The sequence below is a fragment of the Astatotilapia calliptera genome, chromosome 1, assembly GCF_900246225.1.
Source record: "Astatotilapia calliptera chromosome 1, fAstCal1.2, whole genome shotgun sequence".
Lineage (NCBI taxonomy): Eukaryota > Metazoa > Chordata > Actinopteri > Cichliformes > Cichlidae > Astatotilapia > Astatotilapia calliptera.
Window position 1 is genome coordinate 6,947,718 of NC_039302.1, and position 134,184 is coordinate 7,081,901.

The following is a 134,184-nucleotide window of genomic DNA, read 5'->3' on the forward strand; positions in this document are numbered from 1 at the left end:
CTTTAGACTTCAATCATTCAATCCAATAAAAGACACAAAAAAAAGAGTCAAAAGTAGAATTAGCTCCTTCACATAGACAGATTTGGCAAGTTTTTCATGGGCGTAACCCATAAATGCATTTTCTACACAAATATAGATCCATTTAAGGGGTAATTAACAGGATTTCCAACAGTAGAAGAATTATTGCCAGGAAGTATTGTACAACAAAAAAATTATTAACCAAACATATTTCCTTACTTTTTGTGCTAACTTCATTTATATATATTCTCTTCTGAACAAAGGAAACATTATCTAAATGACATATCTAAACACTTTCAACTCCGGTTTTGAAATCATATGCTTTATATATGGTATAGCTTATAAAAGTCTTGCATCATCCTCTTGTCTCCTCCACCAGCTCTGCTGAATTCTCAGATGACTGCTCTGATGTCTTATTCTGTCAGTGGGATGATTACCAGTAGGGCTTACCAGCAGGTAGGTACATATCTCTGTTTATTTCACAGCAGCCATGCACTGTAGGTCTCAACGAGTGATAAAGGACTTGTGAAGGAATCCTGTAAGCCTCATAGGCTTCACTGTTAATAAGACAAGTTGCTACCTACATGTTTGGAATATAAAATATCTACTGCATTTACTACCCACCATCTGATGATGTATATTGGTATACACACTGCTCCCCGGGCGCCCAATGGCTGCCCACTGCTTCACTGAGTGAATGGGTTAAATGCAGAGAGCAATTTCCCCACGGGGCTCAATAAAGTACAATAATGTACACACTTTCTTTCTATAGTGTTTAAGTATATGTGAATTTATTACAATGACAAAAAAAAGGAACCAAGTGATCCATTTTTGGTCTGAATGATCTAAGGTCGTGATAATATCTATACTTACATCTTAGAACATATTTCAGTAACCTAAGGGAAATAACTGGGAGTAAAGAATTCTATGCAAGAACTGTTTCCAATCAAAATATCAGCTTTTCTCATGTGAGTGGCCACTGTCACCAGATGTATTGTGTAAATTTATTTTTATTTTTTGTGGTTGTTGTTTGTTATTACTTGAGGATATCTATCCCAAACCATATAAGGAAATCCGTTGTTGTCCAAAATGGGAATTCTTCACACCCTGGCTTCGTCTTGAGGTCCTTTCCATGAATATCACAAAAGGGAGACTTGAGACAAAAGGTAACCACTGTGACAAAAGTACAACATGCCCTGGGAACATACTTGTCTTTGAGCCGAGGTTAAGGTCTGAGATCTCACTTTGTCATTGTCAATGGAAAATTGTAGTTAGTAGTCAGTATAATCTTTTAATGATATAAGTTGGCATATGGTAGAATACTGAATGTAATCACTTGTGTTTTAGAAGTATATAGTTGGTGGCATATTGAAAGAATGTCTCATCCTAGGAGGTCTGTAACATTCCAGGGTGTTCTGGCGTTCACCCCCACATCCTAGGAGTATGGGAGAGGTCGTACCTTGTCTTATTGTTTTACGGTAGGATTAACGTAGCTATGTCAGTTTTAGTCTAAGTGCCTTTTTACATATAGATGAACTGTTGGACTTTCCAGACCAGCAGGTTAAGGGAAGTTGTTTATGGGGAGACACACACACACACACACACACACACACACACACACACACACACACACACACACACACACACACACACACACACACACATTCCAATGTAAGGAACAAACGCTCACTGAAGCATATAAATAAAGACCAGGGCAGTCCTGAGTGCGAGTCTCAGTTCTGGAGGCTGCCCTTGCTAGCAAGAAGTTCTCTGTGTTTCTCTTCTCTGAGTCTCTACTGAAGAAGTGTTTTAGAGTACATCTCTTAACAGTCATTATCATCACATCACTCATAGCATCATGTCCTGGGCATCCCATACTCTCACAAGATCCTCCTAGGGACCAGTTCTTAAGTCTGTTGTACAAAACTTGCGTAATCTGTACAGTTACTGTCAAAGTCTTGCATGGGTAAAAAACCTGGCCCATTGATCCTTGACCAGAGAAAAATGCACATTGCTCCTTAAAGGAATCCAGAATTGTTCTAATCCAAGCAAGCCTTTTTTTTTCCAAGTCCTGCTTTTTCTTCTTGAGTCAGTGGAATATTCACACAGAATACATGCAATGTCATTCTTAATGATCACCTATAGTTCCTTGTTTTGTCAAACTGAATTGTAATGATTTTTTTCTCTCATTTTTAAACTTTTCTGTGCATAAATGCATATATTTCTAGTGTTTACTCAGAAAAAAGGGTAGACATTATATACAAAGGTTTAAAACTCATGATTTAAAAATACAGAAACCCGCCTATTATTTTCTCTTCCCCCAAAACTGTAGCACAACTACTGCATGCAGACATTTGCAGACAGTATGTGTGTGTATTGTACAGAAAACTGAAAATTTTGGAGTGTACTGTCCGCTTCGGTGTGCTTGAGTGTGTCTGCTTTTGTTTTATCAATGTTGGCTTTTGATCACAAGATTATTAACATATTCACAAAATATGAACAATAATTAATGGGAATGGTTCCAGTTATCTTTGTATTACATGTCAATTTCTTTTCCAACCCTGCTGTACTGGTCTACCCCACCTCCCCTCTATCTCTGTTTCGATAGGAGGATTAACTTGAGGGGAGTGCAGGAATGGGGTTAGACCTGCAAGACAGGAGCTTGAGATTTTTGATGTGTCGTAGTCACCTCTCTTGACTCTTCAGTAAAATTACAATAGAACTGTGAACCATAAAGGGCATATATTGGCTCTCACTCTTCAACAGTGCAAATGACTTTCCCGGTTTAATCCTTTACTGCACAGGTCATTTTTACTTCCAAATGATGTGCTTGTAATAGATTTGCAATTAGCAAGGACCACCAAACTAGCACACTCAACAAAACTAATTAAAATCATTATGAAGCTGTAGACCGGGTGTTGATTGACAGTACCTGTGAATTACAAAATCTATGGAAATCTACAAATATGGAACAACTGAATTATTTCTTATTCTAACAGCATAGCACTTAAGGAATGTTTTACTTGTCATTTTCTTTTTCTTTTTGCACATTTACTATTTCTGCTTGTTATTTTATTGTGAAAATCACAGTCATTCATAGTTATAGTAAAATAAAGAAAAATGATCAATATGTTCAATTTTAGTAGTCCATGGATATTAGATTAGATTAGATTAGATGAAACCGCCTTTGTCCTTCACTCCAAACAGTACTTGTCAATGCTCTTGTCACATCTCATTAAATTACTGTAATTCTCTTCTCTATCTTTCAATATTCAACTGTTACTATAAATCACGGCTGGGTAAAAGACTTGCAATAGTTTCCAGTCATTTTAAAACATTTCTGTAAAAAATGTTGATTTACTCATGTATCATGCTTTTTAAAAAATTATTAATTCAACCATTATCAGCAATTTCTATAAAAGCTGTGCTGCAGTTTTATAGTGATTTTCATAGTTTTAACCTAGCACACATGATGGTCCCTTCCATAATTCTTAAAGTCCTTTCACATAGGAAGTGGCATCATTTTGACCGCTAGCTAGAGCGAATAGCCCAAAGTTTATATTGAACTGTGCTTGTATGAGATCTTTTTTTGCTCTGCTCATGGGCTTGCATTATTCATGTCAGTGTGACTATCTTTATGTACAAATCTGTCATAGAAAAATATTTTTGTATTCTAAAAACCGTTGATTCAGTTCTCCCTTGGTGTCAATGCAGCTCACTCCTTTTAGATGAATAATATTCACTGTCCTGCAATAGAGAACAGAACATTAAATTATTGTATTATCAGAAAACGTCAGTGCTCCCATTCTGTCTCCATCTTTCTCCACTCTGTCTCCCTTGCCTGTCTCACTCATCTCTAACACTGCTTTACTTAAGCACTGGGCAGTATAGTGAAACAGAGAAACTGTACAATTGAAAAATACAAAGTGAATTCAGTTTCAGCACAAACTGGCACTGAGGTGCCAGTTTGCTCCTCTAGACTACATTTTCCCTTCTGACTGTCAGAAACCTTTAAACCCCTGTACAATTAAAAGCTTAACAATTACTCTTGTTAATGGTTCATTAAATATACATTGGAATCATCATGTATCGTATTGAGCAATAAAATGCATTATTATATTATACATCTTATGATTGTAGCATATGTTTGTATTTAGGCTATATTACAAAAGTAACCCATCCATATCCATATTAAATCAGGTGTTCGAATCACTTCCATGGTCAAATGTGTATGAAATCCAGCACCTAGGCATGCAGACTGCTTCTACAAACGTTTGTGAAAGAATGGGTCGCTCTCAGGAGCTCAGTGAATTCTGGAGTAGTGTCATGATAGGCACTACTCCAGACCGCCACCTGTGCAAAGTCCAGTCTTGAAATTTCCTCACCACAGTCAACTGTTAGTGGTATTATAACAAAGTGAAAGCAATTGGGATCAATTAGCCACAACATGGTTGGCCATGTAAAATCCCAGAGAAAGGATAGCGTATGCTCAAGTGCAAAGTGCAAAGAGATCACTAACTTTCTGCAGAGTCGAGCATTACAGACCTTCAAACTTCATGTGGCCTTTAGATGAGCTCAAGAACATGCGAGCCATGAGAGCTTCATGGGTTTGGAGGAGTCCCTCTGGTTTGGCAGACTAGGGAGGTTGTCCAAGTCTTCAAAAGAGGGGAGCTGGAGGGTATGCTCAAACTATAACGGGATCAAATTCATCTTCTTGGGAAGGTTTATGCCAGTGGTTCCCAAACTTTTTTTGCTAGGCCCCCCTTTGTTTCACAAGACAAATGTTCGCGCCCCCCCCCCCAAAAAAATAAAAAATAAAAAACCCACATCTACCAACCACACACACCCATATTTTGTTTTCAAACTCCATTGCGGTTTATTTCACACCTCAAACATTTAGTAAACAATTGATCAAATACAAGTAATATGCAATAAATTACAGGTAGCAATAATATACACTACTAACTCTTTTACGCTACGTCCACACCTACACGGGTATTTTTGAAAACGCAGCTGTTTCGTCCACACGTAAACGACGTTTCGAATCACCAAAAACTGAGATTTTTTAAAACTCATTTTTTGTGTTTACGTGTGGACGAGGAATATAGAATTCATCACACAACGTCAAAGGTATGTGCTATTTTTCACGTCACGCTGTGCGCCACATTATTGTTTACATGAGATGAATTGCTAATGGCAGATAGAGACAAAATACTGTTAATCTGACTATCTTCAGGTTTTACACGCTTACATATGCACACGCAGTTACTGTCCCTCTATTTAGAAAGGCAGAGGCGTCACAGTGTGATTATTTTACGTGTAGTTGTTTTTTTTTTCCCTGTGTAGTGATATTCAACATTGCTATGAATCCATTTTTCAAAAAATATCTCTCTGTGCAAAATGGGTTTAAAAACATAAACAACTGTGGAATACTGTTTGTCTGTGGTTTGGACAGGGGGAACAAATTACAGCAGGATCAGCTTGATATTATTTGTGTCCCACTGTAACTTTACTGAATCAAGAGCTAACATCTCCAAAATGTCAGGAGTAGTTATTTATTACAACAAGTGTTTGTGAACTAAAAATCAAGAATGTGGGATACTGTTTGTCCGTGATTTGGAGAGCCCAGCGCTGCTACAGACGAATGGAAAACCAATTCTGCAGGGGAGACCTATTCCTTGGCACTTGCGAAAGTGAAGCCAAAGGGAAGATATGCTTCACCATATTTTCTAGTCTTTGGCTTGGAATGAAGTTGGTTTGGAAAGATATTTGGCGATGCTTCATCTCCTGCTTTGCGTTTGTGTGGGCGTCCCATCAAAAAACCTGTCCGTTATGCTAGCAGTGTCCAAGCATTCTTTTTTTTTTTCCTTTTTATACCGCGCCCCCCCCTGCAATGGCTCTGCGCCCCCCCTACGGGGCGGGCCCCACACTTTGGGAAGCTCTGGTCTATGTCATGGTGCTCAAAACAAGAGATTGTCCATTAGACTAATTTCAGATAAGCTTTTTGTCTTCTTGAGAATATTTGAGGTTGTTGAGTGGTTTGCTCAACCACTGTATATGTGTCTTGCGGACTTGGAGAAGGCATTTGACCATGTCCGTTTGAGTATCCTGTGGGGGGTACTTTGGGAGTGTGAGATGTCTGGCCCATTGTACAACCATGGTGAGAGCTTGGTCCACATTGCCGGCAATAAGTTGGATCATTACCGGTAGTGGTTGGACTCTGTCAGGCTTTCATTTATTACTGTTACTTTGTTCTCTCTATGGAACCAGTGGCGGAAGACTTCCACCTTGGTGGCCTCACAGTCTCATCTATGGTTTTTGCAAATTATGTGGTTTTATGCTTAATGAGGTGGTGGGCTCCAGCTTGCACTGCAGCAATTTGCAGCTCCGTGTGGAGTGGTGTGAATGAGAATTAGCACCTCCAAGTTTGAGGTGATGGTCCTCAGCGGAAAAGGATGCAGCACCCATTCCAGGTCAGGGACAATTTGCTTCCCCAAGTAAAGAAGTTTAACTATCTTCAGGTCTTGTCCTTGAACCTGGAGAGAGAGGAGCAGGAAATTGACAAATGAACTGGACATGGCTGCAGTGATGTGAATGCCATACTGGAATGTCTATGTCACTACCATCACCTGTGGTCACAAGTGATGGGTAGTAACTGAAAGAATAAAATCATGGATACAAGTGCCAAAAATAAACTTTCTCAAACCTGGCATCTTTCTTAGATCGGGTGAGGAGTTCAGTAATTTGACAAAGGTCTAGGGTAGAGATGCTACTCTTCCATGTCCAAAGGAACCAATTGCCATGGTTTAAGCATCTGACAAGGATTCCTCCTGTCAGGAGGAATGCCCAGAACATCTCATTGTGGGTGAGATGTTCTGGGCATGTCATACCAGGAGGAGGCCTCAGGTCAGACTCAGGAGATGCTGGAGAGATTACATCTTTGGGCTTGCCTTGGAACACCTCAGTATTGTCCCAGATAAGCTCCAGGAAGTGGCTGGGGAAAGGGAGCTCTAGGCTTCTCAGCTTAAACTGCTGCCCCATCCAAAGTTCTAGTGATTTTTCCCTGTTCCTAGTGCTTCTTTAGAAAACTTCAGTAATAATACAGTTGATGAACAGTATCATTCAGCTGTTGGGTATGTTTGAATCCAGTACCTTTCTGCATATTAGACTTGACAATATTAACTGCTGTTTGTGCCCTGATTCCTAGTACATCATGTCAGCATCATCATATGCTTTAAAGCTTTAGAGAATGTTCTCGTCTGCCAACTAAATGTCAGAACAGGAGTATAATGCATATCCATTTTTTTCCTTTACCCTAGAGAGTGTTAACAAGCGCATTAATGAAATGAATACCTGTGGGTTTGTGGTACTTCATTTGATACCTTGCGTAATGGGAAGGATGAGATATCGTGGACAATTAAATCGTGTCTGTAAGCTTCCTGTAATACCCACTAATGAACTGTGGTTGTCAAAACCCACAATCACTCTGTGGTGGGAGAGAAGTGCCCACTGGTGACTAACCTCTCAGTTATAGCACTGGTATGCTGCACTGCTTAATAACTTGAAATACAATGGAAAGGAGTGGCATTTTAAGGTGGCATGGGTTTTGATTCATTGAAGGAGTATATTTGATTTAAATTTTTCCAGTTCTATTAGCAGGTATGGTGGGTTCCCAGGGTAAACTAGTTTCTTTTTTTACTCTGACTAATTTCATGCTAAACAGGTCTTGTAATTCCATCCAGGGCAAGTGCTTTTGATTGTGATATATATATATTTTTTGACATTTTGACCTTCTTTACATTGATTTTATTATGATTTGTGCTGTCACCATAAAATGAAATGATTAAATGTGGATGAAAATCAACTGATTTTTTAACACTATATCACCATCACAATGATGACATAAGAGAAATTTAAAGGTTACTTCTATGCCAGTACTAAATATTGATAGTTCAGAAGGAGTAAGACAATAAATAAGTGAACTAGTGGTTTGAAGCTTTTTCTGCCTTTATTTCTTTTTTAAACCAGAAAGATGGAATATGCCAACACTTTTAAAAAATACAAACATACCAGAATTAATAATAAACCCTTATTAAGATTAACATGTCACTTAAGACTTCAATATAGGCTTGTGAGGGGTAGATCAGAAAGTTCTGTGGCTTCGTCTATGAATCAAATCTTGGTGACTAGCTGACTTACATGTATCTGCCATTTCCTTGCCTCCTTTTGGACCGCTACTCCACTTTCATTAGTTTTTCTAGTTTTAGATTGGTCCCTGGAAGTCTTGTTCTGGTTACTTTTATGTATGGATTTGTGATATGGCCCGGATCCACTCTCTCAGAGCTGAAGAAAAAGAAGCTGAAGTGAGCCAAAATAAAGTCAGGTGTGTGGTGATTGACATTTGTCATTGACCGGTTAAGGTTGTGCAATTTACAGTTAGGCCATTGGTGAACAAACCCAGGAATGTCCCAAATTAATGTCATCTTGACCATAATTACCTTACTTGGGCTTGTGGCCCTTTCTTTGAAGACTGCTTTTTCATATCTTGGTTGCCTTCACTTATAACTCAGGTGTTATCACCACTCTTTAGCATGGAAGATCTTTTTCACACAGAATTTGAAGTTTGCTGTCTATACAAGTTCATGGCAAGTCTGCAAATGTGATCTGCAAATGATCATCTAGTTCTCTAAGCAGTGTAATGACATGACATCAAAGAGATATAAACCAAAAAATTAGATCAGGCTTTGCATTTTAATAGGAATATGCCCACGACTTACATTCACAAACTGTATTGCAACGTTTAAACACTTGTGAACAAATGAAAACTGTCATAGATTTCATTTTGAGCAGGACATTCAGAAAAACATATGGTGACAATCTAAAATCATAAAAGTTCCTGTTTTTTTTCTGTTGTACTGTATATTTAACTTGGTTTGCAAGAAGTGGTTAAAAGGCAACCATACATAAAAAAAAGCATTCCCTTCCTGATCTCCATAAGTGTTTGCAGAGGTTTGACACATGTTCTCTTTCCTATATATTTCAATGTTCAGCCATACAGGAGCGTGAACGATACAGTGCATAAATATCTGTCATCATGAGCTGTAGTGTTTGGCAGCCTTGCCTATCCATTATTACCCATGAAATTCAACGAGTGAAGAATAAAACTGAAATGAAGAGCTGATCTGTATTGTGATGGCTCATTTCCTTATTCCACATCTCCACATTAATTCTAATTATGCCCAAGCTGTCCCCACTTCCCTTCGAGGAGAGGTTTCTGTGTCAGGGTTTCTGTCAGAACTGCCTTTCCATGATAAAGTAGCAGAGCGAGCCAATATTCCTCACTGCCAGAGATAGGCTTCACACACATCTGGAGGCCTATTTATCAAGCTGTTCCGCCACTGGTAGGAGGCACAAATATACACCTTAATGTGCTCAGAGTTGCACATAAACAAGTGCTAATACATGTATATGTATATACACATGTGAAAATATAATACATGCATAAATATATAGTATATTAGTCAAGCTAACGTAGCCCCATGAAGCCGATCTATGTTCTTGGAGTCAAAACAATTTAAACACGGGAGTTCATATACAAAAAAGGATTTACTCTAAGATCTTAGTAGCTGAGCATTAGTTAAGATTCAGTTCTTGAATCTTGCTGCGTGATTAAAGTGTTGTTTGTTGTAGTGTAGAAAAAATGTTCTCTGACAAAACTTTAATTATTCATGGTTCTGCACTTAAAATGTAAACATGACATGTCAACCTTTACTCTAGATGACCTTTTATTCAGGTCAGTAAGTTTGTCTTGTTATTGTCTGATAAAAGATGTAGTGTTATTGAGTCTGGCAAGACTACATCTTTTATACATATTACCTCAATATATCTTAGTGACATGTACATGGCCTATGCTGTTTTTCAAAAAGATTGTTTTTCCTTCCAACCCTTATTGTATGGTTGTCATTACAAATCCACTTAATTCTTCGCAAATAACAGCAAAACAAATAACAGAATGGCTCTGATTAATTATTAATCTATAAGATTTACATTGATGGATTCTCATTTTCCAAGTAATTTTCACTTTAGCTTACAGCCAATCTGACAAGCAATACATTTTGCAATAGAAAAGAAACAGTTATTATAAACATTCTCAATTATGCATTTAGATGATTGTGGAAACTGTTGAACACGGTTTCATTTAAATCTCACAAGGATCACTGGCTCTGATTGTACAAAATATGGATAGCAGTGAAGCAAACAACTAAAGAAAACACTGTTACTATGTATGAATACTAGTGTTTGTGAAAAATGTAACGTAAATGGCGACAGACAGATATGGTAATTATGTCACAAGTCACCATGCTTGAGAGCCGTAATACTTCTATCAGTTTTGATCACCAGTCACAGTTGCGTTTAAATGCAAAAGACAAAAAGATGTAATAAAAAAAAAGAAAAAAGAAAAAAAAAGAAACAACATAAAAAAGACAATTTTTTTTTACTAAAATACCATAAACAATAAGTTTAATGTTCTCGTCGGGAGCTGCAAAAAAAAGTTATTTCCATCCCTCCCATCATATTTTCACTCACTGTTTTTCGCTCGCATCATCTCATAAACATTTAATTTCCGTTTCTTCAGCCTGAGCTGGCACTCAGGACAGTCCCACACAAAGTCAAATTATATGGCCCACTGCTCCACAGACAAATGCAGAGAATTAGCATCTGAATATGCATTGTGCACCAATCTCCCACACCAGCAAATTTTAATTTAAATATACACGCTTGCTAGGAGTCAGGGCTGGCTAGCTTAAATGAGACTGGAGTACCTTTTTATTATGTTATGTCTACAAATTTTTATCGCAGAGTTGCTCAAGGTTACAATAGGCCATTTATTAAACTGTAATGGATTTTCTAGTTGATCCATTCTGCAATGAAATTGCATAGTAGACAACTGGCTGAACCCACTAATGGAGGATTAGTCATGAGGGTGCATGCTTTTTGTGTTGGCTTAGGAACAGGAAGTCACAAATTTTGCATATTTTATGTAATTTGAAGAACATGTTTTCAGCCAGCTTTCTTGATTGGATAGCTTCTCTCAACCATCCCCCAAGGAGAATCAGATACCATGACAACCTGGTTTATTCTCATGTGTGGTCTTATCTAAAATCCTAAAAACATTTACAAACACACACACACACACACACTGTTTGTTTAAAAATGCTGAAAAATGCAAAATAACAAAATCTTTCTCTTATCTTACATATATAAACATGCATGGGCAGAAATGTATAGTCCAACAGACGTACAGTCCAACTGAAACAACAGCAAAGTTATGAAATTATGCTGAAGTTAAAAGAAATCCACACAGGAATTAGCTATAATATATCCATTTTGGCTATTTAAACCATAATGAACAGTAATAAAAACAGAAAAAGTTAAGGGGACTGTGATTTCTAGAAATAGATGATATCTACAGTCATTCAACATGAGCTTTTATTTCTTAATTTTTAGCCATTTCATGTTTGTGCAGTTTTTGAGGAGTTTTTGTTTCATACATTTTTAATTTGTGTGTTTTCTGAACATTTTGAGGCTACAACTGTCTTCATCTTTGTTGAGCACGGTTACCATGGTTACAGGTGTTATTCTCATCTGTTGGAAGGTGGAAAAAGCTCTGTTTGCTCGTACATAGACACAAACACACAGTGTCAACACTCTGATCTGCAGTGATACAAAAGACTAACTCTCGTCAGCGAAATCCAGCTACTATTTTGAAACACTTTTCTCACTTTTTCAGTTTTGCTGTGTGGGACCAGGAGAGAGATGTAAAAATATTTGATAACAGAGGAAAAATCTAGAGGGGATTGTGGGATAGGTCAAGTGACGAAATCAATCTAAATAAATTTTGGATCAAGGTGTGTTCCAAAGATGTATGCAGTTTTTTGAACATATTATTACTTATGTATAGTATAATATAATAATATGTTACTTAATTCATCCAGTATTTGATTTGTTGATAAAAATGTAACACAAAATCATAAATATCCCTTAAAGTCCCTTAATTTCTTATTAGTAGATACAGTATTTAAAACACAAAACTATACTGTATTGCTCAGGAAACAACTGATGTGTGATTGACAGGTTGTTCAGTAACCAACAGCCATGTAATTCAGCCACACAATTCATAGGGAATAAAGTATAAATAGATTCTCTCTCTCTCTCTTCATACCGATTTCTAATGTGGTGTCTTGAGTTTCCACTCTATTCTCATTCTGTTAGCCTCACAAGGTCACAATCATCACTATCATTAACCCAGTGAACTCTTGACCTGTGAGAGTATGTGTAATTCATTCTGCTCTCTTCAAATTATCTGGCAAATTAGCTCAGCCAAAGTTAGAATGAGGCAATTAACTCAACAGTCTGAGAACTCTAATCAGTAACTCATCTCCATGACTAATGCACAGACCTCTAGTGAGGGTATATTTTTAGGTTGCTTTCTTTCCTTTTTTTAAACGTTGTGTTTTCATCTAAAATTTTGTTGCCAGCTAAACACAGTACATTTTAGGCACTATAAATCATCCAGTGAGGAACATCTTAATGTTTTCACTTTTTTTAAAGGATGCATTTGGTGAGATACAATCATGCTCCTGATTCTCTTATTGGCTGCTACACCCATTCTGTTTTGGTATATATATCAGGTTTCCTGCCAGTCTCCTTCGATTAACTTTTAAGCACTGTAGTGCAACTCAAATATTCCTCTAGCTGTGCAGATATGATTCTCAGCAAAATAATGGATGCCACTGCCTCTTGGATGTTTTCAGTAAATAACAGTTCTCTGTCTTCTGGCTGGCTGACAGATTATGTGTGAATCTCCTCATTAAAATGTCTGACCTCAATCCATCAAAATACAACAATTAAAGACGAGTTTCAAAAGTATCTTTTAGTTTAAAACTTCCTAACACTTCATGAAGTTTTTTTGAGAACATTAGACACTGGGTCTAAAATAGTCATATATGTTTTGGTGTTTTTTAATTATGTAGTTGACCACAAAATTGTGATTGAAAAGCTGAAACTGATTTGTTTATTTGGGATGGCTCAGAAGTAGCTTTGACTAATTAGAAACATTGTTTCTTTCATTTGGTAATCATGTGTTTCCAGTGTTGGGTAAGTTACTTTAAATTAGTAACTTAGTTACATTACTAGTTACTTCTATCAAAAGTAACGCAGTTACTTCAAGTTACTCGTTACTTTCAGAGTAACTAGTTACTAGGGAAAGTAACTTTGGTTTTACTCAGAATTCTCTTGTTAATGTGTTGCACCCGTAATTGGATACCCAGCAAGATTGCCAGTCTTCTAGCTTGCTTACTTGCCACAAGTGCAGTGTGCCACCTACCAATAGAAAGGAAAAAATAATGTGCACATTTCCACGAGAGAAATCCCACGCCTGATTCTATCCTAGCCTGCTTTTTACATCCAACACAAAAACTGCAGTCGTGGTGCTTTCGATTGTACTCAGAACTCGGAACTTCTGCCTTCTGAATAGGAAGATGTAGGTAACACCAGGCTGCAGATGAGCTGCATACAGAGCTGGACTGGGACAAAAAAAAATCGTCCCGGGCATTTTGACTAGAGACCGGCCCACCATTATAGGAAAAATCATAAAGCCTTTGAATGAAAATAAACACTGTTGTGACTGTGATGTACACTGTTCTGATGGTATATATATGTATCAATCTATCAATTGTTTGTTGTAAGACTCAGATAATTATTTTTTTAAAAGTGAGACATTTTAAATGAGAATAAGAAAGTATTTCCTTGTGCCCCCCTTTCCCTTTTAATGCCCTACATGGACCCCTGGCAACACTTTGCTAGACCCATCCTGCACAGTTACCAGCTGTCAGCTGCTTAGAAAAGGATCCTGGGGTTATTTGTCTCTCAGAAACAGTTCATAACTTCCCTTCAACTCATTCATGTCACCTAAAAGGTAAACCTGTTTCTCCATCACCTGTTCAGCTCTGATGATTCAGTAAGGATATCTCCTGGTTTCATCTTCATGTTTCCCTCTCACCACATATCCAAACCAATATCATGACCAGCAGCTTTTACAGCTGTGGCTCCAGCAAACGTCAGCTGATACTAGAAATTAATATTAAATAAATTCTAACAACAGCTGATCAAGCTTAAAAGTGCTGCTGTTGTTTACCGCAACATCCGCTGGTTTCCTCTTTCTGGCGCAAAGTGGGCGATAAATAAACAAGAGAGAAAAGCCGATCAGCTGATCATTGATCAGTTTCATGATTAATTAAAGTAGAAACAGGAGAGGGAGGGTGAGAGGATGAGAGAAGAAGAGGCAGCTGTGCAGCGTAAACACAGAATAACTCCAGCTTTGTGTCTTTTTCATTGTAGCTGAAGTCCGGGACAAACTGTTTCTTTTCACCTCAATACGAAACGTGTAATAATTTCTCTGAATACGAGACGATTCCGTTTTTTACCGGACGGTTGGCAACTCTAATAATTAACCTTATGAACAAAATAAAGTTCAACATCAGTAACATAGCACCCACCCAGCTGTATAGAAACTCCATCATGCTAGCTAGCACGCAGTACGAAAAAGTCAGAATAACGAAAATAAAATAAACTCCAACTAAACTTGGTTTATATCTGACCCAGATGGACTGCAGGTTATAACTTCTTACCTGAAGTTCAGTTCACCTGACACTCTCGGACCAGCGGCCGCTTCGGGTCTCTCCTCTTGCCTCCCTTTTCCTTCATCCACCTGCTGGCCTCCACCACTTCCTAATGTTATTGAATCTGTGGAAGCTCCGCGATAGCCACCACACGAAGTAACGAATAACGAGCCCATCTAAATCCCAGTAACGAGTAACGCGTTCCCGGTTTTGGCATAATAACTAGTTACCGTGCTCGTTACCACAATAATAACGTAGTTACTGTAACGCGTTACTTAATAACGCGTTAGTCCCCACACTCTGTGTTTCTTACTTGGTAACTTGGGAGTTACCCAGGAACTTGTCATTTTTCTTCTACGCAGCAAATTGGATAATGTTACTCTATAGGAGTAAACACTCAAGGAGTTTACATTGGTTTTGGTTTCCATTGTTATTTTAACACTGAACAGCAGAGTTAAACGAGCAATACTAAAATAAGTAATAAGTAATGCCATTAGTAATGCCGTTACTTGTAACGCTGTTAGTCCCATCACTGGTGCTGAATGATCCAAGATTTGTGTGCAATCCCAAATTATCCCCAGTGACTTGTGCAGCTGTCTTATGTACTGGTTTATCAGCAAAAGGTGCATCTCTTCCTGTGCACTTAACAATTTTAAAATCATGCTTCAAGACTGCACTGATATCATTACTTTTTAATATCTTGACTGTGAAAGACAGCCACCAAGTGAGTATTCATCAGAGCAGAATTAATCTTTGGAAACAAGTTTCTTAGGACAACATAGATCATGCTATTCTTATGAATACTATGCTTAGATCCAAAGACATTCTGGTCACATATCTGCTGAAATTTCTTACCAGGGTCAAAGGCATGTGACGATTTTTGATTTCAAACCAAATTTCTAACAAAGTTGAAAGTGGATTCATGAACTAAACATTTGTGCATCTTGCTTAATTTTAATCAACACGGTGATAAGATTAGCACTGAGATCCTTCATTCTGGGTCTTTTATGGCAGAGACCTACATCGATATCGTGCATGGTGGTCCACAAATATAAATATATATGATGCCAAACAAATTTATTAGATGAAGTGTTTGCCACAGCTTTACTAAATTAATAGTGTTGGCAATTACCAAAATCATTTTTCATGATGATCATGTTTCTGTGTGCAAGCTCTTTAATTACAATGATATTATTATCATTATCATTATTCCATCCATCCATCCATTCGCTTCCGCTTATCCTTTTCAGGATCGCAGGGGGCGCTGGAGCCTATCCCAGCTGTCATAGGGCGAGAGGCAGGGTACACCCTGGACAGGTCGCCAGGCCAACACACAGGGACAGACAACCATTCGCACTCACTTTCATTCGCACATTCACAACTAGTGACAATTTGGATTATCCAATTAACCTATCCCCACAAGCTGCATGTCTTTGGACGGTGGGAGGAAGCCAGAGTACCCGGAGGGAACCCACGCAAACACGGGGAGAACATGCAAACTCCACACAGAAAGACCCCGGCCTGATGGTGGAATTGAACTCAGGACCTTCTTGCTGTGCGGCAACAGTGCTAACCACCGTGTCACCGTGATTATTATTATTATTATTAGTATCTATAAATCTTTAAATTTACCGTTTTACAAAAAAGCTGAATAAATTGAAAAACACATTATTAGTAGTTAAAATGCCAAATACAGTTAGTTACTTGCAATCCTGATGAGAAAAATGTGTTTTAGTTTTGAATGCTGTGCTTGATTAATTGATTAATTCCTTTTGTGCTGACTCAAATGTTTGTAAAATAAGAAATCAGTTTGAAATTCCTCAGACATGTTCAAAATGGTAAAACATCATTTAAAAGCCAAGACATGGGGTTAACAGTTGAATTCTTGAACTCTGACAGCTGGGGAGCATTATGAAGTTTGCAAACAAGCATGCGCCATACAAACCAGTACCATTTTTAGTTGCTGCAATTATTTTTTTGTTAAAATGGACTAGCCTGCTACAACATATACAGTATTCACTCTGATTTTCTGCTGTCTTTGAATTCAGCCTTCTGTAATTTAGACTTGACGGCTTAATGTCAAAATAATTATATAAAGGTTGCGGCTACTTACTTTGTGAAACCTGACTATACCATTCATAGCTTCTTGAAGGGTGATCTTCACATTTCTGCAGAGTGGATAAAGGAATCCATTGTCAGCGTTTCTGTGAGGTTATTGTTTTCTTTAATGAATTTGGCCTTGAGAAAGTCTGTTCACTTCTTAATAGGTTCTCCGAAGAAAAGCTGGAAATCCTGCAGCACCTAAACACAACATAAAGCAGAATACTTTAACTCTATCCTTGGTTTACCAAATCATAAACATGACAAGACCGGAAATAAACAATAAAGCAGTATTTGAAGCTATGTGGAGACAATTATTGTTGCACCATGCTATCTGCATATATACATAAAAACTTACAGTTTATTGAGCATGAAACATTCAGTGGTAGCAGGCCTTCAAAGTGGCTTACTTTACTTTGTGTGTCGAGGAATCTTGGGAATACTAAGCACTTTATAGAACAGGTTCAATAATTAATGTCTCATTTTAATATAGATTTGCCCCTTGACAGTTGTGCATCCCATCAGGTCGATCCCCCTGCATCCACTCTTTCAGACTCTGGCCCTCTGAGGGTCCCTATAGGAACTTATTTTGCTGCCACTTCTGAGCTACATGAGCTTGCATGTTGCTTTTTTCCCAAAACAATTTAAAAAATAGATGTTTCTAAACTGACCGGAAATACTCAAAAACTTAAATATTTTAAAATTTTATACAACTGTAAAGGAGCTACAATTTTTGTTTAGATTGTTCTGGTTTAAATTTGTCATACTGGGCTAACAGATGAGGTAGCCTTTTTCTTCCATCTATTTTCTTTACCACCTTCTTGATAATCCACATAAACATGTTTCCTTATTTATGTTTTGGCCAGTATCAGTGTTGGGACTGTAATGCGTTATTAAGTAACGCGTTACAGTAACTACGTTATTATTGTGGTAACGAGCACGGTAACTAGTTAATATGCCAAAACCAGGAACGCGTTACTCGTTACTGGGATTTAGATAGGCTCATTATTCGTTACATCGTGTGGTGGCTATCGCGGAGCTTCCACAGATTCAATAACATTAGCAAGTGGTGGAGGCCAGCAGGTGGATGAAGGAAAAATGGAGGCAAGAGGAGAGACCCGAAGCAGCCGCTGGTCCGAGTGTCAGGTGAACTGAACTTCAGGTAAGAAGTTATAACCTGCAGTCTATCTGGGTCAGATATGAACCAAGTTTAGGTGGAGTTTATTTTCGTTATTCTGACTTTTTCGTACTGCGTGCTAGCTAGCATGATGGAGTTTCTATACAGCTGGGTGGTGCTATGTTACTGATGTTGAACTTTATTTTGTTCATAAAGTTAATTATTAGAGTTGCCAACCGTCCGGTAAAAAACGGAATCGTCTCGTATTCAGAGAAAATATTACGCGTTTCGTATTGAGGTGAAAAGGAACAGTTTGTCCCGGACTTCAGCTACAATGAAAAAGACACAAAGCTGGAGTTATTCTGTGTTTACGCTGCACAGCTGCCTCTTCTTCTCTCATCCTCTCACCCTCCCTCTCCTGTTTCTACTTCAATCATGAAACTGATCAATGATCAGCTGATCGGCTTTTCTCTCTTGTTTATTTATCGCCCACTTTGCGCCAGAAAGAGGAAACCAGCGGATGTTGCGGTAAACAACAGCAGCACTTTTAAGCTTGATCAGCTGTTGTTAGAATTTATTTAATATTAATTTCTAGTATCAGCTGACGTTTGCTGGAGCCACAGCTGTAAACCTGCTTGAAGTAACTGAGTTACTTTTTTTTTTTTTCTTTTCTGCCTGTCCCATTTGGTTCTTTAGCCATCAGAATTGTTGTCTGAAGACCAACAAGGATACCCAATGGATTTACTTTGCCAAATGGATCATCGTGGCATTGCCGTATCGGTCCATTTGGTCGATCTTTGTTTTTATTATTTATTATATTTTATTTTCAGATGTTACAGACGGGACAGACATGAGTGAGGGATAGGAAAGGGAGAAAGAAAGAGGAAGGAAAGGAAAAACAGAAGGGGAGAGGGACAGTGAGAAAGGGGGGGAGAAAAAAATAAAAATCTCCTTGATCACCTGTTGAGAGAGGAATAGAAAACAAGCAAAAAAGACAAAAAAAACCCCAAAACAAAGCAACATACTAAACACAAAACCATCGCATTAATCTAGCTAAGTGTAAACAGCAGTAAATACTAAATATTCAATGTTGTTGTGCAGCACGCAGGACAGATGTGCTTCGAAGTAGCAGCCAAGAAAGGTGTAATTTGGGTCTACGAGCAGTGAACACCCGTTTGCATACCTGTGTGGATCAGCGCGCTTGTATTCCAAAGGTTTCTCCATGTAATGATCTGCTAGGGAGTGTGGGGGGGCCACAGCCCCGTCCTCCAGGGTGTGAAGCAGGTATGGAGGAGATCAAAACTCCAGACATCCAGAGGCCCCCAGAACACAAGAGACCATGGAAGACCAACAGAGGGGCAGCCGCGCCACTGTTCCAGTAAGAGCTGAGGAGAGTCCCAGATGAGGGTTCACTCAGCAGCCGCGGAGCAGAAGCCAGGGGGAGTTGCAGTGACGCGCCCATGAGCTCCGCCGGCCGCCAGCTGTGCCTGAGTGACCACACTCCAGACCGCAGTCGGACAACTCCACCTAGCCCTCCCGCTCCAGCAGGCCGCAGAGAACGGGGGTGGGAGAAGACTCCAAACCTCCCTCCACCCGCTCATTGTAGTGTTGATGCATGTGTGTTCTAAGGTGCAATTAAAACCCAGGAGGGCTTGGAGCTACCTGCCAAGGAGCAGCAGGTAAGCGCATAGTCCCTCCTGATAGCCCTCAATGTCTAAGTGTGTTTAAAATTGAGAGGTGGGCAACGACGCCAGGGGTGAGGTGTACACCCTGATGGTAATTTGGACTCCGTGATTGTGCCCACCCCCAAGATCCTATATGTATGTGTAATGAGAGTGTGAATAATGTGAATGTCTAAGTTGTTACTTAGTAACTGAGTTACTTTTGATAGAAGTAACTAGTAATGTAACTAAGTTACTAATTTAAAGTAACTTACCCAACACTGGTATACATGTTTCCTTTGATAAATTGCAATGGTTGCACAAGTTGTGGCAAGTGACTGAAAGAATAAGACTGTGGATAGAAGCTGCATCAATGAGCTTTCAGTGAAGGGGGTTTGGGTGAGGTGTCCAACTGGGAGGAGACCCAGGACACGCTAGAGAGATTGTATATCTTGGCTTGTTTGGGAACACTGTTTGGTATCCCTGCCCCCACCCTCCCATAAGAGCTTGAGGATGTAGCCAGGGAGAAGGAGATCTGGGCATCTCTGCTTAGATTCATTTCCCTTGTGACCCCTATCAGGATAGCCAGCAGAAAATAAGTATATGAATAATGTTTTTGTTAGGGAACAGTTTAGGACATTTAAACCAAAAATATCGTTCGATTTTCACTAAGAAATGTTTGACTGTTTGTCAAAGATTGACTGTATGCTGCTCTTAAATGACTGTGTGTGACTTTGCCTCATCTTTATGTCCCACACATAGACAAGCCACCAAAGTAACTGCATTATGTTTATACTGCATTCTGTAATAAATACAGAATTTAATTAAATTACAGTATTACTATAAAAAAAAACATGTTAAAAATGGCTGTAAAAACATTTTTTTAAGATGTTCAATACATATCACATTCACAAGGACAGACAAGGATGTGAGTTCATGATGACCTCAATCTTTGACAACTAAACTAAAAAGAATAAAAAGAGAATCTGATGAATGAACTGATAAAAGCAAAACCCAAATGCATTCTGGCTCTGGTCACTGCTGGCATGCAGAATCAATAATGCAACCTGTAATGGAAATTGTATTTATAGGTGCACAGCAACATAGGATGGGAATTGTAAAATATATATTACATAGGGAATAAAGTTTAAAAAAAAAAACAAACCCAAAAAACCCAAAAAAACATTATTATTAACTTGAAGGGTTAAGACAAACTCTGTCTATCATGTAAAATGTTATTTTTTAATTGTAATCATCTTTTTATTTCACAAATCTTGTGCAGTCTTCCATATTTCTCTTGAATTGGAAATTCAATTAAACCCTTGAGGGTATGCCACCAAGCTCCTTATTCATTCTCATAGGCATTCATTCCCTTAGCTTTCAATTTCTTCCTGCCTTATTTTTCTCCTCGTATTTACTTCTTCTTTTACTCGCTTTCATTTCCAGTAGACCTCTTTCAATGAATCATGAGCAGCCATTCCTCTCCATCTCTCTCAGGACCTTCCCTTTAGAACTCTTTTATTTTCTGTGTTTCATTCAGTAATGTCCAGCTTTGACTTGACTCTGACCCCACAACAGTAGCATGCTCATCTGTATTTGAGAAATAGGTTGATTTAAGGACTGTGACCTCTGTGTCTAACCCTAACCCAGCTCAAAGTAATTAGTCTAGAAATCTGTACCTGTTACAGCTCAGAGAAACCCTGGCATATTTTAGAGAAAGCACATAATGACAAAATATTTGATGTCAAAAAACGAAAAGAATTCAGTTTTATTATTAGCATTAGGACAGCATTAGCATTAGCTGAGATCTGAGCTGCACGCCGCAATGTCCTGGAGGTGTACAGGTCCTGCAGAGATGGGAGTCTGCAGCCAATCACCTTCTCAGCAGAGCGCACAACACGCTGCAGTCTCTGTTTGTCCCTGATAGTGGCTCCAGCGTACCACACGGTGATGGAGGAGGTGAGGATGGACTCGATGATTGCGGTGTAGAACTGCATCATCGTCCGTGTTGGCAGGTTGAATTTCTTCAGCTGCCTCAGGAAGTACATCCTCTGCTGGGCTTTCTTGATGACGGAGGTGATGGTGGGCTCCCACATCAGGTCCTGGGTGATGGTGGTACCCAGGAAGCGGAATGAGTCCACAGAGGTGATGGGGGTGTCAGTCAGGATGATGGGGGGGAGTGGGGCTGTGTGCTTCCTGAAGTCCACAATAATCTCCACTGTCTTCTGGGCATTCAGCACCAGGTTGTTGTGGCTGCACCAGGACACCAGACATTCAACCTCCCTCCTGTAGGCAGACTCATCCCTGTCAGAGATGAGCCCAATAACGGTGGTGTCATCTGCAAACTTGATTAGCTTGACAGACTGGTGGGTGGAGGTGCAGCAGTTGGTGTACAGGGAGAAGAGCAGAGGAGAAAGAACACAGCCCTGAGGGGAGCCGGTGCTGATGGTCCGGGAGTCCGAGACATTCTTTCCCAGCCTCACATGCTGCTTCCTGTCCGTCAGGAAGTCAGTGATCCACCGGCAGATGGGATCAGGCACATTCATCTGGGAAAGCTTGTCTCGGAGATGGTCTGGAAGGATGGTGTTGAAGGCAGAGCTGAAGTCCACAAACAGGATCCTGGCGTAGGTTCCTGGGGAGTCCAGATGCTGCAGGATGAAGTGTAGGGCCATGTTGATGGCGTCATCTACAGACCTGTTGTCTCTGTATGCAAACTGCAGGGAGTCCAGGAGGGGGGCCGTGAGGGTCCTGAGATGGGAGAGAACTAGGCGCTCAAAAGACTTCATGACCGCAGATGTCAGAGCCACGGGTCTGTAGTCATTTAGTCCAGTGATCCTAGGTTTCTTGGGGACAGGGATTATGGTGGAGGACTTGAAGCAGGCAGGCACATGACATGCCTGCAGTGAGGAGTTGAAAATGCCAGAAAACACTGGGGCCAGCTCGTTTGTTATCATATTGTTATCATATATCTGGCTATTTCATTCATTCTTATGGACGAGGACCAATTGTGATAAGAAATGACTGTATAATATCAGTAGTTAGTACACAAACAGCATTCTTCCAAGTGAAATGCAGGGTTGTTTTCTGACCCATTGTTCTAACTTTGTGTTTGTATATATATCCTTAAATGTGACTGTGTGATTTATTCTTGTGCTGTTCTGCTTCTACCTGAAAGTGCTGCAATCAAGTGTTTTTTGATCTCTATCTTTTATACACAATGTCGTTTGCTGGCAATTAGACTGGAGACCAATGGTGCTTACTTTTAATTGGAAACTGCCAATGCTGGTGTCAACATGCCAGTTCAGTGCTGTGCTGTAACTACAAGAGCGCTTGCTGCAAAATTATTGTAGTAACAACAGACATCTCTGTTGTATTGTTATGAAAAAATCTTCTAAAAATGCAGTCTGGGACCCTTTTGTTGGCATATTTTTTCCTGCTGCTGAGGAATAGTTTAGATGTCCATGTTTTCTTTTATGTACATTTTGTTGAAAGAGATAATTTAGTTGTTGATAACGTTACAGATTGTTTTGGGTTTTTTGTCATGCTTTTTTATGATGATAAATATTTGATAAATAATGAAATTATATTTAGATTCCAAATTGAACATAGCACTGATTATCCTTGGGAGAGGACAACGAAGGGATTTGTTTTTTATATAAAACATTGAATCTGGGGCTAGTTTGTTTTCTTGAGTAAGCTAAGTAGGCATTTTAGACATTTTTGCCAAATTTATGACATGGTATTATAAAGATTGATTTGGAGAATTTCCCACAAACCCTAAGTTATAGAACCTAAAAAAACGCAGGCGAGTGGATTTGATGCTCACTGTTAACCTTGGTTGATGTGTGAGTCCCATTAAATGCAATAATAAAGCAACTGAAACAGCTTTTAGTTGAGAAGCTGAGAGAAATTGATTTGTTTATGGGTCTATCCACTGCAGCGGGGGGAGGGAAAGCTAATGTAGAGCTGTGAAGATTCTGTGCTGCCTGTTATGGCTGCTCCCACAGACTCTTCCATTAGGCTGGGGATCTAGGTTAAAGAGATATATCTGACAGGATTTAGAGATGGAGGCAATCCACCTTAGCACGAGAACTTAGACAGTCTACTCTGTACACTGCTCGCAAGCATATTTGACCTCAGACTGCAGGTCATTTGACTTATGTGATTGCTGCTTACAGTTAAGTGTACTATGCCCTGGCCCTCTGCAAAAATGTCAGTTAAATGGTATACATCCAATTATTCCCATGCACAAACACCAACACTTCCTTAACTAAAGCTGCCTCTGTGAACATTTCCATGTGAAGTAATGAGCAAGTCTACAAACCTTGTGAGAGGATAGCGTGTAATGGTTTCCAAAAGCCCTAATTAAGCCACACGGTGCTTAAAAACCATTAACCTGACTATGATGCTTTTGTGTGAGAGAGTGTTTAGTGAGCTAACACAAATGGAAGCGTATCCAGTCCTGAAATATTAGGAAAAGTGTGAGTGCAGGACTGTTGGACTGGGTAGAAAATGGTACTTGGTTTTGGGACATGGCAATCGTGACTAGTGTGACATATGCTTAAAGCTAAAATGCCAGTTTCTGTCAAAGAAAAACCCCTTTACTCTCACTAGGAAAGTCTTAATGAGTGCAGGCATGCTACCACATTACACTGACCAAAGGATATTTGTACTGTTTAGGCTGGATAATTGGAATGCAAATTGGAAGAACAATTTAACAAAGTGTGTACAGTTTTGCAACTTTGAAGGTTTTCAGCTGTGATACACCAATATCGTTCTAGCCCCCTGACCTTTCTCTTTGCCAACTGTTTGCAAATGTTACTGCCATCTTTACCTCCAGGAAGAAAATGATTTTTATTTGTTTTTGGCCATTTGTTGCGTTATTACTGTAGTATTTGATAATGCCTTGTCTTGATTTGAATCTAGGGGTCAATTTATGTATCGATAAATGAAAAAGGCCCCAGACAGGGTATTACAATGTTTTTGTCCAAAACTGGCCATAAATGATCAATGATTACAATGATAATTTAATATTATTTAAAAATGAGGTACCGCATAAAAAGGAAATTGTAAGTTTGAATTCTTTATTTTAGTCCAAGTTTCCCTAAAAGCCCTTTGATGAGGATATGTCTGGGTTCAATAATAACATGTTTCATAGTTAGAATCTCAGTACCATCATACTGACAGATGCCCTTTTGGTAACCTTGACTGTTATTCTAAAAGTAAGTGAAGTAGAGGACATTTTTTTCCTCTGATCTTGATCCTTATAGAATCTGTGCACATGCTGTCTAATGATTCCCAAATAGCTCTTCTGGCAAAAAAAGGGACACTAGTGGAGGAACAGAAAGTGTCACAGAGGTCATCACCAACAAACGAGGGCTGGAGGAAGAGCCAAAGTGGAGGTCCAACATCAGTGGGTAGTATTTTATATGCCTCAAGCACACAATTAGTTATCTCGTTATCTGGTTGTCTTGTCTGATTGCTCGCTGGTTTGAAACTAGAATAAAATAAAGAAAATAATTATTAACCAGCTGTAGGCACAACCATAATTGTTATCCAAAGTTCATCATTGTGTGTTTTAAAAAAATTTTCATGCTTAATTTTCAAACAGAATTATGTTTGAAAGTAATTATAATTTGATTATTTATTTCATCTTATCTGCACAGTCTGGTGGTTTAAGTTGTTCGCTTTTCAAGTCCCTCTGGTCAAACAGTGATCATTAATTTCAGTCCATTGTTATGATTGTTGTGGTTCATTATTTACTTGTAATGTTACGTGACTATGCTGACCTCCTCGCTTGTTACTGTAGTGATTCATTGGTTGAGAGTATAACTGCCTGTGTGTGTCACACCACGACCAGAGTTTTAATGCTTTTTTACACTCGAAGGCTTTTGTAGAAGAAAGCTGATAAGGTTTTCATAACCATGTGCAAATGTGTCAGAGATTGTTCTGACTGGCAAGAAAAAAACACAATATAACATCAGATGAGTTATCTATTGATTTCCACTTGACTACTGATGGCTTGGCACTGCCAAAATTGACTTCTTAAGGCTTATGCACACAAATGACTAAGATTTCATGATAAAATATTACATGCATTTTAAGTACATGCCACCTGGTAACTTCAAGTATATTTTATACAGATTAGCCTTACTTATTTGTTATTTTAGTCACATTGATGTTAGAAAGCTAAATTTCTCAACTTGATTGAAATTCTATTTTAAGTCTCTCCCTCTGTCTATCGTCACAATAAAGATAACCCAACAAAAGAAAGGAGCGTAAATCCTAAAAGAGAGTGGTTTTATAACGACTTGTAACAATGAACAGGACAGCCTCCCACTCATTTCTGTCCTTCAGCTATAACTTAGCAAACAGTGAAGCCTCCACAGAACTGGGACACAAAGAACTGACACACTTAGTCCTAGCAATTTGTCACCCTTGAGTTCGAATGACTGAATGCAATTTTTAAACATGATTGATGTGTATTGTTATTTTTTGTGAGGTGAGAACAACTAAAACTGTTTTGTATGTGTCTCTCATAAACACATCTATGATATTTGCATATTAATCTCAGTGGAAATGGAATGCCAGCACTTATACCATTGTAGATATTTTGAAATTCTTACTACTCCAAAATTAAATCAATGTCTGTTTAATATTTATCAACGGAGATATGTAAAATTGTTCATTTACAGTGCTGTGTAAAATTATTTGCCCTCTTTCTTATTTTGTTATTGTTTTGAATATTTATCACCTTGCATAAATACAAAATACAGCTTTCAAATAATGATTTCATTTGTTAAGCAAAAAGAAGCTGTTTTAAGCTACATGGCTCTGTGTGAAAAAGTAATTGCCCTCTAAATCTAATAACTGGCTTTGCCACACTTGGCAGCAAGGAGAAGGATTGTTTTCGAGAATGAATGAACTGTTAAAGGTCATGCCCAAGCATTTCCATCTGATTTGACTCCAGACTTTGACTAGGCCCCTCTAAAAACTTAATTTCTTTCCCATTTTATAGTGGACTTGCTGGAGTGTTTCAGATTATTTACTCCTGCATAACATGAGTATACTTATGCTTTGTGGTATGAGCTGATGGAAGTCATTTTCTCTCTCTGATAGAGAGCATAATTCATTGTTCGATCAATAAATAAATAAATAAATAAAATCACTCAGGTGTCTATGTCCTAGACCAGGGGTCGGCAAGCTGCGGCTCCGGAGCCACGTGCAGTTCTTTAGTCCTTATACAGGGAGTGCAGAATTATTAGGCAAATGAGTATTTTGTCCACATCATCCTCTTCATGCATGTTGTCTTACTCCAAGCTGTATAGCCTCGAAAGCCTATTACCAATTAAGCATATTAGGTGATGTGCATCTCTGTAATGAGAAGGGGTGTGGTCTAATGACATCAACACCCTATATCAGGTGTGCATAATTATTTGGCAACTTCCTTTCATTTAGAAAAATGGGTCAAAAGAAGGACTCGACAGGCTCAGAAAAGTCAAAAATAGTGAGATATCTTGCAGAGGGATGCAGCAGTCTCAAAATTGCAAAGCTTCTGAAGCGTGATCATCGAACAATCAAGCATTTCATTCAAAATAATTTTTTTTTTTTTTTTTGCCTGTCCCGTTTGGCTCTTTTGCCATCAGAATTGTTGTCTAAAGGCAAAGAAAGATGCCCAACGGATTTACTTTACCAAATTGACCATCCCAGCCTTGCCTTAATGGTCCATTTGATTCACCTTTTATTGTTTATTTTATTTTCACTTACTGAATACGGGACAGACTTGACTGGGGGAAAGAAGGGGAGAAAGAAAGAGGGAAAGAGAAACAGCTGAGAAGAGGGACGGGGGAGAAGGGCAAAAGACAAAAACCAACAGAACGGGCAGAAAAAAGAAAAAAAAAGAAGAAAAAAAATGCATATATCGATCACCTGGGTCACCTGCTGAGAAAGAAAAAAGAAAACAAGCAGAAGAGAACAAGAGTAATAGAATAAACAACATCACAATGATATATGGGAATATGACAGTAAATACTAAATATTAAACATTATTGTGCAGCACATAAGATCAACAGAACACAGTGTGCTTTGAGGTAGGAGCCAAAAAGGGTGTAGTTTGTGGGTGTGATCACCTGTGTGTACACCTGTGAGCATGGACGCGCTTGTTTTTTGTTTTTTAAAAAGGTTCCTTCATGTAATGATCTGCTAGAGGGTGTGGGGGGGCCACAGCCCCGTCCTCCAGGGCATGAAGCAGGTATGGAGGAGATCAAAACTCCAGACATCCAGAGGCCCCCAGAACACAAGAGACCATGGAAGACCAACAGAGGGGCAGCCGCGCCACTGTCCCAGAAAGAGCTGAGGAGAGTCCCAGATGAGGGCTTACTCAGCAGCCGTGGAGCAGAAGCCAGGGGGAGTTGCAGTGACGCGCCCGTGAGCTCCGCCGGCAGCCAGCGGTGCCTGAGTGACCGAGCCCCAGGCCGAGAGGCCGGGGGCACCCCACCTCCGAAGTGGCCCGAGCGAGCCCCAGGCTCCAGGCCCCGATAAGCGGCCGCCAAGGAGTGAGCCGGTGTGTACCCGGACGCCCATCCCCAGACACAAAGAACCACCAACGCACCGATGTCTGAGGGAGTCCGCCACTGGCAGGGGAAGTGGTGGTAGGGGGAGATAGGCCTCCAAACCTTGGAGGGCCTGAGATGTCCCCAGAGAGGTGGCGCCTGACACCCAACCTGACATATAAACACAGACATACAGGCACACACATATACAAACATCCATTCCCACCCTCATGCTCTCATATGCACTTACTCCACACTCAACCAACGTGGAGACAGACATAAAGAGACGCTGTACACACGATCACACTCCCCAAGCGTACTCTACAAACCGGGTCTAGGTACCCTTACCCCTGGAGGGGGGAACTGCACTCAGACCCAGGTGGTGTTACCCTTTTCCCTGCGGTGGGGGGAGGCAGACCGCCCCGACTCCGCAGCAGCAGGGAGGCCCCACACTCCAGACCGCAGTCGGACGGCCAAAATAGTTAACAGGGTCGCAAGAAGCGTGTGGAAAAACTAAGGCGCCAAATAACTGCCCATGAACTGAGAAAAGTCAAGCGTCCAGCTGCCAAGATGCCACTTGCCACCAGTTTGGCCATATTTCAGAGCTGCAACATCACTGGAGTGCCCAAAAGCACAAGGTGTGCAATACTCAGAGACATGGCCAAGGTAAGAAAGGCCGAAAGACGACCACCACTGAACAAGACACACAAGCTGAAACGTCAAGACTGGGCCAAGAAATATCTCAAGACTGATTTTTCTAAGGTTTTATGGACTGATGAAATGAGAGTGAGTCTTGATGGGCCAGATGGATGGGCCCGTGGCTGGATTGGTAAAGGGCAGAGAGCTCCAGTCCGACTCAGACGCCAGCAAGGTGGAGGTGGAGTACTGGTTTGGGCTGGTATCATCAAAGATTAGCTTGTGGGGCCTTTTCGGGTTGAGGATGGAGTCAAGCTCAACTCCCAGTCCTACTGCCAGTTTCTGGAAGACACCTTCTTCAAGCAGTGGTACAGGAAGAAGTCTGCGTCCTTCAAGAAAAACATGATTTTCATGCAGGACAATGCTCCATCACACGCGTCCAAGTACTCCACAGCGTGGCTGGCAAGAAAGGGTATAAAAGAAGAAAAACTAATGACATGGCCACCTTGTTCACCTGATCTGAACCCCATTGAGAGCCTGTGGTCCATCATCAAATGTGAGATTTACAAGGAGGGAAAACAGTACACCTCTCTGAACAGTGTCTGGGAGGCTGTGGTTGCTGCTGCATGCAATGTTGATGGTGAACAGATCGAAACACTGACAGAATCCATGGATGGCAGGCTTTTGAGTGTCCTTGCAAAGAAAGGTGGCTATATTGGTCGCTGATTTGTTTTTGTTTTGTTTTTGAATGTCAGAAATGTATATTTGTGAATGTGGAGATGTTATATTGGTTTCACTGGTAAAAATAAATAATTGAAATGGGTATATATTTGTTTTTTGTTAAGTTGCCTAATAATTATGCACAGTAATAGTCACCTGCGCACACAGATATCCCCCTAAAATAGCTAAAACTAAAAACAAACTAAAAACTACTTCCAAAAACATTCAGCTTTGATATTAATGAGTTTTTTGGGTTCATTGAGAACATGGTTGTTGTTCAATAATAAAATTATTCCTCAAAAATACAACTTGCCTAATAATTCTGCACTCCCTGTATTGCGACTTGGGAAAATAAATTAGAAGTAGTTAGCTGAAGTGTATTTTATTTGTTACCGGTAGTTCTTTTTTAACTTGTAGTTCTAAATTGGAAAATTATCGTGATATTGAAATATAATATAATAAAAATATAATATTATTTTTTCATCGCTCAAAATAAGAGTCACACTCGCAGAGGCCGGTGTACCCGCCGAAACGCCGTGCATTTATCGAGACTTTCAACCCCAGGTAGGCCAATTATGGATCTTCAGATCCACATTATGTCAGCAGCTGTTCTCCACTGTGAACTATGTTAAAAACAAACACCGCTCACGCCTCACAGATGACAGCTTACAGTCCTGCGTAAAGATGAAAGTGACTTCGTACAGCCCCGATTTGCAGACACTGCGTGCAGCGGCTATCTATCTATCTATCCATCTATCCATCTATCCAGCCAGCCAGCCATACATACATACATACATACATACATACATACATACACACGGTTCAGTTCGATACTTTGGTGTCACGGTTCGATATTTTTTCGATACAAAAAACTGTTCATGCTTTTTTAATTTGTCATTTATTAAAATTATAAATATATATTTTAACTCAAACGTACAGTTTTTAAATTTAATGTTGCTGAAACAACAAAGTAACAAAAAAATAAATCTATCTGATCGAGAAATCACTCATCTTTGGAAAAGAGAGTTTATTACAGAGAAATGGCTCTTTCCAAAATAAAAGCTATACTATACGCTTCTTCTGGGCTATATTCTCAGCAGCATATTAAACATTTCAGGTCCCCATAAGGAGAATCATGTGCTTACGGCTGTCTAAATGACTCGGGTAAAGTTTGTAGCATGCGTGCTTGTCTTTGTCTGCTTCCACTTGTCTTTACACTACGACAGGGGTTAGCAACCTTTAACACCCAAAGAGCCATTTGAACCCGGTTTCCACGCAAAAGAAAACACTGGGAGCTGCAAATACTTTTTGACATCTAAAATGAAGATAACACTGTATATATTGGTTTTTTTTTTTACCTTTATGCTTTGTATTAACAACTAAAGTAAGTAAAGTTTATTTATTAAGCGCTTTTCACAGACAGGCAGTCTCAAAGCGCAGTACACAAATATTAAAATAAACAATACAATCAATAGACATTATACACAATGTAAAAGATCAAATGTCAATAGTGTAAAGAATATCAAATACGTAGATCAACAAGGCTTGTTTGAACAGAAAAGTTTTTAACTGTTTTTTAAAAGAATCCACAGAGCAACTAAAGTGTGTTGCTTATGAAATCCATGAAGTGCTACAGAGAAAATTAAATTTTGTTAATGTAATTGACACATTTTGAACTCTTAAAGAAATATAACAAAAGGAAAGACACCCAGCTGAACTAAAATGATCCATGTAGCTAACAAAAACTGTTGTGAGCCGCCACCCTTATATCGCCTTTGGGCTTTTGGTGCCTTGACCTGACTTTTAAAAAGTAATTGGAAAAAAAGCACTATGCTGCTAAAACATGAAAAATAGATATTTGCAAAATTCTGCCTAAATATGCATTTTACCTGGTTAATGTGTGTGGCGGGGTGTGGTCTGCAGCGCCGCTGCAGGGGAGACGGACCCACCTGAGCAGAACCCGCAATCACGCCTCGCCACCATGTGCTCTCTCTGCTCTTGTGTTGTCGGGCTGTGAGCTGAAAAGCTACAGCCGGCTGTATGCGTACAGCAACTATGTGTGAAAAGTGGCCTATAAAGAGATGCTGAAAAGCATGTTCATGGAAACATCGACGGGTCTGCCGTGATATGTTTACAATGGGACTTTTGTTCCTGAACCTCTGCGCAAAGCGTCTGCAAATTAGGGCTGCACGAAGTCACTTTCATCTTTACGCAGGACTGTAAGCTGTCATCTGTGAGGCGTGAGCGGTGTTTGTTTTTAACATAGTTCACGGTGGAGAACAGCTGCTGACATAATGTGGATCCGAAGATCAATAATTGGCCTAACTGGGGTTGAAAGTCTCGATAAATGCACGGCGTTTCGGCGGGTATACCGGCTTCTGCAAGTGTGACTCTTATTTTGAGCGATGAAAAATAATAAAATTATTTTATTTTATATTTCAATATCACAATAATCTTCCAATTTAGAACTACAAGTTAAAAAAAGAACGAAACACAAATAAACAGCTAAATACTTCTACTTTATTTTCCCAAACCACCTGGACCCGCAACCATGTGACTCTGGAGCCGCAGGTTGCCGACCCCTGCACTAGAATGATGTCGGTGTAAATGTGCAGTCATATTCATTGTGTTCCCACTAGTGCTGTCAGCGTTAATCTGAAATGACGTTAACGCCACAACACGGCAAATCTCCCGAGCTACCGCGGATCGCCCCGTGCGTGGGACTGGACGGTGTCAACACGTTAACGAGCTAACTGCACTAACACAGTAGTTCCCACCCATGTAATTGAGCATTGCGTGGCACATCCGACATTACTATTACTTATCACCTGACCAAAGATATGGCTCCCATCAACACTGTGCAAAACGAGGGATTTAGGAAAATGATCAACACCCTAGACCACAGGTGTCAAACTCTGGCCCGTGGGCCAAATTTGGCCCGCAGCCTAATTACATTTGGCCCGCAAAGCCATACCAAATTACTATTAGAGCTGGCCTACTGGTATTATACAGCTAATATATATATTGTTTAGTATGAAAGCTTTGCTTGTTCCATATTCAGTTTTTCAGCAAAACTTGTTTGAGTCCATAAGAAAAGATTCATTCTTATACAGTGGGGCAAAAAAGTATTTAGTCAGCCACCGATTGTGCAAGTTCCCTCACTTAAAATGATGACAGAGGTCAGTAATTTGCACCAGAGGTACACTTCAACTGTGAGAGACAGAATGTGAAAAAAAAATCCATGAATTCACATGGTAGGATTTGTAAAGAATTTATTCGTAAATTAGGGTGGAAAATAAGTATTTGGTCACCTCAAACAAGGAAAATCTCTGGCTCTCACAGACCTGTAACGTCTTCTGTAAGAAGCTTTCTGTCCCCCACTCGTTACCTGTATGAATGGCACCTGTTTGAACTCATCATCTGTATAAAAGACACCTGTCCACAGCCTCAAACAGTCAGACTCCAAACTCCGCCATGGCCAAGACCAAAGAGCTTTCGAAGGACACCAGGAAAAGTATGTAGACCTGCACCAGACTGGAAGAGTGAATCTACAATAGGCAAGCAGCTTGGTGTGAAAAATCAACTGTGGGAGCAATCATCAGAAAATGGAAGACATACAAGACCACTGATAATCTCCCTCGATATGGGGCTCCACGCAAGATCTCATCCCGTGGGGTCAAAATGATCATGAGAACGGTGAGCAAAGATCCCAGAACCACACGGGGGACCTGGTGAATGACCTGCAGAGAGCTGGGACCAAAGTAACAAAGGTCACCATCAGTAACACACTACAACGGCAGGGAATCAAATCCCGCAGTGCCAGACGTGTTCCGCTGCTGAAGCCAGTGCATGTCCAGGCCCGTCTGAAGTTTGCCAGAGAGCACATGGATGATACAGCAGAGGATTGGGAGAATGTCATGTGGTCAGATGAAACCAAAGTAGAACTTTTTGGTATAAACTCAACTCGTCGTGTTTGGAGGAAGGAAGAATACTGAGTTGCATCCCAAGAACACCATACCTACTGTGAAGCATGGGGGTGGAAACATCATGCTATGGGGCTGTTTTTCTGCCAAGGGGACAGGACGACTGATCGTGTTAAGGACAGAATGAATGGGGCCATGTATCGTGAGATTTTGAGCCAAAACCTCCTTCCATCAGTGAGAACTTTGAAGATGAAACGAGGCTGGGTCTTCCAACATGACAATGATCCAAAACACACCGCCCGGGCAACAAAGGAGTGGCTCCGTAAGAAGCATTTGAAAGTCCTGGAGTGGCCTAGCCAGTCTCCAGACCTCAACCCCATAGAAAATCTGTGGCGGGAGTTGAAAGTCCGTGTTGCTCGGCGACAGCCCCAAAACATCACTGCTCTCGAGAAGATCTGCATGGAGGAATGGGCCAAAATACCAGCTGCTGTGTGTGCAAACCTGGTAAAGACCTATAGTAAATGTTTGACCTCTGTTATTGCCAACAAAGGTTATGTTACAAAGTATTGAGTTGTATTTTTATTATTGACCAAATACTTATTTTCCACCCTGATTTACAAATAAATTCTTTACAAATCCTACCATGTGGATTCATGGATTTTTCTTTCACATTCTGTCTCTCACAGTTGAAGTGTACCTCTGGTGCAAATTACTGACCTCTGTCATCATTTTAAGTGGGGGAACTTGCACAATCGGTGGCTGACTAAATACTTTTTTGCCCCACTGTATCTGGAGGAATAAATATATTTCAATAAATATTAGTGTTAGCCCACGACTTTGTTCCAGTTTTGAATTTTGGCCCACTGTGTATTTGAGTTTGACACCCCTGCCCTAGACAAATGCTACACAGTGCCGTCCCGCAACTATTTTTCTATTGTTGCACTACCTGCTCTATACACGCAGCGTCGAGCAACGGTGGAGACGGAATTTCAAGCAGTACAACATTTTGCGGCAACGACAAAACGTGAGACATTTGTTGTTTTTATGTTTATTTATTGTTTTTATGTTCAGTCTCAACTGTTATGAAGTTGATGTGCAGTTAATAAGTGCAATAAATATTTATACTGGAAAAGAAAATCGTGAGAGAATCGTGATCTCAATTCTAAGCCAAGAAATCGTGATTCTCATTTTATGTATACACACATGCCTAGAAATAAAGTATTCATATTCAGGATTAAAGAACACATAAATATCTCAGATGGAAGTAAATGTGGCTTTAGCTTAAAATCTTATATCTTCTAGTTAGTTAATTGTTTTTCAGAATTGTACAACAAATATGGAGACAAAGAAGGCATGTTGATGAGCTGGACAAAATGTTGTGCCACACACAAGCAAAATCAAACAAACACACTGTATGGAGATACATTAGCCATGCTGTATACTCTATGTAGAGTCACAGGGCAGTGTCAAACTGGTTGGATCTGAGCGAGACATACATTCGGTAGGCAAAGAGATCATACTTTATTCTTTTTGTACAGAGCAGAAGGTGTCATGATTTTGTAGTGTTTATATCATTTTTTTTGTATGAACATATTCATCATAGTCATTTATGTTTGGGAAAGACTGCAGTTGTTGTTTTCACTGCTAATTATCCTTTGTGACGTGATGTTTGAACAAAGCTTTGATCATTTTGTACAAGTACAAAGAAGGAACACTGCAGGACTCCAGGAATCCAAGTACACTGTGTGTTATTTGATCAAGTTACTTTATGTGTGTGTTTGTATTGCTTGTGTTGGTGGATCATAAATGAGTTGACAGCTTGGGTCCAAGAAATACATTTATTCTTACAATATTTTTGGATAGATTGCTATCTTATTACTATCTTTACTTTTAACCTCAAGACTACTCAATTTACTTTTACTTAGTGTGATATTTATATCTACTTTTCATTTAAGATTGAACAAAGCTTTCTTATGATGTGCAGCAAGAAAGTAAATGTCATCACTTTCTCCTAACGTGATCTATTTGCTGTCTCAGAGATGGATTTGAAACTTACACCAAGAGTTCTGAACTAGAAAATGTGCCCTAATTCCCAGAAAATGATCCTGTATTCCCCCATAACTCCCATAACTTTTGTGTATGTCACATCTTTTGTTTTCTTCTCAATTTTTCTTGTATTTGAACCAAGGACCTTCTTGCTGTGAATCAACAGTACTAACTGTCGTTTCACTGTATTGCCCAACTCTCTTTTTATTGCTTCGGGAAACTAAAGTCAATTCTAATGCAACAACTTACACAACACAGATTTTGCATCTGACAGGAAAATATACTTTTAGTACATTTTTTTCCCAAACGGAGGCTCAAATGTGGCCTTCCAGCCTTCATGTTGATTAATGCTTGCTGCAGTCCTGAACCATCATCCATCCATTTTCTTCTGATTTTCAATTCAATGTCAGCCTGGAGCCTATCACAGCTATGACTGAGAGAGAGACAAGGTAAACCCTGGACAGGTCAGTAGTCTATTGTCTACTATGGACTATGGGGGAAAGTCTGAGCACAGGCAGAGAACCCCTGCAGGCACTCGGAAAACATGCAAACTCCTCGTAGGACAGCAATGTTGAATTTGACAGGAAGATAGTAAATACTTTCTAATATAGGAGAAAGTGATATCTTTTTCCAGTCCCTGTTATTACTCTTGCTGCACTCTTTTGGTTTGTGGTGGCTTTTCAGTTAGCTTTTAGAAGACCCATGTAAGGTGGGTCAGGCTAGAAGTAACTAGGTTTTCATCATCACTCTGAGGAAAAATATAATTCTGACAATATTGCACAGACAGAAGAAAAATGAAAAAAACAGTGCACATAGTGATAGACTCAGTACTCAGGCTCTTACTTTTGGATAACATAAACTTGACACCATCTCCTAATGTTATTCATTATCAATGAATGTAATATGGACGCCCTCTTTGTGTGGCTGATGATGGTACTTGATTCATCAGTTTTTAATCAGCATTGTTTGGGGCACAATCACTTCACTAGCTCAATGACAGCCTCTTCACCCCACCCTTCTCTCACAGACTGCCGTCCTTTCTCTCTTTCTCTGTATGTTACCACATCAACACTGACCACTATTGTGTGTCTCTTTATATCGGATAACAGTGCAAGGTAATGTGGGTAGACTGAACAAGAGTACGGTTTCTCCCTCAGAAGAGGAGGCTTTTTGTCTTCTTTCTTAATCTTTTACCGTCAGTTGTGCCCCAGCCTTCTTGACTTACTTAATTAGTCATGCAGACGTATGGTGGAGGAGAATGGTGGTGCCTTTCATTGACTTTCCCTGCAGTCAAACACACAGAGGTCTTATGCATGTGGAGAAAGCGTTGAACCTGCAGTATGCACCTGTACTTGATTCCTCTTTGCTCTGCAGCAATCATATCCTGTCTATCGATGAAGTTTCAGGAAGTTCGCCTGTGGCAACAAACTCTGCAAGACACTCCGCAGGGGAATATTCTTAGCTGAAAATGTGTGTGTTATGTTTCTATCGGCACTTTTAAAGATTTAATCAGCTTCTCAACAAAAAAGGTTTTTCTTTCTTTAGTTTATAGGCCAGGAAAGATGAAGCTACCCAAAGGAAAGAAAAAGCTCCTATGACCATCTTTGCCATACCCCAAACAGGTTTTTTTTTTTCATTGCTTTTAAACTTTGCCCTCGTCCACTGAACATTACCCTTAATTTTACCTGGTTAAGAAGAAAAATACTTTTGATACCAGGAATGGTTGTAAGACAATTCTAGGCCTTTTGGTCATATATACCACACTTATCTTTTTGCCTTGGCATTGACTTTAGTTGAAAGTCAGGAAGTTTTAAATATCCTTTGATTCAACTCAAGGCAAAGTCTGAAATATCTTAACAGCCATTTTTCAGTGTTACTTTTATCTTTCTAAGCTTTAGGTTTTGAATTTTAATGACTAATCCTGTTTAAGCCCATAACACTGAATGCAGATGGTTCTTGTTTCTGCTTTTGATACTGTACATCATCCTTCAGTATGTTCAAATTAGTGTTCAAGGCACAGTGAGTGGCCAGAGCCCAGGAGTGACAGGAGTGACATTTTCAGTCCTGTTCCAACCTGTCATTCTCTCTTAGGTGAAGAGGGCTCAAAAGGTCAAACTGCCACTAGTATTACATTTAAAATGTCAGTCAGAAGACAAAAATACCTGCTACACACTGAGCGTCACTTGTTAAAGGCAATGTATGTGAGTTGATGTCTGTTAGACAAGAGGATTTTGTATTTTTCCCTTGGGAAATAGTGAACTTGATGAGTCAGAAGATCACTCATCACCTGGGGGAAGCAGCACCTGGACAGAGATTAGACATCGAGTCAGGTCAGTCAGTTCTGCATATCTATGAGTTTCTTGTTTCAGCATTATGTTGTCATGGGTGTTATCACTGGTGACTAGTTTTCAACTTGGTTTTGTTTTAAGAACCGTCAAACTTCTAACACTAGCGACCAGGAAAACACCTAAGACCTAATGGACCCTAAGCTGTCCCTGTGCCAACAAGGGTATCCTATTTGTTGGATGTTGCTGTTTTCTGCTGGGTCACTCAGTGGCCTTGGGTTGTTGCACACTGTTTGGGAAAGAAACATTGATAGCCCTGTTGGCAGTATCGTAGTGTTGTTGCTTGAGAAGCAGGAAGTTCTGGGTCTTGGCCTGCTCCCTGATGGACATTACACTGATAAAGCTAAAGGCTACTGAAAAAATGAAGAAAGAGAAGAAGTGTGAGAATACCAAAAAAGGGGAGTGTGGAACACATTATCCTGGGTTAGAGAAGGAACTTTGGAAAAGCTACAGTGATGCTGTATTAAGGACATGACTGCTATAGACAGGAAACTGCTACCTAGACATAAATATAAAACTGGTGAAAACCAGAATTAAATGACATTTTATTCATATTTATTTTTGTTTTACTTTGCAAAAGTGAAAATAAAAGACAAAATTCACGATTCACATACTTTTTCTGCTTGGGTACAGGACGACATTACGGTAAATGGCCCATTCCATTGACCCCTCATTTTAGTAAACTCTTGGATGAGAACTTCCTTCCTTCCGCCAAAATGCTGAAGATCTTTCAGCTTGACAGTGAACAAAACATACAGCCAAGACCACAAAGGGGTGGCTGAAAAAGAAGTACAGTGAAGTGGCCTAGCCAGTCTGCAAAGCTCTGTCCTCAGAAAATCTGTGGAGGGAGCTGAAGCTTTGTGTTGCCATTACTGCAGCCAAGAAACCTAAATGGTTCAGAGAGTTTGTGTAAAGAGGAGTCGGCCAAAACCCCTCCTAAGATGTGTGCAACCTGGTGACCACTACTAGTAGCATCTTTGCTGTGCATGCCAACATGGGTTTCTCCTTTTTTGTTTGGGGATCAATCAAATCAGTTTATACATTTAATGTAATTTGCTTTTTTCTGGATTGTTGGTTCATATTCTGTCTCTCTTCATTAAAATTAAACTACTAGAGACTGTTGAATTTGCCGTAAGTAATGAAATTTACAAATTCAGCTGGAACAGAAGCATGTACAGTCTATGAAGGCTAGTTCTAAAGGGGAAAATGGGATCCAAACCCTGAACTAATAAAATGTGCCTAATGAAGTAAACGGTGAGTGTATATAGTGTTTATTACTACTTGGATGGCATATCCTTTAATAGAAAGCACTTTATCCTCTAATAGAAGGAAGCCTACCACCTATAAAAAATACCCCCTATATCATACTGCCTTTTTTTTTCCACTGTCTTTTAATTCTAAACACCCAGTGCCAGTTAAATGAGTGTCCTAAATATAAACACAGCAGAAACATGTTAAAGTCTCCCCAGAGTCAGAGAGGGGAAAGCAGCACAGCCATGAGCATGCTTATGTGTATGACCAAGCGCTCATATTGCAAGCTCTTTGTTTTCAGTCCCTTTAAATGCAGACTTTACAGCATTGCAGATGTTGGAGATAAAGTGCTCCGTTTCATTCTCAGCTCTCATGTGGGACATTGAAAATGGTCAGCAGAAATGGTAGTGTGCACACAGACTCAATTTTTCTCTCATAAATCTTTTTTTCTCTTAATAGAGACAAAGCACAAGTGAGTATTTGGGTCGAAATTCTATTGAAGAGGTAGAGAATCTGTTTCAGCCTGGCCCAGAGATGCTCTTCGCACTGAAGGGTCAATTTATTGTGCAAGCAAATGACCCCTTTTCCTTTTTATCTTTTACTGTGTCACAAAAAATGTAATTTGTCTGCACAGGGCCAGCCGTGGCATAAACAGTCTTGTTTAGCACCACAACTACTGGGAGAGGAGGCACATGACTTTCTGAGTTGCTTTATCCACACACTACAGTTGTAGTATTTTTATATATAAATAAAGGCCAGTTACATTTGTCAAAACAGTTCATACAACATTTAATAAACCTATCAGCACCAGATAAATCTCTCTATAGTTCACATGAGGAGATTTGAATTCCTGACAATCTGCTAGCTTTGTATTGCTTCTGCAGGTTTGGAATCTAACTTCCAGTTAGCTGCAACAGGAAGTTAGCCCCAGTGTTGGACAAGACAGCAACCAGCAGCATCAAAATGCTACATCACAATACAGAATTTTGATTACCGAACGCTGCACAAATGGCTCCTCAAAGAATATTTGGGAGTGGTCTTTAAGGATGAAAAAAAAAGGAAAACTGAAGATAGAAAAAAATAAGATGGGATAAAAGTATGTGTTGTTGATTGACTCTATCTGAAAGAATGGACGCTGAGTTTCTTGCATGTTGTGTTTGAACATATTTAACAGTAAATAGCCACAATTATTTTTAAATTGACCTGCTAGTTAGGCATAACGGATTTAGATGATAACTCATCAAGGTTTTTTTCTACGAACATGTTTTTTTTTGTCAGCTTGTTAGCCAACCCAAGAGGAACTGTAAAAATAATTAATAGTAGAATAACCTGTGTTATTGTATGCCTAGGTTTGGCTGTTAGATAATTAGCAATGTTTTTGTGGGTTTTCTTGTTTGTTTGTTTGTTTGTTGGTTGTTGTTTTGCAATTTAGAGTTGTCTTTTAATTTTTAACAAATTAAATTGAATATAGAGACGGTAATTCTCACCTGGCAAGCTGCAGCTAGAAAGTAATTTATTTATTATTCATTTTAGCTGTTTCACTAGAACAATCTTTACATGAGATTTACTTGCTAACTTACATAGAACTGCAACATAATTTATAATTTATAATAGTTGTTTTTATTACCTAGAATCCAATGTTGTCTCACAAGATTAAAGTGGTGTTGTAAGTTTACTATTTTAATACGAAATCTATGAAATGTTCAGATTGCCCCGAATTCCTCCAGGCTAACTATTAACTTTCTAGCTGTGTTTAATTGTGTCTTTTAGATCATATTGGGACATATTAATTATATGGCTAGTTATGAGCATCTACTATTCAGTGTTGTTAAGGAAAAGCAATTTTTAAATGGAGAACAGCCATGTCTCCATGTTTTACTGTTTTCTCCATGTCAGCACTTGTGCCTAGAAGAAGGTCCTTCACCTCAAACCATCCCACAGTGAGAATGGATAGATCTAGCATCTGCTGCCATCCAATGAAAAACACAAATCCGTTTTGACAAATTTATTTTCCTGCCAACAACTCTTGTCTTTCACATTATCCTGCATTTCACACATTTTGACCATAAGTGACTGCAGGTGAAAGGGAGGTTGGCTGTGATTTATTTCTGGTGATTAGCATAGAAAAAAGAAAAGGTGTATTAAAAAGAGGAGAGGACGATAAGGCCTTTTGAGTGTGATATTCCAGGCCCGGTTCACTGGTTTAACTGAAGCCATATAGGAGCTCTCATATAACCTTTCCTTTTTACTGTATCACCATGGTGACTGCTGAGGTAAGCAGTTGATCTCATTAAAACAGGAGCTCGAGCTGACAACAGTTTGGAAGTTGTCCTTGAGAAACAGAAACAGTAGCCTTGGAATGCTAGCACAAGCCTCCTGACAAAAGGACAGCTTTTTGGGAAATTTCCGGTTTCATTCAACAACCCTTTACCGATTTGCATCATTAGCATCATAATATGATTCAGGAGGGTAGCGTACAATGGAGCAGAGCAGACCTTGATACCCTGAAAGATGAGCTCCAGTCCTTTCCTTTTGTAAAGTACTGAAATTCCTTGCATGTAGCACAAGGCCAAGTTTTTGTGTATCTGTGTATCTCTATTTTAAAGTCTAATAAAGATGACCATACAAGTATTAAATGACTGACCCTTAACACACTGCAAGAAACATCACTTTTTTTATCCAAACATAATGGATCAGTTAAGCAAATTCATATGATTTCTATAGAAATATATGTTTTAAAAATGAAAATATAGGTAATTTTCACAGACCAACCCCCAAAAACATCTGAGATGATCCCTTCCACTAAACAAGATTAGTCATAAATGTGTCCAGGACACCTCATAGTGTACACTATGAATTTTTAAAAACCTGGCTTGAAGATGACCTACACAGAAACACTGCTGAGAAAAAGCTGGAAAGCCTGAGAATGGCCACTGCTGACGGAGGACTCGCATCTGTGTGGAAATCTTAGACATTAAAAGAAGTAATAGGTTAAAAATAATGGAATATATGATTATGTGTCAGCAAACCTACCGCAAAGTGCAGTCACCATTTTGGCACATTGGGCAAAGCGTGTGTTTTTTCACTCTTAGGGTACAAGTAGTCCCACTTTTGCTTTTACTGCTTTGGCAGTTGCATCAAAGATGGTCGTCATGGTCAGGGTCAGCTCCCCATAGGAAAGTAAGAAGAGTAATCCTGTTAGAGCTGTTATTATAACCTCTAACAGCTACACACGTACTGTGACCATCTCCACTGCAACCGTGTCGGCTGAGTCACTGAGCCCTACATTTTGCTAAAGTGCACTTTTTGGAATCAAACTGTGTCAGAGAAAGATTGCAACCCCATCTGCTGATACCTAAATTAGTATTTATTATGATATAAGTGCATTAATCTTATAGCCCAGACAATAGGTAAGTTTTATTTCCGATGATTTGTTGATGTCTTTGTTTTGGGGGGTTTTTTTGGGTTTTTTTTTTTTTTTTTTGGTTCATTTTTTTATTGGTAGGATCTATCTGAATAAAAACCACAAGTGAAAGAGCTTTGTCTGCCAAAACTCCTTCTGTGGTAATGTGTAGAGAAATGATGTTGCCAGACAGTTTACTGCAGTGGATGGATGCCACAGAGATCTCATCAGCTTCACACAAGAGATGTTTATATAACTACACGCAACGCTTCAGATACCTTCTGGTAATAACAGCTTGCCTGCAATCAGAGCTTAAAGCTACCTTGACAGTATCAACCTTCTGGGACTTTAGCACCGCCTGCTCATTTAATTTTGAGTGACACATAAGGAGCAAAATCAAATGAATAATTTCTAGTGTGGTCTCCTGAGATGTGGAATCAGAACTAAATGGACCTCACTGACTATTTGAGGATTAAGTGTAAATTATGGATATTTAACAGTCCACATTTGGATAACATATGTAAACGTATAAACTGGTGGTATTCAGCTGTAGTTACAGATAACTAAAACATGGGTTCAGAATGTTTAGGAAATTATAATGAGACCAGGTTTATATATTCTTTGTTTATTTTCTAGACAAGGAAACTTAGAATTTCTCAATCCTATCAACAAGATATTGGGCTGTCCGTGAGGCTGATCTCAGAGTCAAAACAAAAAGTATCAAAACAAAGACAGGTCACTTTAGTCCAAAAGACTCAGTTAGGCTTTTCCTTTTTCAGGCATCCCTTTGAATACAGAAACTTCACCAAAGGGATTAACCTTTGGAAATACAAAGCACAATACTGAAACTGGTCATTAGTAATATAATATTATTCTAATCTAAATGATATAAAATATAAACATAAAAAAGTCCTTGTCCTATAAACAAATATAAAAAAAAATGCATACTAAAGAAAAGCAAGTTATTCACAGGGAATAATAATAATAATAGAAAAAAACTGCAACAAAAATAATATTCAGCCTCAGATTTCTCACGTAAATGAAGTCCAGTGTCTCATCAGATTGTGCATTTGGTTGAGTTAATACGAAGCATAGCTGTCTGCCTGGATGAGGGCTGCTCATTTTTATAACTGATTAGTATTGCAGTCTGGTGCACCCTAAGAGCCGCATACATCCTTAGACTCACTGCTTATTGTCTTTAAACGGCATAAACATGACAAAGATTCACTACAACGTGGGCCCATGAATACCGATTATCCATTAATGCTTCATTTAAGATAGAGCACGCCTTTGTTATTAAGGGGAGCTGGAAATGCTCCTCAAAGAAAAGTGAAAAGTTGACAGAGTGGTAAGTTAATTTTACAGGCAAGGTACCACATCATTCCCTCGGTGTAACTGTAGAATTCAATCAGGAGTAAAACCTTAAAAGGCGACGATAAGGCTTTGGAAACAAGAGCCTGCATTATAGTGTGAAATAAGCTTTCTGTTTCCCAGGTGAGATCTATAAAAATGGTACAGTCAGCCAAATAAATGTAGTTGCAGAACCACAGGTTGCTGTTAGCAACTAAATTCACACACAGACCAATTCCAGATACAGCAAATCTACAGCACGTCAATGTAAAAAACTGAAAGCTGATACATCTACTAGCAAAGAACTGATTGGTTTTGATTTGGGAATTTATCCATGTGGGTTCCATAGCTAGACAGTTTCTGTGTCAGTATATTTATTCTCAAATAGATGTGTCTGTGAATACACAGTTGTGTACACACAGTCACTGCGTATCTCTATTCAGCACATAAATAAATTGAGTGGTTATTTTGAAAGCAGTGTAAGCTCTTGCTGGCTTAGATTGGGATAACAGATTGCCTTGGGTGTTTTATCTAAAGTTTGTTATGAAGTCCACATTTATAAATCTGGTCTTCTTCTCACATGCAGAAAGCTGCTGTAATAAAGCTGAATCATAAGAAACATGGCAGAGGTTCATAGAGTGAACCTGCACGTGTAGGTACCCTTAGTGCTTCAGTGAGCAATGGGATCTTTGCAGACGCTTGAGTTTGAAAGCATGTTGTGGGGAGGCCACTGCCATTGGGGAGTGCTGTTGCCATGAAGGCATGTTCTCATCTTTTCATTCTTTTTTTTCTTCTTCTCCTCTATAATAATAATAATAATAATAATAATAATAATAATAATAATAATAATAATAATTTTCTTACAACTGCATTCTAACAAAACATATATTCACTAGAAACATTATTCATTGCTCGGCAGCTGTGCTGTATGGGCATGTATACATTATTCTCCTCAGCAATGAATTAGTATTATTAGCCATTATAAACCCAAGTAAGTGTTGCTATTAATCACTGTATACCATTTTTAAATATTTCTTAAGCCATGTAAATAGCATTATAACTTAATGTTCTCAGTTATGCACCTTGTCCTTGTAATAAGATTAGTATGGTTCCTGGGGAACGGCTCTAGTGAATGCCAAAGCCAAACACCTGCTTGTCCAATAGAAAATAGGCCAACTGTGTGTCACCTTGTCCACTTGGTGTTTTTTCCACACTGGACTTATATGTTTTCAACACACCGGCAACTATTTGTGTTTGTTGTACTTCATTGACTGCGAGCATTCCTTCACGAGGAAACACTGCCGTTTGAGAGAATCTCGCCAACTGGGACATAGAAGAGTCAATGACCTGCAACATGATTCGAAGGATGCACATGGTAGTGATTTTTACATCAACAACAGGGACAAGCAGACACACTGGCTGTAGTGACTCAACTTGCTGCAATATGCCCTTCAGGCTGAAAAACAAAAAAAACCTCACAGCTATCACAGTCTTGACAGTTCTGGCTGTTGTTCCTGTTAATGCTCCTGTTAGTTTTGTGGTCTTGCTATTTTTGCGATAATGTGCCTTTTGATACCGATGAGGGAGGAGCATGGAGGGTAGTTTTTTGTTTCAATGAAGCCACCTAGATGGAGTTTAAATGCTTGTAGAATGTGGACAGGTTAAAAAAAATATGGTCAGAAGCATTAGTCCAAAAATTTGTAAAATTTTACCAGCAAATTTGAGCAAAGCTAATTATTGACTACGTAGGATGAACCCTAACTCTATACTCCACACAACATGCCAATAATACCTCACACTCAGTACACTCTACAATACAAGGATCTGTGAAGGAAAACCACCACTAGGATACCACCTAATCAGGCCTAAGAGCTTGTTTCCAATGAGAGAGAGGGAAAGAAAAGAAGTAAAATACTTAACAAAATCGTGCAGCGTGGGAGGGGAGAATCTGACAATAGCTGGTGCTAGGTTAATAGAGAGGCCACTTATCTGTTGATACTGGGAACCACTCCAGCCATACCAACACAGCAAAAAGTGAAATAAATACCACTACACTGGTCAACTGTGGCTAAAACTTGCAGACAATTAAAGATGATCAAAACATAAACATATAAAACATACAGTTTAAAACATTCAGTCTAGGAATGGAGATTACTGTGGTGCTCACTGGTTTTTACTGTGCAGTGTGGGGATAGTCTGGGCAGCTGAACTTCCAGTGAACTGTAACATTTTGGCACTGGGGCATCCTGGAATATATCAGATTCCCCTGACAGTTCACTATTCACTGAAATATTCTTAGACACATCCCACATGACTTATACCGCTGTGATTTCTTACACTGTTGAGACACCGAAGCTATGAACAGACGCTATATAAAAGACTCCTTGCCAGTTTAAAGAGCCACTGGTGGGTTTGGACAAGCCCTGTATCTTCCTTTTAGCAGTTAAACACTCAAAACACCCAATCTAAACACACCTTCAGCACCTTGAAACACAGACACATTTGTGACCTCCTGTGTTGGAAATTAAGGCAATGATAGTGACAGTGCTGCGATAGAAGAAAAAAGGGGCGTGAAAGAGAAAGATAGAGAATATTTGCTTTTACTTTGTAGAATTCTTTTGGAGTCTTATCAAAGATATGGCCCATACTAGAGTGCCTCTGATTGGATGGTTTTTACAATTTTCAGCATTTCTGGTATGGATTGTAATGTAACTTGTAACTCTAAAGTAACCATCAAGGAGTAGTTTAACTACCTCAACAGCCTTTCCCCAGTGATGGGCTAGGCATCCCCATTGTCCCCTGACTCTGGTTCCTATACAGAAGTGATGTAATCTGGATTTAGTGGCTCCTCAAAGTATTCTAGTGACGCAGCAACTGAAAAACATATGGTAAATGGACTTATTTAGCTCTTTGGTGCTCTAACTGAGCACTCAAAGCGCTTTTATCTGGTGTCACTAATTTCTAAACCTTGGCTATGGCCTTCTTTCTGACCTCCCAGACTTACTCTTGGTATGATCTTTGTTGGTCAACCACTCCTGGGCAATTTGATCTGACTGTTGATTAGTGAAGTTCAAATTCTTTGGAAATAATGTCTAATCTATTTAAACAAATTGTTAAAGAATTGGAATTTGGACTATATATCTATGTTTGAAATGAAATATTATATATGTTTGAATGTACATGTGCACACCTATCCTATACATGCCTAAGGGCACGATTACTGTAGGTCTGCACCTTTTGGGGCTGCACAGAATGTTTTTGTGTACGAGTCAACATCCAGTCAGGAAATTGTTGCTCATATCAGTAGTCAGCCAGTAGCTATGGTGAAGAAAGAGGCCAGGGTGAGGGAGAAATGTTATGCATGGTTGCTTTGCTGTCCCCTTAGCCCTGAGTTTTGGCAGGCCATCAGAGGGAAGCAGATAAGGCCTCACACATGTCTCACGTTTGGTGAACTGGCAGTGAGCTGTTCAGAGACAGATGCTGTGGCTTGGTGGGAGGAGTGGACATTGCACTTTCCATCTCCTGCCATTCTCAATTTCCTATGGCAGGATGCTGATTTAGACTAAAGTACTAGCAGCTAATTTGTATGATAAATGCAACTCTCTTTTTTCCCTCTTTCTTTCACCACCTTCTCTCTCGAGCTTTCTAATAAATGCTACACAGGAATAGCAGCCAAACTCCAAATACAGCCGCAAGGTTAAGTCACACATGTAGCCTATTAGCACACCAGCATCCCTTATTTAAAAAAACTAACTTCATTTCGCTGTCAAATATGGAATATTTTGTTTGATCAAAGAGAATCATCAAAACGTCTTTGGGTTCTTGCCATGCTCTCAAGATAACATTACTGTACTGTTTATGAAAAGACAAATCTTCACCATTATTAGATGGGTCAAACACTGCTTATTAGGTTTTTGACAGTGTGATTTTCTTAAGCTTTGTAGTTATAATGGCTTGAATGAAGAGCTGAGAAAACAAACAAGCAAAAAACTCAAAATAAAAACTTTTGTACCCCAACTCTTTGTGCATTTTGACACGAAAGCCACACCACTGTTATTGTGTCAGATTCTGGGTGAGAATATTAAGAACTTTTTTTTAAAATTTCCAGTTGTGCTTGTAACTGCTCTAAAGGTAACATTCCCATTATAATTATTCAAAAGTCATATGTCATGCCTTGAATTCTGAAACTCTCCGAAGCTGTTTTATTTCTCTGCATTTGTGTTATTGAATACAGCCAGATTTGTATCATTGAGTTTCTTTTTCAAATATAAATGGATTAAAAGCTGAAAAGTGTCAATGACACTTGAAGTAATGCCAGTGGAAGCATCTGTAGGAATTTATCAGCAAAATGCCTAAACAGAAAAAGGTTATAGAAGCTAAACTGACAATAATAGAGTTACAGCTGCAGAGTCTACCAAAATAGTTCTTTACTTTAATTGTCACCCTACCAACAAATTTTACATACATCAACTAGGAACCTCTAGTTGATTACCCTCCATGAGTAATCAATTCAGGTAAATATTTTTATTTTGTATTTACATAATTAAACCACTGAGGTTGATTTTGACCCCAGTATAAAATAACTGAAATAAACACACAGCCAGCCAGTCCAGAAGCCTAATCTTTCCAGAATGTCCTGGGTCTGCCCTGTGTCCTACTAACTTCCTCCTGCTAGGACATGCCCACTGCACCTGACCTAGCAGGTGCCCAGGAGGCATTCTGGTCAGATGACAACACCACCTCCTTTGGATGTGGAGACAGTGGCTCTACTCTGCGTCCCTCCCAACTCACTAAGCTCCTCACCCTATCTGTAAGGGACAGCAGACATGCTTCAGTGGAAGCTCATTTCTGCTTTTATCCCCAATCTCATTCTTTCAGCACCCAGAGCTTACGCGAGGGTCAGAATGTAGCTCAACCCATACACTGACAGCTCTGGGATCAGCTCTCTCTTCACCACAGCAGACTGGTACAGTGTTAACATTAGAGCAGATGCTGCACCAATCTGTCTGTCAATCTCCCGCTTCACTCACCCACTCTCATGAACAAGACCCCGAGGTACTCCTCCACTTGGTGCAGCAACTCATTCCTGACAGGGAGTGGGCATTCCACCTTTTTTCCTTGGTCTCAAACTTGAAGATGTTAAGTATCATCCAGCCACTTTACACTCCACTGACAACTGACCTAGTGCAAGCAGATGAAGCCAAAAGCACAACATCATTTGCAAAAAGCATAGACCTTTCCAAACCTTTCCCCCTCCAGACCTTGGCTGTGCCTAAAAACTCTGTCTATAAATATTACCAAAAATCACTATGGTTGTACCTCGACATCTCCAACATTCTGACAACTTCCAAACTTAAAAAGGAATAATAAGGCAGAAATAGAAAAGCAGAAATAATCCTGCATTATTTTGAAGAAACTGGCAGTTATAAAAACTGGAATGATTGAAATAAACTGTGAGACAAACAAACAAGGCACAAGGCAAAGAAAGAGGGAAGATGAGGATTAATGTGTGTCTACAAAGCAGACAGGACCCAAGTTTCAGACTGTGCAAAGTTGCCCTGGAGAGTATTTGCAACATAGTAGCAGGATGTAAGGTGCAAGCTCGGACAATGTACACTGAGAGACACAACCAAGTCGCCGGGATAGTGTACAGGAACATCTGGGCCCTGTGTGGACTGAAAGTCTTCAACCCTTCAAGCGAGACAACACATAAGGTTGTTGAGAACAACAGGGCTAAGGTCCTGTGGGACATTGGGTTCCAAACTCCCAGGCCTCTGGTAGAGGACCAGAGCAGGAGGAACATACACATACTTAAGAGGGAGATTTACATATACTGTAAATTGGCCTACAGTCCATGGGATAAGGATTAAACACAACAAATTGTTATTTCTAGGCAAAAGAGAACATTTTTAAACACAACACATATTCGGGGTTGTGGCTTTTCAATTTGAAGAAAAAATATTTTAAATATTAATTGTGCACGTATGTAAACCTGGGAAGTATAATTTCTATAAACTGTTTAAAGTATTGTACTACAATTGACACAGAAGAACCTTCACAGCTTTAGAAATTATTTCTGCTTTGTATCACTGGTATCACAAGTTTTTGATAAAAGTATATAAAAAAATTGGCATCTAATTGTTAAAACAGGGGTGAAAGGTTTTTGGCCGTTGGGCAGAGAGCTGAAGTGCTTCTTTTGTGTTTTGAGATGTAAAAAAGGTCTTTTGCACAGACTAGTCGGTGTTGTAAGAAATGCCTTAGCGGTTTTGCGAATTGCATTATTAAGGGTGAAAATGATATTACTGATGTGAGAACTGCATCGAGGCAATAGAGAAAAACTGTATCATAGGATGATAAAATTTTCCTCTGCAGTTGCTGGAGTTTAGCCCCCTGCAACTTGGTGGATGGGTAGGCTATGCTATCCAATCAATACAAATGTTTGTGAGAGGAAAGCCAGGAAAAGATTACATCGTTGTTTCTGCATCCGTAATTCCCATTTGTTGGTTGGGTGACTGCTTGGGTTGGGGGTGGGGGTTGGGTGAGGTTACAGTCGACTAGTCAAGCTCTTCCCTGGCAGATGAAATGATGCAGCTGCTGTGGCCTTGTTTATCAAAGGAGATGCACAGAGTGTTTGCTGCAGCATTAGAGAGGGAAAAAAGGGTATGTGTTGAACTGGACACTCAAAATTGAGCAAAAAAGGGGAAATGCAAAAGATTGGAGAATTATATTATAATATGATTTACAGTTCAGTGCCCATATTTAGATAAGAATGTGAAGCAGACGATTTTTTCTTTTGTCCTATTTTCTTTTTATGGGCTAACACTCTGAGTTACCCATTCACATATTGGTTCTGCATTTACAGTACTTGTGTTTTCCCTCCTCTTATTTTTCTCTGTGTGGCAGCCTTTTAGATAGTAGGATAGTAAGAATATTCAGAGAGTGTACAGCACAACTGACCTTTAAATGGAGAAAAATTTGTCCGTCATTTATTATTCATTCCTCAAACTAGACTTCTGATGCAAAAAACTTACTTTACTTAACTATGCACAATATTTCTGCAGGTTTAATATAGAAAACCCTATATCCTCATGTCCCCCATTACAATAACGACAACCACTTACAATGAATGGATTTGATATTAAATTAAATCTGCAAAGCTTTATCTGTGGGGAAACCATTATTATAAGGGGCGATCGTGGCTCAGACAGTCTCAGTCGTTGTGTCCTTGGGCAAGACACTTCACCCGTTGCCTAGTGGTGGTGGTCAGAGGACTCGGTGGCGCCAGTGAATGTCAGTGTACCCCCTGTGGCTACAATGTAGCTTGCCATCACCAGTGTGTGAATGGGTGGATGACTGAATGTAGTGTAAAGTGTTTTGGGGTCCATAGGGACTAAGTAAAGCGCTATACAAATTTTTGTTTAAAAATAACGTAATCACTCACAAATGATCAAAGTAAAAATTGTATTCATTTTCCACTCTTAGTTATAAGTTATGATATTTTTTTTAAGAATTCCATTGTGACATTTTGCATTTTTTTGGATTTGGGCAAACAGTTTCAACCAGGATACTGCCATTGGAATTATTCATGAACAACAGAGCCATTTGGGTCATTCCTGCTTTCTAAACTCTGAAATGTTTGTATAAGATATAATCACCTAATGCTGCTGTATCTCAGTGGAGCTGAGAAAATTGATTAGCTGCAGAGGAAATGTCAAGAGCTGAACTGGATGTTGACTGATGAAAATGTCCTTGACATTATTCTGATCCCTGTATCATTTACTACAAACTAGCCTCCAACCTATTTAAATCAGGAGGCTAATTTGTGCCAGTGTCAGTTTTACTGCCCTGTCATTGTTTTGGTTTAGCCAGCAGTTATTGCCGACTCTATGACACTTCATTACTACCTAATTAGTATTCCGGATTAATTGGCCATCTTGTTAATTATAACCTCTAAATATTATGATAAAGCTCCTGAACAATTAAAATGAGGTGGGTTAGAGGCGGTGGAGCTGCATCACAAAGGACTGTAAACTACAGCGTATTCTCACTTGAGGGGAATACGGTGGATTTAATTTGAAATCTTAATTTGATATCAAATGTTTTACTTTGTTATAAAAACAATAACAAAGTAAAGCAACAAAACAAAGCAATTCAAAAAAAAAAATCACACCCATGTGCACATTTTGCTATGATGACACATGCAAAGACATATACACAAAAGGTAAAAACAATACCAGTGTCAGCCTTGCAGCTGATGTCTTTAAGAAGCCAGCAGTTTTATTATTTACCTACTCTTTGCATGTATTATATGTTTCTAAAGAGGATTGTGACCTCGTGTCTTTGGCACTATTCACTGTGACCCAAATCTTAGAAGAGAGACGTTGATTAATCTCAGCATGTAGGCAATTTTGTTGTTTACTGATTTAGTGATTATGTGGGATTTAGAAAGATTTTTTTTCCCAAACAATTTATTTATTTATTTCAAACCGCAGGGAACAAATCTGCAAAAATTTTACATTGTATACTATTTTTTTGTCTTTTGATTTTTTTAAACAGGTACTTCCATCTCTGTGGCACAGTTTCTCTTTAGCTTTAAATCCAATATCTGAAGGTCAGATTTACAACACTAATTTCAACAAGAGACAGTCGGTCAGTAAATCAGGTCAATGGACATTATCCAATATAATCCACTCTAATCTCACAGAGTATACTCATAGCGGGAGATTACCTCTGTGTTTCATTTTAATTGCTGTGTTAAAATCCTGATTTGGTCGCTTATGATTTGTAACACTAAAATGGAGAGACTGTGATGTGTCATGAAATTGGAAAGATGTGAGTTTAGTCAGTCTACAGTCATTCATTTAATAAGATTTAATTTTAAAAGTACCCCAATGTGAGAATCTACCCAAGCAAAACCAAAGCAAAAAGGTGGGTGCTTTTCATTTGTTCTTTACAGCAATGTTTTATTGGTTTACAAATGATTCTCTTTGCATGAATGGTGATCTGACAGATGCATGACACCAACAACTGGAAGCAATTCTATTAAAATGATTAAAAAAAACCAACCCATTAATCCCCAACAGAAAAGACCCACTAATCTTTAAAACCACACACACAGAAACAAAAGTCTGTGGACACACGCATCAACACGCAATCTGGGAGGTATCAGAAAGGACAATACATATAAAAATTTTCATTTTTGTATAGCACACAGGTCAAAACATATTAAAGTATCAAAATTTCCCCCCAAAAAAGCCACATAAGCACTTACAGTGCTGTTTCACCGAGATTATTTAATAATTAAAAAAAAAAAGTTTACACCTACAAAAGTGGGATTTGATGAGGGAACCATAAGAAGCTGAAAAAAATGCAGTCACTGGCAATAACTGCGATTTAGACAACTGAACAACTTCAGTATAGAACAATATAGAACAAGTAGATGGTACATAAGCCATTGTGCCTCATTTTCAAATTCTTGTTACTAACAAAAGCTGGAAATGAAGCAGGATTTGACAAAAGCATCATTGTCTAATGTCAACAGTCCAGCACAGTCCATGTTTCTAAACTGTACCATAATCCTGCAAACTCCATAGTTAAGCCTGTACTGAATGCCCAGGAAGACCTTTGAATGACCTCAGATTAAAACTGATTTTTTTGTAAAACATTTGACAATATCAAATGACAAAATAAGTCAAGCGACATAGCAGCATATCCACTGTCTGATTGACAGATTTACCAAGAATTTGAAGATTCACATGTAAGCTTCAAATTCCCAGTTTATCAAATGTCTTTGTGGTTTTAAAATAATCTTTCAGTCAGTCTCAGTCTCATTTGGATATTGTATATACTACTAATCCACTAGAGGGGCATTTTTTTTTGTCCAAGAAGAGGCAAGGGATTACCGAGGGGCAAAATTCTCAGATGTGCTACTCTAATCTGTATCACGCTGATGCTCTCTCCTGTTCTGCTGGATGATACAGTTACCTTGTTGTTCTCTACATGAATGCATTGTTTTATTTGTAAATGATTCCGTCAATGTCAATAACCAAACTAAATCTGGACACCAGAATAAATTTTCAGTAGGTTCACTGCAACCAAACATTTTCAGAAAAGTCAAAGGTTTTTTGAGAATTGTTTGGTGTCTCTTCTTTGAGTTGAGGCAAACGAGGGAGGTGGGCAGAAACGTCCAAGAGTTCTTTCCAAACTGTCTTTTTAAACCACAGGTCTTCACAGGCTGCTTTTCACAGAATTCACAAAGCAGGAAGCCTCTGCACAGAAGAGAACAGGGTAAGTCCAGAGCAAAAACAAAAACAAAAAACAAATAAAACAAAAACAGATCTTCTCACTAAAACCAAAAACACTGAGCTGAAAGCACTGAGCTATCACAGTTGAGGGAACTGAGGGAAGCCTTAATAGCAGGTGGTTAATCACTAGATTGCACATAGGTGGATAATTACCAACTGCTTCCAGGTACAAAGACTGGGGAGGTGGGAAACCCGGATGGCTTCGCCTCATAAAAGCACAAGCTAAATTAACAACACACACTCACACAGACAGAGGACAGAGAAGGAGAGCCAAAAATGGGGAGAAACAGACAGAAAAGGCAGGTCGGCATGAAAGGAAAGGGGACCATGGAAGTTTATTGTTCTCAATAGATGTATTTGTGGTAGAGGTGGGCAGACTGATTCAAGTATCAATACCAATGCTCTTACTGGATCTATACTTGAGTGAAACAAAAGTTCAGAGTGTTCTTCCCGTTCATTAGAAAGGAGGCATGTCTGCGCAAACACGCTTTCTCTCATGCAGGTACTGCACCGCCACCTCCTCCATGCTTTCCTATGCTTTTCTTGTCCTCCGATCACATGACTCATGTGATTCCAGTGATTGAGAAAGCTTAGCATCGGAAGTACTTTACAACAGTAAATGCTGTAAACATAAATGTGTGCTGGAAGGAATTTCTCTACTGTGGAAACACCATGAACTCATATAAAGACATGAAAGACCATGAAAGAGAGCTTTGTCCCAGAGCGAGGAGCAAAAGAAATGAAGAGAGGAGGAAGGAAATATCTCCAAGACACTAAGACCCCCAGTGTTACAGTGTTTTCACAGAGGCAAAGAATAGCCAGATAACTCACATAAGGGTGAACGCAATGTTTCCATCATGACTTATGTGAGTTCTTCAGTATTAGTTAAGGTTATTGGTCATCATAGTTCTTAGTTTAACAAACTGATTCATTTACTGTGTTTAGCATCAAATCACAACAACAGTTTCCTCAAGGTGCTTTTATATTGTTAAGTTAAAGACAAACACAAAGACACAAAGATATAATACAAATTTGTTATTAATATTTAATCAAACTTGTTTTGAGGAGCTTCAAGCTTAAAGAGATGTGTTTATGCTGATTATATTAATCAAGCTGCAGGATTTAAATGAGAACAATATTGTAAAAAACTAAAACATGGAACACCAAATGCACCTTGTGACAAAGTAGGTGAGAACACCATTTGTCCATATTCTTAATTAACATTATTGCTTTGATTTAGCCAGATCTCATATGTATTCTGTAGTAGGCAAACATCTACTATCCCGGGTTTGTTTATGTTTTGCATGGTTAGAATCATATAACATAACATCTTGGTTTAAATCAATTCTGACAAGTTTGTTAAGTTAACATGTTATTTATGTCAACTGTGTTCAGGAACAAAAAGAGGAAATGTAGTTTTACTTCCTGTATTTATAGCGACCTGGTTAATCTGAGGTCACAGGAAGAGACCAGGTGAAAAAGGGGGAGAATCTTTGTAATTTAATAAAGCTGATTTTAGAGTGTGTTTATAGAGAAATGGGTTTGTTGTAATATCTATTGACTATCCACTGCAGAGTTTCATTGCTAGGAAGGAGTAGCAGTATAGGTTTGAGTATAGAAATGTTTGTCTCACCTACCTAATGGAATAGTCCAGGGGTGAATGGACTATTTAAGCAGATGAATGCAGGTGTTCAGAAGAAAGGACCAGGTCAGTGTAGCTGTGCGCATTTTGACCTTAATTTCCATTGATTTAAGTTCAGTTATGTTTATTTGAACTGAGTTAACTATGGAGTTGAGTTTCTTATTTATTTTCGTAAATATTGTTTGGTCACAAAATGGTGAATAAATCACTCACTACACTGGACAGCATCTGTCTCCTGGAATTCTTGACCCGCTTATGTCTAGTCCTACCACACACCTAAAGAAGAAAAACAAATTATGAATGAAGGAAAGGGTAAACTAACAAAATTTAAATCAATAATAAATAATGAAAAGTGATTGAGGTAGACTCAAGCAAAAAAATAAATAAACCAAACAAAACACAAGAAAGTGGACAGCCCTGTTAATGTTTATGTCCATTTCTGTTTTACTCCTCAGGCCAGAGTGGGCAGTGGCAGTTCAGATGGAGCTTTCCAGTCTCTACCAACTCAAACCATACCTACCTGGAATCCTTTGGCTTATTAAGTTTAAGTTATCTATGTAATTGAGGCTAGATGGGCATTTTCTAAGCCAAAGTAAACACTGGCGTACAGTTCTAGACCAGTAAATAAACAACAGAAGTCAATTTTGTATTTTAATGCAGATGCACAGCTTGCTTGTACTGTCCTGGATGAACTTGCACTCCTGTTAAGCTGGGAAGGCACTCGCATGATGAAAACAGTGGGTGGCAAGCTGCCTCCAAGTGGGTTCACACTCCATAAGTCTTCTGGAGATGTATTTAGTGCCGCAGGTCTTCCAATATTTTAATCCATTGCTGAGCAGTAATGATGTGATCCTAAGGGCTGACACCTGAGTGATTGTAGCTCACATCCACAGGCAGAGGGAATTCATTCTGGGAATGTTCAAACCTTTACTTTGGTTCAAACAACAGCCAAAAAAATATATACACATATTTAAAAAAATATGACATGGCACGGTTCATATTCACACTGACACACTGCAACTGAACCAAGTCTAGGTGGATAATATATTTTATATTATATATATTATCATAAAGAAATGGCCAATCAATACCTATAATAACAGGATTTTTACAAACCTTTTGTATTCCTGAATGCTAATAAGTCCTGGGAAGTCATTCCAATCTTAGTGTTGAAGGAAATGTTTCAATTTACCATTTTCCGTGGTGCAGACTATGACCCCATTTGTTAATATTTTGCAATAATCTGCACATCAGACTAATGTTCAGTCACCTTGCATTATGAAACAGAGAATCAGATTACAAAGGCTGACTGTTTCCTCATCTGTCCCACAGTAGGATCTCTCTGTTGGGCGTTCTGAGGTACTCTCCCATGGTCCATATGTACTCAGTGAGATTTCCCTCAAGTTGTCATCCCTGATGAAATCCCTGTTACTGGTGCGAGCTTCAGCGAAACGTGTAATTTATATGGTGCTTTTGTACTGTTTTCTTATTTAAGGCCATTTGCCTGTGGCATGTTTTGATTTAAAGTGTTGTGTATACCCCAAACACCGTACATTTCAGTCCAGAATGGGGCAACTCATTTCCCTTCTCTTGGAACCATTCCTCTGTAACAGAGGATAATGTGTTTGTAATCTGGTGTTGTATTTGAAAGGTGGATGTTGTCTGCTAACAGGCTAATAAACTGCTGGTACTCTATAAAATAATCATGGTCTACTCTTATTGCCAATGGGCCCTAACCCAAGGCAATGAGTATTGAGCTTTAAACATTAATGAGTGAAATCTTAGGCTTTTCTGAGGGATGTGAAGCACTACACTTTACAAAGCTGCCATTAACTTGTATGATTGTCATGACTGTGACGTTTCACACCTGCCCATTTAAATGTCCCAGATGATTATTTCTGATCAGTTTGTAATAGAAACAAAGAGAGAAAGTCTTATAGAAACACAACCTGTTCCTATTTTGAATTCACTATTCCACTGAAAAAAATCTACGGAGATGGATATTCAATAAATTGACTAAAAACACAATGAAAACATATTGCATTCAGAATATATTAATACATTCCATCCACACACTGCTGATAGCTGGGTCTTTCATCTTATTCACTCACCAATTTCAGGAAAGGCATCACTTTTAAGCACACCCCTCCCTTATGTTATTAAGATATTTTGAAAATAGATTCACCTGAAGAGATGATTATGACTAGATGAGTCATTTAGTGCTACATGCTAATGTTCCAGCTTTCACTCTGACCAAATCAACAAAAGTCTCATTGCCAAAAGCTCATGTTGATTAGTCAATCTGAGTTCATTAACTCAGAAACATGTCCCACTTCTCCCAGTGTAACAAGGTTACCATATGAACACTCATCCTAATGTGCCTTTCCCCACCTCAGTGATTTTGCTTTATGAACCCCTGTCCCCACGGGTGCTGAGGTATGTGTGCTGCAAAATGGAGATCTAATTGGAAATGATCGCTGACAGAAGCTTGAGCCACAGAGTCCCTTAATGATCCAGGTAGCACTTGGATCACATAGAGCCCCCCCCCCCCCACCTCCTCCTCCTCCTCACTACCTGTGAAAGGCATTTTGAGCTGATGACAGCGGTGAAAGCCCTGTTGTGGGATTGAGAGGCCACAGCCACGCTGTGCTCTGTGTGTTACAGTGTGGGAGGGAGGGCTAGATGGAAAGAGAAAATCCAGAAAGAAGGCAAGCCTTTTTGACAGATGAAAGCCCTCTGAAAATTGGTAACTCTGGTGTCATTAAAGAAAGTGTTGCCCTTTTTAAGAGCGATTCAGCAGTGTCCTCTAATAGGAGACAGACCTCGTGTTCTGGTAGCCGTGTTTTTAGGTTACTTTTAAATGTAAATGTAATTCAACTTGAAAGTAACAAAGATGTCATGCATGCAAGCCCCAGTTATATGAGAACAGAACAAGCAATTTATTAAAAAATTATGGATGTTTAACATTATTCAGTAAAGATGTTAACAACACTGTAGCCTCACTATGAATTAAATGAATAAAATAAAATAAAATAAAAAAAAACGAGAGTGAGGCTGTCAATGTTTATACAGGTGATGGAGGTCACATTAAATTTCATTGTTTTTCAGAAAGGTGGTGCTATCATCACTGTCACTCTTTTTCAGGCAATGTGGTATTGTCCTCGTATTTAAATAAGTAAATTATGTTACAAAAAGATACACAAACCACACACTTCTTGGTGAAAATCTTTAGTAATGGACTCCAAAGCATTTTATCACTGGTACTATAAAGGCATTATAGCTGCCCTTTTATTAAACCCAGTTAGATTGAGATTCAGTATGTTTTTGTCATAGTTATTTTTTATGTATTTATTTATTTTTCCCTTATCTAAGATGTCACAGATGGCACAGTAATAGGAAAGTCATGTTAAATCTTGTACCTTTTAGTCAACAATTAGTACTTTAACCTTTTCAGATTATCTCTGCCAAACCAAAGACATTTTAATAAGTTAATTTTCTTTCTTTCCCATCGACATCCATGGTGTTACTGAGGACTCAAAAAAGCAGAAAACAACATATTTTATTGCTTGAGGTAAAAGTAAGGAGTAATGCAGCAGGTGGTTATAAAGGGATACATTTGGATAAATCTGGAATATAAAAATGTGACCACATAAAGTTAGTCTCAGCATCTAATCTGCTACTTTTTGTCTTTCGGTAAACATTTATAGCATGGTTGATGAAACTCACAGTACACAAAAGTGCTTTGGCCCCCTAAAAAATCCTAACCATTTGAGAACACTTTCTTATATCTTTGATAAAGTCAAAAATGACACATCAGGCAGTCTCTTCCAGCCATCTAAACTGAATGTGAAATGACTCTACAGACCTTGTCAAGTGAGATCCTGACCCATGTCTTTAATATCACTGTATATGCCAGTAGTGAAATTTTGACACATATGCCCATGGGCCAAATCACTGAATGTAGGCTTGTCCAGCCAGTGTCCCTTCCTTGTCGCCTTGGGCCTTGGGATGCCAGAGCTGAAAGTTTTCTCCACTGTTTAGGGCTGGGCTAAATGCACAGCACACAGTCAATACACCCATCCTTCATGTGACGCTAACTGACAAGGTGACACTTTAATGGCATGACTGAAAGTTCCCCTTGGCTCTTTAGTTTTTGAATGATGATGAGTGACATTCTGGCACGATTTCATCATCTTGCACCTGAGGTGTGGCGCATTGTGAATTCTTGTGATGTCTTACAAAGGAACCGTTGCATGTAAAGGTGTAAAGTTACTGAAAAGAATTAGCAAAATTAGGTATTAAGCAAATACGATGAGAAAAAAATTATAAAATTCAAACAGATAAAACAATAGCAACAAAAAATTACAAACACCATCTTTTATTTTCAACCTCCTTGTTGAAGAACCCGTTTGAGAAATATTCCATTCAGTTCACATGATGAAGCCAGAGCTTTATGGGATCCTTCCCCTTTTCTGAAGTGAGCAGTCATGTATTCTATCACTGCATCAGCTCTGTACAGAACTGTTTGTCTAAAGTGTAGAGATCTCAATCAGTAATCTAGTACCGCTGGTAGGACTGTAAACAAAGTTGATACCATCAAACCTGAAACTTCTGACAAAACCATTCAAAGTGTTATAATTCCCTTTGTGACATTCTCCTGAAAAGGTCTAGGGCAGCGGTCCCCAACCTTTTTTGCGCCACGGACCGGTTTATTCTCGACAATATTTTCATGCACCGGCCTTTAAGGTGTCGCGGATAAATACAACAAAATAAAATTAGTACCGGTACCGAAAAAAAGAAAATTTACTCATAACACATGTGAAAAGACCCAGGAAAACAGAGTAAACGATAAAAACGATAACAAAATAACGCTCAAAACCGATAAAACCCCTGAAAACTATACATTTCACACCTGAGCCTCAACTCTTGCGGCCCGGTACCAAACGACTCACGGACCGGTACCGGTCCGAGGCCCGGGGGTTGGGGACCGCTGGTCTAGGGGGTGAGAGAAAGTAACAAAAGGTCTCCATGTTGAAAATAAGGAGACAGGGACGTAAAATTGTTAAGTTAAAGGGTTTTATTAATGTTTCTATTAATGACTAAACTAAAAGAGACTGATAAGCGACTATCATCGTTTAAAGAAAGAAAACTACAAAACTCAGGGGTTGGTCAATAAACTGATACGTAAGTCAAAAAGGGTTAGTCACCAAAACACGCTCCTCTCCACATAGCAGTAGCAATCAACCACCCTACACACACAGCTTACTATCTGCAACCCAGCAACACTCTCTTTCTCTGGTCTTAAGTATTCTTAATTGCTGATGGGAGTCAGCTGCACAAAAAAAGTAGCACCTAAGCCAGGAGAGATGGCAGGACACACCCACACAAGGTCAGATTCACAGGGAGCCCTGCTAGTGCCGTAACACCCTGAGTCTGAGATAGCGTAATAGATGCAAAGAACATCAGTGCTGCTGCTATGGAAGGAGTCTGTGGATTATGTAAGGAGGTGGTTGTGCATAGATCACAGCAGGTCATTTATATCCCTGTTGGTATTTATTTGGCTTTGCACCTTTTAAATGCATGTGTTATTTCCAGTTCTTGGTGTATCGGTTCATACATTTGGTCTCTGTGCTTAAATGGAGTCCAGTTGTGTGTAGCTGGGGAATGGGTTACTGTTTCTACGTTATTTTAATGTCTTGAATCAAACCATTACAGCAAGAAGGTTAAACAGATGGAAGTGCTAAATCATCTGTGGAAATTTAGGGCGCATATTAATTTCCTTCAGGACTCTCATGTGAAAGTTCCACTGTGATATAGTAAAACGAAATGGGTCATGTATGCTTTAGGGGAGGTCTAGAGGGATTTTAGTGACAATAAATGAATCACTTACTATACTGCTGACCCTAATGTACACAATGGGGCAGCAGCTTTGAAATATGTCTGTAATTCCAAGCCTCTGCGGATTTGTCTGATAAAATTATCTGTTTAATTATATTTAGGCCATATGTACAATAGCCTCATGCATATTTCTGGCCCATTATTAAATTTAAGTGCATAAATGGTTTATCCATTACATACACAAATCTAGTACCAAATTTAATATGATGAACATCAACCATTAACCTCCTAAGACCCGAACTCTTCCACGGCATGCATTTTTAATTTCTCTTTGATATTTGAGCATATTGGGGCCCGATGAATGTAAAAACAAAGAATTACCAGATTTTTTTTTTACCTTATTTTTGTTTTTAAGAAAAATAAGAGGATGAGGATATTTAAATTTTGATAGAACAGTAGCAGTATAATGTCCTCGTAAGTGGATATCAGGCCCATGTAGAGCAAAATTTTGTATTTTGGTCTAAATAACCCAAAATGTGATGTCCTCATATGTGGATGCCAAATCCGAGGAGGTTAATGAATGAAGCAAAGTTTTGATAATAATGCAATAATTAGCACTACTCTGACAAGGTTGTTAGGATGATGAGTGATTCTCAAAGAAAAAAACTCCAAAATGATTATGTTGAAAAATCACAAAATAAAAGGAAACATGCCCTGTAGTGTAAAAAACACTAAACACTAGAAAAAAAAATCTAAATACACTAAAAACCAGAATATGTTAACCATTATAACCTGTTTGGTTTAGATTACATTTTGCTGACAATTATGCATAAGGTTTATTGCCAATGTTAAAACTGTGGAAAACAAAAATGGAATTAAAATAAATAATAGGCCAACATATTTTTTGACTGCATCACTTGTCACTTTTTAGTGATCTGCATAAAATTGCTGGCAGTCAGTAAAGATATGAACAAAAATCATCAGTGGAAGAAACAACTTTCATTGGTATGTATTTAGTTTAGCTAACCAGGTAGCCTATCTTGTAATTTCACTCCATGGCTGAAGAGGTGATAGTGAGTATTTCTAGAGTGAAGTCTGGCCTCAGTCAAATATAATGGGAAGAAAAAACTTTGTGTCACTCAAAGCACTTTTTAGTTGTTTACTTTATGTTAATTGGCTGTTTGGCTAGATTTAAAGTGATAATGCGGCTAAGTGTTTTACATGAAGCACTTAACATGGCCACTATAACAAATAATAATTCAACACCAAATTTAAATCAACCAGTGTGATTTTCTTTGGTAGGATAGTTTCAAATGATAAGACTATTTCATAAACTGCCTAAGACTGCATTGCAGCCCTATTTATAGTTCCATATTCACAAAAGTAAAAGAAAATAACCCATCAACATGAATCAGCAGATTAAATATTGTAATTGTAAATATTTCACAAACCGCTGTAGGCAATCATTGTACATTTAAGTCAGTGTGTAGTTAGCACTACTTTTGTTACACTTTTGCACACAATGTATCCAGCTCATCTCATGGCAGCATATGCAGAGTAAAGGCTCCTCTTTGAGCCTCACTTTTGTTGTGATGTAGGCTTGCTCAAGTTATTTTGTCAGTGTCATTTTGCTCTCTCTGTGCTTCCAGCTCAATGTAATTTTTTTCCTCCCTTCAGATCTGGTCTGCTACTAGTGATTGAACTGCAAGTCTTCCGGCTGTCTGGGAAGTGGTGCCTCTGCTTTCAAGCACTTGTACCGTGCACCCTGGAAGCGGCCTCTTCAAAAATCCGGGAAACCTCTCGCAGGTGGAGCTACTGTGTTATTATGTTGAAACTATTTCTGCAATATGTGTGTGTGTGTGTGTGTGTGTGTGTGTGTGTGTGTGTGTGTGTATATATATATATATATATATATATATTAGGGGTGCAACGATACACAAAATTCACGGTTCGGTTCGATACTTTGGTGTCACGGTTCGATATTTTTTCGATACAAAAAAATGTTCATGCCTTTTTAATTTGTCATTTATTAAAATTATAAATATATATTTTAACTCAAAAGTACAGTTTTTAAATTTAACCCTAACCCTTGTGCGTGTTTTTTTATTTTGACAGCGAATGCGCACCTGCGGACCACTTATGTGCAGCCCTGGTTATTTAGCTCGTCATATTGCAGTCACAGAAATTCTTTTGTCCATGAAACCATAAAGCTGCACTTTCTTTTTGCCTTATAGTCTGATTTGTCATAACTTCTCCGTTTTGTGGTAAGCTTTTCTTTGGCTGTCACTTCTTCACCCCGACCTGTCTTATTTGGCTCAGCAGAACTGAAATGCTTTTACACACGCACTCACATAAGCTCAGCGATTCTCTGCGCGATCAACCTCTCACATGTTTAAGCTTGCTGCGGGAGATTTCACTTGTCATGTTTGCATAGTAAGCTAACGATTAATAAGACGATGTCAGAGGAATTGGTGCACAAATTATCATCACTCACAGATCAGTGCTGTCGCTCTCTATACACAGTTCGCACGATTGCAAAGTGAAAGCAAAAAAACAAGCGCAAATTCAAACGCGACTTCAATATGTCACATATTGACAGTGGCTCACCGATGCCAATGACATAATTACCCAGCTACATTTCTGAAAGAATGCAAAAGCATTGACATATATTTTTCCTACAATAGCCCGACGGGCAGGGCAGAGATAGATTTTGGTAGCCCGACTGAAAAAATCGCTAGCTCCAGGACGTCGGGCTAGCGATATTGCAAGCCCTGTATCTGATTGAGGAATCACTCATCTTTGGAAAAGAGAGTTTATTACAGAGAAATGTCTCTTTCCAAAATAAAAGCTATACTATCCGCTTCTTCTGGGCTATATTCTCAGCAGCATAAGGAGAATCATGTGCTAACAGCTGTCTAAATGACTCGGCTAAAGTTAGTAGCATGCTTGTTGTTCTTGTCTTTGCACTAGGATGATGTCGGCGTAAATGTGCAGTCATATTCGATGTGTTCCCACTAGTGCTTTCAGGTTAATCTCGTTGAAATGACCTTAACGCCACAACACGGCAAATCTCCGTTAACGAGCTACCGCCGATCGCTCCGTGCATGGGGCTAGACGGCCAACACGTTAACGAGCTAACTGCGCTAACACACTAGTTCACACCAATGTAATTGAGCATTGCGTGGCACATCCAACATACTGTTTTACTTTAGTCCATGACGCGCTTACCTTCAGGGTCATAGTCACATGAAAACCAAAATAATTCCAAACGCCAGATCTGAATGAGGTTCAATTTGCCTGTTGCAAGTAGAGCTTAACTTCTGTCTCGCTAGCTTGCCCTGCGCTCTTCCTTCTGACTATGCTGTCTGTGTTGAGCGCTCAGTGGATCTGCGCTCGACAGTGCAGCCTAGGCGGAGTAGTCGAACACAGATTCACTGAGCGCTCAACACAGACAGCATCGTCAGAAGGAAAATTGATAAAATAAATTACAAAAGTTGTATTGTTCGATACATATGCGTACCGAACCGAAAGCACTGTATCGAACGGTTCAATATCGATACGAATATCGTTGCACCCCTAATATATATATATAAAATATCTGTTGACCAAGTTCTATGTCATCATGATGACAAATGGTCTCCATCAATTTTCAAATTGCCAATGCAAAGATTTGTTTCTGCGAGAACGTTTCCCTGAACTGCAGCGAGCACTGACTCCTGCAGTAGTTTGGTTTTGGTTGTTTCCATCGTTAAAGTGGTTCTCTGGTTTCTGTTCACCTTTATGTTCATTTCTTTGTTATTATTTTTTTCAGTTTTAATTTGTCTAAACTGTGCTGTGATTCTCATTAGAGGAATTGTGTTTATTAGTGTTTCTTGTTTTGAGTCGGGTAATTGCATTTGCACGATATGGGGCGATCGTGGCTCAAGAGTTGGGAGTTCGCCTTGTAATTGGAAGGTTGCCGGTTCGAGCCCCGACTCGGACAGTCTTGGTCGTTGTGTCCTTGGGCAAGACACTTCACCCGTTGCCTATGGGTGGTGGTCAGCCATCACCAGTGTGTTAATGGGTGGATGACTGAATGTGTAAAGCACTTTACTAGTCCTTAGGGACTAGTAAAGTGCTATACAAATACAGGCCATTTACTTATTTCACCCTTGCTACAGACCATGCACTCATACCATGTGTGTGTGAACACGTGCTAGCCAGGCCCCAAATCTTTTTCATTTTTGCAACTATATATTAACATTTATCTCTTTTTCTGGATGGCTGGTAGCCATGGGCTGGATCTCTTGGGCGTCACTTGGAGGGTGGGCATTGTGTCAGGAATCCTTTCTCCCATCTGTTGGTTAATGCTGGCACTGCAAAATCTTGGCTCCACTCTCTTTACCTCTTTCTCAAAGCAGGCAACTAGACCATGAAGGCAGGATATAATAGTAAATATAAATATGATAAATAAGACTCGTATGATCTTTTTCCAATCTTAAAGTGATCTTTTATAACTACCTGAGAGTGGAATCCCTTTACGTGACACTGTCCACGCAAGTTACAAACTAGCCTTCTTCACTCCTGCCACATTCTTTGTGCAGAAAGCAAAGTTAACTAATCCATAGCTCTTCTTTGCCACAGTGAGATACCAGAGATGTATTTTTTTTAATAGAAAGTGTCAGACTTTTTAAACTCCACGGTACAAGTATTACACCTTGGATCAATTGGTGGGACACAATGCGTCTGAATCCAATTACATGCATTTGCCTCAAAAGCAACTAATCTGCAGCAATCTCACAGGAGGGAGTACTCTACTGTATCGGGTGCTTCAGACAAATCGATAAACACAAAACAGAAACAGCAGTGCAATTCCCCTTCCTATCCGGTGAACAGAACATTCCATTTAATAAATAAATGAGCAGTGTGCCAAATCATCTTTCATCTGGTACAAAAACACAGCCAGTAGTTCAGTGTCACAAATCAATAAACAATGTGTTTATTCAAAATGCTCTGTGCATGTCAGTTTTCATTGCAGTCAACATCCAGGAGAGTTTTTTGTGTGCGCATTTTTCTGTTTGTTTTTTTTATATTAAAACTTTGTCTGTCTCACTTGCTTCTACCTAAAGTCTTTTTATTAAGTGTAAATGTTTAGATGTAAGCTCTAATGCCACAAAAGTGAAATTCATCTTGCCATCTAACATCTCAAAAAACAGAAGTATTGTACAAATATAACCAATATTAAGTTTTGATGGAGAGATAACCTTTAAATTTGAAAAGTTCAAAATTGACTTTATTTTGAAAAAGCATTCTCAGATGGTTGGTTACAACGGGGAAGTTGTGAAAATAAGGCTAGGTTTTGTTAAATGTCAGTTAAATGTCATGAATGATCTCTCCGTTTCTGGCCTGTCTATATTTGCAGATCTTTTAGATTTGTGTTGAACAGTAACAGAGTACTTCTCGAATGGCCATGACCCTCAGGTAACAATGCCACTAATGGCTTCTTTTTGAGAAAAAAAAAAACTGCAAGGTTATCCATTTTGAAAACATAAGACATGAGAGCTATTTCCAGAATCCCTTTCTTGATGAAAAGTGCCTGGATTGGTTTATTAACCACACCAAAACCTCAAGAGAGTGTACCTTTGTTAAATCTCCAGAACCAAGAGACCACTGATCCTTTGGGTCCTGAATCAAATGTTGAGTTTGATTAGAGGGTCACCTTCAGCTCAGTAGGTGATAACGGCTCATAAAGACTTCCTGTAACATGCCCCATTAATAGTCTTTTACCCTAATTAGGATAAACATGTCTGTCCTCATGGAATAGCATCCATTGAGTTTACTTAAAAAACAAAACAGTGGGCTTGCAAGATAATATTTATTGCTCTTCTTTCTTGTTCCTAAAAAATGTTCATTTTAAATGTAACATTAGAACATAACCTTAACATATGTGGAGCTACCTGTGAAATAAGACGAGCATGTAGTTTGTTTGATTTTTGTGTGCAACCTGAAAGACAGTCTACTTTAATTTTCTGACTAAAACAATAAACTCAAAGTAGCTGAGCAATGCAGTACAAGCTACAGTTCATATTAAATTAATGGATTCTTGTGGTAATGATGCATAGCTATTTTGGAGCTGTGTTTTGTTTTTGTCATTTATTTTTAACATCACTTTCCCTTTAATGCATCAAGTTCTCCTGATAAAACAGGTCATCTGTCATTAAGAGGCAGCTTCTAAAACAACATTTATGGTTGTTCCAAAAGGACTACAAAAATTCTAATAATGGAATGGAAATACTATCGCTCAAAAAGCCAATGCAGACCATTGGTATACCTCATACCAGTTACTATAATTGTGCTTGATGTTGCTCTGTTGCCTTCAAAACCTACAGAGTTGTGCAAAGAAATGGAGACAAGAGTACAATGAGAAGTCTTCCATCTCTTTTCTTTAGCACAGCATACAGTATTACTATTATTGTCATTGCTTCTTTGACAAGACAGTCATTATTAGTGATTTTACTAATCAATCTGTCACAAATTTTTTTTCTTTTGACTGTTGGAAAGACATTGGATCTGTTTTTGCTTTGAAAGGAGAAAAATATTTGAAACTACAAAGAGCATGTGCTGTTCGAGGAATCAGAAAAGAAAACAAAGCAAAATAAAATATCCATCCATCAAGGGCTGGAAAAGGGAAAAAAAATATCAGACAAAAATCATTGCGCCAAGACGCTCATGGCAAAGCACAAATTCCAGTATGCATACTGAGATTGATTTATTGATACAAATCTTCTTCACCGTTGTTAAGTGATGTTTTCTTGTGACGTGTTCAGTGAGCCAGCGCTGTTTGGATTTTTGGAATGGTTCATTTGGAAAGGATCTCGACAGGAAATACACAAAAATCACTTATCTAAAAAGCAGACTGGAATGCATGCCAGAGAGACAGCACCACGATGACAAGCTGGAAGGCGAAATGGAGAAGAGCTACACAGCAATGAGGAACTCACTGTGGAAGATCCTACTGGTTGAAAAAAAGAGAATAAAAACAGAAATGAAGTCACACACAGTCAGTCAATTTGCATGTTATTTATGATGGTTTCAATTAGATATTCCTTATGGTGTTATATACAGGTTTGCACTCAGGTTCTTTAAACCCAGTCTTTGTCTTACCTAACTTGTGCAGCCATGATTGTTAGCTGCACATTCAAACATGAAAGGATATATTGCAAAAATAATAATAAAAATAATTATTACAGGCAGGATACATATACATATACACTGGAAGTACAGAATAAAAGGTGAAGTAAATCATCTTATTTGCATAACAACAGCAAGTCAGGTTCTAATGACGATACACTCACTGGCCACTTTATTAGACCTGTTCATTTAAAATACAAATGTCTAATCAGCCAACCACATGGGAGCAACCAGCAAATTTAATAATGGTCAAGACACCTGCTGAAGTTCAAAATGTGTCTGAGTGGGGATTTAATAATTTTTTTGTGGTTGCTGTTCCCAGATAGGTTGCTTGGAGTATTGCAGAAACTGCTGATCCAGTGGGATTTTCTCCCACAACTGTCTCTGTGTTTCCAAGTTTGGTCTGAAAAGGAGAAAATGTCCAGTGAAGACATGGAAGCCTTGTTCATGAAAGAGGTCAGAGGAGAATGACCATGCTGCTTGGAGCTGATAGGAAGACAACATAACACAAATAACCACTCATTACAACAATGATCTGCAAAAGGACATCTCTGAACAAACGACACAACCTTGAAGCCGATGAACTACAATAGCAGAAGATCTCACCAGATGGCAATCTTGTAGCTAACAACGGAAACTAAGGCTACAATTCAAACAGGGTGATCTAAAACGGACAATAGAAGACGGGAAAAACATTCTCCGTCTGTCAAGTCTCAATTTCTCCTGTAACATTCAGAATATGGGCTCAGGATTTGGCAATAACAACATGAAAGCAGGGATTCATCCTGCCTTATATCAACCCCGAGGCTACTGTTGGTGTAAGAGAGTGAGGGATATTTTCTTCACACACTTTGAGCCCCTTGGTATCAATTGAGCATTGTGTAAACAGTATTGTTACTCACCATGACCATCCCTTTAGGACCACAGTGTACCCATCTTCTGATGGCAGCTTACAGCAGAATACTACATCATGTTGCAAAGTTCAAATCATCTCAAATTGGTTTCTCTCTGAATTTAAGCTCTGAATTGAATGTTAAATGTCACAATTAAGTTAAATAGTAATAACCTCATGAGCACTAATATCTGTAGCACTGTATTCTTACCACAGTAATCTGATGGAAAAGCCTATTTGTGGGCCTCAGTCCTTTTTTTGCATTTGACTTTTTCCATAATACACGTCCTGTCTTGGTTCAGTGAAAAATGTTCAAATTCGATCTGAAAAGGTATTCTAATTGCTGCCTTTCTCTGATGACTGTCGTGGCTATTGTTTTTTCAGAAAAATAAGGGAAAAACAGTTAACATAAAATTAATTGAGGTAGCGTTCTCCCCAAACAAATAAATACAACCACTGGTCTTCAAAATAGACATTTTAATATGATTCTTTGTTTGCGGTTGTGTGGGGGAAGAAAAAAAAAATGCACACTTTCGACACAGCTCATAGATCAGTGTACACAGTATAATTCTATTGTTGGTTGCTCAAACATGGAATTGTTTACATGGGGGAGTCACTGAGCTGGATAATGTGCTGAGAAACAAGGCTTCATGGTAAATGAATTATGAGTGTTTTATCAAATTGCTTTGAGTTTTGTTCTGACCTTCAGCTTGTTTGGAGCTATGCCATAGAAGCTGGCCAGACTCATGCCTGTTGTGCGATTGTTCCCAGGAGATTTGGGCTTGTTGACTCATTTGACTTTGTTTTTGCTCCTGCTTGGGAAAGCTTAACAAATTGTTGTAATGTCATTGTGAGGTGATGTAGCCAAGCTAGATGAGTCTCTCTAGCCCTCCTTCATCAGAGTCCTTTGTCATGTTGCATGATGGATCGACTAGAGTGCACAAGCCTTTGGTAACAGGTATTTTTAATGATGATCGGAGGAAAGCTGAACTTTTTTGAGAGTGCAGGATCAAATTGAAGAAGGGCTAAAATAATAATAATAATAATGATAATAATAATAAAAAGATCAGTCAGTGTTATCATGAATGAGCCTCCAGAGCTCATGTCTTAGTCTTGCGTCATGTTTCAAGACACTATTTAAATCTGATTATACAATTTCCTATCAAGGATATATTACAACAATAACACATAGCTTAACAGATAGCAAAAGATAGATTCCCACATCCAATATATACATGTCAAGTCATCTAGAGTCAGTCAGTGCAGATGCATAGCAAAAACAACTCTCTAATGCTTGCAAACATATTTAAATCACAACAGTGAGTGCAGATATGTTATGTTTTTTTAAACACTATTTTACCAAGCAACAGACTTAAGCCCTTGGCTGCGGTTTGACTCGATGGTACGCATACTGCAGTCTTTTCCTTGACTGAGTGTAGCCATTGATTTTTAACATTACCAAGAAATCAGATTTTAATAATTCAAGGAAGGCAAAAAGAGATTCCTGTGTACAGATGGCAAAGAACGTAAGTTCTACTAAAAAAAGATACACAACCCACAAGGCCACTAAAAAGCTGTAAACCAGTCAACACTGTTATTATCATAAAGAAGCACATATTTTGTGAAGGATAGTGCCGAGGGTTTGTTTTTTGATTATTAATGAGCAGTTTCCTCTTGTTTATTGTTTTGCTAACTATACAAGATTAGCTTTCACAGTTAATTCAATAAATATTTGGAAACAGTTTTTCCACATGGTCTGCAGTTTATCTGCATTTTGAAAACCTGGTGGATCAACAAACGGCATTTGAGTCCATCTTCATAAGCTGAAATAATTTCATTATGTCTGCAAAACAAACTCATAGAAATATGCATTTTTCAGTGTTGGCACTTCAAATTAACATTTTTATCATCCCATAAATTCCACATGTTATGACCTCTGTAAATGAGAAAAGCAACCACTTGAAATTGCTCTCTTTTTGGCAGCATTCGCTTTTCTGGATTTTGTTTCGACCTGTGTAGGGCTTCTCTTCAGGAAACATATTAAATGTGTTATACAAATAAATTGGCTGCATATCACGTGCTGTTGCGCTGTTGTTCTTAAAGGCCTGGGTAGTTGGCCTGAAGAGACAAGAGGCTGATCAGACCTTGAGAAGATCCCTAGTGACAGCACATCAGTACCAGCCTCTTCTCTGACATCCCCCCTCATTACCACACTGTCACTCTCTAAATGTGCAGACATGCATGCAAGTAAACAAGCACATGCATGCACACACACTTGGTGAGCAGTTCTTTATGCAGATTGGCTATGTAGGGCAGCCTCCTTCACTGTGTACGGTGGTGACATTGACACATGGTAACGGAGGAGATTCATTTTCTCACGGGGTTGGTTTGGGGTTTATTTTAAGCCCAGGAGTTTCATGGAGCAGACCTGATAGCTGCCCACACCCAAAATGTGTAAAAGTCTGAGTGTGGGGTTTGGGGCTGTGCTCGTTTTTAACATCCTTTTAACCCTTAGCTGCCAGTTGGTGCTTTATGTGGCATTCTGGCACCTTTTCCTCTCAAACGAATAGCTTTAAATTATAAGAACGTATAGCTCAGCAAGAGGGAGCAAGATATAATCTTTCCTGTAATGGTCTACCCAAATGTCCACTTTAACCCTCCACACTATTAAATATGGTTTTGCATTTAGAATCCTTGATCCAAGATGTTTACAGATGACAATAAACTTTATAACAATGAACTTAAACTTTAGAATTCAAACTGCCGGGACAGTTCTTATTTGGTGGTGAAAAAGTTTAAAGCAAGTTTATGGTCTAACCACAGCCAAGAGCTAGACATATGAATTTGTAAAACTGTTTATTTTGAGCATATACTCAACATCAACACATACAGATCGATCGTACTGCCCAAGTAATGTCATCACCCAGACTTTCTTTCAATTGCCAAATACCGTTCACAAACCAAGAGAATGTAATTCTAAATATCCTCACTACTTTTATGGCATGCCTTGCAAAGACAGGAATGCCAAGCTAGTAAACAAAGGGTGTGAACGAAACAAGCTCTCAAAGGCTTAAACCAATAAAGCAGCTGATATTATCAACATCAGATTTTCCAGATATTCATTAAAGTTGAATTTAGTGCCATTTGAGCTTTGCTAGACTAATTAGCTTCAGAAGATTAGCAAGTTAACTGCACAAAAACAGATGCTGTGTACATGTAAATGCAAACTGTTGACTGAGAGAGGCTATCATTTTATGTGACGTACACCTGAGTGTGGGGTTGGTGAGCAGTTACTGGGGCACATTCACCATCATATATGATGGAATAATCACTGTCATATAGGGACATGGGACTGCTGTAGTTAGTTATGTTTGCTTAGAATTTGTTTAATTTTGGGGGGCTTTCAGTAGGGGAGGTTGCTTCAGCTGTGTGTGGGTAGTGAGTGTATGTACTTGAGAGCAGCGCTTCCGGCAAATAGCAGGGATAAAAAGCTGTACAACTGAATGATGAATACTGAAAATATTAAATCCTCATGATGGGGGAAAAAGGCCCATGGTGAAAATATCCAGAAGTATCCTTAAAGACTCTGCAATCTCTCTCAGTGACCTCAATTTTAAAACATAGGAATGCTGATGAACATTCTCACTCAGTTTAATTTTTGTATGCCAAACTGAAACTGTAAAATACCAAAAAATATTAGTAGAGTAAAAGTGGATGCACTAGTATTTGCAATGCAATATTGACGGGAACGGGGGGGGGGCACAAGCCAGTGTACTCTTAGAGCTGTTCAGAAGACTGGTTAAATGTGGTTGTGTATGGGAAGGTATGCCAAATCAAACATGCAGAAAATCAAGTATGAGATTTTCAAACCAGATTGGTCAGGGCCCGGGGTAACTCAACTGCCTCCAGTGCTGTTAGCCAACAGGGTGCCAGTGGAAGCTGTGCTAGTGTTGGCTGAAGACCGAGGAAGAAGGAAGGATGAAGGTGTGTTAGGAGGCAGCAGGAGAGAAGGAACAGCAGGAATATGGAGGTGAGAGTAGGGATTTTAAATGTAGGGACTGTGACTGGTATGTCGAATGAGCTGGCAGATATGATGAGAGAAGGAAGGTAGATTGTGTATGCAGGAAACCAGGAGGAAGGGAAGCAATGCTGGGAGCATTAAAGCTGTTCTGGCATGGTGTAGATAAGAAGAAAAGTTGCAAGGAATAGAGGTAGTGAAGGTAGAGGAGTTTTTATACCCAGGGTCAACAATCCAAAGAAATGGATAGTCCACAAAAAACGTAAAGAAGAGGGAAGGTGAATGGGTGGAGATGAGTGCCAGCAGTGATTTGTGACAGAAGCAAAAGTCAAAAGGAAGCTTTACAATATGGTGGTGGGAGCAGGTATGATGCACAGTTTCGAGATGGTGGCACATACAAAAAGACTGGAGGGAGGGAGCGATCATGATAGACAAGATTAGAAATGAGAACATTTGAGGGACACTTCAGGTTGAGCAGTTTGGAGACAAAATTGCAGAGGCAAGGCTGAGATAGTTTGTACATGTGAAGAAGAGGGAGAGTGCATATATTGGATAAAGGATGTTGAACACTGAGCTGCCAAACAGGAGGAAAACAGGATGACGAAAGAGAAGATTCATGGATGTGTTGCAGGAGGACATGCAGAGGGATGGTGTGTCATAGGAAGATGATAGGAATAGGGCAAAATGGGAGGAAAATGATCAGCTGTGGTAACCCAATAAGGGAGCAGTCGAGTTAATCTTGCTTTCAGAAACCTAGTTTTTTGTTTGTTTTATTCTCAAAATTATGCAGGCTCTTTTAGCTTTCTGACAAACTCTAATCTGGCCCTCTTCTTCTTGAGTGAAACCAGTGGTTTGCACCTTGTTATAAACCTACTGTATTTCCATTTACAAAGATGTTTGTTTAATGTAGGCTTTGACAGTGATACACTGTCCTCAACTTGCTAGAGAGGATTTTTGACTTGGTTAGATGTTGTAAAGTTGTTCTTCCTGACCATGGAAATAATTCTGTCATTGTATATTTTAGTTTGCTTTTAGGCATTTTGGTGCTGGTGAGATGAATGACATTTTTCATATGTATTGGTATGCAGGCTTTGGAAAGCTTGTGCTGATTAAAAAAGAAAGAAAAAAGCAAAGTTATACATAGTATAACAACGAAGCATTTTAAAGGTTACTTACAATTTTGGCATTGCTGGTGATTTTGCTATTGAACCTATTATTGCACTTTGCAAAACCTTTTGAAGGCATTTCTTTAATAGGCTACTGACGACCACAGTTACACAGAGAAATCAAAGTAGAGTGAGAAAGAGTAAGAGAAATGTGGGCTGAGTAAAAAAGGAGGTTTTATTGCCCCACGGTGACTCAGTGCTGTGGATTTGTTGGTGTTGTTCATTGCCCTCCAGGGTATGCAAACTTGGTGTCTTTTGCCACTGGGTTTGCATACTCTGTTGGATGGCAGTATTTTAGCAGGTGTCCAGAACTTTTCCACTAAAAGTGCCCATGTATTCCTTTGTGGGTTTTCCCATGTTGTTAAGTCAATTCTATTGTTCTGGTATTGATGTAAGATGTTTCCAAGTTATAAAAGGTCTATGACCATGCCAAATGAATTTTTTCCAACCTACAGAAAACCCAACCCATGTCGTTGAGCCCCAACAACATGGAACAAGGCATTTCAGATCAGGCCCTTTCTCAAAACACTAGCAAAGTGATCTCTGACAAACTGAAGGCCCATTTGATTACATGTATTTTTGAAACAGGAGATGAAAAGGAGGTTGTTATACAGGAGGAGACTACTCTTTTGTTTTCTGTGTCCTGCATTTGAGTCCTGTCTTACCTGTCATGCAGCTGGACATGGCAGTAACAGCGTGGTGCTTTTATAACCAGTGAGTGGAGATTTGGTCTTTAGCCTGAGACAGTCTAGATCTGGTCTCAGCCTTGGCAGCGATACCTGTTTGGCCAGCCAAAAACTGAGCCATTGGAGGCAGAGAAAACTGAAGGTGTCATGGCTGTGTACCGGCAGGCAAGTAGGAAGGACCCAAAATGCAGGATTCAGTGAGGCGAAGTTGAACTCAAAGTAAACAGCTTTATTTGCAGGTTGCAGACGAACAGCGGACTAACTATACTGGGAAAATAGTTGGAACCACAGATCATAGACTGAGGGTGAGTAGACATTAACAACGCGACAGAGAACAAAGGAAACACAGGGCTAATATACACACGGCTGTAATCAAGGGATGAGAGACAGGAGGGGAACACACCTGGGAGAAATCACAGCTGACGAGAGAGGGGAAACGTAAAGAAACAATTTACAAGGAGGCAGACAGACACGGAACTTAATCTGGAATAATAATCAATATTATAGAAATATACCAAAATATAAAAAACTGAAAAAGTTGGGTCAAAATGACCCAGAACCATGACAGAAGGATTTAACAAAAGACAGTTTATGTAATTTTAGAAATCCTTGACGATTTTAAATTAAAAAAAAACAACAAAGTAAGAGGCATTGGAAGAACCACTCACTGAGCGAGCAAAGCACAGGGTCATGCAGCTCAAGATAACTAACAATTTGAAGAGCCACAATATGAAATGGATTGTAGCATAAAAAAAGGAGAATAGAAGAGAGAAAGCGTGGCAAAAACAGAAACACAAGCACAAAAGCATTCCCAGCTGGGCATACTACAAGAACACTAGACAGTCATCTCGAGATTTTTCTGGAACATTATAAATATTGAATGGCAGAAGCAATTAATGCCTATTTTGGAGAAGAGCAGGAGAAAATACTCTTCTATCAAAATGTATAGTGCTGAACAATACATTACTTTGTGCCCAGATTTCTTAAAATGGTTGAAAGTGGAAAGTGGAAAGGCTCTTGAGAAAAAAAAATCCTCTTCTTCACTAGCCAGCCAGAAGCACTGATACCCATGTGTGTCAAAAATAGCATTTGCTACAGTAACTGGAACTACTGACATGCTCCTCTCTGGCTGATGTAATAGAGGAAAAAACACATCAAACGGATTAGATGAGTAGATAATAGGTGGTATAAAACTGTCCTCAATCTGTTAGAGTCAGTATGGATAGCATCACAACAACATACTGCCCATATTGCCAATTTAAATGAGAAACAAAATTGCATTAGGATGAAAGTAGTGCAAAATGATGGTGCAATAAGCACAGCGATTGTCCTTCAATGTGAAGGTCTAAACCCAAATAATCCCCATGACAGAAAACATTTACCCAGCTGAAGTGTCCTTGAAAACACTGAATCCCAGTGGTACTGTACTGTAGCAGCGTTTCTCCCGTGGGAATTTTTTTCAAGTATTGCAAAACTATTTTTAAACTGTATACATCCACAAGACTGTCTGTTGCAGTGGGATAGCCGACAAAGGAAGGAAGGTGCAGTACTTAAAAATGGTACTTGGGTGAAATCCTAGGCTAATATGTAATAAATGTTCAGTTAATTACCCAAAAGAATCACCAAAGAATTAAATTAATTACCTACTTAAATAACTTAAACAGTGTAGCTTCTAAACTGGTATATCTGCAAAGGACAAAGTGACTGCTGTAGAGAAGAGGAAATTGCCTGTTCAAGAAACATGTTCCTGGCAGGATGTAGCAACATCAGCCAGAAAGTGTAAAGGGGATAGCAAATATATAAGCCTATTACAGATACATTAAACATTTGCAGCTAAGAATCAACTTGCTTATATTTTTAATATGTTGTGAATTTTTTATGACTGTTAGCTTGCCCAGGTCACTCTTCGGATCTCAAAGGAATTTTGTGGTGAAATAAAAGAAAAAGGAAATAACAAATTGCCTCTTATTATCTTACCTAAAGGATACTGTGAAAGTTAGTACATGAGATGTCTGAAGCAAAGGCATCAGGCAGTTTCCTGTACAGACAGTGTCAGTTACCATCCATACAGTAGCTGAATTTACAGTGTATGATCTGTACCTGCACTGCAATGATAATGATTAAACAGCCAATATCTTTTTGATGGTAAGACTGTAGACAGTGTTGGGAAGGTTACTTTTAAAATGTATTCCATTACAGAATACAGAATACATGCCCCAAAATGTATTCTGTAACGTATTCCGTTACGTTACTCAATGACAGTAACGTATTCTGAATACTTTGGATTACATAATATATTATCATGCTTTTTACAACAACGTGAATGTACTATTGCTGTGTGATTTATTACTATTACTGAAGGTCCGCGACTCCGAACTGTAGTAAAGGGACCTCTGACTAATACGGCGGGGTCCCTGTCGGCTCGTAGCCGAAAAATAGCTTTACTTTGTTGTGTGGGTCAACTTTTCTTGCGAGAGACAGAGAGAGGCGTTGAAAGGCTGCTCCAACGGAACTTATTGTTTTCGGAGGAAAACACGAACACTGTGTACAGTCGAGTCTTAATAGCTTACTTACAACTGGGCTCGTCAGGCACTCTTCTTGGCTGCAGTGGTTATTATTATATTTACATGCTTCCAGCTCCCGTTTTTCCTCGATGACAACTCGTACCTTTCCACTCCCCTTTTTCTCCCTCCTCGCGCTCACAGACACATAACGTGTATGGCAGGTCATTCTCCCTGCAGCACGGACTACACTGCCCATGATGCTACATTCTTTAGAGCTATGTTTGTAGCATTCTGCCTGTTAGCTTAGCACAACAACAACAACAACGAAAAGGCGCTCTCTCACCCAGGAAACACACAGTCGCAGAGAGAGAGAGAGCGTCGCCCTGTAACCATGGCAACCGTAACGCTGCCGCCTGGAACAACAGAACGTAGCTGTCAAACAAAACCCAAACAGTCCTGACCCGCGACAATATGAAACAGGAAAGTACCGCAGTGTAATCCATTTATTTCAACGAAGTAACTGTATTCTGAATACCACCTTTTTAAACGGTAACTGTAACGGAATACAGTTACTCATATTTTCTATTTTAAATACGTAACGGCGGTACATGTATTCCGTTACTCCCCAACACTGACTGTAGATATATGATATTGACCAGCAAATAAACTTGACGATTTGCAAGCATTATCCTCTAACGCCAACCCTGTTTTAATAACATAATAATCCAATAATCTGTATTTTTGACTCAATTTCAGAGTAATTTTAGTAATTTGGAGGCACATAATTGAATCATATTAATGCGGGGATACAGATGTTGGTTCAGAATTTCTGTTTCTGTTGGGAGGAAGTGACAGTTAAGTGAGACAGGTAAGTAAGGAGAAGTTATGATGTAATAACGTGCGAGACAGCAAAATCTCAGCAGGATTAATCATGGTGCACCACTAAAAACATTTCAGACAGTTTATTCCTTGGCAGGTTGCAACAATAAGAATTATACTTACATTCTAACCAACTTCACCACTCTGGAGGACCGCAAAGAACACCTGGACAGTTTGCGGCAGTATATTGACGAGTGCTTCAAGCATGTTGTTATGGGAAAACAAGGTAACAAGGTGCCGACTCCCTTCAGCAGCACATGAACACTGTCCTTGAAACAAAGCCACCTCGAAGACTCACCAGAGCCAGCTACAGCATTGTGGATATTTTAGCATCCATAGATAAAAAACTGTACAGCTTTGATGCACGTCTGGCCCTCCTGGAAATCCTCCGTTAAGATTTTCAGGCACTGTGTAAGTCCGTGGAGTTCTTGCTGCTGAAAACGCCAACCTCAAAGAAACTGTGAATTCCCTCACTCTCGGAAGAAAATAAAAAGAATCAAAGAAACTGTCATCAAGCTCCAGGCCTGCAGTATGAGGGACAGCTTGATGTTTTCGGGAATATCAGAGAAGGTAAAAGAAGACCTGGAAACAACGGTGAGTGATTTTATCCAGACTCACCTGAAACTCCTGGAGGACATAGTTAAAAACATCGCTTTTCATTGTGTCCATCGTTTGGGAAGTCGACGAGCTGAGCTACAATTATATACAGCCATACAAGATAACAGATACACAGACACGCACAGACAACTTTAACATTCAACACTCCACCAGTTAGTTTAAACATGACCACACTGAGGTTTGTTACATGGAATCTATGTGGTGTTGGGCCAAGGGAAAACATGTATTTATATAATAATGACCTGCCAGGAATCACCTGGCTATGGACAACAGGAAAATTAATGTTCATATAAGAGATGAAGGGAAAATACTTGTATTAGTTGTTTCATTAACTAGAATAAAGAATTAAATCTTTACAACTACCTCACCATAAGAATATATAATTTACAACCTGAGAAAACTGAAATTAAATGAAGTAATTACTGAGGAAACACAGTCTCTGATGCAAAGTTGGTATTTGGAGAACTTTGAACATAAATCTAGAAAATTCCTTACAAACCAGTTAAAGCTAAAAAAAAAAAAAAAAAAAGAAAAAGAAATTTATTCTATAAAGGATTCCACTGGGGAGATTCCTCATGACCCACAGCAAATAAATAAATATTTTAAAAACTTTTATGAAGCTTTATACTCATCACAGACTAATCCTTCTGATGCTGACATTTGGCCTTCTCTAGCACCTGTTTTTTCAGAATGGTCACTCAAATGCAGAACAAACAATCTTAATCCTTAAAGATAAACTTAGCCACCATTAGTCTACTTCTTAAACCAGAATAAGATCCTACACTCCTATCCAGCTGCCGCCCAATTTCACTTATAAATGCAGACCTTAAAATACTTTGCAAAATACTCCATTCATAATATATCCTTATCAAACAGGTTTTATCGAGGGTAGACACTCAGCCAATAATACACTTAGACTAATAATTCTAATAGACTATTGCTCTATCAGCAAGTTATAAACCACAGTGGTCTCTTCAGATGCAGAGAATGCATTTGACTGGGTAAACTGGAATTTTTTTATTAGCAGTATATAAATTTGGATTTGGTTCATTTTTCATAGACTGGATCAAAACACTGTGCAGCTTCCCAAAAGCTTGTGTTCATCCTACAGAGGGGCACCAGCCAGGTCAGTGTGCTTTTCACCTCGCTTTTTGTTATTTTTATGGAGCCACTAATGGCAGCAATCCAACAAAATATAGATATCAAAGGAGTTCAAGCTGAAAATACAGACCATAAGAAGCTGATGCTCTATGCTGATAATGTATAACTTTTCCTTAGGAACTCACAAACCTCGCTCATAAAGACAATCACACTTAAAGACAAGTTCACATCCCAGACTACCAGACTATTCTATCAACTGGGGTAAATCTGCAGATCATAATTCTGATTGCAAAAGCTGTCAGACTGGACAGCAGGATTTTTTTTAAAAAAAATCTGTTTATCTGACCAGCGCTACAAATTACAGCAGGGCACTCATTTCCGTCGTGCCAGTCATTACCATCGTACCTATTTTTAATCTTTAATAATACAGGCACAATTGCAGGTGGGTTATTTTTCAGGAATTTTGTTAGGAATTCAAAGAGGTAAGGACATGGAAATTGTCTTTATTAATAAAGCTGAACTGAAGCTGAAAAAGCTGTGGTTTCACAACTAGTCAAGATTTTTTTTAAACAGTTCATTTCAGGTTTTATAAGAACCCTAATTGTAAAATGTTTCAGATTTCATGTAGAAAGGTTTCAGAGGATATTTGACATATGGGGAATTTAGAGACTGTATTAGGGAGTTAAACTTATGAAACATTATATTTATGGACAAAAATTAATGTTGTATTGTTTTCCTGTTGTATTCTTTTTTTTACTTATGGTGTGAGAGACACTTTGCTGATAGGCTTACTTGTCTTCTCAGCTGAGGGTCACTGCAAATCAGTACAAGGTTGTTTGAACCCATTAACTCTATCCTATTGTAAAACACTTCTATTCTGAGCGGTTTGTGTCTGTCTTCTATTCTCAGTACTAGCGGTTTCTTCCAAGATGACAATACCCCACAGGGCACGAAGGGTCATTGGATGGTTTGATTAATATAAAAATAATGAGAAATACAGTACATTGAAAGAGCATATATTTCACAATATTTTCACACTCATCAAACCATGAATGGTTTGATGAGTGTGAAAATGATGTGTAAATAAAAGGCCATACCGATTCACATCATTTTCATACTCATTAAATAACTCAGTGATCCTGATTGTTCCCTATGGACTGAAACATCTGCAGTGATTCCATCCTCTACGAGGGAAAATGAACCTAAGCCATACAAGCAAAATGCCACCATGAACCTAACCAGTACAGTCTCATCTCAGTTTTCAAAATGATCATGACTTTTAATGTATTTACTAGTGTTTCTAGAAACGAATGAATTTGGACACGAATTTTCCAACAGCGTTTTTCTTTTTTTGTCCCAGACAAGACTTTTCAAGTTGTTGTTGTCATATGTACAGTTTAGTGCAATAAAGAAATAAATCCAATTTAAAAGGTTAAAAAAATCCACAGTGGGATGCCGAATGAATAGTTTGTCTGCTTGCACCAACGTTAGAGTGCTACATGTGAAGGAAGAATATTGTGCAGAATGTCTGTGAAGGTTGTCAGTCATCGTAGATCATCGTAGGTCTGGACTTCTTTAAAGGCTTCTTTAAAGAAGTCCAGACGCTTTTCTTTCCAAGCTCCTTAGACAATGTCGTGCAGCGTTTAGCGAGGACTTTTAATGTTTGAGAAGAATTACCAGGTGACTAGGAAAGTAAAGCTGAAATGGCCAAGTAAAATGCCAGTAAGATGGTCTATCCTTTAGACATGGGTAAGAGGACAAGGAGACTTGGTGGTGGAATGAGGAAGGACAAGGAAGGTAAACATTAGAAGAAAGAGTTTGACAAAGAAAAAGTGGGATAGTTAGGTAGATGAAGAAAGTACACAGGAGTACCGGGAGGCTAGGCATAGAACAAAGAGAGGGTGGAAAAGGAAAAGCCTTATACTGAGTTTTATGTGAGTGTGGAAATTAAAGAAGAAGAAAAGGACACACAGAGGGATCAAGCTGGAACGGATGTGCAGCAGGTTAGGCTGATTAAGGATGGAGACTGAATTGTATTACTCTTCTTTTCTATCAAATGTAATTTTATTTATATAGCAACAAATAACAAGCAGTTGATGGAATAATGAATGAATAATGATCATTAATATTTTGCATATGAATAATCAACAAACTGACCTCACAGCCTATTGTTCGCCAATGGTGCTAGTTTCAGTCATTATGCAAATGTACTGTTTAAAAGGTTGGGAAAACCTGCAGTCATCCGAGACTGAAGAAGTGATGAAACGTTTCTCCCACTGAAAACGCTACATCCAGATTAACAGAATCAACTTTTTGGGATTTTTTTACCTGGGTGAGTGAGCGTATATTAAGACAATACATCCATAAGTATTCTCTATGTCTCGTCCTCTGTTCCTATTGCCTGGAAACTCCATATTCAACATCCTCTGTTTAATGTATTCACTATCCCTCCTCTGCACATATCCTCTCCTTTATCTCCCGTTGTAAGCCCTCGAGATAACCCATCAGAAAAATCCAGGTAGATTAGACGTTTCTAAATTACTCAGACTAGCTAGTATTGCACCAACAACCATGTCATCTTTAAAGTTTTCCCTCACCTTTTTTTCCTGATCTGATGCTCTGTTTAAACTTCAGCAGGTTGTTGCATTTATATTTAAGATTCCTTCAGTATAAGTCTTTTTCTTTTTTTTTGTTAGTGTAAGCCCATGTGTGGCTTTAATATTTCCCCACAATACCGCATTACTCAAATCCAGTTTCAGTCTTCAACTATGTTAATCTACAATGTCTATAAAAGCTGATTTTTTGATACGTACATATTCAGTCTTTATCACATTATACAGAGATCAGACTAAGGCAGTAATAAATTCATGAACTCCACTAGAGCTGCATAGAGAGGGATAAGGTTAAAGCCTGAGTGAGGAATGGTATCTGAACAAAGCAGATTTGCTGCACTGGAAAGGAGTCTGTGAAATTACTTATTCACCACATTTCACCCAATGACATCCTCCTCCAGTCATAAACACGCCCAAGTCACTCTCAAATCCAATTGGCAATACAGCATAATATTACTAACTCCACATGAATTTTAATTTTCTTTCACCAGATAAGTTATACCATACCAAGACAGTAAAAATGAGCATTATAGAATTATTCATCATGCACGATCCCCTGTGCACAGAAACACACATCTCAGATTCCCATTTAGCTTAGATGGGAGTACCTTTATTAATTTCACCTCCCCCTGAAATCCAATTACTGACACTGTGGAACTGTAGAAAGCATTGTTGACTGATCACGGCAGGTAAGTCTCTTGCTGATTGCTTTTCATTTTGTTGAACAAATTTATGATTCTTTCATTCTTATAAAGCCACACATTACATTATGCTGGTTTTCCTTGTGCCTGCTCTTTAGACCGCAATTAACGCAGAAGGTTTCATTGAAAATAAAGGAGACAAATGTCAGAACAAATACAATGCTGCTGCCAAATTGTCAGCAAATTACCCAAAAAAGTTGTTTTAGCACTGCGCCCACCATTTCTTATCAGGTTGAATTAATTGTAGCTGTACTTCAAAAATCAGAACACTGAGGGCCAGATACATAATACTCAGATGTTATGTACTCACAAATCTGTGCATCCACAAAGGCAGACATGTGAAGAATCATTCTTTTTCTCAAATTTTGAAAGCTGTGTGTGTACATAATTGTCTTTTTTACAAATCCCCATCATGCTACCTAATTTTGGTATCAGACATTAGGATACACTAATGGGCATGAATGTCATAGTAACTTTGGACTTTTAATTAATTCTTAGAACTGTTCTTCTTCCACAATGTAACGATTGTACAGCATACATTTTTAACAACTTCAAAAAACAAGGACGTTGCAAGCTGCACCTTAACCAGACACTTCTGGTAGCCACCAACAAGCTTCTAGCATATATCTGACTGGATATTTGGTTTTTAAATTGGTTGATTTCCTAGCACAAAACTGACATTTAAGGAAAGTCCAAAAATTTCCAAAGGCGTTGAGGCTGGGACATTGGGAAGGTAATTCCAGAAGCTTAATGTTTTAGCGGAATGCTTGCTTTATCTATTCTAAAACCTGTTTTCATCTGTGTTTGTCCTGTTGGAACATCCAACTATGTCCAAGTTCCAACTGTCTATCTGTTGATTTGAGGTGAAGTTAAAGAGTTTGGAGGTGGCCCTCCTCCTTCATTATTCCATCAATGTACCAGTACCGCTGGCTGCAAAACAGCCCCAGACTATGATTCTACCATCACAGTATTTTGCAGCTTCTATGGTGTTTTTGGGTTTACAAGCCCTTCTTCATCTCTTTAAAAAATATTGCTTGTTATTGTGGCCAAATAGCTCAATCTTTGTCTCATTTGGCTTGTCAGCTTAGCAGCTGCAGATTTCAGTCATGCTTGAAGGTGTCAGTTTTGTAGCAGGAGTACGGTGTACATTTTAGGACATCGTCAGGTATCAGACAAAAAATTGTCAGGTGTCAGTTGTCAAAAAAAAAGTTGTCAGGTATCAGAAAAAAAATTGTCAGGTGTCAGAAAAAAAATTGTCAGGTGTCAGTTGTCAAAAAAAAAAAAAGTCAGGTATCAGAAAAAAAATTGTCAGGTGTCAGGAAAAAAGTTGTCAGGTGTCAGAAAAAAAATTGTCAGGTGTCAGTTGTCAAAAAAAAAAAAAAGTCAGGTATCAGAAAAAAAATTGTCAGGTGTCAGAAAAAAAGTTGTCAGGTGTCAGAAAAAAAATTGTCAGGTGTCAGTTGTCAAAAAAAAAAAAAGTCATGTATCAGAAAAAAAATTGTCAGGTGTCAGAAAAAAAGTTGTCAGGTGTCAGAAAAAAAGTTGTCAGGTGTCAGACAAAAAATTGTCAGGTGTCAGTTGTCAAAAAAAAAAAAGTCAGGTGTCAGAAAAAAAGTTGTCAGGTGTCAGAAAAAAAATTGTCAGGTGTCAGAAAAAAAATTGTCAGGTATCAGAACACAAGGTACCAGAGAGAAAATCTTCCTGCAGGTGGCGCTGTTGTCATGTCCCACCCGAATTGATTTCCAAATACGTCATCAACGTGTGACCGTGGGAGAGCGTAAGGTCATTGACCTCACCGGAGTTTTACCGTGGTTCAGGCTCCTAACGACACAAGGTAAGTTTAACTTTTTCTCCCTTTTGTTCATATTTTTGCCACAGTTGTGTTATATTAAGTTGCAGTTATGTTGTGAAAGTTACATATCAGAGACGGAAAGCCAGTTTTGTACGAAACCAAATCAGTACTATTTTTGTCTGGCTAATTCATTCTAGCTAGCGACAGTGGTGAAACGTGATTCAAATTTAAACTGTTCAGTAATTGTTTTGTATACATTTCAGCAAATGGACAAGCTGAAAGCTTACGAGCAGCCTGCATCCTTTCTGTCGCTCTTTTTCTTTATTTCTCTTTTCTATATTGCTACTGTCGGGATATTTTTTGATCCCGATTTTTTTTTTTCTGTTATTGTTTTTAGACTTTGCTGCAATATGTCATCTGACGATGATGAAAGGAGTATCCGACTCTGGCTGGTTCCCATGACTGTACCAAAAATACTTTTTTTTTTATTAAAAAAAGAGCATTAAAAATAAATGACTAAAGTACAACTTATTTATTAACTACTGTTCACCTATTTAATATCAAAGAAGTGTATTTTTTGCTACACGTTTTATTTGTGGGCACTGAATTGACGATGCTTTTAGTGTAATTGCCACATAAAAAGATTTAGTACTTTACTGGTTAATTACTTATGTTCAGTGTAAGAGGTGGGTGATCAATTAGACTGTTGTTGTTACACTTAACCTTTCAAGATATGATGATAATAACATTGTTCAACAAAGGCTTAAAACAAAAGGAAATCAGCTGTGCACTGAATTCATATGGGCATAAAATAAGGTAAGTCTGCATTTCAACAGTTTCCGTGACAACTCTCTAAAATGACAAAACATGCAGTTTGCATTCAATATAATGTAAGTCTGTGTTGTCTTTTAACAGTGAGAGGCATCTGAGACGAGTTTTAAAACTTCTAGGGTTGAAGCGAAGATGCCCCCAACGACCTTTTACTGAAATCCACAAAGCTGTGGAGGTAAGCGTTAAAACATCAGTGCAAAAAATATATATTTTCCTGAAGTCTGTGTCATGAGCTATTGTAGAAACAATAAATGTTATTTTCTGTAGTGATTAAAAAAAAAAAACATTCAATTGTCTGTTTGTTTGTTTTTTAGAGTGAGATGAAACAGTGGTCTCCTGAACAAGGAATCAGGGCAATGGTAAAGCGGGTAAGGGATGTCAGAGGAGTGCGGCCTTGTTACAGGTTGGTTAAATAGTGTGTATATAATCAAGTATTCTCTTGTTTTACTGTTGAGCTCATAGTAAAATCTATTGTTACTGTAGAGACGATGTTGCTAATATAATGAGGTATATGGATGCAAGTGGTCTTCAGAGGAGATCTCCTGGAAAGAAGAAAATTCCCCGTCGGAATTACATCAGCCGTGGTCCAAATGACACATGGCACATTGATGGTATTTATTTTATCTTTTCAATTAACCTTCCAAACATGTTTTGATGGTACTTCTGTTGAAACAAATTGTAATTATTATTTGTTGTTTCATATAGGCAATGATAAACTGAAGTTCTTTGGAATGTGGATACATTTGGGGATTGATGGGTAGGTTTGAATATGGCATTCGCTACTTAATTTATTATATTCAGTGATAGTACAAAGTTGCTTCAAGATAAGGATGTGCGGTAAACTGAGGTGTTATCTCTCCTGAGGAGTCTAGGGCAGGGATGGGCAAGTCCAGGCCTCGAGGGCCGGTGTCCTGCAGGTTTTAGATGTGTCCTTGATCCACAGCTGATTCAAATGGCTAAATTACCCTCACAACATGTTTTGTAGTTCTCCAGAGGCCTGGTAATGAACTAATCATTTTATTCAAGTGTGTTTACCCAGGGTGATATCTAAAACATGCAGGACACTGGCCCTCGAGGTCTGGATTTGGCCAAGCCTGGTCTAAGGGACCAAGATAAAGTATGAATAGTGAAGGAGTATTCAAGATGGCGGTTTTTAAAAGGCTTATTTCCTGCTAGTCTTAAAGTTCCATTTCAGACTGGCAGTTAATTTCAGGGAGGGCCAAGACCAACACAACAAACAAAACATCCCTGATACAAAGTAAACAGAATTTAACTCCAAAGAAAATAAAATGTACAATTTACGATAACCTACCTAACCAACACATAAACAGGAGAATACAAGGGATTACAAAACAAAAGGCAGCTCTCCCCTCGCGTCAGTCTGAACACAGTCAAGAGTCACATTCAATTCCAAAGGCATGTAAGCCTACACAACTATGGCAGTCAAAATGGCCGGAGGAACCAGAAACAACGCCTAGACATAATACAATGGAAAACCAGCATACTCTTTGTCAGGGGAAGACATTTGTTCAAACACAAGCAAGAGAAATAAGACACTGCAGACCAAACTCAGAGTGTATAAGAGCGTGCGCACGGGTGAGTGTCTCTGAGGAACACACACACCGAATGCAGGCTTGCTTCCTTTATTTATAGGAAAAAGCAGGTTACATAGTACTTTCTCTTTTGTGAGAAGTCGAAGAGAGGTTAGGCATTAGATCAGCTTATCTGATCTTTCACACACTGGGGTAAGAATACAGAAGTATATCATGCTTTATCTGACATCACAGACACTGAAGTAAAGAATGCATCATTATATCATGTTTGTCAAACATCTCAGACACTGAGGTAAGGAATGCATCATGTTTTCCTTTCAATAGACTTGGTTAGGTGATTCTTCAACAATAGGCTTGGTTATGTGAAAATATATGAACACTTGAATATAAGGCACACTTGATTATATTGTATTTCATAAAAATCCTCTGTCACTCTTGGGGAATGTAACAAAAACCAAACATAGTGCCAAAACATGATTAAATCATATGTACAAGTGGCCACTTTTCTGTTTCTTTCTTTTCAGATTTTCCAGGAAGGTTCTATGGCTAAAGGTGGGCACATCCAACCGCAAACAAAACTTTGTGGCCAGATACTTCTTTGAGGCTGTTCAAGAACAGGGTGGTATGCAATATACTAAAAAAATGGGGGGTTAAAAAAGATTACATTTTGTTAATAAATTTATTTTTTCATCATTCACTAATTATCTTCAGTTTGTGTCTTTAGGCTGTCCTCAAATGATTCGGGGGGACAGAGGAAAGGAGAACCTTGTTGTGGGTCAAATGCAGATGGCATTTCACATGCGAGATCTTGGGAATCAGGCATGGAGGTGCTTCAGAATGGGGACATCAGTGCACAACCAGGTATGTCTTTAAGCTGGTAAATGACTATTTCTAAAGTAACAACCTGACAACAAAACTGATAATGTCATGTTTCTGTTGTTTAGAGAGCTGAATGTTTCAACAGTATTTTAAAGCGGACATGGATTAAGAAATGGCTGACAACATTTGAGGTAAAGCAAATCTTTCACCTGTAAAACCTATTAACAAAGACTAGCCATCAAAATTTCGTTAAACATACGATGGATTAGTTTATCTGAAAACACAAGGCCAGAATCTGTGTTTATGTACATCTGTACCTTTTCACTAATGAAATTCTCACCTTCACAACTTATGTCTTTTTCAAAACAACATGCGTAGGCCATGATGGAGTCTGGGATCCTTGAACTGGACAATCCTGTGCACATGTAAGTCAATATTTTTAGACATGAAAAATAATCAAGCAGCAGTATGAAAGTATGTGGTCTAGGAATGCCTTTGTTTTTTGAGTACTGATTAAAATTTAGCTTTTACTTATTCTACCTCAAAGAAGCAGATGAACATATTAATTTTTTAATTCTCCTTTTTCATAGCAACTGCTTGCAGTACTCACACTTGCCACTGCTTCAAAGAGACTTAAAAACGGAGCAAACAGTTTGGAACACCCATGACATCCGCAAGCAACGCAATGCACCTGGTCCATTTGGGAAACCCGACCTTCTGTTTACCTCACCACCTCCTGGTATGTCATTTGAAAGCCTGTGGGGTTTTATTTTTTTGTTTGTTTTTTAACTTTCATTAGTTTACTTTTACTTTGATATAGCACTCTTCACAGGATAAAAACCACAAAGTGGCTTCACAATAATATAAAACAGATGAACATAAAACAGCACAATCGAACATACAGAATAAATGCAATCAAGGAAACGTAATGATGGAGGCAGAGCATTCCATGACCTGGGAGCCACCGCTTTGGAGAATCTCTTGCCTCTGGTCTTCTGGTGGGACTACTAACAGCCATTGATTAGATGATCACAGGCTGGGAGAGGGAGCGTGGGGTTCTATAAGATCAGAAATTAAGGCAGGAGCTTCACGATTCGGAGCATTGAAAGTCATTACTAAAATTTTAAAATGAATTTTCTAAAATATACTGGAAGCCAGTGTAATGAGCGTAAAACTGTTATAATGTGCTTTCTCTTTTGTGTCTTCCGAAGAAGCCTACTTGTAGTACAATAAGAGATTTCTGAATTTCTACTGTCAATACTAAAATGGCTTCATATTGACACCTTTAACTAAAAATTTATCTAAATGTTTGAGTGACATTTCCATCTTTAAGTTTCTGTAATAACATCTGTAAACACTGACTGCTTCTTATACAGGTTCTAGAACAGCTTTGTCATTATTCATTTATTTTTAACATTCAAAGTGAACATCTTTTCAATATTGTCTTTCATTCGCAGGATATGGCAATGTGCTGCACATTGTTGACCCAGACCTTTTAGACTATGCCAAGCAATTAATCTGTGAGAGGGAAGAGCCTTCACTGGTAGCAAACCAGGAATTCAGAGACATGTGCCAGAACATTTTAGAAAACAGCCAGTTTCCCTGCACACCTGATGGTTGCCTTGCTGCATACCTCATGCTAGTCCAAGAGCTCACAACTGCCATGAACAGAAATGCAGTTCCTACACCTTCTACGTTTGCCGAGGCAAATGACATATACATCTTTCTGAAGAGAGAGAGGATGGAAGGTGCACCAGTAAACATTTCCAATGACCAATAAAATCATACAACAGTGTTTGTTAACATTTATTTATCCTTGTTTAAAATCAACAGGTAATTTGAAAACTGTCTGACCAACAAAATGTACAATAAAATTTTGAAATACAATTGACAAGGTGCCATCTTTCATAATGATTCAGTGTTTCATTTACCACAACTTTTGTTAACAAAATGTAGAACATAATTCACATTGAAAGACTTTTGAACTGCAGACTGTAGCAACATTACCACTTGTAGCCATATCGGCTCGTAAGATCAAGGCCTGACTTGAGAAACTTAACAACATCAGATGCGGAAGGCCTTGAGTCTGGGTCATAGCTCACCAAACCACCAAGAAAACTGTTTTTGTCACTGAGATGTGATAGGGCATGTGGTGGGGTTTTGGTGGCCATTAGTGCAGCCAGTTCTCTTTGTTTTTTAACCATCCACGGAGCGGAACCCGTCAGGATCTCCAGATATGTGGCTCCGAGGGACCACATGTCTGTCTGGAACGAGGCCTCTTCAAACATCAGTATGCATTCAGGGGCCATGTAAAGATATGTGCCACCAGCTGGACCAGTAGCCTGGGCAGTGAACTTACTCCCTTGACGAAGCATCACAGTGTCTCTTATGTTTGCCATGCCCCAGTCTGTCAGGACTGCCTTTTTAGAAGGGTGGTGAACCTATAAGGTATACATATGAGAACTTACCAGGTTGTCTAAAATTTCACAAATGTTATCAAAAATGTCATTCCAAAGACCACAGCTCATAATTGGGGAAAAAAAAAAAACCCTCAAAGCTTTTAGCACCCAGATCACCCAATCACTGCAGATTTATTCTGAGATTGTTTATTATACCAAACATTAAAATTAACAGATTGGTTAATGATCCAACCCGGTTTTATAGTCCTGTGCATTTTTTAATCCCCATTCCACTTAAGCAAGTGGTACAGACTAATAAAAGAATAGAAACTTTCAGTTTGTAAAGCCTAAACTTACAACATGTTTGGGAATTTTGTAGGTGTGCAAGAACCAACATATTAAAGAAAAATTGGACTATTAAAGAAACAATGTAAGGCTTCTTACTTTAAAAAAAAATCCTTTATATGAATATGCCAGAAAAGTTTCTCATTGTTCAAATGTAGTGTTTAATAGACTGAAGAGAATAAAGTTAAATAAATAATATACTATTTTTATTTTGATCTTCAAAAACAAAGTGGAGAAAAAGAAAAATACAGTATGGCTTACCATGACATTTGCTGGCTTTATATCCTGGTGAATGATTCTCTGTGCATGGATGTACTCTACTGCCATGGATAAGTCCAGTGATATGAAACCGGCATCATCCCCTTCAAGCTATCAAGACAATATATAATATTAATAAAACAATGCGTAGCCAGGTGTGACAATCTAACATGTCTACCACTGGAAATGTATTACTTCAAATAGGATTAGTATTCAAATGCAATTGCCATTTCAATTTCAATAAATTACAATGGGACCTAAGACCAACAAAGTCAATGTTTGGCGGTGACAATCAAAAAGCCCTGATTGCAGTCCTCTTGCGAAACTGTAAGCAGAGGTGAATGGTGTGTGTGAGCAAGGTGGCCAACCAATCTGACTCAGTTACACCAGTCCTGTCTGGAGGACTGGACAGAAATTCCTGAAAAATATTGTAAGAATATTGTAGAAGAAAACCTAAAATGTCTGGACCTCATCCAAGTAAAAACAGCAATTCTACCAAAACAGTAAGGGAGCTTATTATTAAAAATTTAAGATTATTCTTTTACTAAGTTGATACTTTTCTGGCATTTGACAATTAAAGATCATTTTGGTAATTCTAAATGGTTGAAAACATGAGAGAAAAATAAAGGAATCAGTCTTTTTATATGTTGTACACAAAGATGGTTTCAAGTACATATTTAAACAAATGACAGCAATAAAAAGTTCTTTTTTAATATGAGGGTATTAAGATAATTCACATCTACCTAAATGTATTAAACATAAAGTTATGAGTATTGGTACCTTCACCAAGCAGCTGTCTGTGTGAAGCACTTGCTGCAGGGTTGCGCCATGAATGTATTCAGCTGCCAACAAAAAGCAGGACTCAGTGCGGGCAACTGCCATGAGTCTGACGATGTTGGGGTGAGACAGTCTCCTAATAAAACAGAAACATGTCCGAATAAAAAAAACAAAATAGAGGCATATTATGTTACAGCTTGAGGAAGAATCGATTTTGACAATGAAAAAAAAAAGTGTGTCAAAGTTCTTACAGTGAAACATTTATCTCATGATGAATGTCGCTGTCCTCCATCCCTTGTTGGCCACACATGATCCTTTTAACAGCTGCTGGAGTACCATGAAAAGAACCTCTATATACCTTGCCAAATGTTCCTTCTCCCAGTAGATTGTCCTCACTGTATGTAATTAAAGCCTCTTCCACATATGGAACACGTGGAAGATACACTTGGGGATAAAAAAAAAAAACACAAAGTAACATCCATTAACATACAGCTACTGCTAATCATTCTTCTATTAACTGCTGGATCACTAATATCTAGGTTTACTCCAGGAACTTGAGTACCAAATAGTGAAGAATGAAAACCTTTATTTACAATTTTGTCTGATGATATGATGTTAGCCCTAAATGGGAAAGAATGCTTACATGATGGCGATTTTGGAGTTGGGTTGAAAGACTGTGCAAAATCTATCAAAAGCCCACTACTTCCAGCACCTTCAGATAGCTCTTCAGCTCCCTCCATAGCTTCTTTTGACTCAATAACTGCATGTGGTAACATGTCTTGGCTCACTGCTCCACCTGGACCTAGAGATGACCCTACATTTTCCTCCTTCCTTTGCTTGGACTGGCTTTTCTTTCTGACTCTCCCTGTTTCAAATTCAGCTGAGCTGGATGTTTCTGCATGGAAATCCTATGAACACATTCAGCCAAGATATACTTTTTGCAGGGTGCACTGTGAAAATATCCACATTTATGACAATGATAAGAAATTAATTGTTCTGTTCAAGATGAAGCCATGGTTTTACCTGTTCTGCAACACTTTGTCCTATGAGGGTTTCAGGAAGTTCATCTGCAGAATAAGATGCATATTATATACAGTAACTGTGCAATGACCAAGCATAGTAAACAAGTGTGTAAAGGTTGGAAATGTAATGCAAAACAAAAACGAAGTCAATTTTAATGATTTAGTTAGATGTCCAGGCATTCACCTAAACTGCAACTTTCATCACCACCCACTTTAGTTACAGGGTCTTCATCTGTAAAATAACACATTAATTGCAATATATCTGAATAATGCCCAACATGGCCAGTGTACCATGTTCAATCATAACATCAAAAATATTCAATTTGGTTTGGGCAGGCACACACCTGAGATGGAACTTTGATCATCCAAACACACGACCTCTGTACAAAAAGTAAAATTATTTCATACCATACAAATTCGAGTGCTAGACAGTAGTTAATAGTAATATTGAACACTTTATTACCCAGTTGTCGTCGCCCGATGTATATTGTTCTTTTCCACATATGTGTAATATCAGAAACAGTTCCGTATTCTTTGTGGAACTCCTGCTTACTCCACCTGGTCCCGTCAGAATGGCAAAGAGTGAACTCACTCCCCTCAGTACGCTCTGGCCAGAAGCGTTCTTTGCCTATGGTAATTAAATCATCATAGGTTTCATGGCCTTGAAGAATGATTCGAGGTGGAGCTTCGTCCATTATTAACTTCTGGTACCGTCCACACTTTCTATGAGTTCTTGGCTTCCACTCCATGGGAGCCAGTCTGACCTAGCATCAAGGAAAAAAAGGGAAATTTATTAAAAAATAAGCCAAATTTAGAAAGTTATTTTTTAATATATTGCTGATAGTCATACAGGTAGCTTCACTTTTTAACTAACCTTCAATAATGATTTGGCATGGTCCAAACGTTTATCATTCAGTGGAAACTGCCTTTTCTTTACTTGAGGCTGTAGTAGTTTCTTGGCTTTACCAAAGGCCTCTGCTGCACCTGTAATGGATGAAGCTGAAAGTTAATCAAACTGATCCACAGCGAGTTCTATATTACAAATGACCTTGAAGCAAAATAATTGTGGTTTTCTTACTGAGAAATTCATTGCCACGTGTTGAAGTAGTGTCATCTGCAATATAAATAGGGCATTGATGTGAAACATGTGGTTTATAGAATTCTACTACAATCACAGACTACTGCACAGTCATCTGCTTTCAAAATGTATTGCATCTATTAATAAAGTGGTTATTCAATCATAACCTGCTAAGCATATCATGTTAAATAAAGGAGATTGTTTTGCATGTTGTTCAAAAGTATCAAAACCTACCTGATTTTTCTGCTGTCAGGAGCTTTTTTATGTTGTTATCAAAGCCTTTTTGGGTAATCTCACCTTCAAATAAAATTTTAAAAGGGTAAGTAGTTATAGATTGACTGTAGGAGACAGATCCTACATGACTATCTAACTTTTAAATTGCAATCTTTTAATTTTGTGAGAAATTTAACTTTTGTCATTTTTATTTATTTTTTTTTTTTTTAAATCGGGCACTCCAACAATATCATAAAGTAATAACTATATACATCTGTTAACATGCATATTAATAAAGAGAAGTAAATATGAATACCATACATGTTAAATAATTAAAGCATGATATTGTCAGGGTTCTTTGCAGTTAAAAAAATTAACTTGCAAGCATTACCAAAAAGTTTAATAAAGTGTTGGATTACCATTTTCAAGGTCTTTTTTAAGCTGCTCGTAAGCTTTCAGCTTGTCCATTTGCTGAAATGTATACAAAACAATTACTGAACAGTTTAAATTTGAATCACGTTTCACCACTGTCGCTAGCTAGAATGAATTAGCCAGACAAAAATAGTACTGATTTGGTTTCGTACAAAACTGGCTTTCCGTCTCTGATATGTAACTTTCACAACATAACTGCAACTTAATATAACACAACTGTGGCAAAAATATGAACAAAAGGGAGAAAAAGTTAAACTTACCTTGTGTCGTTAGGAGCCTGAACCACGGTAAAACTCCGGTGAGGTCAATGACCTTACGCTCTCCCACGGTCACACGTTGATGACGTATTTGGAAATCAATTCGGGTGGGACATGACAACAGCGCCACCTGCAGGAAGATTTTCTCTCTGGTACCTTGTGTTCTGACACCTGACAACTTTTTTTCTGACACCTGACAATTTTTTTTCTAACACCTGACAATTTTTTTTCTGACACCTGACAATTTTTTTTCTGACACCTGACAACTTTTTTTCTGACACCTGACAATTTTTTTTCTGACACCTGACAATTTTTTTTCTGACACCTGACAACTTTTTTTCTGACACCTGACAATTTTTTTTCTGACACCTGACAACTTTTTTTCTGACACCTGACAATTTTTTTTCTGACACCTGACAATTTTTTTTCTGACACCTGACAACTTTTTTTCTGACACCTGACAACTTTTTTTCTGACACCTGACAATTTTTTTTCTGATACCTGACAACTTTTTTTCTGACACCTGACAATTTTTTGTCTGATACCTGACTTTTTTTTTTTTGACAACTGACACCTGACAATTTTTTTTCTGATACCTGACAATTTTTTTTTTGACAACTGACACCTGACAATTTTTTTTCTGATACCTGACGATGTCCTAAAATGTACACCGTACAGGAGCTTCTTTCTTGGTCAGCACAGTCTTAGTCTATGGTGATAACTTCACTCACTTCACTGTGAACAGTGATGCTGGCATTCCAGTATTTTCTAGTTCATGGCAGGCTTGAGCCTTGGTGGTTCCCAGGCTGTTTATGAACAGTGTTTCAGCATGGTCCTCTAACAATACCAGAGCAGACATTCTTATGCCCAGTCATTGCACACAGCTACAGCTTTGTATACAACCATAATTATCCCTCCATAAATACAACACAAAGAATAATAACATGTTTGTTGAATTCCATTCACATTCAAATAAATGACAGTTTGTGATGCATAACTGTACAGATTAAAATAAATGTGGGTGTTATCTCCAATTCACCACATATTTATATGTATATGCATATAGTATGATGTATGTGGGAGGCACTCACATTCTCAGTGCAGATTCATCTCTACTAAAAAATAGTTATGCATGTAATTGTCATCATGTCATTGTGAAATGACATGATGTTATGTGCGTATGAGTGTGTGTGGATTAGGATATGATCAAGTCAACCAGCAACCCTGAAAGGGATAAGTGAACGGATGGATGGCAGCTTTAGCTTAACTCTGCAAGAGAGAACAGATTCTCAGAGGACATGAGTATTCTGGGAAGTAAACTATGGCCAAAGTAGTTAAAAGTTTATATAATTTTTACCAACCCATCTTAGTGCTGGATAAAGTGTGAGCTCCAATATTAGAAAAGATCAAGATTAAAACTCAAGAAGTTTTAAAGATTGCCATGATTTTTTGAAATTGATTAAGGCAATGGGTTGAGGGTGTATTGAGTTAAGGTTTCAAGTGAAATATATAAACCACTGATATATGAATCTCTCTTCTAAAAACAGATAAAACATAAAGAGAGAGATAAATCTAACAAAATGCAATTTCCTCTTTTAGAAATCTGCTTCTTTAAAATTATGTGAAGATCAGACGAGCTTGTCTTGATTCTCTCAAAACCATGATGAGATCTGTTTGAGTTTTAAAAGAACATGGAAGCATTTGGACTTCTTTAAGTTGCTTGAAGACATTTCACCTCTCATCCAAGAAGCTTTTTCAGTTCTAGGGTCAAATGGCAGAGAATCCCAGATTTAAGCCCTGTGGGAATGCCCCCCCCCCCCCCCCCACCCAAGAGGGACAATGGACCCCCTAATGATCCTCTACCTAATCACATCAGCCAAGGTGTGAAAATGGGTGTAGGTAACAATCAGGGTGAGGTCATTGTGAAACCTAGCCCCACCCTATCATGTGATTTCCTGAGGTCAAATGGCCCAGGATGTGAGTGGGCGTTAAGGCGTCTGGGAAGGGATCTCAGAACTGGATTGGATTACTAACAAGAAAATGCGGTGTGGTCGCGTTACTATTTTTCAACAAACAGACGGTTGAGGCTGTGTTCATCTTACCGCACCTTATGTCAATTGCACGGAAGTAGATGTAAGTAATCTGGGCGCTACAGCTTTAAGCAGCTGCGTGCGCTCCCGCGGGCAGCACAACACCTGAAGCTAAGGGGGCAAAACAATCGCATGAGTGCTGCTGTTGGACTGAGGAAGAATAAAGCAGTCATGGTAAGCCAATTACACGACTACTTTAAGATGACAAACCAACAAGGTGATATATACCAGTTTTTGAATTGTGTTGATAAGCCACGTAAAACCAGAGTCATGATAAACAATATATACGCACCATTTGTTCCTGAATAGTTTCGTCACTTTTTACGGCTAAGGACAGCGCTAGCAAGCACTCTCTGCTTATGACCAAAAAATTAAAAAAAACAAAACAAAAAACAGCCCTTTTGTTTTGGTGGAAAAATGCACCATGTCAACCACTAAAAAAATGATATGGCAACATAACATTTGGTTGTTTAGGTAGAGGGGGAAGTTTTAGGAGTGATGGCGCGAGAGAGAGTAAGACAGCAGAAAAAGAGAGAGAGCAAGTTTTGAGATGTGAGAGATTTGTGACGTTTAGCGTGTTTGGAGTGTGTAGTTAATGTGTTGTCTTGTGTAGTTAGTGTGTAGTGTTGTGGATAGTTTTGTGTTGTGTGTCAGAACAATGAGGCGACTGCTGTCTCCAGGTTGAAACAGGAGTGATACACCTGCTGCTGTCAGACTTGCAGGTATCAGGCTGTGATGTTCTCCTTTATAGTGGACAGAAATAATTTTTTTGGAGTGGCACAAATAATTTGTGTGGCATCATATTGAATGCAGATCAGCTGATTGTTCTGTAAATAGTTTGAAATGGTTATTAAAAAAGGAGTAAAAGGTAAATGGCTGCTAATAACTTTGTTGTTTGCAAAACTTGTGAATATGATTTTAAAATTGACAATTTATATTTGCATTTAAAGTTATGAAATATGATTCAATAAACGTGTTTGTGGTTGTTACAGTAAAAATTATAACTTTTTCTACTCCGATTTAATGTTTTTTGTCTGATTTTAGACCAATTGTGTTAATACAGTATGTCAAAATGAAAACATAACTGTAAATTCAGACATGTGAGCTTGTACTAAAAGGGATGATACCAAACAAGGCAAATAAACAGTTTTTAAAGGTGAAATGTGGAGGGAAAATCAAATGTAGAAGAAGTAGTAGTAACTATAATTAATTACTTTTTCAAAGTAACTTCTCAACACTGTCAAGAACACAGAGTGATTTTAACGCTGAGTGCATGCCGACCCCGGCCCAGCAACCAAACCCTGACCTTGAACACGTAACAAAGGCAGTGACAAACAGTCAGGCCTCAGCCTGTTTTTATCTGTTCATGTCTCTAAAGTAGCATCGCTGTGGCCATCTGACAGCTAAACCTGGCTTGGATTATGCAACAAGATAATCCCAAGCACAACAACAAAATGGCTGAAAAAGAAAAAAAATCAACATGTTGCAAAGGCCTAGTCAAAGTCCAGGCTGCAACCTGACTGAAATGCTGTGACAGGACCTAAACAGAGGTGTGTATAAACAAATGCCTGCAAACCTCAAGAAACTGAAGCAAAGTTTTAGAGAAGAGTGGCCCAGAATTCCTCCACAATGATATGAGAAACTGATAAGGTCATACAAAAATGATTACATCAAGTATTTCCTGTTAAGTTCTACAAACTATTCAGTTGTGGCATGTAGCTTTTCACAGGACTACACAGAAGTCTGTGAAAAGTAATTTCTTTACTGTACCTTTTGTGCAGTATTTATGTCATATTGGGATATTTAAAAAATTATAAAATGTTAATTGGTGTGAGTGATATACAGGATATGCGGTGAGTTTGTAGCTCTTTCTGTGTTTATCTGGGTATCCCCACTTGCGAAGTTAAGTTATTTGGAAACTCTAAAGATGTATTCTGGTCTGAGGGGTGATTTTTCAAGTTGTATCACCAACTATTATCTGCTTCAGCCAATTCCACAAATCCAAAACAGAGAGAGACTTGTATCATTGTTACAGTTTTATCATTTTTTCGTGAGTAGATGATAAAGCATAAAAAAAAAAAAACACAATACAACCCCCCCCCCCCCCCCCCCCCCAATCACAACACTTTCACCAATGTGGAAACATGGCATGCTGCTAATAGTTATGGGATTATTATATTTCAAAAGGACAGCTTAGCAAACACCCTGGATGCACATCAGGGATGCGAACATCTCCTGTCAAACAGCTTAACAAAACAGACAGCAGTGCTGCCAGATGTTCTTTAACACCAACGTAGCCCTTCACTCATTAAGCTTGTTAGTCTGGACCTGCTCCTGTTTTTGGCATCGTGTTCATACCTAAATACCCAATATGTATGTATGTATGTATGTATGTATGTATGTATGTATGTATGTATGTATCTATCTATCTATCTATCTATCTATCTATCTATCTATCTATCTATCTATCTATCTATCTATCTATCTATCTATCTATCTATCCATCCATCCATCCATCCATCCATCCATCCATCCAATTGTCAAATTTATAATATACTTCAATAAAATATAATATTTACAATATAATATAATTTATATACTAAAATATTTAAAATCTTAACAGACATGTGGTGCAAGAAAAGAATGTCCATAAATGCATTCAGCCACACAACACTACGAGTGGAAGATATAAATACTACTAAGTGTATACTGTCAAATATAAACCCTGTCAGATGTTTTTATTGTTGGAAAGTTAATTAATAATTCACACATGCCTCAGACAGAATGTCACCTTCAACACATTCAGTTTACTCTACTGAAAGAGGAAAAACACGTTTTGGATTCGTGGTGTAAAAACAATGTAAAAGAACCTATATGAGAATGATGCTGTTATCCCCCCGTTTTTAAATCTCATGAACAGAGGGCACCAAAGGACTTTTGAAAGCGGGAGTGAGGAAACTTTATGAACTTTTAAACTTTTATAGGAACCACAACACTGTCTTACTCAGCAACTTTCTCAAGGGCATTTTAGTCAACCAGACCCTGCAAAAAACTTTAAATGCACTACTGGCCAACATAAAACTTCACTTTGGGGACCAGAAGTGGGTCAAACACAGCAAAGCAAGCCTGGTTTATGGGAACCCTATGTGAAGCTGTATACAATACTGCAGGACGTTTAAAATTACTAGGATCCTGTGACACATTACATTTGAAGCTCTGGCTTTTACTGGAAGCCATCAGCGACACAACATCTTGTTATAATAGCTGCACAGATGTTTTTTTTGGTTTGTTTTTTGCTTTGTACTTTCATTCTCTAACAACTTGTGAAGTGCAGAAGTAAAAATTAAACTGATTATTGCATATATTGTCATTACAAAAGCAATGTAATAGCATTTCCAGCGTTAGAGCAATGAAACCATGAATGTTTTCATTTTAGCAGCATAATTTCATCACAAACTGAAAAGCTGCGTAACTGTTAATGCTTACTGGAAATGTTCTCATATCCTAAATAACGTATTGAGGGAATGAGGAAATAGCACCTGTGGGTAAATTAGCAAACAGTCATGGTAACCATGCTAGAGATGTGAAAACACAGGGTGCTTTTATGCAGATGTACACCGCTCAAAAAGTATTAAAGGAACACTTTGAAAACACATCAGATCTCAATGGAAAAAATACCATCATGCTGGATGTCTACACTGATATGGACTGGCCATAGCAGTGTTAGGAATGGAAAGATGCGGCATTGGGCTCTTGCAGTGCTTAACATGATCCTCTTTAATCAAAGGAGCAGAGACCGGTCCTGCTGATGGGTTAAGGGTCTTCCCCTAGATTAACTGCTTGTCTCCTGGAATCCCTTCCATGCTCTCTACACTGTGCTGAGAGATGGATAGCCAAATGCAAAACTAATAGAAAAAAACATTCAGAAAAGATGTAAAAACCATTCCTATTTTGGCAGTTGTCTCATTGTTGCCCTTTTAGTGTACGTGTTGTTAATTTTACCAACACAAAAGCAGCTGAAAGTGATTAATAACCCCTTCTGTTACTTACCACACCAGATCAATATCCCACAGGTTTCACTGACTTGAGAGCAGACTCTACACTAATTAAAAATGTTCCTTTACTTCTTTTTTTGTGCAGTGTATGAACCCCAATTTTTATGCAGACTCTAATAATTAGATCATAACCTTATGTAGTTGTTAATTGCCATGGTTGTATGCACAGCTGAGACTATTTATAAATCACAGCTACAAACAAACTCCATGACATCATCAGTCCATTTTGATGGTTGTAGTGGTGAAAAAAACAATAAAGGGAAGTGATTTACATATTAGAATATAAATGGAGCAAAGCTGGGAAGGTAGTTTAGGCAGACAAATCAAACTGAATGCAATATGTATCATTTATTTAAAGCTTCATTTCTAATTTCTCTATATAAAATGCCAGTATTGCTGTGGCCCTGCGTAGCTTCGTGCTGTTCAAATTCCTCATTCAATGCAGCATCTACCTGTAATCTCAGAGGGGATGTTTACTCATCATTACCTAATTTTAGGTGATATATTCACAGGGAGAGATGAAAACAAAACCTAGATGCCAAACTCTAAGTTTATTCTCCTGCTGTAATAAATCAATCTTTTCTAAGGTGAGTTGTCTGACAACTCTAATAGAGGAAGTCACAAAAGTTCTCACAACAATACTTAATGGAAAGCCATACACTGTCAGACATTTTCTGGCAAATGCATAAAAAATAAACTGGGGGGGGGGGAAGAAAACTCCCTTGCAGTATATACTTCGTGTATTCTCCAGGTCTTCATCTTGGGATGAGGGTCCTGTACCAAAAATAGGACCATGCTCAGTATACCAAGGCTTTCAGAACACTTCTCAGTTGGAAGCATACAATATTTACTCTTCTGCCTCATGGCTTTGTAGCCTGTTAACATGCATTCCATGCTCTCTTGGGAAAATATATTTTTGTCTCCAGTGAACTTCAAATAATTTAGAAGGATAGCATTTAGCTGATTCACTTTAATTCTCTCTATATAAACTCTCTATATAATCTATATAGAGAGTTTAATCGCTTAGAGTAATTTATTTTACAGTACTTCCATTTTAGTACCATTTCCTTTCAGTAGCTGTCATCATATTTGTTTTGTGATGCAGTATTTAAAAGGAAATCCCAGTATTGTAAATTTCTTACTGTGTTTGATCTGATTCTGTATATTGCATTCATACTAATACAGCCTCTCTGCCTTGTTCCATAGTTTCTCTGGTTTTCTCCTGAATGATTCATGGAATTCATGGTACACATGTAAATGTGCATGCATTCTTCCATGGTACTATTTAAATCATTAGTCCTAAATTCTGAACATGACCAAGCTTGATTTCCATTCCCACCTTTCACCTTGAATGGATGTTCTACCTTAAGTCATTATTTGCCTGTAGAATCACTGTTGGACCTCAAGTTATTACACATCACACCCTGACTTCACCTAATCTGAAACTGAGTCACTCAGTAGAGATGTGGAAATGCATTTTTCATTGGCACAGAGTCAGAGGAATCACAAACAGAAGGAACAAAAAATATAATGGAGACTATCAATTCAGTCCCTGTCAGAAAATAAAGTCACCAGTGTGCCAAGAAGAGAAAAAAGTTCAGTCCATTATACATAGCTGAAGTTATTTAAACTCACCAGCACCTTTGTTAAGTTCACTTGCTCAACTGTACATTCAGGCAAATATCTAAACAAAAAAAATCAATGCACCTAGACATGCAGATGTGGTCAGGTTAATCTGCTCAAGTTCAAACCGAGTCAGAATGAGAAAGAAAGGTGATAGAAACAATCAGGATAGAACGGATGGGCTGAGCCAGCTAAAAACAGGAAACTGAGGCCACAACTCACACCTACTGGTAAAACATTGCCTGGTCTAATGAACATTAAGTTCTTCTGTGATATTTGGATAGTAAGGTCAAAATTTGGCAGAAACAACATGGAAACATCTAAGAATAGTAAATGAATGATAAGAAAGAAAACTACAAATTGCAAATTAAATAGTATGGTCAATAATAAGTTGCATGAAAAGACTGGAAAAATGTGTGATGTTAGTGGATGATCTCAAAATTTTCTATCTATTTTCCTTTACAGCTTATTCTGCTCAGGTTGGTGGAGGTCCTCACAGCTGCCATGGGGCTAGAGGCATGGTACACCTAACACAGAGAAAGCTTCACACCTATGGCCACACAGAAAGGTCCCAGCCAGCTGCTAGATTAAAACCCAGGATACCCTTGCCGTGGGACAACAGTGGTAAATGCACTACGGAGTCTCATCTCACAGCTAATTAGGTTAATTGGCAACCGGTCTGTAGCATGATTAGGTATAAAAACAGCATCATTGACAGGGTCTGTACTCACCATCTTGCCATTGTTCTGTGCCTGATTGCCTCTCACACTTATGTGTCGTCTTGAGTCCCAATTGCTGTTCTGATTCCTGATTGCTCCTGTTTCCACTGCCTGCCTGCCTGCCTGGCAACCTGCCATCCTGCAGTAAGCTTCCTGCCTGTTTGCATCTTCCTTCCTGTCCTTGCACAAAATGTAACATAATGTAAAATAAAATAAAATAATCAGTGCTTGTGCCTCCAGTGAGAGAAGAAAAATGTGTACAAGAAAAGAAGATGTGAGTATAGTTATGTGGTTTATTTAGAGACAGATCTTAATTTAAAAAGCAAAGCATTCAAGTGAAAGGAGCTCGAACTGTTGTGGTGTTACCACATATTCCAATATCTGACAGCAGACCACTTTCATTCAATACGAATCTAATTAACATTTTTTGCAAAATACTAGTTAATAATAATAATTATTATTATTATTACCTCACATGTCTCACTATTATTTGGGAGCCAAGTTTTGAGATACTTAACTATGATAATTAACATTCTCTGCCAACCGTGCTGATTTTTAAACAGTGCTTTGTAAGATATAATATCAAAACATGTTGTCAAAGAAGCTTGCAAAGAAAAGCGTCTGGACTTCTTTAAGTTACTTGAAGACTTGAAGAGGTGCATTTCAGACCCAGCAACACGCTCAGACAAAAACTGGTTCACCTGAAAGACAAAACGCCAAAACACAGACTTAACAATGTGGTGTATGCTGTACAGTGCAGCGAGGAATGCCCAGACCTAAAGGACACTCTTTCGAGGATGCCAATGTTCACATTTTGGACAGAGAGGACAGATGGTTTGAAAGAGGAGTGAAAGAAGCCATCTATGTCCACTGTGAGCGACCATCTTTGAACAGAGGCGGGGGTTTACGACACCAACTCTCTGCCATCTATAATCCAGTTTTGAGATCCCTTCCCAGACATCTTAACGCCCACTCACATCCTGGGCCATCTAATCTCAGGAATTTGCATGATAAGGTGGGGCCAGGTTTCACAATGAGCTCACCCGAAACTCTGGCTGATTGGGACCCACACCCAGTTTCACACCTTGGCTCAGGCGATTAGAGGATCATCAGGGGGTCCTTTTGTCCCTCTGTGGGGGGATACTCCCACTAGGTTCATATCTGGGACTCTCCACCATTTGACCTTAGAACTGAAGAAGCTTCTCGGATGAGAGGTGAAACGTCTTCAAGCAACTTAAAGAAGTCCAGACGCTTTTCTTTGCAAGCTCATTTGACTACAATGACCTGGATGACTGAGAACCTTCACAGACATCAAAACATGGTTTTGTTGTTTTATATAACTAGTGGATAACTTATTTCTACTGATATTGTAATGAATAACTTATTGTTCTTAAAACATTTAATTTCCTAGTTAAAGAAAGCTTTCATTTCCCTGATGTAACCCATTCTATAAAAAAATTATTAGAACTGTAGTTTAAACTTGAACGGGGGGAGAAATCTCTCCCCCTGATAGGTCATGTTTCCCTCCAAGGTATACAACAGCAACTTAGCTCAGTTTGTGATACAGCGAATGCGAGAGGAATGCAGTCAAGAAATAGGAAATGTAAACGCCCAATGAAGAACAGTAATCTGAAACTTGCAAGAGAGGCTTTAATGTGGTAAATTGCCCCAAGTACAGTATTTTTTACTGCATGCAATCCTGCTGTGGAATTTAAAGAAAGTGTGTGGGTATACATAAACATCTCCATAACTGGTTAAGCAAAATCCAGAAAAACACAACACAGATAAACATCAGATTACACACAAACATCATAAAATACCCATGAGGCCCACTCTGCACTGCATGCAACCTGGTTCACGTGGTATTTTATGTTCATTATTTTGTGTCAGGAATTTACACTTATTTGCTCCATTAAATATTTAATCTATGACATTTGAAATTTCTCCCAGTGAAGAAATTTAGCATGGTTGGAATTTTCTTTTACCTAAATTATATTTAGGGACCATTAACTACTTATCATCCAACATTCCAGCTAAAGTAATATGTTTTAGTATGTTCCTACATACCGCCATACCACCAGTAAGACTTTATAGAATTCCTTTCACAGACCCTCTCTGTCAGGTTAAACTGATCTGCAAAATTTGTGCAGAGCAAGTTTAAGCTTGGGGCAAGGTAATAGATGTCAATGAGAGACAAAATCATGTATTTATTTAGCATGTGAGTGAGAGGTGTTAAGACTAGTCTTGAGAAATGTAAAATTTAGCTGTCAAGACTGTAAAGTCGTCGCCATCTCTCCAGTCTAATGTTGTGGTGATTGTGGCAGGATCCTGCAGCTCCTTGCGTGTTATAGGATGGAAATCGTATCAGATTTCCATCACCGAGTGTACTGAGGGCTTTTGATACTGAGTGCTTGCAGAAGGGAATATTAAGAAAAGTTGTTTGAAATGTCAAAACAAGTCAGAAGTGTTTTAATTAAAAGTTCAGCTGGCATATTGTGGCATTATTGTGAAGCTAGAAATTGTTTTTTCTTTTCTTTTGAGAATTATTTATGTATTGTATCCAAAGACAAATGTATCTGCTGTTGGCATTTGTTGACAGTGGGCATTATTTTCAGTTAACTTCACCTATTGGCAGATCTTCTTTGTATTACAGTTGTGTAGAAGGGCATTTGTTCTTAAAAATCCAAATAGGCTCTGGAGTAAACTTATGAAAATAGCAAGAGGCAAGTTTGGCACTTATTTGACTGTCTTTTTCTCCTTTTTTTTTCTTTCCAAATTACTATGTTAGAGAAGCATAAATCAGATTTTTTTATTCATCTCTGATCCCACTGAATTGATTGCCACAGTGCTTGTCAGACTCGCAGCTTGTATATCTCACAGTACAGCTATTAGGATTAAATGCAAAGTGCAGAGAATTAAGGACAAATTCCCTTGTCTATATAGAGTTTAGGAATCAAAATGTATTCTGGGTAGTCTATGTTGTTGTGTATGTAAAATCAAACAAATACAGAAGCCAACAGGTAATAAGGAGGAAAACACACTAATGAGCACTGAAAAATAACACATAAATGACCTGTGAGAAAGTCAGCAACATGAAACGGTACAGAAAGAAGCTAAACAGCGAGGGTGCTTGACCCGTAAGAACTTTTTTTTTTTTTAGGAGCTACTGATGCTTAAGTTACCTGACCTCTTCTTTCCTCAGTAACTTCTTAACATGGTGCTTACCAAAAAGCACCATGTTAAGAAGTACAGTATTTGAGCACTAGGAACCCAGTCATACGCTCTCAGCCACTGAACCATGGCTCTGTGATACATGCAGATAAACTTTTTTTGCTCTTACCCTGCAAAAACACTTAATATTTAATGCTCAACTATATTCTTTTTTTTCTTTTTCAGTTATGTTCTTAAGTTTATATTTTTATAGCAAGCAGAAATGCATACACACTTTTTACACACACAGTTTTGCTTAGAAGTTGCAGTAAGCTGCAGGAGATATTTTATTTCAAGCTAACATGAAAACAATCATGGAAAAGTGTTTAAACAGACATTATTAACACATTTACATGTATATACATATTAGATCCCTAGCTTAATCGATTCTGACGATTAAGAACACTGGAATAAAGTTTTTGCTCACTACCAACTTTGTGGCTTTAAATGTATTTTCTCCCCCTGCTGGTAATGCAACTTCTGCATGCGTGTACATTTCACGTTTTGGAGAAGCAAAGCTTTTTCTTTTAACTGCTATCTACGCTGTGCATTATTGGCTCCAAGGCTCCAACTCCTCGTTGCTGCTTCCAGTCAGGAAAAGGAAAAAAAAATCCCCATTTTGTAAAATGCTTCCATTCTAGTCACATGGTCACATGAAGAACTTTCAAACCCAAAAGCTTCATCTGTCTCTGTATATTTCATGATCAATATAGACTTGCGTGAACAACATCTTGCATTGTTACATGATGATCTCTATAATAATCTCTATTCAGCATTATACAGACTTATGTTGTATGGTACAATACTTTCCCAAAGGCACCAACTTTGCAAGCACAAGATAAACGTGTTAAGAGTTAGGACGCAGTTGGCATCAGGTGAGATAGAACATTGGTAGTGCAAAAAAAAGACCAGAGATGTATGAAAATGTAAATCATAAACATTCTGTCCTGCAGACAGACCTGCAGCTGCCCCAGCATTATGTTGAAGGGATAATCGTGGTTGTTAATAAGTTGAGATCTTGAGATTCAGTCATGTTTTGGTATTTTTTACAGTCTTTCTTGCTAACTAGATAAGCTACATTTGGCAGTATTTGTACAAAAAAACGCACAATTACGAAAGAGCTTCTAATGCATCTTTACTGTTGCAATAAAGTAAAGTATTCAAGTGCTCTCCAATCTAGTGGAAAAACTTTCCAGAGTAGATTGGACACGTTAAGACAATACTCCCCCTCAATCAAGGACTAAATGTTCAATTGAATTTCCAGTACCAGGCAGGTAATTGAAAACGCAATAAAGTCAGTCCTGGCAGAGCCAGCTGGGCGTCTGGCTTTGAATCTTAATGCCTCTTTGCAAGTTCTGTCACGACTTCAAGCCTCTAACCATCTCTTCTAACTTCCTGAGATGTGGGTCAGACTCTACAGGCCATCTGGTTTGGTGCTGTCACACAAAATCTCAAAAGCATCTGCTGCAGCTGCTGATGAGACATTCCTACTCATCTGAAGAAGTGAGCTTCCTGGATTTGAAAGTGAAGTAGATCCACTGTCAACATCCATTAGTGTGTTGGTAATTGAAACTGAGTGCTAATAGACCCTTGGGCAAATTGGAAATACACTTCAGCAGTTAAAAGTATAGAGAAGTAACTCAGATAAGATGCCTTGGAGACACTTGTGCACATGCTGGAACATCCAGATACATGCTTATTTCCATCTGAAAGACTTGTCAATTATTTAATTCTGTCCCATGTCAAAGTTCACATGTATGTGCTGTTGCTAACATCAGTATATTTAAATAATAAAAACAAACATAAGTCACACCTTTTTCAGTCTCCTTAAGAAGATCTACTTAAGCACCTTAACACGCATCAGAGTAATTTGAATGACAAATTTATTCTCCTGTGTCTTCCTAACTCTGGAAGCTTTTATAATATGTGGATGTCATTATGGTTAGGTTAAGCCAGGTTAAAATCTGGCTTCAGCTCTGCTCTCTTTTCATTTTGCATTATTTTATCTTAATGATGATGCATTTGAAAAACATGTAACAATACAAACTGTAACTGAAACATTGTATGTTAAATAGTAAATAATAATATCATAACATATGTATGGCACAGGATACTTACCCCTCAATAGCAGATTCCTGAAAAAACAGGGGATGTATAGAGCTCCTATAGAGCAGTTCACCACAATAGTACTGCTGGGTGTACTAATCTGATCTGTTGAAAACAGTGCACAGTCTCAGCTTGCTGGAAGGGACCAGACCTCTAGCCAGGGAAAGGGGTGACATAAGCAGTGCATGAGAAAGTATAAATATGGGAAAGATGGGTTAGGCTAAAAGATGCTAGGCTAAAAACAATCTAACAGGCTGAATTGCCTGTAGACTCTGGTGTCCATTGTCTGCTCCCTGGGAAGTAAATTAGGCTAAGAGACAGAGTTACTTCATTCAGCATCAGAAATCAACAGAAAAGTATCCATGTGCTTTAGGGATTATCTGGGTGATTTGTTGAAATGATGAAAGAACATGATGCAAGTTTGTTTTTGTTCATCGCAGCTAAAGTAGTGGAATTAAAGGTTGTTAACGTTTTCACAGCGTAGTTTATAAAATGACTGAGTTTATACACAGTTGCTTTCACAATTATTAAAGTGTGTGTAAAGACTATTTTAAAACATAGTCCTCCATGTCCCCCAAGAGAAAGGCACTAGGGTATATACCGGTACGAAATTATATTACACACGCATATAAAATTCCCCTCTCTCCCCTGCGGGTGGTCTATCCTTCAAGCTCGGGTCCTCTACCAGAGGCCTGGGATCTTGAGGGTCCTGCGCAGTATCTTAGCTGTTCCTAAGACTGCACTCTTCCTATCACGGAGGTCTTCTTCTTCTTCTTGTCTACTTCCACTAGGTCTGGTTGGTTAGTCACCACCATCTTGTCCATCTGCATCTAGAAGTCCTACAGGATCTTAGCTCGGCCATTCTCCACAACTCTAAGGGCATCTCCCATTTTGACCTTGGGATTTTCAGGCTGATGTTTCTGTATACTACTATGGCGTTCCACGTATGCCTTGCCTGCTAGCATCTTGTACCCTGCTGTTATGTGCTGGATTGTCTCAGGGGCATCTTTACACAGCCTGCACCTGGGGTCTTGCCTGATGTGATAGACCCCAGCTTGTGCTCAGACCATGTTCCTGTGCTGACACGATTAGTGCCTCTGTGCTGTCTTTCAGTCCAGCTTTGTCCAGCCACTGGCAACACTTCTGGATGTCATCTGCTGGTGGTACATATAGATTTACTCTATGTTTTGCTTCTTGTAATAGAAATTCCTGAAATATAACAATCCATAAATTATTTGATGTTGAAGCATTTTACACCAGCAGCTGTATAAGCCCATTGTGTTCGTTTTCCCCAACACACTTGCACTTATTTTTTCTATGGCAGCTGTTGAACCAGGACGTGATATCTGCTTCTAATAGGCTTAAGTGTAAATTGGATAATGTCAAGCTGTAAATGTATGACATTCCATACTTGTTATCTTGCCATCTTTATTTGTACGGAGGGGGAACCATTTGCTTCTGTTTGTTCTTTAACAAGTCCACCGATTGATCACCTTCATCTGTGCTTTGTCTGACTTTTTGTTTTATTATAAACCCAGTGTTAATTACCAGACAGAACTGACAAATTCAACAGTCCCCACACATATATAATAAAATGTTGCTTTTTCTCCACTCTTGCCCACTTCTAGGCTCTTTCAACACTCAAAAATGTTTCTAAAAACATCAAAATCAAAAAATCAAATTGTCCAATTGTACATACATTTAGTGTCAAGTGTGTATAATTATGTTTTTCTCTGCAAATGACATTTGTTACTTTCTTTTCACAGTGACATTTACAATTCCCATATTTTCTAGGACATGATTTAATTTATACCTCTTCAAAGAAATGTTGCTTTGAGCTGAATGAGACCTCAAAAAAACCTCAACAGTTCCAGCTGCACATACTGTGCAATGCTGCCCAAAACAAACATCCATAATAAATAAATACATAATAAAACTAAATTGTAAGGAGGAAAAAAAGAAAAAGAAAGACAACAGCACTATCAATTTTATTATAAGTATGTTAGAACATTACAATAACATGTTTCCTACTGGTATCATGAATATTTATTGCACCATTTTGTAAACCATGTAGTCAATTTAACTAAGCGAAATTATTCTAAGTGTTGTTTCTTGGTGGGGTTTTTTCTAAGTGCACCACTGAAACATGACTTGAATTAATCTTAAGTACTGGAGAAAGTAGCATCCCAAGGGTACCAGCTTGAAAACTGTGCACTTATTGTAATGTATTAAAAGGAAAACACATTTATTTTTCTCTTTGTCTGAATTTAACGAAGCACCACCATCCTAAAACAGAGTTGTCTCATTCTACCCTGGCCTCACATCCCAGTGGAATTCTAAGGTAATTATGATGTTTAGTGTATCATCTCTTTTTAAATGGTTACTCACATTGTCATCAATTATAGAGTGACCATAAAAAACACAATTTTCCTTTCACGCAGAGAAAAGATTAATTTAAAAACTGGCTTGGTAAACAAAGTGACTGTGGCAGACATGAGCGAGATAAAATCATTGTTGTGCATTATATGCCAGTTATTTAAAATATGAAAAAGGTAATTACCCCAAAATAAATAAAGTGGTAGAAATCTGATGAGTTCATAATTTTTAAATGCTTTTACTTCGATAGATAGATAAAAGGATTTATTTCAAACATGTAAAAGAATAAAGTGTACTTCATAGTTGGCAAACAAAACAAAACAAAACAATGTGATACCCAATAACCACGAAAATCTCTAGGAACAGTGAAAATGCCTTGAGCAACTTCCCATTCCTTTATTTTTTGCTTCCAAGAAGTTGGACTTTCTGGTAATTTTAAAGTCATCTCGAGCAATATTTCTCCAGGCTTTATAAATGTCTAACATTTTTCTTCTTTAGACACTGGCTGCTTTTTCACTCATTTTCAGTCCAGTATTTGTACCGATCATTTTCAGTAGAATGTTTTTTGTTGTTTGTTACACCACTTAACATTGACCAATGACTCCATCTCACCTCTCTGCGTAGCAGCAGATACATCTAACCTTTCAGTTGATGAATCTACTGGTTGCTAAAACATCATTGGACTTGGTCTCAGTGAAAGACTGACTGTCAAGAACGCATTCTTCAGGAAAGGAAACAAAGCAAACAAGGTCATGGTACATGACAGCATATGTAAATTTTCAGCTTTCACAGTATATTACTGCATCCAGATAACCTCGCCGACTTCTACTCCAGAGTCCAATATAGCAGGGGTTAGAGATTACTTGACTATTGGCTGCTTTGAGCTAGGGTCCTTCCAAGCTAGCCTGGGTCTCATGCTTATCCTAATGACCTGTATCCAGCAATCTCAGCTACCTGCGCTGATGACACCTTGATCTCTGGAAATTATTCCATAAACATTTCTGCACAGCAAATTCAAAAGTGTTAAATGTTTTGGTGTTAATAGTCTTCTTGCAAAAGTAGAGTTAATTTTACTCTAAGCAGAGTCACATTCTTTTAATGTAACTCTGAGGTGTAAAATGATAGTAGTTAAAATCGAGTGTTAAAAATGAGTGTTTCTCTGTCAAATCTGGAGGTGTTACAATGGAAACATTAACTCTTGACCTCTTAACTCTGAACTCCTACAGGGGCTATGACACTAATAGAGTAAATTCACAGACTCCGCCCCCAGAACCATAGGCTCCAATCGAAGCTGAAGTGAAGCCGTTTCAGAACATTTTGCTCTACATATTTGAGTTGTTTGCCATGCTTGGTAAGTCATTTTTTCAAAGATTGTTTCAATTATTATTATGAGCTTTTACTTCTGTGGCTCTTTGGAGTTGAGACAAAGCTGTGTGAAAGGCATTAGCCATGTTGCTCGGTGATAGCATATTCTGTTTTAGCTAAAGGTATTGTTTGCGGGCAAATACCACAGCCTTGAAAAAAAGCTTGCATGTGAATTTTCAGTCAAACGTTTGGTCAAATACACCTAAAACAATGTCTAGAATGTGAAATGTTGGTATAATGGTGCTACTTGAAGCCTGAAAACGATCGCCCATAAAAAAAGCGTGCGAACAGCAGTAGCAGGCGTCCTGACTGGATTCTACGTTAGCATAGATCCCTCCAGAGTTTTGTGCACACGGTTTAGGTAAAAATTAAAAAGGTTGAGGTTTTACATTTAGTTCAGTATTACCTGTTGCCTGTGTCCTTGTCTTTTGGGAAAATACTTTACACAAGTAATGGCTCAAAGAGGATTCCTTTTTTTTTTTTTTTTATACTGTGCTGCAATTGTTTACTGGATTATTTGTGCCATTAATTAGTGTCAACGAATTTTTATTCGATCTCCGCACAGGATATGCTTGTGAAGATGGAATATGGGGGAGAGCAGAAGTGCGTTGAAGTTCCACAAAGTGATGAATGAAGGACATGCATATTGTATTGAAGAAATAAGTGATGAGAACGCTGTTATTTGCATTTACCATGTCAGACCTTTTGATAAACAAAATTCTAATGAAAGTGAGAACATGTATACTGTTACATCTTTCAGAAAATGTTTTGAAATTGTGGTGCGCAGTTCAGAATAAATGTTTTTCAAAAACCATTGCATCTTTTTAGTAAATGTTTATTTCCAAAAGAAATTTCTAGAAGTTCAGAACAGTAAAATTCCCGCTTTTTTAGAATGAATTAGAAGATAACTCTTACGTAGTTAAACTAAAATACTCTTTGAGAGTTAATATATAAACTCTTAACACCAAGTGTTAAATTATCAACTCCAGACAGATTTGGTGTTTAACACTAAATCAGAGTTAACGTACCAACTCTCCAAAAAGAGTTAAATTAACACTCTCTGGTGTGGACCCATATAGACACTTTAATAGTGTTGAAATCAAATCCGACAGTGTTAATTTGGACATGCTGGATTTGCTGTGTGTGTTTTTAGAACTCATCCTTACAACAACACCCCAGCATTTTCTCCTTCCAACCCTGATATTTCACATAGCCCCTCAGCCCTTTAAATGTTTGGCAGCCATGAGCACCAGGATACATAACCATCATCAGCCGACCCCCTCAGGTACCACCTGGTGCTCTCAACCATGTTCCTTCCAACAACAGCAGTTTTTTAAGGTACATACAAATGTGAGTTAGACTGTAAAAATAGCAAATTCTTTTCAACAGGTGGAGACTAGCTAAAAAGAAGGGTGGCAAACTAAGGGTATCACAAATTAGCAAGTAAAAATAAATACACACCTAAATAATTCCACAATGCTACATCACAGTTTCAAGCAACAGCCACAATTCCCAGTAAACTAAAGTGTAAGACACTGGAAACAGTCTGCTGTAGTGCAGAGTCTCAAAACACTTTTCACATAAGCTTGTATTTGCATAATGTAACCAACCCATCCTGAATAGTAGTTTTTTTTATTAGCTAATCTGGCTTAAAGTATTTGTACAAAGAAAAGGAAAACACGAAATAGTGAATCCCACTCGTAGAAGTGAAGAAGCAGACAGACATTTCTTATACACATATTAAATGCAGTAAACATCAAGCTTATTGTCATCCGCCCCAAACAAAGATGAGGATAGCAAAATATAAAATGTCTCAATGTGCCAATGATTCATATAAATTAGACAAGCTTGGACACAAATAGTAGTCACCTTTCTCACTCCGTATGTATTAATAGACCTCTCTGCATTGAATCATATCTGTTATTAACCTCTCTCTCTTCCACAGCTTCCTTCTCTCACCCCAACCGGTCGCAGCAGATGGCCGCCCCTCTCTGAGCCTGGTTCTGCCGGAGGTTTCTTCCTGTTAAAAGGGAGTTTTTCCTTCCCACTGTCGCCAAAGTGCTTGCTCATAGGGGGTCATATAATTGTTGGGTTTTTCTCTGTATCTATGAAGCGCCTTGAAGCGACTGTTGTTGTGATTTGGTGCTATATAAATAAAATTGAATTGAATTGAATAGACAATGTACAAACAGGTAATATTTGGCTTATAAAGGAATATGAAGCTTATAACTAGAAGGGGATAAGGTGGTGAAATTTTTCCAGTTGTAGCGGTAATGATTGTTTGATAGCACCGCACAGCAAAATGACTTTCTTTAACCCCTCTGCAAGGTGAGGTAGAACTTTTTGCAAATTTTAATGTGCTGGCAGGAGGCTTTGTGTTGAGTAAAACAGAAAGAGGCAATTTGATTTCACCAACTGGGGGAGTGGTAGGGTCAAAGTTCAACCAGCAAAGATGGAAAGCAAGCACTCCTTTGGAAAAACTCAATTTACTGAGCTGCCACTCAGTAATTTGGTCTCAAATTACGAGTTGGGATAAAAGAACGAGAAGCTATTGTAAGGGTTAAACAAACAACACAAGGATGCAAGAAGGGAGCCAAGAGGAAAATGTGAGCATGAGTTGTAATTGCTCTTTGAATGGTTATTTATTTTGATAAAGGCTAACTATGCATGTTTTACTACAGGCATTTTTGTTCTTTGACTATGACAATAGGCTGTGGGCTGTCTTTAAACGTGTAAATAAGTAGTGGGTATACAGTAGAAGAAATGGCTGGTGACTTGGCCGGTTTATGAAATACATGCATAAATTGTATATATACTACATTTTATATATATATTTACAGCCAACCAAGTGCATTTGTACACTTGTGTTTTTGGAAGTTTAACCACTTTGGACAACATCAAGAAGTTATCCTTCTATACACAAATAATAACTTAAACAAATCTAGTAGCAATCATGAACAAACTGTTCTGTCTTTATTTATTCTCTGCTTTCTCGTCATTTTATTTTATTTTTTGCCTTTCATCTTTTGAACTTCCCTGTTTGTGCATTTCTTGGTATAGGTGTTTTTTATGTGCCCTTATTTTTAAATTTTACTTAATTTCTGTCTTAAGCTTTTGAGCCTTCTTCCTTCTTTATTTTGGTTTATGGTGATAGCCTGCTCTACCATCAGTGGTTTCACCTGTTTCTCATTTTCCTATTAGCAGCTAGTCTATATGAACAATCCCTTGGTAGGTGTTGATTTGCCATTTCATTCAGTATGTCTCACCCTGCATTTTCTGCATTGTTCCCTTTACTCTATTTTGCCCTCTGACAGTATTTCCTTATGTCTTTAAGACCGCTTTTATAGTTTGAAGCCTTGGATTTAAGTCTGCATTCAAACAGAACCTAATAAAAGAAAAGAAGACCCATATATTAAAATAATAGATAGATAGATGTTGTTAATGTTTGTTCATGGGAAATAATCCCTGTAACACAAAACAAACCCTGAATGTCATCAACATTTGAACGTTTACCCCTAATTGACTTAAAATGCAGACAAAACAAGATCTGTCAGTAGGAAGTGTTAGTTGATGACAATTCTGGAAGTAATATTTCCTTTTCTCTTCAAACCCTGTGATAAAAGTCAACAGCTATAGATTCCTCTGAGCAAGTGCTTGAGGATCAGAAATTGAAGGTAATCGAAGCCCACAAAGCCAGCGAAGGCTATAAAAAGCTACCAAAGTGCTTCTGGCTAGCAATTTCCACTGTCTGAAATGTCATTAAGACATGTCAGTTATTGGGATTGTGGAAGTTAAGACAAGCTCTAGAAGACCAAGCAAACTTTCAGAAAAAAACAGCATGTCTGCTAGGCAGAAGGACAAAGCAAATCCATCATATGACTGCAAAAGAGAGGCAGAAAGCTTTAGCTCCAGAGGCATGCTGGTGCCACATTTTACTGTATGGGGACAAGTTCAACACTAAAGAGAAAAAAATAAAGGAAACCATAAGATATCACAAAAATCTGTAAAATTGAGTTCCTTTATGAATACGTTTGGAGATAGAATAGAATAGCTTTTTACTGTCACTGTTACAAGAACAATGAAAGGCAGTTTGGCATTTCCCCATGTGTGTGAAGTACACAATAGCGTAAGTATTTACACAATAACAGACAAATTTACATTGACACTTAAAAAACAACAACTCTAAAATGACATCCTGTACTTGTGTACAACTTAGCTTAGAGAATAACTTCACAAGGCAACTATTTAAACATTTACACAAGAAAGATATGTACAATACACAAAACAAAAAGAAAAGATGTGATGTGATGTAATGTAAAAACAACATGCTGGCATTTGTTCAGCTTGGCTGAGGAAATATTCTGATTGGGGGTTATGTTGCACCCAGTGGCAGAGCACACATCATAAGGATAAAAAGAAGAGTGAACTTCACTAGATATCAGGAATTTGTGGATGCAAATGACATGTAGTCAACAAAGCAAAAACAGGGGCCTAATTCAAAAGCAAACCTCGAGGTCCAGCATGAACCTCTTCAGGGAACATCAGCTTTTGGAACAAAGCATACGATCACTTGAATTGAGTGAGTAAAAGAAAACTTACAGGTTCCTCTGTAGTGTGTGACTATTCCCAATTCAGGAATAAAAGCACTCCCCTATAAAAGGTGTAACATGCTGTGATATTTGCCAGAAGGGGTTGCTACTGAATTACTAAGATATGCACATGGCATAGATATTGTTTTTGTAAGTTCATGAAATAAATGTAACAATGCAATAACGTTTGGGACTGAGGAACATTTTATTTCATATCTTCTTTCTGCGGGGAGTGGATGCCTTTTGAAAACGAGTGCAATGTGTGCTTTTTCTCAGTGGTATCCAGACTTCATACCTACCTGTAGAAGTAACCAAACAAGGTAGCTTGAAACTTCTTATCTTTTAACCATAATATCATTGTTGTGTACACAGATTTTTTTTCGATAAAGAAAGTATTTACAAAATGTATTTTCTAAATCATGTACAATATTACTTCATTTATTAATTACGGAAAGCTCACACTGATATTTTTTTCCAGTTTCTATTACACTTACTAGATTTTACTGCCTGTTTTCAGCTTAATAACAGTTTAGTTGCACGTGTACATTTCCTAGCAGCGGACATCTGGCTCATTAAGAAATTGTGCTTTTAAGACAGATCACTGCTGTCAGCAATCAGACGAGGCCCATTCCATTCCACTGGTGTTTATTTTTACATAAAATAAAACCGATACATTAGCAAGGAATAATAATTAAACAGTCATGTCACATACGGTGTCGCAGTAAGATGAGCTCTGAATTTGTGCTGGAACTAAGCATATGTGTTCACAAGTACACGTTAGTGCTAACTTGACAGCGTGTTAGCAGATGTTTGGCTCTGCATGTGTCGTCTGATAAATCCTCTGCCTTTCTGGCAATGTGAAATTTTGGCTCCTCTCCCTGTTTTATCATGGGGAGACAGCACAGACCGAAAATCTGACACTGAAAATTCTTATAGCCGGGAATGTGAAACAGCTTGGCCATAATTAAAATTAATGCATGGAGGAGAAGTAAGGAAATGAACCATCACAACTAAGATCAGTTCTTATTATGAATTACTCATCCAGCTTTTTTTACAGGTCAGGGACTGATCTGCCTTTATAAAACTCAAATAAGTTGAATGAGTCTTGGTTGCGTGGTACCTAAGGAGAAAAAAAGAAAGTGTCAGAATAGGATATTAAAAGTGTGAGTCATCCATGAAAGGCAGAATACAGTATTATATCCTATGTCACATTTTTTTTTAAATCCTGAAATATACGTTTTGCTTCTTCACAATCTATTTTACACGTTTGCAAAGAGTTTTCTACTTGGAATGAAATACAAGGTTGTCACGTATTAGAATATTGGCCTCAGTTACAACGAGCAGAGCAATGTAACAGAGTTCTGTTTCAACTCCAGCAATATGACTCACACACTGTCATGCGTGATGCCAGGTGCTTCTATACGCAGCAGATAGCTCCTTTCAGTGGACAAATGAGACTTGTATTAGAGGGATGTGATATAAGATTGCTTTAGTCTGTGTTCAGGTGGAGATGAGCTCCATCCTGTTATCTATAACAGAGCTGCTCATTACTCTGCAGCAAGCTAAGCGGAAACAAATGCAATCTGTATGGAAATGCATGCTGCTTAGTCACAATGCTGACTTTTGGTAACAGAATAGGGCGTTTTCTCTGTGCTTATGTCATGTTTTCAGTATAGCAGAGGAAGTAAATGAAAGAACTGACATCTAACTGCAACAATCTGGGATCATTGATGAATTAAACTTGAAATTCTGTAGTCACGATTACAAGTTCAACCACAGCATTGCATGTGCGCTGATGCTCTTAACAAACATTCAAGCTCATATTCACACCTATGGCTATATTACGACCACCACTTAACCTAATGTGCATGTCTTTCGACTGAGAGGCAGCTGGAGTACTCAGAGTATTCATGTAGCCACAGGGAGAACATTCACAAACTCAACCTTCTTATGTTCAGGAAACAGACCTAGCTACAACCCTTAAGGGATTTAGTTTTTCTTAAAATGCTGTTATTGTTTGGTTTGTTTGTTTAATTAAAATTGTAAGAAGTGAATATGTCTTCGACATCTGGGTCGCATATTATTTTAGCATAGTTTCAATACTTTTAACTGAGTCTGCACAGTGAAAAATGTAGTCATTTAAACTGATATGTCAAATGCTTGTGTTGACTCACATTTGCAATTTATGACACCCCCACCCCCCTCACACAAACACACACACCAAAGAATTCCACAATCATTATCCTGCTTGTAATTACCTCTTTTTCACAGTTGGCAGGTTTTATTCATGGTAAATCCACTATGGCACGAATACTGAATTAGTAGCTGTGAACTGGTAATGAAGTCCTTCACTCCATTATTCTATGTGCCAAACTGATGAAGTACAACTGTGTTATGTTTTAGGGATCACTAACTTGTTGTGAGAGCTCTCTCTCAGTGCTTGTCAAAATTAAAAAGTAAAGTTTCTGTCTGCCTTCTTATCTCAACAAAAGTGTGGGATTTATCAACAGCTTCTCTGCAGGAAAAATTGTTAAGCAGACAATACAAGAAGACAACTCTTTTATTTTATTTTATTCCCACACCCTCCACTGGAATCTCAGATTTTTTTATTATTCTTTATTCACAGCATTTCTAGAATGGGGTTTGATGAAAAGCCTTATGACTTCAAATCTGACAGTATATTCAATTTAAAATCTACAGTGGGTGATGTGACTTTGAGAAACAAACAAAGAATCCCAAATAAGTGCTGAATTCCATAATGTCATAAAAAAAAGGCAAATCTTTTAGTTTAGAACTGCTGAGCTTGGGGACAATTGTTTTGTTTTACTGACCCAAGCAGACAGCTGAGGTTGAGCTGCAGACATAGCCAGCGCTGGGCTGGACAAAAAAGTATATATATATATATATATATATATATATATATATATATATATATATATATATATATTAGGGGTGCAACGATACACAAAATTCAAGGTTCGATACTTTCGTGTCACGGTTCAATATTTTTTCGATACAAAAACGCATTCATGCCTTTCTAATTTGTCATTTATTAAAAGTATAAATATAGGTTTTAACTCAAAAGTACAGTTTTTAAATTTAATGTTGCTGAAACAACAGAATAATAAAATAAAATGAATCTATCTGATCGAGAAATCACTCATCTTTGGAGTTTATTACAGAGAAATGGCTCTTTCCAAAATAAAAGCTATACTATACGCTTCTTCTGGGCTATATTCTCAGAAGCATATTAAACATATCAGGTCCCCATAAGGAGAATCATGTGCTAACGGCTGTCTAAATGACTCGGGTAAAGTTTGTAGCATGCGTGCTTGTTGTTTTTGTTGCTTCCACTTGTCTTTGCACTAGGATGATATCGGTGTAAATGTGCAGTCATATTTGTTGTGTTCCCACTAGTGCTGTCAGCGTTAATCTCGCTAAAATGACTTTAACGCCATAACGCTGCAAATCTCCGTTAACTAGTTACCGTGGATCGCCCCGTGCGTGGGGCTGGACGGCGTCAACACGTTAATAATAATAATAATAATGGATTGGTTTTCAAGGCACCCAAAGCGCTTTACAATGCCACTATTCATTCACTCTCACATTCATACACTGGTGGAGGCAAGCTACGGTTGTAGCCACAGTTGCCCTGGGGCAGACTGACAGAAGCGAGGCTGCCATATCACACCATCGGCCCCTCTGGCCAACACCAGTAGGCAGTAGGGTAAAGTGTCTTGCCCAAGGACACAACGACCAGGACAGAGAGCCCAGGGATCGAACCGGCGACCTTCCGGTTACAGATACGCTTCCCAACCCCCTGAGTCACGGTCGTGCTAACGCAGTAGTTCCCACCAATTGAGCATTGCGTGGCACATTTGACACTGTTTTACTTTTGTCCATTACCTTCAGGGTCATGCTTCACATAAAAACCAAGATAGTTCCAAATGCCACTTGACAGAGAAGCCTAGGCGGAGTAGTCGAACGCAGATCCACTGAGCGCTCAACACAGACAGCATTGTCAGAAGAAAAGTTGATAAACTAAATTTAAAAAATTGTACTGTTCGATACATATGTGTACTGAACCGGAAGCACTGTATCGAACGGTTCAATATCAATATATATCTATACAGGGAGTGCAGAATTATTAGGCAAGTTGTATTTTTGAGGAATAATTTTATTATTGAACAACAACCATGTTCTCAATGAACCCAAAAAACTCATTAATATCAAAGCTGAATGTTTTTGGAAGTAGTTTTTAGTTTGTTTTTAGTTTTAGCTATTTTAGGGGGATATCTGTGTGTGCAGGTGACTATTACTGTGCATAATTATTAGGCAACTTAACAAAATACAAATATATACCCATTTCAATTATTTATTTTTACCAGTGACACCAATATAACATCTCCACATTCACAAATATACATTTCTGACATTCAAAAACAAAACAAAAACAAATCAGCGACCAATATAGCCACCTTTCTTTGCAAGGACACTCAAAAGCCTGACATCCATGGATTCTGTCAGTGTTTTGATCTGTTCACCATCAACATTGCGTGCAGCAGCAACCACAGCCTCCCAGACACTGTTCAGAGAGGTGTACTGTTTTCCCTCCTTGTAAATCTCACATTTGATGATGGACCACAGGTTCTCAATGGGGTTCAGATCAGGTGAACAAGGTGGCCATGTCATTAGTTTTTCTTCTTTTATACCCTTTCTTGCCAGCCACGCTGTGGAGTACTTGGACGCGTGTGATGGAGCATTGTCCTGCATGAAAATCATGTTTTTCTTGAAGGATGCAGACTTCTTCCTGTACCACTGCTTGAAGAAGGTGTCTTCCAGAAACTGGCAGTAGGACTGGGAGTTGAGCTTGACTCCATCCTCAGCCCGAAAAGGCCCCACAAGCTCATCTTTGATGATACCAGCCCAAACCAATACTCCACCTCCACCTTGCTGGCGTCTGTGTCGGACTGGAGCTCTTTACCAATCCAGCCACGGGCCCATCCATCTGCCCCATCAAGACTCACTCTCATTTCATCAGTCCATAAAACCTTAGAAAAACCAGTCTTGAGATATTTCTTGGCCCAGTCTTGACGTTTCAGCTTGTGTGTCTTGTTCAGTGGTGGTCGTCTTTCAGCCTTTCTTACCTTGGCCATGTCTCTGAGTATTGCACATCTTGTGCTTTTGGGCACTCCAGTGGTGTTGCAGCTCTGAAATATGGCCAAACTGGTGGCAAGTGGCATCTTGGCAGCTGCACGCTTGACTTTTCTCAGTTGATGGGCAGTTATTTGGCGCCTTGGTTTTTCCACACGCTTTTTGCGACCCTGTTGACTATTTTGAATGAAACGCTTGATTGTTCGATGATCACGCTTCAGAAGCTTTGCAATTTTGAGACTGCTGCATCCCTCTGCAAGATATCTCACTATTTTTGACTTTTCTGAGCCTGTCAAGTCCTTCTTTTGACCCATTTTGCCAAAGGAAAGGAAGTTGCCTAATAATTATGCGCACCTGATATAGGGTGTTGATGTCATTAGACCACACCCCTTCTCATTACAGAGATGCACATCACCTAATATGCTTAATTGGTAGTAGGCTTTCGAGCCTATACAGCTTGGAGTAAGACAACATGCATGAAGAGGATGATGTGGACAAAATACTCATTTGCCTAATAATTCTGCACTCCCTGTATATCCCTATATATAGATAGATCACGTTTAGTGCAGGAACAAATAAAAACGTGATTTCCTTTAAAAGAGAGAGAGAGAGAGAGAGAGAGAGAGAGAGAGAGAGAGAGAGAGAGAGAGATAGATAGATAGATAGATAGATAGATAGATAGAAAGAAAGAAAGAAAGAAAGAAAGAAAGAAAGAAAGAAAGAAAGAAAGAAATTTCCCTTCCTGCCCCTGTGGGCAGTCTATCCTTCAAGCTCAGGTTCTCTACCAGAGGCCTGCGCAGTATCTTGGCTGTTCCTAGGACTGTGCTCGTCTGAACAGAGATATCCAATGTTGTTCCTCGGATCTGTTGGAGCCACGTGCTTAGCTTGGGAGTCACCGCAATTATTGCTTATTGCTTGCTCTTGGTACTTCTCAAGCTTCTCGTGTTCCTTCTTCCTGATGTTGCTGTCATTCGGAATCGCTACATCTGCTTATTTTGTTGGTTTTTGTTTTTTGCCCTTTATCCCCGTCCCTCTTCCCCGCTGTTTTTCTTTCCCTGTTCCTTTCTCCCCTTTCTTTTCCCCAGTCAAGTCTGTCCCATTTTTAGCAAGTGAAAATAAAATAAAATAAAATAAACAATTAAAGGTGAATCAAATAGACCATTACGGCAAGGCTGGGATGGTCCATTTGGTAAAGTAAATCAGTTGGGCATCTTTCTTCGCCTTTAGACAATAATTCTGATGGCAAAAGAGCCAAATGGGACAGGCAAAAAAAAAAGAAAAAAAAAAAGGAATCGCTACATATATCACTACGGCTGTCTTCTTCTGTTTGTTTACCATCACTATGTTTTGTCCATTTTGTCACCATTTTATCTGTCTGTATCTGGAAGTCCCACAGGATCTTAGCTCGGCATCTCCCATTTTGACTTCAGGACTTCCAAAGATGTTTCTGTATAGTTCAAGTTCAAGTTCGAATTTTATTCGCCACATGCAGGTTGCCCTGCAGTGAAATGAACCCGCCCCCCGACCTTACAGACACAACACAGACATCACATGGGGATACAAGTCACAGAACGGTTGCATTACAGAAAAACCACTGTATTGTACACTACAATGGGAAAAGTACAAGAGGAAAAAAAGAGACCTCTACTCATGCTGGGCTACAGGAGGACAGTATGAGAACAGGAAACAAAAAAACTCCTCTGCACAGAAAAGCACATAAATATCCACAGTACAACATTATAGAGCACGAGACCAGCAACAGGGTTGGGTAGGGGATAAGGAGTAATCCCAGGCAACACAGCAGCCATCCTGCCACTGCGCCGACTCTCCAGCGCCGGCCCAGACCCGCCTCGTGTTCCCGGGAGGCAACAAGCATCGAAGGCATTGGAAGGGGAGGGGGGATGTGTGAGTGCTTATCAGTGTAAGTGTATGTGTGTGCGTGTCCATAGTTCACCCTATCAGGCTAAGTAAACAGTCTACTAGCCAACCCAGGTGGCCTTGCATGGGATGGGAAGAATAATCATCACACAGTCGTTATCAGGGAGTTTTTGTTCGGCTCCAGCCTTGGGCCTGTGCAGCTGGCGCCGTGGTGTCCGCATGTTGATGTTGTTGATTTTTCTTTTATGCGAGCAGCTCAGGAGAATTTCAAAGCTATTCTTAACACTCCAACACTGGTCTCTCAATCTCCCGTTGGAGAACCACGAGCCTCCCCATGATGGTATCAAACTTCTGTTCCGTGGTGTTGTCAGTCTTGTGATTCTGAGACCCCACAACTGCAGTGAGCCGTTCTGCGATGTGATCCAACTTTCGCTCAAGGGTCTCATTTTGAGCAGGCCTCTCTTTGATGTATCCCAATATACGCTCAATGGTGTTATTTTGAGTCTTCACGGCAGCTGTAAGCGTCTCCAAGGTGTTAACCATGCTGCGTTCGTTGTGAGAGCTCGCGCCTCGTCCCATTGCTTCAATTCCAGCGGGCAGCCTTGGAGGGGTTTGAACAGCCGGTTCCGCTCTCTTAATTCTCCGATAAGCCAGGGCCAAGCCAGCTCCGATCAGCAAGAACCCTGTTATCATGGTTCCGAATAGGTAGATATCTTCAGCGTCCTCGATTGACAGTCCCGCCAGGCACATGATCCTCCAGTTCTGCCACCCGTCCATCGTGTATCCGGGAGGGGAAGTCCCTCCAGGGCACTCGGGCTCTCCCGAACCCAGACTTCTCGTTGAGAAAAGGGTGTCAACAGCATTCAGAGTATACTATGCCGGCCACTTGGTTATTGCATCCCATTATGCCATGTCCGCTAGCATCTTGCACCCTAGTGCAATGCCACACCCTGGCTATGGAGAATCCAGGTTTCAAGCCTTGCTATGACTTTATCTTTCAGGTCAGTTCCTTTCGCTCACTTAACAATCCTTCTTCGAACACACTTGGGGCTTGGTACCCAATCTCGGGTGGGGGTGATGGTATCTCCCCCCTGACCTATATCCTGGCTCCCCCTTGCCATAGCATGTGTGTTGTACCTCGTCAATCTCTAGCAGTGAGAGCATTCCCTTCTTCCAAATGTGGGAACACTGAGAGACTAGTTGTTTCGCCGTCAAAGTGGATGTGGGTATCGAAGATTCCATAGGTCCCTGATCCTATTCATGTAACTCCTTCCAAAATTGTTTGATTTTTGGGTTAGTTCCTAGCTGCGCTACACTGTAGCATTTAATGGTCAAACGTTACACTATAGCTTGCAGGAGTGGCTCATAGTCAAAGTAGCCATTCATTTGACTTGAAGCCTTGGATCTCTCCCATCCTAATTATGTCACTCCATCTTTTTTCCTACCTTGATAATTTCACCTTCCTGTGTCTCTTCCTCTGAATCCTCTGCTGTTTTTGGGATTGTTTTTTTGGACACAGTTTTGGAATTCATCTGTGTACAGTGTAGGCTGTCAGTTCACCATTTACCACAAATGTTATGTTGTCTATTTATACAAAGTAAATAAAGTAAAAGTGAGTGGATGAGTCAGTGAAGCTCACTTCTGCCTGATGACAGCAATACTGGCTGAGTTGTTAACGATATCCTGAACTGAAATGCATATACTATTATATATTGTATATATTTTTATTAGTTTCAGATTTAGCCATTCTTGTATTTTGCTTGTTTACGTTATTGTATTTTGCACAACTCTGTTGCTTGTGAAGCTCGCACACAAGAATTTCACTCACATGTACTGTACCAATGTACCTGCACATGTGATGTGACAATAAAAGTGATTTGATTTGATTTGAACTTTTTTGTCAGTAGGTGCTGCTGTTAGCCAGCATTACTGAAACTTTATTTGAAGTGGACCTAACATTGCTGGATTCAGACACTTGACAAATAAACTCTCATATGATGTTAGAATATGAGAGGGAAAGTGAGATTTTTAGAACCCTCAAGCCTAATATCAGCTGGCATTATGTTAGCTTATAACCAGCTGTTGTTGTTTAACCCGCTCATTATTAATTTCCTGGAGACAGGAGGGTTACATGTCTAATCTGCTGACAATAATTGTGACAATATCTGGAATGGATAATCATGTTTATGTTCACTTTCGTGTGTCAGAGACCTGATTTCAGTTCAGGAGATGAGGTTTGAGGTGAGGAGGAAGAGAATGAGTTGAAAATGAAGGAAGACAGAGAGTAATGGTGGAGAAAGCTGGTGGAAAGGTGGATAAGACAGGCATAATGACAATAGATGATGATAATATACACGTACGAACGTCAATGGTCTAATGTATTTTCAAGTGACAATTCTTTACTGTTAGTGCACATTTGAGGTTGTAGAAGTAAATTTTTTATACAAACAAAAAAAACCTCAGGTGAACTAAACATGGAATCAATTTAAATAAATTTTATTAAAGGGGAGCGCATTCAAGTTCTGGAAAAATGCAGTGGTGGAGCAGATTTAAATCATCTATCAAGTTGCCAGCAGAAATGCTACTTTAGCATAATTCAATAATCAGAATGGAGGCACTTAATAACAGTTGTCTTAAAAAAAATATGAACTGACAATCAAATAAATTTTATGTGCAAGGTCAGTAGGAAGCTGAATTACACACACTGGAATATCTGAGGTTTATTTCAGCATCTGCATTTACCCACACAGTGAAAATACCTGTCAGTTTTATCACTTGGCGACACGGTTTCTCTCTGTTCAGCTTTAACCTTATACATAAAAAGGTCACAAAGTGGGACTACACATACTTAGCAAACATCACTATGCATCAGAACCCTGTCACTACAGTGGTAGCTGTGCAAGCGCTTAGGGAAGAAAATCATCGTAAAGCAAATCACTGCATACCCCACGTAAACGGGGAACATGGATAAATTAAATCCATTAAAGTAAATGATTAAAGACGTGGAGGTTTGCTGCTGCATGTCTAAAATTACATTTGAACCAGCATCAAAGCCACAGCTAATATGTGCATGCCGTTTATATATGGGGTTTTTTATGTTTAGGTATATTTAGGATGGATATGCAGCCCGTGATGTATTAGTAATATTGGAAAAGGAAAAGAAAAATGAGTTTAAGTCTCCTTCTTGCCAGTTTTCCATTATCTTTTTGCTTGACAGAGTCGTGATAAAAGCCTGTGTAAATTAATTTTATATTTATGCATATTCATATTTCCATTATTTTTTGGGCATTTTCATAATTTATTTTTAGAAAATCTAAGTTAAAGATTTAAAAAATCTGCAGTAGCCTGTATATCAAGTATAAACATCCTACATCTGAAAAGTCATTCAGGGAGAGCAAAGTTGTGACACAGACCTTGAAATTTAATATGAGACTCTCTTAACACTAGCAGAAATGCAGTGGAAATGAAGAGTATGATGGGTGAAGAACAAATAACTTGCATTTCTCCTTTCCTCTCTGTTTGTGATTTTCACTTAGATGTGAATGCCTTTGTTGAATTAAATTTATCTGCCACATGTATTCATTTCCAAGAAAATTATATTTGAAGTTTCCTTTTCTGTCTGAACTGCAACCACATTACCATAATGCATCCTTAGGCAGTTTCCATAGAAACAATCTTTGTGAACATTCCTTCGTAGAGCTGATGTTTTCCAGCGTATGACTTTTGTCATTTGATGAAATAACACTGCCAAAGTTACCTTCAATAAATGATAAATATGCAAGTAGCTTTAGTTACACAATGCATAATTATTATCATTATTTTGTACATTCGTATGGAGTCTGACCTTTCTTACAGTAAAATGCTGCTCGAGGGCCTGGAGATGTAGGAAAAGCAGATGAAAAAACACATTTACATGTTTAAGACATGTTAGCGTACTCCCTGAGTTTACTTGGCGTACCTTTCAAAAATACTTTTTTTAAAGTAAAGCTACACAAATTCTAAATGCAAATAAACAAAATTCAAAACACATTTAAAGTTGCTATATGTATATATAATAGTATAATAGTGGTTCAGATATTACATGTTTGCTCACTGTTATCACTCTCAGCTTTATTGACTTATTTTCTTCCTGAAATGTTGTCATAATAAAAGTTTTAAGCTCAAGTGGTCTAGGTTGAGCCATGGACCCTAGAATGATGAATGAACAGAAGTCTCAAGTTCACTCAGTTCTAATTATTACTGTTAAGGGATGCTTAATTGTTTTACTGGAAAAAATAATGCCTTCTTTGTCCACACAAGAAAAAAACAGGTTGATGAATGAACAAAACCAGCTTTACTGTCAACCTCAAGCCTGGGACACTGGTAAGCAAACAGACACAGTGACAAACGGCAGTGCTAAACCTTTGTGAAAAAATATATCATAAAACTGTAGTAAAATACAATAAATATGAACATTTGGCTATTACTGTCTGATGCTAAACTGTCTTGCATCTACTTTATAGTGTCACTTTACCTGTATTTAGAATACATGAGCCAATTAAAATGGTCTCTATCTTATATAGGTGTTACAAAAGTCTTGTGAATTTCAGGATTTGATGCGTCTGTAATTATTCCAATTAGGGGTACTACGCTTAAAGATAAGCCTATTACATTTGTATGAAGGCATTTTCAAAATACTTTTTAAAGGGCAATTTGTTGTTTAATTGAATCAGATAATCAAAAATTAATCCATATTAACAGTCATAATGCAATATGCGAAAGTATTTACCAAATGAATTATTGCTGCAGTTGCAGTGTGCAGAAGGTAAATTCATATGCTGGATCAACCTTGTGGAAGACATTTCAGGCTTATTGAATTTTTTTGATGTATGTTGTCCATTTCGTATTCATATGTTTTTACTTTTGGCTTTACTGATAGAAAAAGCAGGGAATGTTAACTGTTCTCTAGCACTAGATGAGAGGACTTTGTGTGGACTTTGTTTTGACACAAAATAGAAAGAAGAAGAAGAAGAAAGACACAGTCCTCTCCCTGTGTTTGTCTATTACGTCTTAATTTCTGATGCTTAACCCTTGTGCGGCCCCGGGCCTGGACAAAAAAAAAAAGAAAAGCGTCCGGGCGCCAGTCCCTCAGTGAGGTCCATGACCACTCGAGTGGCCAGGTTCTTTTCAAGAGGACCGAGCTTGTCGGGCTTGCTGGCGTACACCTGCATTTTCCACGCATAGCTGGACCGGGCGTCGCATGCAACCCATATCTTGATCCCGTACCTGGTTGGTTTGCCGGGCATGTACTGCCTGAACAGACACCTTCCTGTTGGTGAGATGATGAGACACAGGGAGACAGAGAGAGAGACAGAGTTCAGAACGTTTCCGAGTTTCACAAGCACAAAGGGAGAAAACCAAATAAAAGCCCCGAGCAAAAAAAAAATAAAAAATACAAAAAGTACAAAGAACTACATTGAGGAAATCCGAGTATCTGTCCCACACGTCCTCATCATCATCATCATTTCACACACACACACACACACACACACAAACCTCTAAACAGCACCAGTCTCTTGTCCACGGTGACCTCGGGTCCTGATCAGTACATGAGAGTCAAGCGCCCGCACCACTCGACCGACATCGCTCTGACCGGGGCCAGCTTGTCGTATCGACCGTGGTCGTCGCAACACCTGGCCTCTCTGGTCTCTCGGTCATTGAACCGCAGGGCGCTCCAGTAGGCCCGAAAGGTCTTGAGCGGCATCGTGGCTTTGAACATGGACCTGCCGCTCTCGGCGTCCCACAGGCTCTCGCAGGCCTTGCCTTGTGACCTGTACACGCCGGCGAGTATCAGCAGCCCTACGTAGGCTCGGAACTCGGTGCGGCCCAGGGGCTTCCAACCGTCGATGGCGGTCTGGCACCTGGACGGCGTCCTCTATCGCAGGCAGAAAGTACGCCATGAACGAGGACACCTCGTCTCGGACCGTGGCTACAGCGAACCCTTCTCGCTGTTCGAGGTTGCAGAGTTTGGGATAACTCGACCGTGACGATTCTTGTTCTTCTTCGTAGTTGTCGGTGTCGTCTTGTCGCTACCATCTTCGTGATAATCATCATCACCATCATCGCCATCACCTTCGTGGCAATTGCCTACAGCTTCGTGGTAATCTACGTCGCCGTCTTCCCCGTAATTATCATCGCAACCATCATCACCGCAATCCTCAGCACCCCCTTCAGCATCATCCTTGCGAAGCTTGGCCTCCGAGTGCTCATGGTAGTCTTCCAAGTCCTGTTTCGAGACATCTTCCGAGTCATTGTCCTCATAAGTTTGTGTCTCGATCGCAACACAACCAGAGATTTGTGACTCGTGCCGAACACCCAATGTTTGCCATTCATGTTCCTCCACCTTGTCGTGCAGATTGACCCTGAATTCTTCTTCTTCTTTTGTCTTTCTGTAGAAGGTTTTGCGTTCGGACCTGTCTATTACGCGACCACCGGCGACCGTGTTGTCCTCTGCGTCTTTGCTGGATAGCCCTTGATAATGAAACATTGCTCAATGCACCTAAGTTTCTTCCGCTGAAGGAGCCGCGCTTTCCCCAAGAGGTTTGCGATGCTGACACAGATGTTGATGCTGTTGATGCTGTTGATGCTGCTACGTGTCGATCCCTCCTTGGCTCCCACGGCCTGGTGCAGGACCTTTCTCGGGTGTGTGCGCTCTGTCTGTCTTTCTGGCTGGCTATTTGTCCGCAACCACGACATGCTTAGTAACTCGTATATCGCTACCTTTACCGATGTCGCGCTGGGGTATTTCGCTACCCTATATATATATATATATATATATATATACATATACATACATACATATACATACATATATATATATATATATATATACATACATATATGTATATATATATATATATATATATATATATACAAAAAAAACACCCAGCACGCCCCTGCGGGCGGTTTATCCTTCAAGCTCGGGTCCTCTACCAGAGGCCTGGGAGCTTGAGGGTCCTGCGCAGTATCTTAGCTGTTCCCAGGACTGCGCTCTTCTGGACAGAGATCTCCGATGTTATTCCCGGGATCTGCTGGAGCCACTCGCCTAGCTTGGGAGTCACCGCACCTAGTGCTCCGATTACCACGGGGACCACCGTTACCTTCACCCTCCACATCCTCTCGAGCTCTTCTCTGAGCCCTTGGTATTTCTCCAGCTTCTCGTGTTCCTTCTTCCTGATATTGCTGTCATTCGGAACCGCTACATCGATCACTACGGCCATCTTCTTCTGTTTGTCTACCACCACTATGTCCGGTTGGTTAGCCACCACCATTTTGTCCGTCTGTATCTGGAAGTCCCACAGGATCTTAGCTCGGTCATTCTCCACCACCCTTGGGGGCATCTCCCATTTTGACCTCGGGACTTCTAGGTTATACTCAGCACAGATGTTCCTGTACACTATGCCGGCCACTTGGTTATGGCGTTCCATGTATGCCTTGCCTGCTAGCATCTTGCACCCTGCTGTTATGTGCTGGATTGTCTCTGGGGCATCTTTACACAGCCTGCACCTGGGGTCTTGCCTGGTGTGATAGACCCCAGCCTCTATGGATCTTGTACTCAGAGCTTGTTCTTGTGCTGCCATGATTAGTGCCTCTGTGCTGTCTTTCAGTCCAGCTTTGTCCAGCCACTGGTAGGATTTCTGGATATCAGCCACCTCCTCTATCTGCCGGTGGTACATACCGTGCAGGGGCCTGTCCTTCCATGATGGTTCCTCGTCTCCCTCCTCTTTCTTGGGTTTCTGCTGCCTGAGGTATTCACTGAGCACTCGGTCAGTTGGGGCCATCTTCCCAATGTATTCTTGGATGTTCGTTGTCTCATCCTGGACTGTGGTGCTGACACTCACCAGTCCCCGGCCCCCTTCCTTCCGCTTAGCGTACAGCCTCAGGGTGCTGGACTTGGGGTGAAACCCTCCATGCATGGTCAGGAGCTTTCTTGTCTTTATGTCAGTGGCTTCTATCTCCTCCTTTGGCCAGCCTATTACCCCAGCAGGGTACCTGATCACGGGCAGGGCGTATGTGTTGATGGCCCGGATCTTGTTCTTACCATTCAGCTGACTCCTCAGGACTTGCCTGACCCTCTGCAGGTACTTGGTGGTTGCAGCCTTTCTAGCGGCCTCTTCATGGTTCCCATTTGCCTGCGGGATCCCCAGGTACTTGTAACTGTCCTCTATGTCTGCAATGTTGCCTTCTGGTAGTTCAATCCCCTCAGTTCTGACTACCTTCCCTCTCTTTGTTACCATCCGACTACACTTCTCCAGTCTGAACGACATTCCAATGTCATTGCTGTATAGCCTGGTAGTGTGGATCAGTGAATCGATGTCTCGTTCACTCTTGGCATACAGCTTGATGTCATCCATGTACAGGAGGTGGCTGACAACTGCTCCGTTCCGTAGTCGGTATCCGTAGCCAGTCTTGTTAATGATCTCACTGAGGGGGTTCAGGCCTATGCAGAACAGCAGTGGGGACAGAGCATCTCCTTGGTAGATCCCGCACTTGATGGTAACTTGTGCTATGGGCTTGGAGTTGGCCTCTAGTGTTGTACGCCACATCCCCATTGAGTTCCTGATGAAGGCTCTTAGGGTCCCATTGATCTTGTACAATTCTAGGCATTCCAGTATCCAGCTGTGGGGCATTGAGTCATAGGCCTTCTTGTAATCAATCCAGGCAGTGCACAGGTTGGTCAGTCTGGTCTTGCAGTCTCGGCTGATTGTTCTGTCTACCAGTAGCTGGTGTTTTGCACCTCTGGTATTCTTGCCAATTCCTTTCTGTGTCCCGCTCATGTATTGACCCATGTGCCTGTTCATCTTAGCCGATATGATGCCTGACAGGAGCTTCCATGTAGTACTGAGGCAGGTTATTGGTCGGTAGTTGGAGGGGACCGGTCCCTTCTTGGGGTCCTTGGGGATCAGGACCGTCTGGCCTTCAGTTAGCCATTCCGGGTGTCTCTCGTTAACTAGCAGCTGGTTCATTTGTGCTGCCAGACGCTCGTGGAGTGCAGTCAGCTTCTTCAGCCAGTAGGCGTGAACCATGTCGGGCCCTGGTGCTGTCCAACTCTTCATACTGGAGACCCTTTCTTGGATATCTGCCACTGTGATGGTTACTGGACCCTGTTCAGGGAGGTCGCTGTGGTCTGCCCTCAGATCCACTAGCCACTGAGCATTGCCGTTATGGGTTGCATCCTTCTCCCATATGCTCTTCCAGTATTGCTCCGTCTCCAGCCTTGGTGGTGCTGTTCTCTTATTGTTCCCTTGCCACTGAGAGTACACCTTTGCT

The 134,184-nt window shown here is 39.0% G+C and overlaps 2 protein-coding genes and 1 long non-coding RNA gene across 3 annotated transcripts; 2 read left to right on the forward strand and 1 right to left on the reverse strand.

The window, feature by feature from the left end:
* Positions 1-37,660: 37,660 nt before the first annotated feature.
* LOC113017255 (uncharacterized) lies at positions 37,661-115,221 on the forward strand. The gene is made up of 4 exons (XR_003271437.1): positions 37,661-37,784; positions 63,265-63,393; positions 103,944-104,102; positions 115,200-115,221. It is a non-coding gene; the product is annotated as an uncharacterized LOC113017255 (long non-coding RNA).
* Positions 85,558-90,820, forward strand: LOC113017157 (uncharacterized). Its single transcript, XM_026160345.1, has 13 exons — positions 85,558-85,768; positions 86,124-86,161; positions 86,458-86,542; positions 86,642-86,732; positions 86,872-86,960; positions 87,041-87,168; positions 87,263-87,314; positions 88,635-88,732; positions 88,835-88,971; positions 89,055-89,120; positions 89,308-89,354; positions 89,520-89,668; positions 90,387-90,820. Exons 2-13 carry the CDS (start codon positions 86,137-86,139, stop codon positions 90,707-90,709), a joined length of 1,290 nt encoding a protein of 429 aa, XP_026016130.1. The 5' UTR covers positions 85,558-85,768; positions 86,124-86,136; the 3' UTR covers positions 90,710-90,820.
* Positions 90,722-95,917, reverse strand: LOC113017019 (probable serine/threonine-protein kinase MARK-A). The gene is made up of 14 exons (XM_026160294.1): positions 95,714-95,917; positions 95,441-95,492; positions 95,043-95,105; positions 94,809-94,844; positions 94,605-94,714; positions 94,194-94,494; positions 94,075-94,110; positions 93,915-93,962; positions 93,732-93,775; positions 93,352-93,616; positions 92,960-93,152; positions 92,712-92,844; positions 91,935-92,042; positions 90,722-91,370 (listed from the first exon to the last, which is right to left on the reverse strand). Exons 2-14 carry the CDS (start codon positions 95,487-95,489, stop codon positions 90,933-90,935), a joined length of 1,824 nt encoding a protein of 607 aa, XP_026016079.1. The 5' UTR covers positions 95,490-95,492; positions 95,714-95,917; the 3' UTR covers positions 90,722-90,932.
* Positions 115,222-134,184: the final 18,963 nt, after the last annotated feature.

Coding starts and splice junctions, on each gene's coding strand:
- LOC113017157 (XM_026160345.1), top strand. CDS start 86,137: ATGTCATCTGACGATGATGAAAGGA. Junction 86,162..86,457: donor ATCTGACGATGATGAAAGGA/GTATCCGACTCT, acceptor TAACCTTTCAAG/ATATGATGATAATAACATTG. Junction 89,355..89,519: donor CTGGACAATCCTGTGCACAT/GTAAGTCAATAT, acceptor CCTTTTTCATAG/CAACTGCTTGCAGTACTCAC.
- LOC113017019 (XM_026160294.1), bottom strand. CDS start 95,489: ATGGACAAGCTGAAAGCTTACGAGCAGCTTAAAAAAGACCTTGAAAAT. Junction 94,715..94,808: donor ACGTGGCAATGAATTTCTCA/GTAAGAAAACCA, acceptor CATCCATTACAG/GTGCAGCAGAGGCCTTTGGT. Junction 93,776..93,914: donor TGATGAAAGTTGCAGTTTAG/GTGAATGCCTGG, acceptor CTTATTCTGCAG/ATGAACTTCCTGAAACCCTC.